Raw genomic sequence first — 144,179 nt, forward strand, 5'->3', positions numbered from 1 at the left:
CCCAGCCTGAACACAGCATTCTTGTGCTGACTTCTGGGTCTCATTAGCTGCTCAAAGGGTTTTAATTAGTGACTAACATGGAGTTAGGGGTTATCTGTCAGTTTCATTTTTTTCCATGCCCTTTCTTTCCTGTTACCATGTATATAGGAAAGGTCAGGGAAGTGTTAGATTCTAGCGGGTCAAGTATAATGTCAGGAAGGTCCAGGGATTATAGAGTTGTTGGCAGCTTTCATGAACTCCTTCCAAAGCTCCCTCTTGGACATGGAGTTTGAAGAGGGAAAGAGGAAACGAGCAAATAAACTTGTGAGCTCTTTAGTCAGAAGGTTGTAGAATTAGTCACTGTTAGTGCAAAGGCAATCTGGCTTATTGTGTAGACTTCATGTGCCAAGCATGAATAATAGGAATAGAAATGTAGAAAAAGAAAGAACAGTTGCAACCCAGCAAACAAGCTCTGGAAAAATGGAGACACTGGGTACACAACTGGTCCTGAGGATGAAGGAAATGTGCTAAATGTGCTAGGATGTTTGAGATGGAAGGGACCTTAGGCATCTCACCCAAATCTCTCATTGTAATGATGAGAGACAAGAGGGGCCCCGAAACTTACCTGTCCAATGTTCCCTAGCTTTATAGATCCAGATGTTCTAGAGTTAGACAGGATTGAAATCTGCTAAGCATGATTAGACACGAGTGCTGTGCAAGACGTTGATATGAAGGGAGAACTCATGTTTTCAGTGGGCTGGCAACCTGGTAAAGGAGATGGTTATTAACCAGATAAACCCATAAACAATTCAGATGGTTACAAGAGCTATGAGGGAGATCAAGAGGAGGAAGAGACAGAAAGCAGCCAAGTGTGCTGTGACTCTGTATACGGGAAGGCCAATGAGGATGTTCCGAGGCGACTGACTTCCCTTCATTTTCCCAGGTTGGTAAAGGATACCAGCATATGCATTAGCATAGCTGTCTGCAGCCACCCTTATGCTTCCTTTACCTTTACCACCCATGGCTACTGTGTTAGCAAAGCCCTGTCAACTCAGCCTTGCCTAGTTATTCTAAGAGAAGCCCCTTCCTTCTACCACATCTGTGATATCCTTCCTAATATCCATCAGCCCAAGCCATGGGGCTCTTGAGACGACCACAATGGGCTGATTGTAATGTTGTGGTTTAGGTCTGGAATGTGTCCTAAAGGCACATGTGTAGATGCCTCGTCCCTAGCGCAGCAGTGCTCAGGGGCTTCTGAGTAGTGCTTAGACCATGGGGGCTCTGAGCTCATCAATGGGCAAGTCCCTTGGTGGGTTCATAGTTTGAGGAGCTATAGGAAAGGGATGGAAACTTAGGAGATGAAAGCTATGTTTGAAGGGTCCTTGGGGGCTATGCTGTGGGGACCGTACACCTATGCCCCATTTCCTTTTTCTCTTTCTGCATCTCTCTTACTCTGAAGTGAGCAACCTCTCTCCATCACATGCTCCCCACCATGATGTTCTACGTCAACATAGGCCAGCAGCTTGATGCCAAGTCACGCTGGACCAAAACCTCTGAAGCCATGGACCAGAATAAAGCTTCACTCTTTGAAGTTGTTCCCTTTGGGTGTTTTGTCATAGTAACAGAGAGCTGACTAATGAACGGGTCTGCCCACGAGTCCTACCGCTTGTTGTCCACATGGCTGCAGGCAGGTCTTTTGAGACATCAATCAGATGGAATTACTCACGCAAATCACTGTTTCCACATGGACTGAAGCTGCTGCCGCTTCCCGATCTTGCTCTACCTCGATTCTCCCCCGGTCCCAGGGACACTCCTGCCTTTCCTTGTGTGCACCAAGCCTGTCTAGCCTAGCCTTTGGAGAAACAGCAACAAAAGCATGTCCTTCTCAGTGCCTCATTGTTCCACACAAATCTGACCACGAAGTAGGGTGGTCACATTGTCCTGGGCCAGGATCAGCACTCTCTCTTCTTAAGGTTATTCTGGTTTAGACGATGAATTATTTGGTCAACCTATCATTAAGGAGTTGGGGGCGGGTGGTCCTCTGAATGTGCCTTCTTTGCCTCCCTCCCGCCCTCCCTCCTTCCTTCTTTCCTTCCTTCCACACATGCAGAGTACCTACTAGGTGCCCAACATGTACTAAGTGGAGACACTTGAAGTAAATAAAGCTTGGTTATACCCTTGAGCAACATTCAAATGTCTGTTGAAACTCATCATGCTATGACCTAGACGTTTTCAGATGAGGTGTTTGCTGTTCGGTAGACACAAATGGCCAGCTATGGGCTTGAACATTTGACAGTTTACCCAGATGTTTGGCACCACTGAGACAGCCTAACCTCCCTCCCCCCACCAGTTGCTCTCGGTTCTCCTCCTCCTTCCTCCTGTGTTTGTTCCCATTACTCAAGGCTTGGCAGGTCCCAGGCATGCACTATGCCAGAACTTCTTCTCATGGAACCTGATTAAGACCAAAGCCTTGGGTCTTGCCTGCTTGCTGACAATTGACTACACAATTTTCTTGTTGTCCCCCTCTTCCTTCCAGACTCAAGTCAGCCAGGCAGGATTTCAATTAGCTTCTCAATGGCCCTTGTATTCCTGCCAGAAGTGGTTTTGATTACTTGGCCTCTGAGCTCCATGCACTCTGGCTCCTCGGTGATGGCCCCAGAGAAAGCTCAGGAGGCTTGCTGGGCCCTGAAGTGCTTTTTGTCTGCTGGACTCCCATGCTGCTAGGCAAAGAAGCCTACATTCCATGTGGGAGCCAAAGCATCTACATGTGTGGTTCTGAGAGAGTTCCAGAACACTTAACTTTGTCTCTTCAAAGATATACTTCTCAGGGGTCCATGATCTCTTTTAACTTTGCTGGATGTGGAGTTGATGGTCAACTTCATAGGGTGGCATGGGAGGGCCAAAGTACTCCCTTACCCTCCACCAGCTTGTCTTCAGCCTATATTGAGTTCTTGAAATCTCTCCTCCACTTCTATACCTTCTACAGATTATCTTCTTGATAAAGAATAACTTTTTTTTGCTAGAAAATGTATTAGACAATAATTCTAATACATCATAGCCTTTCACTTCGAGGAATAGAGGTCTCAGAAGACTGATAAAGATTAATGAGAACAGAGAGGGAGACTTCAGGATTCTGGACTCTACAGGACATGGCAGGGCCTCTGGGCAGAGGCTGGGGATTTCAGATATTAGGGAGAACCCTAGAGGAGGTTTCAGGGGACAGACAAGGTGATGGAGGTATCTTAAGAACATCACCTTGGGTCCTCTAGGGGAAGCTATTGACCTCACTTAGAGCATGACTAGAAAAGGGGTATGGGTAGCAAAGTCACTCTTCCCTTTGAGAATACTTCATCCTCTGCTCACAGGACATCTCCCAGGCAGAAGAGAGACACATGATCAGAGAAGACTGACTGTATATGTTGCTCCAGGAGAGTGGGCTGAGACATAGTCCTTTAGTAGACAAGAGAATCTCCCCCATTTCCTCGAGGGTTCCAGGGCCATTTGTAGAAAAGACAGAACTTAAATCCATACCCTCTTAAGAGACTGTAATGTAGGGAGACTGATGACTTCCACTACGGATGGAGATGTGACTTGATCTCAGGCTACAGGAGGTACTTCATTACAAGGCGTTATTGGATCCAGATGTTGTAGGTCTCATAGAGGCTGTCTGCATGAGCCTTTTCACCAAAATCTCTTCTCTACCAGTGCAGAGAGAAGCCCTGTGGAGAAAGACTTTGGCATCCACAGGGAGTCACTTAGGGCTGAGACAGGCTGCTCTGAGACGTCTACACACAGGAGCGGTGGTCCTCCAAGCATTTTGGGGAGGTTTGGCCTTCCCCGGTGACAGGTGATGTAGAGGAAGGAAAGGGCGAGAGATTCAGGGTTTCTTTATTTGAGGAAAGAAACAACCAGGGGATAATAAACCATGTAAATGGAAAACATGTTTCCTAAAACAAGGCCGTATGTCAGCACAGACAGGGCTCATGAGACAATCCTTTGTGAAGAGGAAACTTCCTAAGATCACACACATATTGTTTAAATGCATGCATTGTTCAGTGCTTTTATATGTGTCCATATGCAATCTCTGTGTAAGAAACTGTGTACTATCTATCATCTATGCATATATGCAATAGATACATGCTTAGACACTGTGGTGGTTTGAACGAGCATGGCTACCATACGCTCACATGTTTGAATTATTCGTCTCCAGTTGGAACTCTTTGGGAGAGATTAGGAGGTGTGAGCTTGTTGGAGGAGGTGTGTTACCAATGCTAGGCTTTGAGATTTCAAATGACTCTCACTATTCCTGCCTCTTGCATGTGCATCAGGATGCGAGCTCTCTCTCAGCTGTTCTTGCCATTTGCTCTGCCAACATGGACTCTGATCCTCTGAAACCATATGCTCAATGAAGTGTTTTCTTTTATGGGTTGCCTTGGTCAGGGTGTTTTGTCACAGCAATACAAAAGTAACAAGACAGTCACAGTCACATATACATATGTCCACAATACACACATTTGGAGCTCACTGTTACCTGTACCCGTATAGCTGTACAGAGTCACATCTATAACATGGAGATGGACACAAGATGAGCCATAATTATCTACAATTATCTACTCTTCCATTCAGCACATTTGTCATGTAAGCATTGCTTCTTTTACTGACTATAATTTGTCAATCATCACTTGGTCTTACAATACAATTATATTGCAATTTCTATTTAAAAAGAAAGCAACTAAAGATTGATTAGCTCCAGCAGGGAATAATAAATAAAAAAAAGTCCTGACCCACATACCAATCTCTATTACTCATTTTAAAGCCAGAGAAAAGTGAGGGTTGCCATAATGTGACTTGTCATTTGAATTTATTTGCATCTTCCCAGTGATCAGTACCGATGCTTGGAGTTGGCTCAGTTACCTTCTTTCTCAGCATGGGGTATATAAGCCTTATATAAGCCTGGGATACCCTTGGCATGGCAGACAGACCCAGGTAGGGGACATATCACTATCTTCATACACACTCTTGCTGCCTGTGCTCACACAGACATGAGAGCGTGTGCACACACATGCGTGCCTCATACCATGTGCTCGTATATCTGTTTTTAGTGCCTGAAAAGCTACAGTGAAATGGAGGAGGACTTAGTCCCACTGAATGAATACTCTCTTCAACTCTAGTCCATGAACTTGGGGTTGGTACTTGACTCTGGCATTTTGTGAGATGGTCCACCCTGAGGCCTCATTCTATACTTATTCTGTCCCGCTACACTTGGAGAGGCCTGAGAAGGAAAAACTCTTTGAAGTAACTTCTAGAATGAAATCTGTTCTTAGCAGGTTCTTTAGGCCTCTTGAAGCTAATGCACAGTTCAGAGCTTATAGAACTAAACTCTGAGGAGGTGAAGTTCTGTTGGCGACTGAATATTCACCAGAGAAACGCTTTTCTGTCTCCAACCATGAGTTTGGAAAGGCTTGGTGGGATGCAGTAGAACGTTTCCTGGTAAATTCCATGACTTCAGTTGGATCTTTCTTTGATTAGTCAGGATCGTTCAGAAAGAAAGGTTGATGCATTTGGTCAGCATGATGAAGCCAGGGGAAAACTCAGGAGATTGCTCATGCCTTCATGCCGTATTTCCCTTCCTTCCTAAATTCCTGATACTCAGCTCTTTCTTGCACAATGTTGATGATGTTGATGGTTCTGAAGCGTCTGCTAATAACCCTGCCGCTGCTCAGTTCCTATCTGCTCCATGCCCGGCACGACTTAAGTTCTTTTATGTGCACAGGGAGCCCCTGTGTCAGGCTCACTTTATGGCTAAGTCATAGAATTTTCTCAAAGTAGCATTGATGGTAGTTTATGGCTTGGGAGTCAATGCAGGTCTGCCTGTCACTCATACATGTAGTCTTACTGTGGCCATTGCTTCATTTCTCAAAAGGGTAATGTGCTGAAGTTTTTAACAAGTTGGGTTATTATGTTTTGCAGTGTGTGTGTGTGTGTGTGTGTGTGTGTGTGTGTGTTTAGCTCCATTATTATAAGCCCAAGTATTTTACCGAGTCCTCTTTTTTTTTCTTCCATTGCCCCAGTATACGGTAAAAAATACAAAGAATTGGTGCTCTTACATCCTCTCCCTTGAACTTAAAAAGAATGCTCTTATTTTTTAACTTCTATCCCCCTGAATACTTTATTGAAAAAATTTTGAGTCAGCTCTAGTTACTTTGCTTAAGGGTGAGTTTTGGTGACTTAAGGACTACAAAGCTGATATTTAGAATTTCTGTCAATTTCCTTGGAAATAGCAGGAGAATTCTTTTTGAAGGAATTTCCTTCTCAGTGACTACTCTCTGGAGGAAACCTAAACTCTGAGGATTCTTGCCAAGAAAAAAAAAATGCAGAGAAGGCATTGGGCGGAGACCACTGTCCTTAGGAAAGACAGCTTCCTCTTGTCTCCTGGCCCCAAGGTATAAATAGAGAGAGACACAAAGGAGGTTGGCAGCGATCTTGCTGACATCCCTTCCAAACTTCCAGAAAAGATGATGGGCTGCCTGTAGGAATGTCTCTCTCAAGGGCGGCCACTCTCCTGGTGATGAAGATTCCCTTATGGATCAGTGCCTCCTTTGTGATCTTCTCCTAAGTGTCTATCCCTTCTCCCTGGTTCCCTTTATGGGGAGGTACCAGGTACCACAGATGAGATGTGAGGCCTGGCTTGTCTCTTCCTGGACCCCTGTATCCTTGAGGAGATTGACATGCGCTTAGATAACAACATGACCACATGTCTTCAGAAAGCATGGAGGAGGCCTTGGGGATGAAGGAGATGGGCCACAGACTGTCTCAGAGAGGCCGGGGAGGCTTTCCAAGGGAGACAACATGAAAGCTAGCTCCTGATGGTGAGAGGGAGCACAGTAGGCAGAGGACCCGGCACAGACCAGGGACCTGAGCAGCTACACTGTTGAGGAAAGGGTTAACAGGTGGCGTAACAGTCACTGCGCCATCAATTCCATGAAATTTGTAACGTGTGTTCTTGGAGGAAGAGAGAGGCAAGGAAAACAGAGACGCCTGTCCCCTGTGTCATTTGGCAGCATTGACCTGCTCTCTTGATAAAAGCATTGAATTTTTTTACTCATGTCCCCACTGCCCCACTACCAAATCTGGTCTTCCTGACCGAAGCCCCAACTAAAGATTTCTACTCTCTTCCCTTTCTCTCTCTTCCCTCCCTCCCTCCCTCCTCCCTCCCTCCCTCCCTCCCTCCTCCCTTTTTTCTTTTGCATTATTCTTCTGTGGAGATTTAAAAGACAAAGCTTCCATTTTGTTTGCTTCCCTTGAATCCAAAGCCTCAGCTACCACTGGCATTTCAGCACTCCATCCTCCAACCTCCCCCGAAAATGTAGTTGGGCTGCTTGGTCTTGGTACGTAGAGTGGAAGCAGCTATTGCTTCCTGGGGGTGTTTAAGCCTCCTTCAGTGACTCTGCCCTTCAGGTGCATCAGCAGCTCACCTGAGGGATGCCCCTGGGCAGGGCAGCATCCTTTGATTGAAGAGCTTTCTATAAACTTGTTTCTGAGTTGTTGGGTTCTTTCCATTGGACTACCAGGCCCTGCATCCATTTCTGCACCCACTCTGCCTGTTTTCTGATGCGTGTTTTGTTCTTATGGTGCCCCTGTGGTATCCATCTGTGAATGGGGAGGGTGTGTATACATGTGCTGGAGAGAGGAGATGGGATGCTCTGATTAAGAGGACAGGCGAAGGAAGAGACAATGCAGACTTCCATTGTGAGAGCTTTGGTACAGCTGACCATTGACTGCTGATAACTGAGAAGCCTGGGCCATTTTAAAGCCATTTGACTTATTATTCACTCATGGTCTATGCCAAATTTGGGGGTTCGAAGAGCATTAGTTCTGTTCCATTCTTGTGAGATAGAAAAAGCAGGAAATGCAACAATGGTGTGAGGAATTGGTGAAAGCTAAGACTGGGTATCAGTGTGCCTCTCTGTGCCAAACACAGATTCCATTTGGAGCATATCATTGGGCCTAGCCTTGTGTCACTCTGACAATCCTTAACCAGATTTGATTAGCTACAGTCAGTATCCAGTATGGCTGCCATTCTCCCCAAATACGCATGCTTGCTCAGGTCCTGCAGGCGGCTTCCTGAGTGGATGCCCAGGTGAAACTCTTATACCATAGCTCCCTTAATTTTATTAGCCTAGTGGATACCTGTCCTCTAAAGTCTGTATTGCTTAGTAGGTTTTCCAGAATCAAACGGCAGAAACGGAACCAGAACCTGGCCAGTTCCCCAGTCTTCAGGCATCTGTTTCACTGGTCCACGTCTGTGTTTGTGACTGCTTTTCTCAGAAAAGAGATTGACCAACCAGGCCGATTCCAACCAAACACTCATGATTTGAGTTTCTAGTGTGAGATTCTCAGGTCTGGCTACACATTAGAATCGCAAAGGGGGTTGTTGGTCTTACCCTATATGAGTGAAACCTGAATCTTTCAGTGCGGGGCCTCAGCACGAACATCTAAAATAACCCCCGCTGATTACAACTGTAGAGTAGGTAAGGAACCCTGTTGCAGGAAGGGAGAGGAAAGAAAGCCTTTCCTAAGAATTAATTTGCTGACCAGACAACAGAGCTTGCTAATGGAAACCTAATGTCATTTTTCTCTCTGGGCAGGTTAGAGCCTTAAGCATTTTTTCTCCCTCCCCTCAAATTAACAAGCAATTCAACTTTTCCCTGACTCATTCAGAAAGGAATATTGAGTTCAGAAACCAGGAAACAACAAAAAAAAAATATAAAAGATGTTCTCCTTTTTATAAATGACTTGAGGACCCTTGCGAGGACTAGGGATCCCTTCCTCCCCTGTCCCATTCTACCCCCCACTGAAATTCGAGAGCAAATTTGTTTTGCATTAGAGATAATTAAAGTCAGATCTCGAATCTATGTGTTACAATAAGGCAGCTGTTTATAATAGAAATGCCTCGGGCTTTCTCACAACTCGTGTTTCCAAAGCCCTGCAAAGGTGTTTAAAGGGTAACAACTTAAAGCCATCAGCCTCCCTTCCCACCTCCGAAGGCGTCCTGCTTCCTCCCTTTCTGAGTCTTTTGAGGGGAGGCCAGAGGGCAGGGGAAGAGGCCACCATGGGAACACACTGAGCCTGCTACTCGCAGTTTGGGAAAATCTCTCTTTGCTCTGCATTCCCTGGTAGGCCACAGTGGGAGTATTTACACCATGGAAATTGGCAGATACTGCAAATGAGGGATTTGTTTTTCTCACTGGAAAACAGGTGGTTAAATGTTTCCCAGCATGCCTTCTGTGCAGGTAGTTTCTAGGGAGTTTTTAAGTGACAAATAGGAGCATTTTCAGAGAAGCTTGTTTTTAAGTTCTTCAGAGAAGATTCTGAAGCTAGCGGTGTTCACATCACACTTCCATAAAGTATCTAAAAGCCGCTTGGAACTCATGTATCTAAAATTAAGCATCCAGATCCCTAGCTGCTCCTCCCTCAAGTAGATTTACTCCACACCTCCCCTAGTTACACCAACTTCATCTTTTCATGCATTTACATGAACAGCCTTGACACTGTCTTTGACCCCTCTCGTGTTCACCCTCAGACTGCATAGTTGCAGATCCAAACGCTCATCCCTTCAAGATACATACAGCCCATGCTTGTGAGTCCCACCTGTCACCACCTGGTCCAAACCACCATCATTCCTCAGCTGGATTGTTGCCATAATGTCCTGTCTGGTCACTCTGCTTTTATTCATGGCCACATAAGCCTCTGTCACAGAGAACAGTGGGAATAGCATGTGTAGGTCATTGTGTCTTGCCAAAGGTCAGAACCCTCCTGTGGTTTCCATCTCACCCTGAATGAGGGTAACTCTTCCAAACACCTAGTGATGCTAGTCTGACTTTTCACATGGCTGTGCTAATGTCCACGCAGTCCCTTGAATATTGAGCAGGTCCAGGTGAGTCTTTCTGGTGCCTTGGGATATGGTGTTGCTCCCACTTAGAACTCCCTTGCCACAGTTATCCAATGGCTTCCTCCCCTGCTACACATCTTACAGAGCTCTGCTCTATAATCACAACATTCAAGGGGCTGTTCCTAGTCCTATACACAATAGAGCTCTCTATTCCACTCTTTTTGTCTGTCTCTGTTTCTTTATGTCTCTCCGTAGCCATTATTACCACAAGGCATGTATTGGTTTGTTATTTCACGTTCACTACTGCTGGAAACTAAACTACACGCAGGTAGGTCTTCATCCATGCTGTTTTCTGATATATCTTCAAAACCAGAATGTTCGTTATAGCAAACAATAACTATTGAATGAACAAATAAGTGTTTGTGAGATTGTGTGCAGTGTGTGTGTGTGTGTGTGTGTGTGTGTGTGTGTGTGTGTGTGTGTGTATAAATGTGAAATTCCGGGATGTGATACCTGTTGACGGCTGTCATTACTAGGTGATATAGGAGCTCAACAATAATTTCACTCAGCTCTTCATCTTACAGATGAGATCTTTGAGATGAAAGGAAAGATGACCAGCTCTCGGGGTGGGGGTTATGGAAGATGGGAACACATTTTCCTTTTACAAGCAAATATTTTTGAAAGTAGAACACCAGATACTATCAGTCAGTGTGAGTGGGATGATATTGGTCCTTCCCATGTGTTATGGGTTTTGTCTTCAATCCCTGAGTAGACTAGGATAAATGCTTTCAAAGAGACTTTCATCCTCTTTGGGTAGGATAATACTTTCCAGAGCTCTCAGGCGAAGATGGGAGCAGCTCCTGTACCACCATTACCAGTGTATCCTCCTACACTGGCCAAATCAGGGCAGGAAGCCCTTGACTTAAGCTTTAGGCCTTTAGCAGGAAAGCTGGCAGCTCTCTTCAGGAGCCAGCCATGAAGTCTGGCTGTAACTGTCGGTCGTGAACCCAGAATGCTTGAAGCATGACTGGGGTCACGTGGCTTTATTAATGACAAAGTTTCATCTCTGCAAGGGTATTGCTTTCTGATGTTTCCAAGATCCCTTCCTGGGGGAGGCAACACTCTAGAGACAACAGATCTTAGAGACTTTCTCTGTGAGTAAATGTGAGGGGTATGTTGATTTCTTTGGGGGAATCCACAGTTCCATGAACTGGACTGGTTTTGTCTGAAGTTTCCAAGTGAATAATGTTTGAAGTGAAGTTATTGCTTAATAAAATTTACTAGGAAGTAGGGGAGTCTGGTGGGGACGTTTGAATTGATTTTCAAATGAGTCAGGTTTGAAAACTAGTCATGAGGAGGACTCTGATGTTGCTGATGCTAACCGAATAGTGGGAGTTCTTTTCAACAAGGCTTGGAAGAGGTTCTTTGGGTGTGCTATTACCCTGAGTTATCTAAAGGCACATTTGGCTGCAGCTGGACAACTGATTCTTTAGTTGGTCTTTCATGCCCACATATGGGTGATAATGAAGATTTTTTTTCCCTCAAAGATGTGTACAAATCCTTTTACATAGCAGACTCAATTTCCTGAAATGTACTTTATAGCCCTTTTTCCCTTTGTGACCCACCATTGAGTTTATATCAAAATAAATAACCTCCCAAGACTAGTCTATGCTGTTCAGGGCCAAGCCCAGGGCTCTGTTGACAGAGCTGTGGAGAACTTTGCTGGACTCATTCTGTGCTTTGGATTTTTCTTAAGTCTTATGTAGGAGCATGTTCTGGTCAGTTACTCTCTGCATTTTGATCATCTATGGATTTTTGTTATGGTCTCTCTGCTGCCAAAGGAAGCTTCTTTAATGAGCAGTGAGATCTGCACTTATCCATGGATATAAGGATAAATATTGAGAATAAAATGTTGGTTTAGGAAAGTGACAATAGTGGTTTTTCATCTAGATTCCACCACTCTTGAGCCGTTTGTCACAGGCTAGGTTTAGAGTGCCAGGTGTGAATTCCCTCCTATTGAATGGATTGGAATTCAATTAGACAGTTGTTTATTATTCCCAAGTTAAAAATGCCACGGTTGCACCATTGGGGACATCTTGCCACCTGACTATTGCTGTGGTCCACAGGCTTTACAGCTGGGTAGGACTTTTCTTTTTCTCCCCCAGCAGTTTGCACAGAACCTTCGACACTGAGAGCTGGTTCTCAGGGAGGAGGCGTCCAGGTCAGCTCCATGTGTAGTCCTCCAAGTCATGAGTCTGAAGTGTGTGATGTCTTCAGCCACAGGGACTTATCTTCAAGTTCTGAGAGGCAAGCAAGGACAGTGGCAATAGTCGAAATTGTTTGGAGAGTCTCTTGGACTCCCCTGAATGAAAATTCAAAGAGAGGCTTACCATTTTTGTCACAGGGGCTTTTGTAAGATCTATGGATCTTGGGGAGAGCATTATCACCCCATGTTGCATAAATTCATTTAAACTATATATATATATATATATATATATTTATATTATATCACTTTCTAACTAGCTAATTTTTTTCAATATTTTTTATATCATGGATAAGTGCAGATCTCACTGCTCATTAAAGAAGCTTCCTTGAGCAGAGAATAAAAAAATCCATAGATGATCAAAATCAGAGAGTAACTGCATATATTCATATGTATATATATGAATATTTATATGCATGTATATACTCATACTCTTCCCAGTTAAGTCCTCCCATTTTCTTATTTCCCCTTTAGAGCACACATGTCCCACTATCCCTTCTCTAGAGAGTCCCCATCCCATTATCCCTTTGTACTTTCCTGGTTTTAGGGGTTACTCCAGGTTATATGTTTACATCTAAATGTTTAGCCGGGCGGTGGTGGCGCACGCCTTATCCCACTCGGAGCAGAGGCAGGGGATCTTTGTGAGTTCGAGGCAGCCTGGGCTACAATGAGTTCAGGAAAGGCGCAAAGCTACACAGAGAAACCCTGTCTCGAAAAACCAAAAACCAAAAAAAAAAAAAAAATGTTTAGCGAGGGATCCACAAATGAAAGAATATTTGGGGTTTTTGTTTCTGCCCCTGGGTTACCTCACTCAGTACTTTTATTTTCTATTTTCTTCAATTTATCTGCAAATAGTGTTAACTAACTAACTAACTAACTAACTAACTAATTAACTAGCCCAGAATGTCTTCAAACTCATGAACTTTCTGTCTTTGCACTCGGAGTGGTTTGATTACAAGTGTGCACTACGTGCCCAGAAGCTTTACCTATACTTCAAATATGAAGTTACATTCTTTTAAGCCTGCCTTATTTTGCTAATGAACTTTGCTAGCAATATCTCAATGCTATTGAAGTCCAGTCTATTCATGCTTTTGTCTGTGAAATTTGCCATGTCATTGTGAATATTAGTTGTACATTTATTTTTATGCTGTGTCATATTCCACAGTTTATCTGTTTTCTTGATAGATGTTTGGGTTGTGTCCAGATGTGGGCAACTGTGAATAAAGCTGTTACGAACATTCTTGTACATGTCTTTTGGATGATATATGTACTCTTTTCTTCAAGTAAATACCTGGGATTGGAATTGCTGGGCTAGGTCACAAATAATCCCCAGTGGTTGGATAGTTTCCCAGAGATGGCTCCATGGTTTCTATTGTATTAGGGCCCGAGTAGCTGCATTGTCAGCCCTTTTAATTTAGCCGTCCTTGTGAGAGAGGAGTGATAGCTCCTTGAAATTTTGCATTTCTTAGTCAGTAATCCTGTTAAACACTTCCCTATGCTTATTAATCAGTAATATATCCTGGTTTGTAAAATGCCCTTGTTTGAATTTTACCCATCTAAAAGTTCACTTTCTGAGTTTTTCTTTTTGTTCTGGAAGGAGAGCCCTGTGTGTTTTTGGTACAAGATGTGTTCCGGATACACTTGAGACTCTTGTCATAAGCTTTGATTTGCTTATAGACTTTGGTGGCAGTGTCTCAAAGTTACCTACATCCGGGATAGTCATGATTTTTATAGGTAGTGAGTTTTGCCTCTAGTCAAAGAAATCTTTACCTAAGTAAACTTCGCAGGGATTTTCTCATATGATTTCTCCTGGAACCTTGTTTTATGTTGGTGTGGTGTTTTGAAAGAAAATGGCCCTCAAAGGGAGTGGCACTGTTAGGAGGTGTGGCCTTGTTGGAGTAGGTGTGGCGTTGTTGGAGGAAATGTGTCACTGTGAGGTGGACTTTGAGGTCTCATATGCTCAAACTACTCCCAGTGTCACAGACAGCTTCCTGTTGTCTGTGAGTCAAGAAATCTCAGCTCCTGCTCTAAGACCATGCCTGCTTTCATGCCTCCATGCTCCCCACCATGATGATAATGGACTAAACCTCTGAAATTATAAGCTGCCACCTCAATTAAATGTTTTCCTCTATAAGAGTTGCCATGGTCATGGTGTCTCTTCACAGCAATAGAAACCCTAACTAGGACAGTTGGTGTTTAGTCTGTGATCCACCTTCTGATGAAATCATAATTCTCTTTTCTTTCTTAAAGAGTGTTCCTTCCTCACCTCCTTGATGTTGGGTTCTTTTCTCCCTGGGAGATCTTAGTTTAATGCTCAGAATTTAGATGTTATGAAATCTCATGGTTAAGTTTTCTGATGCAATGTTGTTTGAGGTCACTATGTAAGCACTAAGGAAGGTCCTTGCATTTTAGAAAACTATTCTACAATTTTTGAACTTTTTGAGGGACTGTTTGTTGATAATTTCTTTCAGTCTCTTTCTAGAATTTCTAAAAGTCAGCAGTTGGTCTTCCAGGATTGATTGTCCAAATTTTTAATCTTTTTATTGTCCCTTTCTGTTTCTTCATTTTTTTTTTATTCACTTGCTGGGAAAGTCTTCAACATTAATCTCCTGTTTTCCCAGTGATTGTTTCATTAGTGATCATTTTTAGTTTCCAAGGGAATTTTGTTTCCTTAAACATTTTCTATGGCCCATGACAGTCTCCACTCTGTAAACACTTTTATATAGCTTGAACCTTTATATTTGTGAAGCCAGTGTCCTTAACTGCTTTCCCTTTTCTTCGAAGAATAATTATCAGCATAGTGCTTTGGTGACGGCTCTGGCAAATGTTCAAATAGATTCCTTTATGGTACTCTTTCTTTTCCGGTGGATTCAGATTCTTGAAGAAGAGCAATTTTAAGCTCAGGAAATACTCAAATGATTAGTCACCAACAATCTCCCCCAAATGCTGCTATGAGCAAAGTTGTTTATAACACATGGATACCTATCTGTTGAATGTGTTGTTCACTACGGTTTTCTTTCCTTTGGACATGGATGGTGTTGGTTTGCAGTCCTCTACACCCCCGTGACACCCCACTATGTGATGCAGGAGCTCCCCTGTGCTATTTCCTCCCTTCTGCTCACTCCCAAATATACCTTTTCAGTGTATGCCAGCTTGAACTCCTGTGGGAAAAAGTCAGTGCTTCGCTGGCAAACCCCGCCACCCTATAGAGCCACATCTGCTTCTAGGTTCTGACTTGGTAAATGTCAGTGACATCCATGTCTAAGGGGGCGGCAGGGTCATCGATAAGCCCCCATACTTCTTTCTTCTTTCCCTGGGTTCTGGCTCTTGCTTCATCTGTGCCCTCCTCTTCAGCCTCACTGCTACTTGTTTAGGCTGGTGCAATTACTCATCTGTCCTTTACCACACTTTCTCCTCTAGCATCTCTGCTTCCTGTTTCAACTGGCCGTTTCCAGTCTATTCTCAGACCCTGCTGGCGTGCCTTCACTGATGTCAGAACTTGAACTCCAAAATGGGGATAACTCTATTCAACACTATATTCTCAACTCCAACAATAATGCTTTGCTCTTAGTAGACACCCAATAAATAAAAAGTTGATTGAACATATGAGCAAATAATTCTGGCCCTGTCACTCTTTCATACAGAACCTTTCAATACATCTCCCTCTTCAAACTCTCCATCACCAAATACTAAAACCTGAATAAAACCTAAATGCCTTATCACAACATGATCTGTCACTGACTCAGTCTCATTTTCTACTTTGCCCAACTCACCCTTTCTTCTCTCCTGCTAACAGTGATAACACTGAGTAACTTCTTGCCAGAAGGCACCAGCTCTGGGGTCTCAGAACTAGCACATAGCAGCAGCCTTTCATTCTGGCTGACATAACTTTCTATTCCTTCTATATCAGACATGAACATTTCCATCCATCTCTACTTCCATTATACTTCTGGGTTACAGGGAGAGCCTATTCCTGTCCCTTTGAAATTCGTGTATAACCATATGTCTCTGTCTGACCAGTATGTGAGTGGAGTTGTACTAATGCAACACTTAACCTTTTCCTTGCTCTCCTAAGACAATGAGCGATAGATAGTTCATGTAGTGAAGTCTCTGTTAGCCTGGGTCTTTGAACAGGGGTGAGGTGGATGTCTCAGTTAGGGCTTCTATTGCTGTGAAGAGACACCATGACCACGGGAACTCTTATAAAGGAAAATATTTAATTGGAATGGCTCACTTATAGTTCAGAAGTCCAGTCCATTATCATCATGGTGGGACATGGCTTGCAGGCAGACATGGTGCTGGAGCAGGAGCTGAGATTTCTTACATCTTGACTCACAGGCAATAGGAATTGGTCTGTGACATTGGGAACAGTTTCAGCATAGGAGACCTCAAAGCCCACCCCCAAAGTGACACATTTCCTCCAATAAGACTATACCTACTCCAACAAGACCCTTGGGGAAGCATTTTCTTTCAAACGATCATGGTGGAACAGAGCTCCCAACCTGGGCATTATTGATATAATATGAGCAGGAAACAAACTTTGATTGTTTGGAGCTACTATGCTATTGGGATTTTTGCCATGACAACATAAATGAATATATCCTGGCTAACATCCCTTTAAAGAGCCAATTATTAAACAGTTTATTATTGATCTGAGGCTAAGGACTCTCTATCATTGCATTGTTTTTAGAGCAGGTACTTAAAAGGGTAATATTTTGAGCATCTATGATGTACTGGCATCATGGTAAGGATTTTACCCATGTGATTTAATCTCAACCCTCTGAGGGGGCACTAGGTGATTTAGTCAATGTAACAGAAAACCAAGTAGTTCTAATTTTTAAGTTTACACTCATTCCATGTCATGATGCCTTAGGAGGAACAAAGAACTCTGTCTACCAGGAAGTTCCCATCAAAGCGCATTCTCCTGTCATGAACCTAGTAAAGGGCAATAAAACAAGCATTGAACAAACATAAGAGTCAAATAAGTAAATAAACAAAAGTGGAAACATTTGTTTTGTTTTTAATCTAATGGGAAATGGAGAATTCTTTAGAAATTTTCCTGTTCTTGAGGAAAAGCCAATCACATATAACATAGTCAATGAAAACTTTCTGGAGACAGATCAAAAGCCAGTGGGGAGCATTGCTGGTCCAGCCCTGCTCTGGTTGGCAAGACTGCAAGACTGCCTGCCCTCTGGAGTAGTTTTCTTAATGGCCTCCCAATATTTACTAAAGAATGACAAGGCATGGCCATTCAGCACAGTTGTTAGCCCCAGAATGACCTCCTCAGAAGGGTATTCTCTTGAGACTGGGTCATCTGGATACTCAAGCAGTTGTTGGATAATGGACTGAATGGGCCGACAGTGCATGGAGTCTCATGAACGTTGTCAAGTCTCATAGGAACATGACTTTGAAATTCCTTAATAATTAAAATTAAAAAAGAAGCGTGACTCTCAGTATGATGGCCATTGAAATGGTGGCGTTAGCAAAGGGGCTGGTGCATGAGGCTGGCCTGTGCTTCTGAGAGGGAGGTAATAGCAGCCGGAGGCAAAGGGCTGAAAGTCAGTACCTATCAGCTACCTCTGGGTAGCTCCAGACCTCCTGTCTGGAGAAACCACAGGGGTGAGTTTCAAGAGAGTATGTTCCCTGGTTGATGTGAACCTCAGTCTTGAGCCCTGACCCTGACCATTCAGGGCTGTTTCTTTTAGCTGTTATTGGCTCTATCTCGACTTGAACTTTTTTTTTTTTTAAAAAGAAGAGTTGATTTTATTACTTTATGTGCCAGAGCGTTTTGCCTGCATATATGTGTGTGTATCATGTGCATGCTTGTGTCTGCAGGCGTCAGAAGAGAGTGTTAGATCCCCGAGATAACTAGAGTTATGAATGGTTGAGAGCCATCACGTGAGCGATGGGAGCTGAACCTGGAACCTCTGCAAGAGCAACATCTGCTCTTAAGGACTGAGGTATCTCTCTAGTCCTCTTTGTTGACTTTTATTTACATTCTTAGTGTTTTCTTGCTACTTTGAACTTTGATACTATATAACATTCATTTGGTATTTTTCATGAGTACTATATATATAATATAATGCATGCCTATGTAAATCTGGGAAGATCATTGGCATTTGAACTGCCAGTTTTTTTGAAGAGTGGGGCTTGTAGACCTACTCTGACTCTGCCCTTCTTCTTCCCAGCATTCTTTGTTTGGCTCTTCCCCTAAACTTATCCGGTCCAGTTATTGGCCAGTCAGCTTCTTTATTAAACCAGCCACAGCAACATATATTCACACAGTGTAGAGGAATGTTCCACAGGTGAAGAGTCTGAATGAGAGGGGAAGCAGCCTGAAGAGTCTATTGTAGATTCCACCGGGAAACAGAGACAGGACATGCAGAACTGTTTAGACCTGATAAGTTTGAGTCACTTTGGCTGGTGCTGGGCTCTAACTTGGGTGGCCCTGGAGTGATTTCGGTCAGGAGAAGGACTGGCGTGGTGGTGAGAGGCAGACAACTAGTAGAGGATGGGAACAAAGGAAGATTTCTTGGCTGCATGTGAAATATGGTGCCCAATGGAACATTTTTGCTCTTCCTAGGAATTAGGTAATCCTGGGGTCGGGGGGGGGGGGTGGGGTGGGGTGGGGTGTTCCTGGCCAACAAACACCTTTAAGATAGACAGGCTTCATAGAATACAGATAATTTTTATAAACTACATTATTAGTACACATACAAATGTACCAAATTTCCTCCTGTGGTATCTGGTCTAGAAAATTCCAGGAGCCCGTTCACCTCTTTCCCACCCTCCTCCTCCTCTTTCCAGCAAGCTGATCTTAGTGTTATCATTAGTGTTTTCTTCAGAGCCTTACCCAGCTCTGATAGATTAGAGACTGATAGATTAGAGACAGTCTGTTGTTGCCCTACCTGGGAGTCTCCTGCAACTCTCTGAGGAGCTATATAGCAGCTCCACCTGCTGCTTGAGGCGGCTGCTGAGTTGCTAAGGCACTTGGAATGTGAATGACGGTAATTAGTGTTTAGCCCCAGGCTGAGCAAGGGAAAGGAAGTTCGAGTCTGGACTGGTGTGCGCCGGCTCTGCACTTCCTTTCTTAGGGTTTGGTGTCAGCTGGACTCCATGACTCCACCCCCACCTCCACCCCCAATTAAGCTAAGCTTCCAATTTGGACATGCACCAAAATCCAAGGCAAGACTTGAAAGCCGGAGTTTCTGAAGATCTAAGGTGTGTGTAGCTGTTTGAGGCTGCCTGTAGGGTAGTCAGCAGGGTTAGGAGGTGGCCAGGCTGTGCCCATGGAGGTATGAGTGTGCTTGGGCACTCAGACCAGCCTGGTGGGGGAGTGGTCCCAAGGAGCAAGAGTAGAGTCTGGCTCTCTCTCTTGCCTTCTCCCCAGGATGATTCCCAGCGCTTCCCCGGTAGTGATACTCTGGGAGACTTAAAACGTTGGCATCTATCAGAGTGTGTGGAAATGGGATTGTTGAAAACTTAATGTTTGCTTAAACACATGCCCAGAGGCTACCTTTAAATGCTGCATTGGGTGCTGTTGAGTCATTTAACAAGGCCCTGCAAAGGATGGTGTATCTTAGGAGGGAGATCACCACGCCAATGGATTTCAGTTGAGTGGGGACTGTAAGCCTGTTGGCCTTGTCTGGTCTTGCCATGGCCACCTCCTGACTGTGTCCTCAGGTCAACACATTAACCATGAGAGCTGGCACCTGGGGCTGGAGAGAGGGCTCAGTGGTTAAGAGTGTGTTCTGCTTGTACAGACTAGACTAGAGGTGGTTCCTAACACTCCCATGTACAGCTCACAACTGCCTGTAACTCTAGCTCTGATAGGGTCTGGTGCCCTCTTCTGGACTCCGCAGGTACCTGCACACATATGTACATATATACATCAATAAAAATAAGTAAGGGTTTTCTTTTTTTTCTTTCTTTTTTTTTTTTTTTGGTTTTTCGAGACAGGGTTTCTCTATGTGGTTTTGGTGACTGTTCTGCATCTTGTTCTGTAGACCAGGCTGGCCTCAAACTCACAGAGATCTGCCCGGCTCTGCTTCCCGAGTGCTGGGATTAAAGGCGTGTGCCACACCTAAATAAGTCTTTTAAAAACAGCTTTTGTTAGCTTTTGACATACAATAATTCATAAAGTTAGTAGCCTGTGTCTCCCTATCTCCTCTTTTTTGTTTCTTTGTTTTTGTTATAATAACCTACTGTTTCTCTTTGGGCCATAGGAAGTATTTGGGCCTTGAGGGCTAATGTTCTTGGCTCAGTTTATAGAAAAAAAAGATATCTCAGAACACACAGTTACTGCACATCTGATAGGGCTGTGCACAGCGTTCTCGTGTGTTCAAATCAACGCGGGTAAACTGCTGCACAAAGACGCTGGCCACAGGCTCCGCCCAGTTTGAGAACTTGCAGCCGACAAGACACGCAAGAACGCTGCCTCACCCTTAGGTGATGGCCTGTGGTGGAGTCTAGGCTTTGAAGGGGACACCTTACCGGGCAGGGTGGCCCCGGTGCTGTGTCTGTCACACGTACTACCTCCACTTCCCAGCACCTTCTGTGCTTACGGAACTTGAACCTCCGGAAGGAGGAGGGTAGAAGCCTTCCCATTGGTAGGTTCTGTGGGGGCAGTGGAGGGCTTGGCGATGGGGCAGTTCCTGTGATTGGCTAGTTTTCCAGTGGCTGTAATCGTCTATGATGGTTGCTTCCTTCTTTAGCGCCCTTCCAGCCCCCACCTTTTCTCTCTCCTCAGTTAAACAGGGTAAGATAGAGTTTGTCACTTCATAATCGAGTTTAATGACATGTAAGGAAACGATTTGGTCTATGATAGTGATTTAAAAGGCACTGGGCCTGGATTGGGGCCAGCAAGATGGCTCAGTGGGTAAAGTCGTGTGCGCTCAAGTTTGACACCTGAGTTTGGTCCCCAGGGCTCACATGGAAAAAAGAAAGAATGGAATCTCAGGAGCTGTTCTCTGATTTCTTTTTCTTTTTTTTTTCTTTTTTTTTTCGAGACAGGGTTTCTCTGCGTAGCTTTGCGCCTTTCCTGGAGCTCACTTGGTAGCCCAGGCTGGCCTCGAACTCACAGAGATCCGCCTGGCTCTGCCTCCCAAGTGCTGGGATTAAAGGCGTGCGGCCGCCGCCACCCCACTACCCGGCTTGTTCTCTGATTTCAAAATGTGCTCTTTGTCATATGATCATCCTTCTCCCTGTGTGCACATGCGCGTTTGCATACACACACAAACACACACAATAAACAAACAAACAAATACATAAATGTAATTAAAATTTTAGAAAGGTAATGAATGGATGGATGGATAAAAAAATCCATGAGGACTTAACCTTAATTTTTTTTCTAATTATGAGCACACATGCTCCTATTTTAAAAATACTAATTCTCCTTTCATTTTTCTGAAAACAATTCTCTACTATTTTGAAGTATTTTTAAATCAATGAAAGTGGTACATATAAACATTTTGTTTCATAAAATTGGCATTATTTTGATTATAGAATATTATTATTCATATTACATCTTATAAGCATCTTCTCATTAGTTTTTTAGATTAAAATTACTTCTAAATATATAAAAATTTATTTATAAATGTATAAAATTATTTATAAATTTACAAAAAAACTTAATTTTTAATAATTCTCATCATATCTTTTAGAAACACAAGGACAAGCTAGATACTCGGGCAGTGGGTCACTGGTCTCAAGTGGGTTTCCAGCATGAAGTCAGGAAACCTGTGTGGAAGTAATCCTTTTGAGTGGACTAAAAAAATTAATTTTTTAGATAAAAAACTAATTCCTGTAAGGAAAATCAAAGCCTAGGAAAAAAGATCAACACTGTGGGTATACCACAAAGCATGCTTCATCATGAAGTTGTAGCACTGGTTTTGGAAAGTCATTTCTGAGTGTGTATGTGGTAGGAAAGGCAAAGACAGAGACATGAACAAGTGGGCAGAGGAGGTTGTGACAATGTCTGGTGGAGGATCCAGAGAACCTGGGAGGGTAGAGGAGGGCTGGTGGGCTGCTCAGACAAAGCCTCACCCTTCCTGGGACTTGGCGTGTGTGTGTGTGTGTGTGTGTGTGTGTGTGTGTGTGTGTGTGTGTGCTCCTCTGAACTGTGGGTCAGTTGAAAGGACTCAGTAAGCAGTCAGTTTTGGCCACCACAACATCTTTCCATATTTTCTTTTGTCACATGGGGGTGGTGGTTCCCTGCTTCTGGTAGCCCATGTGGTCATGTAACCTGTTTCAGTTAATGAGCTGTGAATGGAAGTATGTCACACTCAGGAAGACTCTACAAGAGCTAGTATGGGACTTCCCAAGAGCCCCTTGCCACAGTGAGTGGCTAGAGGGCTCCTAAGGGTAACAGGTGGTCAGGTTCCAAAACAAGAATGGCATAGACCAGAGTCCGTAGATGACAGATGGACACCTTGTCTTTTAAGTTTGGTCCTTAGCTTCTTACAGGGAACTGATGATACAGATGGACTCTCTGGGGAACTGAATTTGTCCCTATCTACCCAGACATTAATGCAGATAAAGTATGGGTGAGACAGAGCCTCAAAACAAAAACAAACAAACAAAACAAAAATCCAGAACCATTCTGCATGATCAAACAGGGAGAAATGAGCCATAGAGAGTAGATATGATATGGGCAAATGTGGCGACTACCAAATTAAGGCAACCACAGACTCTGGGGTGGGAGACATGAGTCAGAGAGTAATCCAGGGCTAGAGATAGGGAGTTGTTGAGCTCTTTCCCACTGAACGACATTCCCATTCCTGAGAAGGGGAGCTAAGCCTATGTGCCATTTTGGCCCTGGTACTGCTATTTGGTTCAACACTACTGCAGATGTGGCTAAGAAGGTATTTTGTGAATGTGACTGATATTTTCCATCAGTCTATTTTAAGGAAGACAACTCTTGATACTGTCCCCTGGGCCTCATCTAATCAGCTGATGACCTCAAGAGCAAGAGCTGAGGTTCCTGGGGGAAGATACTCTGCCTCGAGAATTGCGACGTCAATTACTGTCGAATTTCTAGCCTGCTGGTCTACCTGACAAAACTGACTTGCCAGCTACAACAATGGTGTGGGCCAATTCCTTAAAATACAGCTCTTTATATGTCTCTCATATCTATTTATGAATGAACCTTGAAAAAAAATCCACCACTTCTAGTGAGAAGCCTTGCTAGCAAGTTCTTTAAAATACCAGTAGACCTGGCCACAGTACAGGGCTAAATCTACTTCAGCTTAACATCCCAGCAGCTCCGTCGTCAGGATGGGAGAGTGGGGATTCCTAGAGCAGGAATAAGGAAAGTGCCAGCAGAAGCTGGGAAGGGGAGATTGGTATTTGATAAGCATATTTGTTCATTTTACTGAAGATGTTTAAATTTAAAATTTCTATATTAAAAACAAGTTGGGGCTCCAGAGATGGTTCAATGGGAAAAGCACTTGCTTCATGAGCATGAGGACTCGGGTTCTAGTTCTGACCACCACACCTTCACTGTGGCATGTACACATTGGCACTCATATGCAGACATGCACATACACTGTACACACACACACACACACACACACACACACACACACACTAAAAAAGCTACTAGTTTAAATTCAGTAAAAAGCCATAACCATGAAAACTAAAATGAGCTAGATTATTTGTAGAATGTAATATTGTAGAATGTAATATTGTAGAATGTAATATTTAAAGCGATTTCTGCTTGATGATTCTAAATATGACCAGACATTTCCACAGACAGATGCACAAACAGGAAGCACCAACCCTTCAGTACACTGATGTTTTTCCAAAAGAATCAGATGCCTAGGAGTTCACAATAACTGAACTGTTTTGCTTCTGTCTTATCTTAACAAAATGTATTTCTGTAACTAACATTTTCTCATTGCCCATTTTTAGCAGCTCTCCTATTCCTTGAGTTATCAAATAAACTTGTAACAATAAGAGGAGTGTGTGTGTGTGTGTGTGTGTGTGTGTGTGTGTGTGTGTGACTCACTTGGGAAGCAATTGGGAGAGCCAAGTTTTCTTTAGAGTATCTGGGGAAGTGGGGGTCCAGTTCCTGGGGCCCAGGGGAATGGGAAGCACACTCTGTTTACTAAACCACAAAGCCCTATTCCAAGAGGGGAAACAACTTAGGATCTCAAAGACCTGTTTCTGCTGCTTTGTCTCATTCCCTCAGATCGTCACATCTATTCACCCAAAGTCACGTTGCTTTGGGGACTTTTTCCTCTGGTCTTTTAAGACATCTTTCCCTATTCCAAAGCTGTTCCATATGTGTAAAGAGGCAGTATCAACTTGAGTTCACATTCCTTCTTTCTATTCTTTAGATAGAGTATAACTCAGGAACTCACTCGATAGCCCAAGCTATCCTAAAGTCTCTGCAGTTCTCTGTCTTAGCCTTCTGGGTGCCGTGTGGGGATTGTAGGTTTGAGTGACCATGCCTGGCCCTTGTGTGGTCATGGTTCTCAGGGTGGAGACAGGTCACACCGGACAGAAACTCTTTCCTCCACGGCTGCTTCTTTTGGAAACTAAGTGGGACTTCTCGGAGAGTTCGGTGGCACAGACAGGTGAGTTGAAGGTAAAGCTGTAAAAGGAGTCAGTTGTTTCTGGCTCCTCTTTGGGATTTCACTGTGCTGTATTTCCTCCACCGTCACCTCTTCATCCCCGTCTTTCCTTTTACAAAGCTTTCCTCTCCCCTATGTCCACAGCTTTGCTGGAATCAGTTCCTCTCTGCTCACCAGTGTCTGGAAAATGCCCGCTGGAGTCCCACTTTCTTCCTGAACCACACATCTTTCCTTGGTTCCACCCCCAAAGCCAGCAAGTGGGTCCCACCTTCGGGTTCTTGGCAGCAATGAATATGTGCACCATCATTGGTGTGCAGGCGGGGGTGGGGGTGGTCTCCTAAGATTTATCCAGTTCCATTCAAAGGCCCTGTTCCTTACCTACTGATGGCTATCTAGAGCTGGAGCAGCTGCTGCTCACATTCCAGACACCCAGGGTATGCAGGAACTAGCTCATATGTTCAGGAATTTCAATGGCCCGTTATGAAACTGTTGGTAATTTGAAATAGGTGGATAGTGGGAGTTTTCGTTCCGTTGGAATTGAACAACCATCACAAATCAGAGTTTTTATTTCCTCAGAGCCAGATCATCAATTTGTCCCTGCATGAACCCTCCTTAGTTGCTAGAGGTTGTCCAAGTGAAGTGTCACCAAACAAGACCCCCAGGCTGCCGGGCTGGGTGTAGGATGCAGGTTGGAATTGGAGTGGAGGGCTTCTTACTTCCTCTGTAGACAAGGAGTCCCTGTGTTGTTTTTCCTTTTTGTCCTCATTAAATTTTATTTTTCTCTTGATTACCTTAATTTATGTTTATGGCCCGCCATGTATTTCTTGTTTGAATAACCCTGTAATTGTTTTCTTTTGCATTTTGATTAGAGTCTCCTTCGGGAAAGGTGATGTGTTTTATAATAGACATATTTCAGGGATGTCATACCACAATTAAAGCTCACACACGCTGGGGAGAATTGTAGGATGCCAAGAATGACATGTTTTGGCTTGTCGGATGTTATCTGACACTAAAGGAAAGAACTGAAAGGTCGCAATGAGTCTGAGGTATTTGTTTTCTGAGGACTGAAAGGGAGCCTCTGCGAGGCAGAGAGGCCCAGATCACTTCTGGTTCTCGTAAGTTGTTTCCTTCTTACCTTTAATTGTGTTGGAAGTTCTAACTGATTTGCCCAGCTCGGGTGTCAGCTCACTCTACAGTGCACACAGGCCTTGAGCCTACCATCTTCCATCCCTGGCCTGTTGAGTGTCTGGGATTATAGGATGTACCACCAGGCTATTGTTTTAAATTTCTTTTTTAATTTTTTTTCAAAATTTCATAAATGAGTATTGTATTTATATAATTTCCATTTCTCCCTCACGCCTATACAACTCCTTCCTATTCCCTTTAAAATTCACGACCTTTTAAACTATTTTTACACACTCACACATACACACACATCTACAGATATTAATACAGTCTACTAGGCCCTTGTAGTGTTGCTAGCATGTGCATTTGTTTAGGGCTGACCACTTGAGACCAGATAATCTATCAGGGTTCTCACCCCAGGAGAGAACTGATTTCCCCTCTAATGCTGTGTCACTTTTCATCTAGAGCTGGGTCCTGGTGAGATTCCCTCCCCCCCATCCCATGCTGGCATGCCAGCTGATGATAGCATTCTCTCGGTTTTGTTTAGGTGACCATGTTTGTGAGGTTTCCTGTGTGCAGCCTTCCTGTCACATAAAGAAGGCACACTCTCCCAGCAGGTGTCCTGGTGCTCTGGCTCTTACAGTCTTCTTTCCTCCTCTTCTGTGATGCTCCCTGACCCTTGAGTGTAGGGGTTGTGTTGTAGACGTATCCATTGGGTTTGAGCACCCGATGGTCCGGTTGTTCTCTGCATTTCGATCAGCTTTGGATTTTTGCTATGGCCTCTGCTGCCAAAGGAAGCTTCTTTAATGAGCAGTGAGATCCGCACTTATCCATGGATATAAGGATAAATATTGAGAATAAAATGTTAGTTTAGGAAAGTGGCAATAGTGGTTTCTCATCTAGGGTCCACCACTCTTGAGCCATTGGTCAGCAGGCTAGGTTTAGAGTGCCAGGTGTGAATTCCCTCCTATTGAATGGGCCTGAAGTTCAATTAGACAGATGTTTATTATTCCCAAGTTAAAAATGCCACGGTTGCACCATTGGGGACATCTTGCCATCTGACTATTGCTGTGACCCATGGACTTTACAGCTGGGTAGGACTGCCGATTGCTTTTTCTCCCCCAGCAGTTTGCACAGAACCTTCGACACTGAGAGCCGGTTCTCAGGGAGGAGGCGTCCAGGTCAGCTCCATGTGTAGTCCTCCAAGTCATGAGTCTGAAGTGTGTGATGTCTTCAGCCACAGGGACTTATCTTCAAGTTCTGAGAGGCAAGCAAGGACAGTGGCAATAGTCCAAATTGTTTGGAGAGTCTCTTGGACTCCCCTGTCCAACAACTCAAAGGGAGGTTTACCATGCCTGGCACTAGAGTTTTTGTTAGATTGTCCATGGCTCTTAGGGAGAGAATTACCACTGCAGTGTTAAATTTCATATAAATTGTGTCTTATATGTACACACATATATTTATGCATATTTTTAAGTAAACATAAAGTAATATTATCCCCTATGACTTTTTCCAACATCCTTAGTGCTATTTATTCCTCATCCATTTCCTTCCCTCTGTATTATCCTCCCTACCCCCTTCCCAGGCGAATTACAGTCGTCTTTCCATTTCCCCTTCACAACACGTGTTTGCTACTCTCCATCTCTCTAGAGCTCCTCCTCCACTCACCACACGATCCTTTTTTACTTTCTTGTTTCTGAGGTTTTTCCAGGTTATATACACTGCTAAAGATTCAGATACACAAATAGACAAATCCACAAATAAGAGACACGCGGCATTTATCTTTTTGGGTCTGGACTAACATAGTATAATGTATTCTAGTTCTACCCATTTACCTTCAAATTTCTTGATCTCCTTTTCTTTACAGCTGGATATAATTCCACAGTATATATGTATCAAATTTCTGATATCCATTCATCAGTTGATGGATATATAGCTTGTTTCCATTTCCTAGCTATTGAAAGAGTCAATGAGTTTGACTCCCCCAAGTATGGATGTTGAGTCCTTTTGGCATATGCTAAGAAGTGGTATGGCAGCCGGGCGGTGGTGGCGCACGCCTTTAATTCCAGCACTTGGGAGGCAGAGGCAGGCGGATCTCTGTGAGTTCGAGGCCAACCTGAGCTACCAAGTGAGTTCCAGGAAAGGCGCAAAGCTACACAGAGAAACCTTGTCTCGAAAAACCAAAAAAAAAAAAAAAAAAAAAAAAAAAAAAAAAGAAGAAGAAGAAGTGGTATGGCTAGGTTGTATGGTAGAGTCACTTTTAGCTTTCTGTGAATTCTCCACACTGTTTTCCTTAATGGCTGCGGGAACTCGCAATCCCACCGACAGTGAAGGAGGGAGCATCTCTTTCTGAATCCTCAACAGCATTGTTGTCTGTTGCTGTCTTAATCCTAGTCACCATTACTGGGCTAAAATGAAATCTCAAAGCAGTTTTCATTTGCATTTCTCTTATTGCTAGGAATGTTGATCACATTTAAAAGTATTTCTTAGCAATTTTTATTTATTCTTTTGAGAATTCTCTGTTCAGATCCATAACCCATTTTTTTCAATGGGTCATTTGTTTTCTTGACTCTGTTTTTTTTTTTTTTTTGAGTTCTTTATATATATATATATATATATATATATATATTTTTTTTTTTTTTTTTTTTTTTTTTTTTTTTTTTTTTTTGGTTTTTCGAGACAGGGTTTCTCTGTGTAGCTTTGTACCTTTCCTGGAATTCACTTGGTAGTCCAGGCTGGCCTTGAACTCACAGAGATCCGCCTGCCTCTGCCTCCCGAGTGCTGGGATTAAAGGCGTGCGCCACCACCGCCCGGCTGAGTTCTTTATATATTCTTGATATTAATCTTCTATCAGATGCATGGATGGCAAAGATTGCCTCCTACTCTGTGGGATTTCTTTTCACCTGATTGATTGTTTCCTTTGCTATATGGAAGCTTGTTAGTTTGATGAAGTCCCATTTTCTATTGTTGACCTCAATTCAGTGAACATACATATTAGCTGTTTTTCTAAAAAGGAACTTGTTCCTAATTAAAAACCTGCTTTGGCTTACCCTTTCTAGACTTTTTGATTCTCAGACATTATCAATAGACTTTTGTCCAGTTTATCAGTACAAAGATAAGGAGTAGATACACTTGAGTCCAAGCCAGAGGCATAGGGAACTGTGGGGAGTAGACATGCACTGGCCTTCAAGGTCTGCTCATAAAGAGAACAGAATCCTAAGTGAAAGAGAATCTAAGCCCATCAAATTCTGCATTCTTTTCTTTTAAGTGGCCACACAGGAAAATGAAGGGATTCCACTTGGTGTGAACAAGCTCACTAATAAGATGATGCCTGTTTCCCTCAGTTCTGAGCATGTGCAACAACAGCAGCCCCAGCACTGAGCATGGGATGGATTAGTTTAAATTCTTAGCATGCTGGGGTTTAGGGTCTGTGTATAATTTCAGAGGAAGAAGGAGGGAGAGGGAGCGAGAGGGAGGGAGAAGGAGGGAGGGAAATGAGAGGAGAGGAGAAGAAAAGAGGAGAGGAGAGGACAGGAGAGGAAGAAGAAGAAGAAGAAGAAGAAGAAGAAGAAGAAGAAGAAGAAGAAGAAGAAGAAGAAGAAGAAGAAGAAAAAGAGAGAAAGAGAGAGAGTTCTTTGAGTCTCTTCCATTTAACTTGTTTATAAAAAATCCAAGAGAATTATTTTCCAGACCATGGGTGGGGAGAGCTGGTATGTTTAGTAGCAATCCCATAAACAAATGAAGAAGCTATTTGCAATAGGAGTAGGCTGAAGAAAATCAAAATCAGTTTTGTGAGTGGAAGGAACGATTACTTTCGGGGCCAGCTGCAGCAGAAACATTTTGCCCCTTCCTGAGCTGATTTCTCTCTCCCACGGAGAATATTACTTATCTTTCCTGGTAACACTTAAAATCTTCTCATTTCAAACTCAACTAGAATGTCTAGAAATTGACACGTTAGGGCTGCACAGTTCTCTTGGGAGTTCAGATCCCCTTGAAGAAGCACAGGAGGGAAAGATAAGGAGGAATGACAGCTTTCATTTCCATGGAACATGCACACCCCAGGAGCGTGCACTAAAACTGCACCTTGTAAAAAAAATTTCTCGGTGATTTTGAATCTTCGGTATCTCATTAATGTGATCAGTTGGAGGAACTATGTGGAGACTATTAAGCCTACATATGTTCTAAAAATGATTGTTTCTTCCCATTATTCTTTAGTGCCGGGACTGGCAAGCTTTATTTGAAAATGAAAATGTGTTGGGACAGAGATAAGCCCAGAATGTGATGAACACTCAATGGCTGATCCCTAAAGATACTCTGCTCTATTCTTGGCCAGAGGACCCAGCTCCTCTGCCCTCTTGAATATTGTACAACAAATTGTCATAGGCAGGAGTAACTTTGTACAAAAGGGTGTGTTCGACAGACATGTCCACCTGAAATTTGCCTTGCTCAGGATGTTGGGAGGAGGTGAGCTGCAGTAACAATGTTTGGTGTGAACATTTGACTTGTAGTTGACTAAACCATGTATAAGGACTGGGTGGAGGATGGAAAGGGAAGTAGCAGAAGCTCATAGAGCAGAGAAGCCCGAGCAGTCCTTCCCTGAGTGCTGAAGACACAGGAGGATGTCAGGGACGAGAAGGAGCTGTCGCCTGCCCAGGTTCTTGTGAAAATCGCCATCCATTTCTGCCTCTTGCAGAAAACATCCTCCATCGGCAACTTCTCCCTGTGATTTGTCTTTACTGGTGGTTGATGAGTTTCAAGGTAGTTTTGTTTGTTTGTTTGCATCTGTTCCCCACACCCCTTGGCCAGCTTCTCGTAGTAGGATGGGATCATGTGGTTCTGAAGCGGGAGCAAGGAAGATAACGCTGAGGCACTGTGGTGATTGACGTTCACGTTGTTCCACTTGACTGGGCTTGGAATCACCTGGGAGACACACCGCTGACCCTCTTTGCTAGGGTGTTTCCAGAGAGGTTTAACTGAGAAGGGGACATCCACCCTGAATGTGGGTACCATTGCCCTACGGACAGTGCCCCAGCATGAATAAAAAGTAAAAAGGGGGAAAAATTGAAGGCCGCTAAGTAAAAAAAAAAAAAAAAAAAAAAAAAAAAAAAAAAAAAAAAAAGTAAAAAGGGGGAAAAATTGAAGGCCACTAAGTACAAGCATTTAAAGCTCTATGCTCTCTGTCTGACTGTAGATATGATGTGACCAGCTACTGTACATGCCCCATGCTATCCTTCCTTGCTATCCTAAAACTGAGCCAGTGTGAGCCTTCTTCCCTTTTATCAGGCATTTTCCACTGCAACAAGAAAAATAATGAGTGCAGGCACCCAATCAGGTCTTCTGGAATAACTACTTCTTGGTAATAAATATATAGATCTTTCCTCTTAGATACCAAGGTTTAGATTTAACATTAAGATGTTGTAAATCTAACCACTTAATGATATACCAGACCCAACAATATGTGCTGTGCTTTGAACAGAATACAAAATAATACATGGTAGAGGGAACGATTTCTTGACTGTCATTTCACTAGAGGTCTTTGCTGTATTTTTTTTCCCTTCTGAGTAGGCATGCAACCTCTTCTTTAACCAATCAGGAAATTCAGGAAACAGTCATTTAGAAACACAGTAGCTCCTATTAGCCCAGGGGTTCAGCTGGGAGAGAAGGGAAATAATTCACCAAGAGGGTGGGAGGCTGCAGGCCCACCCAGCATCCTTCCTACTGGTACTTAGTCCAACACTTTGCTCATTGAACCCTGTGCAATTATGTGTTAGGCCCATCAACATGTAATATGAGTTGGAGAGCTGCTTGTATGAGGTATGATGTCACAGAATATCTAGTGCACAAATGTGGCATTTCTATGTGGAGAGCAAGGAAGGGAGAAACCTGGGAACTTTAACCAATGTCTTGTTTATTTTTGACTATCTGATGTCACAGAAATGTAATGATTTCTATCCTGTTGTTTTTGTTCCACACTAAGTCCTTGAACATCTTATTGTTGTAGGAATTTCTTTTGGCTATGCATCTGTAGGTACTTATTTATGAGGTTGGACTTTTGCTCTTATGAAATACTCCTACTCATATTGTAACTGTCTTCTGATATAAGAACTTCTCCAGGGTGTGAACCTGGAAGAACATGTTGAATGAAGGGAGGAAACATCTTCAAAATTATTAGGTTGAAGTTAAGTTCCTATTTGTTGGGCCACATGTGCTTAAAGTTATGTTAACACAATCTAGTTGAATTAAATACATACTCATAGCCCACAGAATTATCATCACTGGACCATAAAAGTCTATCTGTCTACAGATCCATCCATCCATCCATCCATCCATCCATCCATCCATCCATCCAGCCAGCCAGCCATCCATCCATCCAGCCAGCCTAATGAATATTATCCAAAGGAAGCTTAAATTTTTACTAATTCCTTAGCAATTATTTTTGTGTTTACCTTTTGTTTTCTATCCTCTACAGAAATAACTCTTACTTTGAACTGGTGATATATTATTATTATTTTGTCTCTAAAAATCATTTCTACACAGTACTTTCTATAATAGTGTACAGTATAGTATCTACTAGTTATCAATTACAGGCCAGGCATTCAGACAGGGCACATTAGAAGTGGTTTTTCTCTGCTCAACAATGTCTTCAAGGTGGTTTGAGGAATCATTTGAAGGCTTGACAGAAAGTAGATGATTACTTTGAAAGTGTTGAGTCATGTAGTTGGTGAGTTGGGACTGGCAAGTCCATTCCTCTCCATGCGGACTTCTCTGTCTCTGGACTGAAGAGCCGTTGAGTATCCCCATGGCATGAAGCCTAGTTACAGCGAGCATTTCAGCCATTTCTCACTCTTAGCCTGGATTCTTCCTCAGGGTGTAGCGTGAGGCAAGAAACAACTTTACATTAGTTTCTTGTTCTAAAAAGAGAAAGGTGTTGAATCTGTAGCAAAAGAATGCAAAAACAATTATTCAGATAGAACAATGGGTGCTAGACTCTAGGTACAATGCAGAAAGGGGGTACAGAGCTCCCCAAAGTCAACAAATCCCCACCAACTAATTAAGATCTTGAGTAACTAAGTAGAAAACACTGATTTCCCAGTGTGGGAGACTGAGATGGGCTCACTCATACAATGCTTTGTGTTTGAACCTAAGCACTGGGCCATGAGAAAGCAACAATGCATCTAGACCAGAAAGCTATAGGGAAATAAAAGCTGAGTGTGAATCCAGGGAGGTGAGGGGCTAGGAGGGAATGAGGAGGGCAGGGACTGCCATCTATTAGAACGGAGTCAAAGGGCCAGGCTTATTTAGCCTGGAAGGGAAAGGTCAGGAGGATGCCACCATAAAGAGTTTATGAGCCCTGAATTTCTAGTGGACTGTCCTTTGTGAGATGGGACAATCAATTTTGCATGTTAAATTAGTTAGATCAGAGTATGCATAGTACCCATTTTAAAAATGTTTTTGTGTATACAATTTTGGTATGATTAACATTTAAATTGGTAGTTTTTGAATAAAGTGGCTTAGTCTCTATTATGTGAATGAGCCTCAAGCAATCCCTTGAAGGTCTTAAGGAAAAAAGACTGAGGTTGCTGGAAAAGGGAAATCTGTCTCCTAACTAACTGCCCTTGCATGTCAGCAGCAACATCAAGGATCCAACAGTCTTTTGGTCAGTTGACCTGCACTGAAAATTTCAGATGTTCTAGCTTCCACAATCATGGTAGCCAACCTCTAAAAGTCAATTTCCTTCTCTCTCTCAATATATACACACACGTAACCTATTGGTTCTGTTTGAAAGAAGCCCAGTTACTATGAAAGGCAATGCCATATAAGGAAGTCCTACTCTGCTTAATGAAAATTATACTTTTGTTTCCCACTTTTCAAGATTAGAGAAGCTACAAATTTACAAGAATTATACATTTATGCTTGATGTAGATGGGCCTGAGAGGGTTTCTTTTTGCTTTGGGGCAGGGCATGGGGTAGGTTTTGTTATGAAGTATTTGTTCGGATGATGTTCTAAGTGCTTATCAAAGATGGAATCTGTCTTACTAAGGCCTTTCTTTGGATCTCTGTCACAGTCAGCATCATGGTCCAGAAGGATAGTTCTTCTCCTTTCATGGAGTTCTGACATCTGAAACATCTGATTTTTCATAACTGGGTATGGAGATTAACTCATAGATGTGGAGATCAACCCTTAGGGGTGGAGATCAACCCATAAGTATGGAGACCAACCCTTAGGTATGGAGATCAACCCATAGGTAAGGTATAACACTTTGGGGTGATGACAGGGACGAGTGGAATGCTAGTAGTTGATAGTTTATACTTCATCACTGAGTGGAGTAAGCACTCTGGCTCCTAGAAGTGGTTGGAGGTCACAGGGAACAATGTAGGCTCAAAAATTATTGCCAACAGCCAGTGACATTGGCTACCAGGTCTGAACTTTGGATGGAATGAACATGAATGGGACAGAAAAGTCCAACACACTCTACTAAATAACCTCTTCTTGACATGCAAGTCAATCATTTCCATTTAAAAATGGATAAGGAGTTGTGCAAAATGGTGTCCACCTTTAAAGAACTCAAGAAGCAGAAGTAGATGGATATTTGTGAGTCAGAGACTCACCTGGTCTACACAGTGAGTTCCAGACCAGCCAGGGCTACACAGTGAGAGCCTGCCTCAAAAAATATGGATAAGAACAGAATTCTGTTATATATTTTACATGCAGCAACTAAAAACCACTGAGTATTTTGTCTTAGATTTCTAGCATCTATCTCTAAGGATAACAAGTAATATCATGTGGCTCTCTGAGTTGAAGATTCAGTGCATTCCAGTTTAATAAATTGAATTTCTCTAAATTATTTTGTGAGATGATTTGAGCCATAAGACTATACAGATGTAGGTGAGTTGACATTTAAACAGAATCTCTAAGTCCCAGGAGGGTAGGTATTGTGCCTGACACATAATTTAGCTATGCAAAACAGTTGGGTTAATAAAGCAGTAATATAAGAGTGCCTTGGGGTTTTCTTTCTATTTACAGTTTATGCATATTAGATAGAGCTGTTGAGCTTTTACATCTCAATTTGTTAATACCATGTAGTGGCTATTTAGCTCTGAGATCAAATTCAGCATTGCTTAGTTTCTTCCTTGAAGGGGGAAAAAAAAAGACCCAAGTTGGTAATTTTGGCGGAAATGAGCATCTGGGGACATGGAATTGGATTCTTAATTGGTGGCTCTGAGAATATTCATGCTTGAATTCTTCTGGGGTGAGAGAGTATCGCCCTCAAGATCTTAAGAGTTCTTAAAAGGGAGGTATAGTATTTCAGAAACAACCCTTTCAAGCCTTAATGCCTTTCATCAAAGGCTTTTAAAGCACTTTGCCTTTTGCAGGGCCCATGCCTACCTCCTGCCCAGCTTACACACATGCCTCCCTCTGAGGTCAATGGAGGCCAACAGCCCTGAGAAAACACATGAATGCACCCAGTGAGCCTACAAGATAGCCATAGTTCACATTTGCATGTGAGTGTGCAACTAAAACCATAGTGTAGGTGCAAATAAAACTAAACATGAGATCCAAAGAAAATTGGTCACCAGATGAAGGGACCCGATGTACGACAATAGAACCTCTCAGAAAGGAAGAGTGTGCCATTGGAGGTGGGGAATTCTTTGGAGAATTCAAGCACAGGTTGACTGACCACTTAGTGACCATGCTGAGATACTTGTGCAAGCACACACACTTTGGCTCATGGACCCAACTTTATGGACAATACGAGCCTTTACTCCAGCCTGGAAAGAGCTCAGTTGGTAAAGGGTTTGCCTTGTAAGCCTAGAGACCTGATTTTCATCCCAAGAAATCATGTAAAGATAAAAGAGCCATGCATGGTGGCACACACTTGTAATACCAGGACTGGGGAGGCAGAGACAGGAGGATCGCTGGGACTTGCTGGCCAGCCAGCCTAGCTTACTTGGTGAGGTCCATGCTAGGACAGAGAGATCCTGTCCTAATTAAAAAAGAAAAATAAAGTGAATGGCACCTGAGGGACAATATCAGAGATTGTCCTATACATATGCATGCACACATACACATATTTACCCATACACAGATGTGCATACACATAAACACACACACACACACACACACACACACACACACACACACAAATAAAAACAAGCTCAAAAACTTCTGGCCCTTCTATCAAATCCTTCTCTTCATCTAAGAATGGGGCATCTGAACTCTTTGGTTTTCTGCTCTGGCCCTTACCTACACATATCACTTCAGGGCAGTGAGGAAGAGGTAAGTGATTGCTGTGGCCGAAACCCTGTCTGGAGTAATAAAAAGTTCCAAAAGAGACTTCCTGAAAAGGCTCTGGATGCAGGCACGTTTACCACTGGTCTTCCAGATGAGGACCTGGAGCCCCAAGGAGGTTGAATCACCAGAGATTTGGTTAGGTTCCCTGCGGTATGCATGTCATGGCAGAGCCCAGGCCTAGTAGATTTTATCATGGTTAATCAAGTCATTAGCTGCTCGTGTTGAGTTTCCTTGGGGATCTGTGTCTGGATGTGTTTTCTTCAGAGGATGATTGTGATTGCTTAGTCTAGTGCGTGATTCTCAAACTGTAGCATGCATCAGAAGCCCCTGAGGCTTGTTGAGAGACAGACTGGACCCCATCCTCCATACTTCTGATTTAATTGATATTAGGTGCAGCCGGAGAGTTTGTCTTTTTAACAAAATCTCCAGTGTATTAGTTTGCTAGTGCTGCTGTGGCTAATGACCACAAACTTAGTGGCCTAAATCACTATACATTTATTAAATTTACGGAGGTCAGAAGCCCAAGATGGGGCTCACGGGGTCATATTGGCAGAAATATGTTCCTGTCTGGAGGCTCTGGGAAATCTCTGTTTCCTTTAATATGGCAGGTTCTCGAGGCTGCCACATCCATCCTGGGGCTTCTGTTCCGGGATGCCACTTCCATCTTCAAAATCAGTAGCAACTGGCTAATTTGTTACAACAGCCCCAGAAAATGCCTGGAGACTCGCTAAGAAGGCGAATTCTCCAGCTTTCACCCAGAGCTATTGAGTCTGAAAACACGAGAGGAGGCCACAGCACTTTCCTGGAGCTTTCATAGATGCTGCCTCTCTTGTTCTGATGTTTCTGCCTTCCCATTCACTTTTAGTGTCCTGAGACAGGATTTCATGTAGCCCAGGCTGACCCTACACTCACCATGTAACCAAAGATCACCTTGAATTTCGGATCCTCCTGCCCCCATTTCCTGAGTATAGACTTATAGGCATGTGCCACCCTCCTTGTATATATAGTGCTGGGGATCGAACTCAGGACTTTGTGCATGCTAGGCAAACACTATAACCACTGAGTAATATCCCCAGCCCTACTTCTTACTGTAAAATAAAATAACTAATAGCCTTAGTTATATATTCAAACTGTAGTTTTTCCTTGCTGTGTAGTGTAATAAATAAAGTCATAAGTCCCACAGTTGAGGAGGTGGGCACCTTAGGGACAGTGTGACATTGATCCTGCCTACTACAGCAGGCGATACAGTTGCTACATCTCAAGTCCTTGTTTCAAGACCCTCAGCTTCTGAGATCTGGAAGACAGTGCAGAGGAGGCAGGGTCAGGGGGAGAATCGCTGCTCAGTGCAAGTGGACAGAGCTCGCATGCCTCATGGGGATAAAGGGAACTTGGTGTGGCTTTAGCTTTAATCAAACTATCACGCAAAATGTGACCTTGTAAACCGTCAATACTAAGATGCCAGTGGATGTCCGAACTGAAGGTTCTGATGAGTGCAGCGCATTGTCCTGGCTGCATTGGTCTGACTCAGCCTTGGCCCCTAACACAATCTTCAAGGCCTATTTGCCATGACACAGGCGGTTGCTATTCTTTCTTTTATTCTGAAAACAAGTCTTGATCATTTGGCTATTTTTCATATGGGTGAAAAGTCATATAATGAGACTAGCGCCCTGGGCTAGGAGATGTATAGGTGGGGTGAAGACCAATGAAATATTATAACCCAAGGGTGGTGATTTTGTGAGACAGATGTGTGACTAGATGGTGACTCAGCATGCCTGTTTTTTTTTTTTTTAAGAAAGAATTTATTATATTGTTGAATGGATAAGATGGGAAAAACTATGACAAGTATGGGCTTCAAATATACCTCTTAGGCCTCCCTCTGAATATTCTCATCATCTATCTTCTCTCTCTAGAAACCCTCTCTGAGCTCTCTAGTCTGATTGAGATGGCGGTCATCTGCTTCTGAGCAGGCTTCCTGGGTCAGTTCCCCTGAGTGCCCATGAGACAGTGCCCAGCCCAGCAGGCATGTCCCTAAAGAACATTGGCCGTCAGGAAAGGAATTCCTCCACGCTACGAAGGAAGTGTGATTGTCAGGTGAGTGAGTGCTGGTAAGTTCTGGTCCTTGACTGACTTGTGTGGGTTTGGACTGTGGGAAGTATCCTGGAACGTAAGGGACCATCATTCCACTGTTAATTCAGGGACAGAAAATTCCCTGCCCTCAATCAGTTCAATGATAAAAGATACATCTTTTTCATTATTCTTAGCGTATGGCTTCCGTGAACATGAAGAAGCAATGTTAAATTAGTCAATTAAACTATAAACATCCAATCATTTTTAGTGTGCTTCACCGTGTCTTAAAGCACTGTTTGACATGAAGTCAGCCTGTTAAAACTACCTCCTAGGACCAGCTGACGAATACCCTCCAGACAGATTTCTTAATAGTCACAGGTTACCAAATCAAGGTTATTTTCAGAATGGGAGACCCAGTTCCAAGATCAAGGATGTAATAGCTTTAGGAGATGCAGTGTTCATGCCACCATGAAGATACATGATGATGATGAGGAGGATCATAGTTCGCATTGCTGGACCGTTGTTTGTTTATATTGTTAAATTGAATCCTCATGGCAGCTCAGTGAGGTAGGAGCTATAATAATCTTACTGATGAGGACAGTAGGGTAAGAAGGATTAACAAGCGTGCCCAAGGTGACAGTGAGTTTCAGGATTGGAATCCAAGCCAGTCATTATGAATCCAGAAAGTGTGTGTTATTTAATGTTTCTGCATACTGTCAGGGACAGTCCTGTCTTGTCCCTCCTGTCCCTTTCTTTCCATTCCTTCTCCTTCCTCTTCCCCTCCCTCCATTCTTCCTTTCTCCTATAGGTTTTTTCCTTTCCACCCTTCTTCATATCATGTAGCAGCCCAGACATGGAATAGGTACTTCCTATGTGGTAGGCAGGATGCTGATAGGTAGAGATTCAAAGGTGAATGAGATTGGGGTCCTGCCTGCATGAGACTTGCGGGTTCCTTTGCTTCTGGTTCCCTTCTCCCCTTCCTCCTCCACATCTCCCTAGTCTCTCCTTCTTCTCCTCTTTTTCCATGGCTCCCTTCATGAAAGATGTCATCATCGTCACAGCAGCAGATGACTGGGGCTGATCTACCAGGATTTCTTAAAGATGTCCCTTGGAATCACACAACTGTGGACAGATGAAAACACTAGAACAAATGTACCTCTTTGGCCAGGTCAAGGACAGGACTCCAACAGAGCAAGGGCAGGCCTGAAAGTAAATGGTGCTAGAAAATGCCAAGATTGGAAAGATACGTTGACAAGAAGAGTCTCTCAGAGTTGGCGAGAGTGGGAATTGTGTGAGATTCATGATCATTCTGGAGGTAATAATGATCTGCTTGTCTGGGTCTTTGAGGTGTTCGCAAAGCAAAGCAAATAGTTGGGTCAAATTTTTCAGGTAACTCTGCTGGGAAAAATCAAGGAATGGGAGGGAAGGACAGAAAATGGCAGATGACAATCCTTATGTGTTCATTTATCTCTGTGAGTTCATGACGCATATCTAATTGGTGGAATACAGCATGGGGAGAAAGAAGAAGATTATGTCCTGTGTGTGTGCGCGCCTGTGTGTTTTAAACTCTGGGCCTGCTCATGAAAACACCAAGTTCTTGTCTGAACTATTTTTAGATATCCACTTTACTTTAATATCATTGAATGGCATAAATTATTTTAAAAAGCACAAATTCCAGGGACCTAGAGAACTCCTGTGAAATCACATGGGCGCTGGTGGTGGAACAACGCCTGATTCTTTCTCCTCTGTTTTATTCCATTTACTTCAAATAACTAGAACTTAATAAGAATTGTATTTATGACCATATTCCTGAGAGGCATTTCCAGATACAGTGGAATCCTGAATGGAAAAGCACATTTTAAGGGATTAAAATGATCATTAAATCACTTTTAGATTCTGTCCCCCAAAGTCTTATCCTTTCGGTTGGTTATTTTCTTAAAATAGCTCATTTTATGAGCTTGCATTAGTAATTAGAAGTTTTACAAAGACCTGGAAAATGAGTTGAAGGAAGTTCCTACCCCGAGAGCTTTCTGCCTCCTTTGGATTGTTCCCAGTCACTGCTCTTCCAGTGAGAGGCCTGGGAACAGGGAGGGTCCTTAGCAGACCCGGCTCTCTGAGGAGCTGTGAGTCTCAGAGGCTGCAGTAGGCAGAATTCTGCAGAGAACAGGGATAGATCTATATCCACACATACACCTTTCTAAAGACATTTATAAACCTTTTGTGTATATATTTATATAGAGTATATCTGAGTTAATAATAGTCTCTCTCTCTGTTTCTGTCTTTGTCTCTGTCTCTCTGTCTCTGTCTCTCTGTTTGTCTCTCTGTCAGTCTCTCCATGTATACAGAGCAAGAGGAAGAGACAAGGGGTATTGGCTCATGACTCATAAGTGCTTGGAAGCCAACAAGTTTCAACCTGCAGGATAGGCCAAAGGGCCAGACACTCAGGCAAGAGGTAATAAAATACAGCTGGCTCAGTGGTTCAGAGCTTATACTGATCTCTCAGAGAACCCAAGTTTGTTTCCTGCCTGACATCCAGTGGTTCCAGGAGCTGTGTCTGACATCTCACAACTGCCTTTAAGTCCAGCTCCAGGGGATCCAGTGCCTACTTCTGACCTCTGGGAACACCTGCACTCACATGCACACACCCATATAGTTATACACTTATACCCATAACTTGAAAGTTTTAATTATTTCAGTATATTTATTGATGCGTGGCTCTGTGCACACAAATGCAATGTTAATGGAGGCCAGAAGAGAGTGCTGGATTCCTTGGAACTAGAGTTACATGTGGTCGTGCCTTGCCCAATGTGGATTCTAGGAACCAAACTTGGGTCCTCTGGAAGGGTGGTGCATACCTGAACCATCCCTCCACCTCCACATATACGTGATTAAAAACAAATTAAAAAAAAAAACCTTGATATTACCATCTGGAGTCCCAAATCCACAGGATAGGCTGGCAGCTTGAAATAAAAAGGTCTCTGCAATGTATTGTGCTCTTGAGACAGTAACTTCAGGACTCGCCATCATAATCTTCAGTTGGTTGAGTGAGGCCTGCTCATCTCATGGTGGGAACCCTGCTTTACTTTAAGTCTACTGATTGTACATGTGGACCGCATTTAGAAAATACCTATCTAGACTGGTGTTTGATGAATTAACTGGACACCACAGCTGAGCCAAAGTGACACATGGAATTAGCTATGACAAGATTCCAGCGCATAGGACTCATAGATCCTGTCTTATCCAGTTGCTCGTTTATGGGAACATACCATGTTTGGTGGCTACTTCTTACTTAAGTAACAGTTGCATATACTGTGATAGCAGATCAGCTAGCTTCTATGTTGATGAGTGTATCAAAGGGTATGCCTCCAGAATTCTTATATTTAGAATTCTAGATTTTAAATTCAGGGTCCACTTGGCTTGGCCCCTATGGCTTACCTCCCTGGGCGAGAGAACCAGAAGAGGAATGGACAAGAAAGGATCTCCTTTTCTAAAAGCTCTGCCCTCCTCAGGTCAGCTACTCTAGAAGGAAGTTAGTTACAAAATCAAAATGCCCTCTGAGAGAGTTACCTCGCCCGCATGTCAGCATGGATGACGATATCCAAGCGATGACAGCTATAACCCTTCTCGTTTGGAAATATGGCGTGGTTTTCCAATAACAGACTGTCTCATTCCCAAGGAAACTAGGAATTTCATGGCTACCGAGACTTACTTGAGCGAATACATAGCACTTTCACAAGGCTTTGGAAACTTTCTTCCAAGCACACTATTGCTGAATTATTTAGGATAAAAAAAAAGTGCCCAAGTTCCAGTATTAGAGATCCTTGAATGTTCACACAATATGGCTTAGTCACCCCAGCCAGATTGAAATTGCCAATGCCAAGTGTCTTAGTTAGGGTTTCTATTGCTGTGAAGAGACACCATGACCATGGCAACTCACAACATTTAATCGGGGTTTGCTTACAGTTTCAGAGGTGTGGTCCATTACCGATCAGGGTGGGAAGCATGGCGGCATGCAGGCAGACATGGTGCCGGAGAAGGAGCTGAGGGTTCTACCTCTTGATCTGCAGGCAGCAGGAAGTGAACCGTGTCCTGCACTGAGTGCACCTGGAGCAAAGGAGACCTCAAAGCCCACCCCCACAATGACACAGTTCCTCCACACCTCCTAATGGCGCCACTCCCTTTGGGGGCCGTTTTCTTTCAAACCACCGTATCAAGAAACTGCTCTCTTCTAAAAGCTTTGATGCTTAAAGAAAATAACTCAAACTGTCGTTTTGTTGTTGTTTGTGGTACTGGAGAAACGAGGGCCCCGTGCATGCTCAGCAGGCTCTTTGCTGTTGAGCCATACCCCCATTGTAAGCATCGCAGATTGGATGGACAGGTATCCTGGCAGTCGAGAGCCCAGGAATGTCACCACGTCACCGTAAGCGTAGCAGCTTACAGCCCTGCTCCAGGTACAGGTTCCCCAGTGCAAATGTAACAACTTTGCTCTGACAGGGGAGGGTTTCCCCAGTGAGGCCGTTACAGCTACGTGCTCTCATCATGTTGTACTGTGTCTCCACAGGGCCAGCGTAGCCAACCGCAGACTATATAACCTGCAAACCCATGAAATAAACCAGTTCTCTATACATTGATTGTCTCCCGTATTTTGTTACGGTCACAGGAACCTTACTGATAAAGTTGGTCCAAAAAGAAATCCCATGCCTTAAAATGTTTGTTAAATAGGAGGGAAAGTTTACATCCTTTCCTCCTTTATCCTTGATGTAGGGTATCCGGTATAGAACCGGTGACTGCATGCATTTGTTCATGTGTTCCGATGGGGTGGTGGTGGTGGTGGTGGTGATGATGGAGGTGTTACGGACTCGGACCTGAGTTCTACAATTTTCAATCTTGAGAAAATGAGCAAACATATTGATTTTTTTTTTTGCTTTATCTCTAGGGGATGAAAATGAGAGATGTGCCGGATTTAAATCTGAAGGCACAGAGAAGCCTGCCAGGGTGCTGCTCTGTCCAGCACTGTTAAGTTGGGACTGTTGGGGAGAGTGCAGAGGGGGCGCTCTGAGCAGAAAACACAAGGCTTTGTCACAGGGGTGGGACATGGAATGGTAGGGTTTGGTTTGCTTGTTTGCTTCCTAGTCATGGAAGGCTAGGATTCCAAGAGTCGTCAGCAGCCATGCAACAAGCTAAGTCATGAGAGACATGGGGAAACTGGGTATAACTCGAGCATGAGACTTGTTCCCAGGAGGGGTCCTGTGAGCTCCAGGGGCAGGATTACACATGTCTAGAAGCTTCTTTGTATTGTCCTGGCCCTGGTACCTCCTCCATGGTGAGGTACTCCAGACGTAGAAGCAAGGCTCGGTTCTGATGAGCTGGAGTCTCCATGGAATGGCACCAACTCTCCTTGTCTCCCTGATGCTCCTTTCAGATGTCTTTGTGAGCTGCTTACTCCATGGGACCTTCTAGAGCAGTTCCAAGGCTCTAAGGGAGTGGGTAGCCACTGAGGAAGATGAGGTTTGAGGGATGGTCATGGTAAGGATTCCCTCAAAAACAAGATGTAAAGGCAAGCCATTTATTTGGTAGTCGATTGTAGGAAACACCCCCAGAGGGTATGGAAGAGAGACAGGGCAGGGAAGAAAGCCAGTAACTGATGCGTATCAAACCTTGAGCAACTGGAGCTGTTCTTTGCTGGAAAATGCTGGGAGGCTGTGGAGGACGGGGGCCTCAGGGTAGGATTTCTCGCTTCAGAACCAGTGATTTTGTTTTGAGATTGGTAAGCCTCTCTTGCAGACAACTATCTCTGGGGTTGCTAGATGTTTAGTAGCAAACAGACCTCTGATTGCTACACAAGTAGAATCTCCTCCCCTTCTTCTCTAGGCCTCTGTGACAATTCAGAAGGCCTCCAAACGTTGCCAAAGCCCCCAAAGTCAAAGCATTGCCAAAGCCCCCAAAGTCCAAATGTTGCCAAAGCCCCCAAGTTTGAACATTACTAAAACCCCCAAAGTTTGAACATTGCCCAAACCCCCAAAGTCCGAGTATTGCCCAAACCCCCCAAATGCAAGAGATTTCTCAGAATTGAGATGGCTCTGTCTTTAGAGAAATCCCATTTGAAGAATGAGGGAGCTGCTGCCCATTTCTCTTAAGACTCGATTAGTTACCAGTATAGGGCTGAGGCATTGACTTTCTGGAGCTCATTAGCCAAACATGCTATCTTGATCAACAATAACAAAAACCACCACCACCACCACCACCACCACCACCACCACCACCACCACCAATGTCATTGGTGGAGATTTGCAGAGAGGCAGCTCTTGGCATTTGGAGGTAAGTTCCAAGTGGACAAGGGTGGGCCCAAGTAACACCCGTGATCTGTGGTCATCTAGAGAGCAGCTTTATCATTTGTGCATTTAACCATCCTTTGTTCATTTAATTATACAAACGCTCACCATCAAGGACCTGGTGTATACTAGGTAGGTACCAGGCCAAGATGAGGGGATTCAGTGTTCAACATAGAATTAAGAACCCCTCTCCGTATACCTTTAGGAGTAACACTGTAGAAGAACAAGGAGTTTACCAATCAGATAACACAAGTGAATTTTTATATGATGATGGTTGTGATGAGATAAGATGCAAAGCGATGAAATCAATCATAACTACTATAGTTCTGACATTCTGTCTTCAAGATCTTTGCACTTCTTATTCTCGTTACTGGCTTTTCCCCTCTAGGTAGCATGGCGCTGTCCTTCACTTCATTTAGCGCTCAGGTAAGTCTTTCCTTTGGGGGCATTTTCCCTGATCACTTTATCTAAAATCGTGCTCTCCCTGTAACCCCTACTCTCCATATTTGTTGCTTTTAGCACCTATCTGACCTCACAGAGGTTTTGTGTTTGTTTGTTTTGGTCTCTCTACTGTCTCTCTCTGATACATCAATTGCTTTATTGCCTGTATGTCTCCAGCATGGAACTGAGGAATCCACTAGGAATTTGTTACAAGTGTAATGTAGACATTGACTTGCTGAGAGAAGGGTCAAGGAAAAATTTCTTAAGACAAGGGCAAACCAAGATCTAGAGCAGTGATTCTCAACCTCTGAGTTACAACCCCTTTGGGGGGTTGAATGACCCTTTCACAGAGGTCACATATCAGCTATCCTGCATATTAGATATTTACATTATAATTCATAACAGTAGCAGATTGCAGTTATGAAGTAGCAATGAAATAATTTTATGATTGGGGGTCACCACGACATGAGGAACCGTATTAAGGGGTCACAGTATCAGGAAGGCTGAGAACCACTGCTCTAGAGAGAGGGAAAAATCACCTGATGAAGAGGGCAGGAAGAACAGCCTAGACAGCGGGGATCACATGAAGCGGTGCCCTGGGTGGGAGAAGCATGGAGACTTGAGAGCGCTAAAAGAGAAGCAATGTGCCTGGTACTGGAAGAGTGGTGAGGGCTGTCATTTCTTGATTTAAAATAATGAGAGCCGTGGATATACCTTAAGTAATGGAAAGGTGTGTACAGGAAGATGGGGGGAAGAGTAGGGCTTATAGCCACTCTGGTTCTGGGCTCTAGAATACTAGAGGGGGCAGATGTAGGTGGTACCCTGGTGGCGTGTTTCGTCCTTAAAAACAGACCCATCTGGTTGAGTATTTGGGTATATGTGGAAAACTGAGGTCATTTGCTTCAAGGACTAAGGGTTTAAAGGACTCTCTGCAGATTGTCAGGCCTGCATTCCTTATCAGAGCCCATGTTTTCAGGATGTTTCTGGCTTGCGTGGAGGAAGGAGGAGCGTGGCTGCTACTTTTAATGGATGATTCGTGTGCTGGTCCTAACTCAGAGAATCGGGATGAAACCAAGACTTGTCTGGGGATCTCATGGAGGATGTCTCACTGTTCACAAATATTCCATGCCCTTTCTTTGAGAGGATAATCCATGCCTGCTTGGTGAAATTGGTCATGGCTAGTGACTTGCTTAGAAGTCTCATGGAATGGGAACAGAAAGGATGTATGTCGTTTCTGAGCCAGAAGGTTTCAGAGCCAGGGCATGGCTGACCATGTTTTCTGTTTTCTTTTTCTTTTTTTTTTTTTTTTTAAGCACACAGCAAATGTCAGTTGAAACAAGAGAGCAGCGAGGCAAGAGTTGGGAGCACCAAGGTCTTTCCTCTTCACTAACGAGCTACGGCACATGCGCTGCTTTTCTAGTGCGAGGCTCTTAGGATTCCTTTCAGTTCTAGGGCTCAGTACAGATACTGTGGAAGTAAAACGGCCACTTTTAGATGCTTATTAGGAGTGTTGTTCCCCCTGGCTGGTGGGGGTAAAGACTTGGATGGGAACTGGGGTGTATTGGGAGGTAGGCAAATTATTTTGATTTTAAAACAACAACAAAAACCTCTTTACAGGGTGATGCATGGATTTTTGGGGTGTCTCAGATTTGTCTGAGAAAGAATCACCTTTCTCAAACATTCTTGCCCTCGACTGCAGATCATAGGACCTTCAGAGACAGGACCAGTGAAAACTGATTCTGGCGGAAAGGTCCTTTTGTACTCTGTTCCTGAGGCTGGAACACGAGGAAGCTGTTCCTGCAAATTGCTGTCAATGTTTTCTCTGGGGTCACACTGTTTGGGTGACCCCATTCCCTGGAGGCGCCTCCTCCCGGAGATAAGATTCCTTCAGCTGGGAGTTGATAGGCCTGGGTTGTGTCTGAGGCTTGTGGGGGGCTGTCACCATCTCCACTGGAGACAGATGTTTTCCCAGCCCTTACCCTGCTGGGGTTTCCTAGCAAGGTGTCACTCATCAGTGGCTTGAACAACACCCTGTACCATCTCGCAGACACCCTGATTCTTCTGCCCCACTGGGGAAAAAAAAAGGTTCTTCACAGAAGGGGAAGTTAGCTTCACACCTAATTCATCAGTTGAAACCACATCTGTGGTGACAGGAAGGAGATGGAGTGAGAGGAAGGCTCACGTGCCCAGGAAGAGCCTGGTGCATCCCTGCCTTCCAGCTCCTCTTGGGCTTTGTTCGGCTCTCACGTTTCTGTACACAGAGCCTCATGCGTGTGTACCTAGTGTCTTCAGCCTCAGAAAGTGTTACCTAAAACCAGGGGTTGACCTTGGGATCAGGAACCCTCAAGTTTTTAATCTGTCTGCCGGTCATGGCTAGCTGGGTGGCCTCTGAAATATTATTTAATGTCTCTGGGCTCTGATTTCCTTGGCTGTGTGGGGTTGGGTGACCTCATGGTGACATTTCACTGGCCATGAGCAATGGAGGCGTCTGAATGTTTAGTTCTTACTTAGGATACAATGGGTGGAGATTTTTTTTTTTTATTTTGGGGTGGTGGAGATGATCCTATGAAACTGAGGTTACTTTATCTACTCAACTAAGCCGGCGATGACAACCACAAACATAACCTCAAGGAAAAGAAAGTATTTCCTTCCCAAACATGGAAGTTGTGAAATCTACATTTATCATTTTTCCCTGATTGCTCAGAACTAAACACAAAATTAAACTGACAAGTATGTTAGACCTTCTTGTCAGCATATTTTCATTTTCCTTCTGCCTCCTGGTTGTATTTTCCCACTTAACTAATGGTGTTGATATGACAAGTCAGATGGCCCACTTAGACTGGGACAGCCCTAAGCAGCAGCGTCCAAGTTCAAACCAAGTCACCAGTCACTCACTGGATGACTGTACTTCCCGTGCCGAAGTCTCACACTGACACCACTTCCGAGGAAATTCAGTGACGTGGTGGTGGTGATGGTGGAGTAACAATATTGTGATGAGATTTCTTCAGTTCTCACCTATGTGAAAGGTATTTTAAATACATCCCAAGTCCTGAGCTCTAGGGAAATACAATATAGTGAGATTCCAGACCACTTACCCATTCTGCAGTTTGAAACATTGATTGGAGAAAACTCTAAGAAATATGCAGGTAATCTCTCTTGGTGTAAAATTGTAAATATTCAAGGATAGTTAGTGTGTGTGTGTGTGTGTGTGTGTGTGTGTGTGTGTGTGTGAGTTTAACCATATTTAAGTATGTTTAACAATAGTAGTGCCATGTATTTATGTTATCCTATCTCCACGGAGCTCCAAGGAACTTACAAATTGTTTTTTAAATACAGCTATAGCTCCCAGGTTCTTGGGAAGGCAAGCAGGGGCAGGTTCTGTGAGCACTGTTTAAATCAAGGAATTTGAGATTCACTGAGTGGCAAATCCAGACTCATCCAGTATGTCAACGTCTGAGGGAGCTGCTTTTGGCACCTGGGTCCTTCCTGTCTCATCATCTCAGTGGGGGTTCAGAGCATTCACTTCTATTTGATCAACCCTTTCCTAAGCACTGTACTCCTTCAGGAAGTTTAAGGCAAAGCAGAATCTGTGCTATGTGAATGAGAGATCGAGACTCCTGTGTTCCCAGGAATTTTTGACAATAGTCACAAAAACCATTCTGGGGGAATCTCTCTTTAAACATCTGGTGCATCACTGAGAATACCACTCTGCTAGATTTTAGATTTTACAATAGAAAGGAAGTGTAGACACAATACCTGCTTGTGACTCAGGGGCTTGGGCTAGTCTTCAGCTCTCAGGTACTAATACTCAGTTTGGTCTTTGCTAGGGGGACTATGATTGAAGCTGAGGACTTGAAGGCCTTCCCAAGGAGATGGGGCTTTGGGAAATAAACTGAACTCCAAAGGGAAGGCATAATGGGGAGCTATAGGTATCAGATCATCTGTGAAGTCCCAGGCTTTCCCTTTTGTTATTATCATAGGCTTCTTGAAATTTAAAAATACCAAGGTAGATCTAGCAAAGAGGCCTTTATTCAGATGTAGCCAGTATTCCCTTTTATCTCATGGTCTAGGCCAAGGTTCTCAGCCTGTGGGTTGCAACTTCCTGTGGGTTGCAACTTCTTTATGGTCATATATTAGATATCCTGCATATCAGATATTTCCATGACAACTCATCACAGTAGCAAAATTACAGTTATGAAGTAGCAATTAAAATAATGTTATGGTTTGGGAGTCACCACAACACGAGGAACTGCATTAAAGGGTCCCAGCATTAGGAAGGTTGAGAACCACTGGGCTAGGTGTTAACTATGTGACCATGGGCAGGTAACATAAATATCTCGACTCTGGGCTTCTTCAAGTGCAGAAATGAAGAGTTTGATCATGTGACTTTTTAATTAGGCCCATGCATCTCTAAGAACCAGGAGAGAGCCTTGGGACTGCTGCGCTCTCTGAAGCAGCAGCAACATGGACAGTCCCTGTCAGGCTGCAATCCATTCCCAGCTCACCATCCACAGGGATTTTGCATTCTATCTGTGCTTCACAGTGGAGTTATTGGCAGCAAGGCTACTCACACCCAAAAAGAAGTTTGTCGTTACTGTCAAGACAGAGCGAGAAGGTTTGGTTTTCTCTCTCACCCAAAACCAAGAAGGACATAATACAGGAGATAATAATTTTCAAGGTAGTGGCCGGTGCTGATGAGGACACTACCAGGACAGGAGAAGGACCACTGGGAAGGGCTACAAGGGGTAATGTTTGCTTCTCACACAGGGCAGGCATAGTGCCGTTGCCACCAGTCCGACTGCAGAGCCTTGGGGTTGGTTCACGGGGCACTGGGTAAACTCTCAGAGAAGTCTCGCTTCAGAGGAGGGACGTAATTAGCTCTAGGTCACACGCTGCCCCTGCCCTTCTACCCTAGGACACTAGAAAGCAATGACAAAGAAGAGCAAGACTATTTCTCTGTAATTGAATCGTCTCCCAGAATAAAGCTCAGAAGTATTGGCAGAGATGCCAAAATATCCAGACCAAACAACAGCCAACTTATAACAGCTAGAACCTGATTTTTAAAAAGTTCACAGGCGTGAAAAGAAAGTAGGGAAATCATATGTAATGAGGAAAGAAGTCAATATTGACCTAGAATTGACAAAATGTTATCATTAGTAGACAGCACATTTAAAGCAAGTATTAAAACTTAGCCCATGTGCCCAAACCAAAAGTAGCCATATGAAAGAAAAGTCCAAATCATACTTTGAGCACTGAGAGCAACATTAGGAAAGGTGAAAGATACATTATATAGCATTAGTGGAAGATTAAACTCCGAAGAAACAAAGATTAGTGAACTTGGAGACACAGCAATAAAACTATCGAAATAGAAACACACGAACAAAAAAAATCAATTGTAAACAGGATAGTCTTGATTGACACATGATGGCAGGTGACGCCCAGGCACAATTAGTCTTGTTCTTAGCCTTTGGTCAGACAGGCTTCTGAAACACACTAGCATCTGGTCTTTGGGTTTCCAGCCTCCTGAGTGGGGAGAGAATGAATTTCTGTTACTTTAAGTTAGAGGTTCTCAACCTTCTTAATGCTGTGACCCTTTAATACAGTTCCTCTTGTTGTGGTGACCCTTGACCATAAAATTATTTCGTTGCTACTTCATATCTGCAATTTTGCTCCTGTTATGAACTTTTTTTTGGTAAATCTAATTATACAACTGTTAAAAACCCTTGGGATCATCGCGTATTATGTCGATGCTCTATTATTTTTTAATTGATTGGTTTATTCTTTGACAATTGCATATATGCATATATATGTATTTGGGTTATTTCCTCAGCTTCTCTTGTTCCCTCTCATTGATCCCCTGACTCTCCTCAGTGAGTTCCTTTCCTACTTTCATGTAGCTGTAGCTGTTTTTGTTGCTGATGTCATTCATGTTATTAGAGTTGCTCGCATGAGCATGAGTGTGGGTATTGTTAACTGCAGCCCAATTTGTCCATCAGTGGCTACACTACTGAAGACATGCCTACATCTCCTCCAGCTGCCACTGACTTCCTCTAATGTTCTGAGGGAATCAAAAGGGGGCTCATGAGCTCCTTCCCCTCTCTGTGCTGGAATGTCAATGGACCCCGACTTGTAAAGTTCCCGTGTTCATAGCCACAGCTTCCCTGAGTTCACGAGCACAATGATCATGTCATGTCCAGGAGACAGAATTTCACGATGATTCCCACCATCCTTCAGTTTTAAGTTCTTACTTCCCTTTCTTCCACCCTATTTCCTGGGCACTCAACAGTCACCCCAACACTTTAACCAGCTATTACTCTCTGTATTAATCATCTTCTTGAAGGATGAAGGAAATCCTGTCAGTCAGCATGACATGGATGAGTCTTAGGGACATTGTGTAGAGTAAGTGAGTCATAAAACGATGAATACTACAGGACTTGACTCGTAGGATGTGAACAAAGTAGACAAATTTGTAAAAATAGAAAGTGGAATGGCAGTTACCAGGAACTTGGAGGAGGCAAAAGAAACATGACTGCTCAAAGGGCACAGAATTTCAGATTCGCAAAATGAAAGTTTTCTGAAGATGGGTTTCTTAATAATGTGAATATACGTGACAATATTGAACAGTTTACTTCAGATATATAACCAGTATGTCTCAGATGGTCTAAGTTATGTTATGTGGGGTTTTATCCCCAGCAGTATTTCTTTAGATAAGAGAGAGAATCCAAGTCAAAACAAAGGAAAAGTGAATACATGAATTGCCACATATTCATTTTATTTTATTTATGGTTGAGATAGTCTCCCAGGTGACTCCTATCAGCCTGCAGCAGGGCTGGCCTTGAACCTGTACTCTTCCTGTCTTAGTTCTTAAGTGCTAGGATTACAGACATGTGCCACCAGGCCCGACAATTTGTGTATTCTTATAGCAGAACACCACTGGCCATGAACAAAGAGTGAACTATTGATATATGCAATAACATGGGTAATCTCAAAATAACTATGCTGGAATACTAGAGATTTATATTTTTATATATTTTTCTATTTATATGGACTTTTAGAAAGTACAAATTATTCAATATTGTTGAAAATCAGAACCTATGGTTATCCAAGGAAGGCAGAGGGAATCAGGCCGGGAGCAGAGAGAGAGGAAGTTCAAAATGATAGAAGGAAATACTGGAGGTTGTTCGTATATCCACCTTCTTGATCATAATGATAATTTCACATGTGCCAAAGCTTACCAAATTATATAATTTAAATGCACACAATTTATTATATGTTATTTATACTTAATTTTTTTTCTCAGCTAGGTCTCATGTATCTTAGGCTAGACTAAAATTTACAACATAGTCCAGGATGACATTGAACTTCTGATCATCCTTCCTTCAGTTCCTGAATGCTGGGATTACAGGCCTATGTTACAGGCCTCTGTCAGTATTCCCAGATTATATACACAGTGCTGAATCAAATCCAGGGTTTTGTGCATGTTAGGCCAACACTCTACCAACTGAGTTACATCCACAGTCATTTGTACTTTTACCAAGCTCACAACTTAACATCCAACTTTGCCTCTGTCCTAAGCAAACTTTCTCTCAGTATTGTAAATTTTTATAATTCTTCTAGAAAGCAATTGCTAGTATATATCAGGTCCCTAAAATGTTTTTATATTTTGCTCCAGGATCCCATTTTGAGCTAAAGAAATAACTGGAAATATAACGTAAGTATTATAGAAACTCTTGCAGCTTCTTCAACCTACTTCAAGTATAGAAAGATGACAAAAATATTGCTTTAAAGCCATGTTGGCCTGGTGGTTCAGATTTTTAATTCCAGCTACCCCATAGATTGAAGGAGGATCACAAGTTCAAGGTCAGATTGAGCAACTTAGTGAGACCCTGCTTCCCCCCTTCCTTTTAAGTACAAAAGGTCAAGAATGTGGCTTCATGGTAAGTGCTTGTCTAGCATGTGCAAGGTTTTAGGTTCAATATCAAGATCCCACACCCTGCTCCAAAACCCCTACCATATTGTCAACAATAAAGGAATGTTAGCCAAAAACCATTTTATGATCTTAAGAAAGGTAGCCGGGCGTTGGTGGCGCACGCCTTTAATCCCAGCACTCAGGAGGCAGAGCCAGGCAGATCTCTGTGAGTTCGAGGCCAGCTTGGGCTACCAAGTGAGCTCCAGGAAAGGTGCAAAGCTACACAGAGAAACCCAGTCTCAAAAAACCAAAAAAAAAAAAAAAAAAAAAAAAAAGAAAGGTGAAGATAACTGAGGTCAGATTGAAAAGGAACTCACTAGCTGGGCATGGTGGTACATGCCTTTCATCCCAGCACTGCGGAGGCAGTCAGAGGCAGGTGGATCTCTGAGTTTGAGGCCAGCCTGGACTATAGAGCTAGTTTTAGGACCTCCAACAGCTTTGGCTATTCAGAGAAACCCTGTCTCAAAGAAACCAACCAACCAACCAACCAACCAACCAACCAACCAACCAGAGCAAAAGAAAGAAATAAAAGTGACTCACAACTTAAAACACATGTAAGAAATAATTTCTGCAAAGGTGAGCATGGTTCCAAGGATGCCCGGGGACACCTTCAGGTGACTAGGTAGGGCTCCGGACAGAAGCATCTGAGTTTACTGACTGTCTCTCCCCCTTTTCACCTTTTATAACCAGGCAATGAGCAACCCCATGTGTGTGCTTTTAGGCAGGGACAGTCAACAAGGAGAGCCTGGGATAGCCCTGGTGGCTGTGACACCCCGGTGAATCAATGTATCTCTCACTGGGAGACTGATTGAAGCTCTTTTGCCGAGGGAGAGCACGCTCTGTTTTCACCCAACTCGCAGGAGACAGGCTGGAGGTTACACTGCCCAGAACAGCATGTTCTGCTTTCCCCTACAACTAGAATGAAGCCACCAAAGGCTGGAATGAAAGAAATGGAAAAAAAAGTATAAAAGGAAAGCGAGGACCAAAATAGAACAAAATTGGCAATAATAATGTCAGACTGAAGATAATAGAAGTCAGTTATTACTAAGATTGATATAAGGGTGTATTAATCAAACAAACCTTTATGACCCTGACAACATGGGCTTCTAAATATATAAACAAATAGAAAATACGAGGATAAATGGGAGGCTTCACAATGAGTGGCCTTTAACATACATTGTTATGAATCAATAAATCAGTGCATTAAAAATGAGAATATAAGGACTTGAGATAAATTTGACTTAACAAATATAACTAACAAACAGTATTTGTTCTTTCAAGAGTACATTAAAAAATCAGGAAAAAACTGATTGTGCATTATAGAAAGTTAATAAATTTGAAACAATAGGTCACATGAGCAATGTTTTCTGAACATACAAGCATTAAAACCAGAAGCAATAAACCCTAGGAGAAATGAAAGAAATTCAAGTATGCTCTTTGAACCATAATTCTTGAAAGTAAGACAATAAGTCTACTTCTTTGAAACACTTAAATTGAAGAAAAATAAATAAAAATGATTTATAAAGAATGTGTTAAAAACCAATGATATAACCATACTTGGAGAAATAGTTATCATAATTGTACTTATTAGGAGAAACAAACAGGATTAAAAAAATAAGTGAACTAATCTTTGAAATCAAAGCACTAGACACAACTGAGAAAATAAATTCAAAGAATGTGGAGTTATAGGATTAATAAGGATAAAAGTAAGAAATGATTGCAAAGAATTAAAGAATAAGTAAAGGAGTGATATAACTGCTCTACAAAATCCAAAGCTGTTCTTGGCAAAGGTCTTTTGTTCTGGTCTTGTGTTCCAGGGCTGTTTCCCCCCGGGGCCTTATTGGTTCACCTTTTAGCCTCCATCAGTCTCAGGTATTAATAAGAAAGTCCAAAGTACATCCATCTCTATCACTCCTCAGAGGCTCTGACTACTGAACCTGACTTACTATGCTTGGAACAGGTGGCGTTGATCAGCTTATCTTGTTGAAGTCAACAGGCTAGGAAATTTGAACACAATCTATGGAATGGCACACACTCGGGGGTGTATAAAAACCCTAGCTAATCTGGGCCCTTTGTGAATGTGCTGTCACAAACCTAGTATTGGGGCCGGGGACTTGCTTGTCAGGAACATGTTTGCTGTGTAGGCAGTAGGATCTGAGTTCAGGCATGTAGATCTGTAATCCCAGTGCTGGGAAGGAGGTGGAGACTGGTGGATCTCGGAGGGAGGGGAGCTTGCTGATCATCCCCCCTTATTGAATTGGCGAGCTTCAGGTCCAATGAGAGAACCTGCCTCAAAAAAATAAGGTGGAAAGCAACAGGTGAAGATACTCAACATGGCTCCACACACGTAAGTACACATGGACACACACCCCCTCACACACAAACAAAATTCACACACCCCCATCTGGAATTGGCGGGATCTGGGTGTTGCGGTGCGTACTATGATCCTGGCACTTACGAGAGTGAGGGTTCAAGTTCAAAGCTACTCTGGATTGCATAGTAAACACACTGTTTTAAAAAAAAATTAAAATCTTGTGTTTCTTCCTTTAGGGAGAAATCCTTTTGTGAATGAGCCCTGAGAATGGAATGTGATTGTACATACACCTCAGAGTATTGAAGCTGTGCCCACACTGATCACACTTGTGTACATGAGGTGAGCACTCTTGCTTCTGTTCGTACCCTATATAATTTGTGTCTCACTTCTAGTTCATTCTCTGTAAGCAGGAGGTCCTAGGAAGATTTGTGTGGGTCACCTTTGCCTACGTGGTCACATTCCCAGCCCTTTTTGGGAATGCCTGTGAGGAATTAGAACAACCCCTAGTGTGTGACATTCCATAGATTGTGTTCAAATTTCCTAACCTGTAGACTTCAATAAAATAAGCTGATGAATGCAGCCAGAGCCTCTGAAGAGTGATAGAGACGAGTGTACACTGGACTTTCTTATTAATACCTGAGACTGATGGAGGCTGAAGAGTGAATGAACGGGCACAGGGGGAAACAGCCATTGAGGCAGGATTTGGGAAGAGATGCTCATACTTGTCTCTGTTAAATGGTGGGAGCTGGCCTAGCACATTTAACTGCGTAGCCCTAAAGGGTCCTTTGTCCAGCAACTGATTCACGAGGTCCCTGCTGGCCAGCCGAGTCCTGTTATGCAATGCTATCCATTAGTCTCAGGTGAATGCTTCTTGCAGGTGGAGGTTGATGCTCTGAATAGCATGGGAAGCTGGGCCGGCTTGGCTGTTTTCTGTCTACCTGCTGACAGATATTTACATATGTAGCTGAGTCGGGTGTGAAATTTTACTTCACTAAAACCTTTTAGAGAGCTTAGGGGATCAATTACTCTTCTAATCACACACGACCCGCGACATCAAGGTCTAACAAAAAGACTCTGACAGTGTGCATGTAAAATATTCAGGCCAAATTCCAACGCCCGTGGTAAGGAAGACCGTGGCTGCAGGTGCTGTCTGAGATTGTGGTCGGCTACAGTTATTTGGGGAATGTTTAGCCATGTGATTGGGCATGAGCGTGCATTAGATACTTGTCTCTTTGCTGAGACAAAATACTTGAGAAAGGCAACTTGAGGAAGGAAGGGCTTCTTTTGCTTTACAGTTCCAGGTAAGCTGTCTCAGGGATGGTGGCAGCGGAGGCAGGAGGAGCCTGTGCTCATTGTGTCCACAGTCAGGAATCAGAATCACGGCTTGGGCTCATCCATTCTCCTCCTTTTATCCAGTCCTAGATCCTAACCCATGGAACGGCACCACCCACATTTAAGGTGCGTCTTCCAGGCTTAATTAACCTCATCTAGATTAATCCCTCACAGGCATTTCCAGGTAACTGTTCCCATGGTGATTTTAAATCATATTGAGCTGACAGTCAAGATTAAGCAAAATGTGGAGCTTAATAATACTAGAAGTTTATATAATAAACAATACTAATAAGTTCATAATAATATGGAACTGGAGTTGCTGATAGTTATAAGATGCCATGTGGGTGCTGGGAATCGAACCACGGTCTCCTGGAAGAGCAGCCAGTGCTTTTAACCACTGTGCCATCTCTCTTGCCCAGTGATTCTCAACCTGTGGGTTGCAACCCATTTGGGAGTTGACGGATCCTTTCATGGGTTGCCTAAGACCGCTGGAAAACACAGGTATTTACACTGTGATTCCTAACAGTAGCAAAATTACAGTTATGAAGTAGTCGTGAAAATAATTTTATGGCTGTGGGTCACCACACCACGAGAAACTATATTAAAGGGTTGCAGCATTAGGAAGGTGGAGAACCACTGCTCTGACCCCAGTGGTGTCAGATTCTTACAAAGGTGGCTTCATGTGACTTGGAGTTGCTCACAGCAGGTGTGTTAGTTCAGTTGCCCTTCAGAAGCAGACTTGGAGATGGAGAGGTCAGCGCGTGTCTGCCTGGGAAGTGGCTTGAAGGTATAAGCAGTGGGAAGACTTGAGGACAGAAGTAAAAGGAACATTGAAGAATGCTTTACATTGGGACAGTTAGTCCCATTGCAGTCCTTCTGAGACACTGGCTAGAACGTGCCAAACAGTTCTACCCCGCGACAAGAAAACTGATGTCTTTATTACCGTTAGCTTCCATGGCCTCGTTGGCCCAAGAGTCAAGCAAAGCCTTGAGTCTACAGGCAGAAGGAAATGCAAGTATTTGGGATGAAAGTCTTTGCTGTGTCCAGGCACTGTCTCCTGAAGCTGCAAACGACCTACCCCCAAGTAGACGTCTGGCTGTCTGTGGGTTCAAACCACCAGCAGGAAAGATCGGCTGCTTATAGCCGAAGAGTTTCCCTAGTACCATGGTGGTATCCAAGGTCTTCCTCCTGCCAGGTTTGTATAGGAGAGCCAGGGACAGGAGGCTTACTGGAGCTCTCTACAGTGTCAGGCACAAAAGAATAAATATATATTATAAAGGAGATTTATGATATTGGCTTACATGATAAGGGCTGGGTAGTCAAACAGTGGTTACCAGCTGCTGGGGAGGCTGAGACCCCAGAGGCTGGTTAGTCTGTTAAATTGATGCCTCAGCAATACTCACATGGTGCCAAGGACGAGAGGATTTCTGGAGACCCGATGGTCTTCAGCTCACCTTGGGAGACTGAAGAGAATAGGTTCTGGTGGCAAGAAAGGATGACAGACAGCTGCAGGTGCAGCAGGACAGACGTGCTCACTAGCGAGAAGGGTCAGGAAGCAAGCACGTGGCCTTAGTTTTGCCCTCAGACCGCTTTCCATCTGGGCTGCTGCTAGGAGGTTCCACCCAGGCTGGGGATCATCTCTCTTCAGTTAACCCTTCCCAGAACTTCCCTCAAAGACTAGTCCAGAGGCATGTCCCTTAGTTGATTCCAGATACAACCAGGTTAGCAGCCAAGATTAACCATCACAGGGTGGTACTCTACTCCACCCCACTCAAGGATAGCCAGTCTTGTATTGGAAGGGAATGGGAACCGGACTCCCAGATGTGGATGGTCTCGGGGAGAAATAACTGTGAGGCTGTTGATCCTACTTTCTGACTATTCTTTCCCTGACTTTGAGTGACTTACAATCTCTACTTTCCTCCATTGTGAAGAGCCACTCAGATGGTTCCAGAACTTTCCTTGAAGTTACGGGGCATCCTGGGGCACCACAAGATCCCAGTTATTGCTATTGCTATTCTTTCACACAGAGGAGAGTAACAGTGTTTACGGGGAGCCACTCTCTGTCCCCTGTACCTAGGCTTTTTTCAGTATTGGCAGTTCTTATCATAGCGGGCACTGACCCCAGGCTGCTGAGGGCATGCTTCCAGCTTTAAAAACTCAAAATAAAATGAATGCCTTCACAGACCCTGAGAGCTCTCTCAACTGGTTGGGGCCAAATTATTTAAGTGAACATCAGCTTCTCTATCATAAAGAACTGAATATTAAATCTACCTAATGATAACCATTTGTCTCTCCCTCCACATACTGTTTGGCAAGCCTGGCCTCTTTCAATCAGTACATTTCACTCATTTCTGGTTGCATTCTTCTCATCATATTTCGACACAGAGGTTAGTTTTTCTGCCCTGGAGCTAACTAGTTTCATCTGATATTTACACAGCCTTAAACTTTTTTTTTCAAGATAAATGCAACGAGAATATCCAGTTGGTGTGATGAAGTACTTCTGTTCTGTGTAAGTTTGTGCCATATTTGTTTTCTTTCTCTACCTTTTTCTAAAGGTGATAAAAGGAAACTCAAATCTTATAATATCTGTCAGTATAAAAGAACAAGAGCTCCACAGGAAAGGTAAACGAGGAAAAAAATCATTTGTCAGCCCTCAGGACAGATTCTAAAGAAAGTATATGGCTTCATTTTTACCGAAGAACCATTTTGAATGGATGAAAAAAATTCCTACCTTGGCATAATGTGTTTCCTTTGTAGCTGGCAGCTTGTGTTTTCTGCACCAGGGACCTGAAGGGTTGTCAGTGTTAGCAAAAATAAGTTTTCCTGATAATGGATTTTGGTGCACTGTATGCAAGCATGTGCTATTCCTACTGCTTGCTTAAAAAGAGACTAGAATATGGAATGCATTATACAGTAGAGCCAAAAATAACATCTGTCTCGCAAAGGAGGGGAACGATTTCATTTCATATCGTTCCTTATTTGACGGCCTCTCTTTCCCCCCACTGCCTCTACTGGAGAATTATAGTTTTGTATAGTTTACAGAAATAACATTTAAACATGGCATGTGATTTTAGACTCTAATGGGATCTACTTAATAAAACACACAAGCAATTAGAGAACTCCATTGTAATCACTACTGAAGCCCCAGAAGGTTCCCATTGGTGGGGCCCACTTGCTGCCTTCCTGGCCTCTCTCATTTGAGGAGCTTAGACAAGGAAATCACTGCTGCCCACATTGTGGATACGGATCACCCTTACCTAGCCAGGCACATGTTTTTGAACTTCATGCTGCTACTGCTTGGGCAGATTGCTCATTTCATAGGATGAAAGTTATATTCACTGGGGACTTAAGGGTTTGGTGGACACACACATTAAGCTTGTCTGGCAGCTCATCCCAGAAATTTTGGGGAAAGGAAAAGAGTGAGAAAGAAAGAAATGCTAACTTTCTGTTTTTCGTTGTATGCAGCTGGGGAGTTACCTGTTTCAACAGGAGGCTAAGCCCACCTGCTTATAGCTTCTCATCCTTCCAAGTGTGTGTGTGTGTGTGTGTGTGTGTGTGTGTGTGTGTGTGTGTATTCATTCTGTAAGTTCCGTTATTCTCAAGAACCATGAGTAATACAAAGTATATTCCTTCAGGGTTCACCCTCGGTCTTCCTCCCTCCACAAGGTCTTTTCAGCTGTGCTAGCAACCATGGAGCAGTTTGTTCTCTGAACTCTGATAGTCCCATTGTGAATAATGCAAGGAAAAGATCCAGTGTCTCTTATGGTACCATGTCCCCTATCTGGGAGGGATTCCTTTTTCCCTACTCCCCTCTTCTCAGTCCTGAGTTTCCTGCTTCTCTTTTATCAATTAGCCTTAATTCAAACATCATTAAAATGCTGGTACTTAATGATATAGAAAATTGACACTGTTGTCCTTCTTGAAAATGTTTGCCTTTTAATTTGGAGTTATACTCCTGTTTGACCTAAATTTAAAAAACAAAACAAAACAACTACCTATTTATTGAGTATCAACTATATATAAGGCCATGTGTGAAGCTGTGGAAATTCCAAAACAACTTTATATGATTTTCCCCAAAGGAACTTAAATTTTAGCTGGAGAAGAACCTAATACACATTAGAAGTAATAAAAGACAATTTCAATGCTTAACTTGACTTTGAAGACAAGTGCCTCATGAAGATAATCTCACCACCAGAAAAAAAATGTATGAGGCATCAAAAGGCTATTCTGATACCATGCTAGGTTCCTCCAGGACCTTGGGGAAGACCTTCTGTGGCTCTGTTCTCCATGCTTGTGAAGTCTCAGGGAATCTGGGACAGAGAATTTTAGGGTAGAGGTGGTTCTGGTGATGGACAGGGAAATTAGTAGAACCGTGCTTGCAGATGCCATCAGGGGACTGAAGCAATTCCAAAAGAGCTAGGAGGACCTGGGGATGGGGGTGGGTGTCATTGTGCACCAGCTTTCTTGACCATAGTGCCGTATGAACACCTCTTTTCTATAGTGGTCTACTGGTGTCTGAACGCAATAGTCGCTTTGATTTTCAGAGAATGACGGTTTAGGTGGGGCCATGCTCAGAAACTGCTTGAAGATGCGTCTTGTCTTCCTTTTAGCTCTTTGGAGGAAAATAGGGCATACTGTGGTAAGCTGGGAAATGAGGAACGAGAAATAGTAGCATGAGGAATGTAAATAAGAGAAAGCAGATCTATGGAATATGGGAGCGTTCGTAAGTGAGGAGGAGGCTGTGGCTTACATTTAAACAAGACAAGTTCCTATCTTTTAAAACAAACTCTACCAGCTTCTCATGGACACAGGCAGACCACACAATGTTTGTCATAAAATCCAACTAGGATGTATTTTTGGCTTCCCCCAAGTCCCTCCTGTTCCCACCCTCTCAAAGACACAAAGGAAGGCGGTTCAGGTTGGGGTGGGCGAAATGACTAGAGCAGAGTTCTGCTAGCCTAATGCAGAACTGGAACCAAAATGTTTAATTCGAGGCCAGGCTTGCTGCCAAGTCCCCACAGAAAAGCTGAGCTAGTGCACACCCAACTGTTACCCACAAGTTAACTCTGAGCAGAGTGCGTCAGTGACTGGTAAATCAGAGTCCCTTTTGCTACACATACTACCTCATCGGGAGCTAGGGGGAGGCAGTTTTAAGGGAGTTCATATACAACAGCAGCCAACAGCCCATTCATTCATTCATTCATTCATTCATTCATTCATTCATTCTTCATTCATTCAGTCTTTTCCTTGTTCTTGATCAGTCCTCTGTAGATACTTTTCATTTTTATTGATTTCATTTTAATTTATTGCATTGTATTGCTAGCTCCACCAAATATACTTCATTTCTATTTGGGGGGTGCACAGACTACATTGCCCCACTTTGTCTACTGTTTATAGACAACTTGCTGAAGTCTGCCTGAAAGATGTGAATGAATACAGAATACTGTAGCAGGCTTTCTTTTGAGTCACCAGCCAGCTCCCAAATCATGACACGGAGACCTCTTATTAGTTATGAATGCTCGGCCCTAGCTTAGGCTTCTCCCACTATCTCTTATAACGTAATTTAATCTCTTTTCATCTATGTTTTGCCTCGGGGCTTTTTACCTTTCTATCATTCTGTATGTCTTACTTTTCCTGCTTCTTCCATGACTGGTTGTCTGGTGGATGCCTGGATGGCTGGCCCCAGGTGTCTCCCTCTCCCTTTTTCCCCCATTCTCTCTCTTTTGTTCTCTCTAGCCTAGATTCCTCCTCCTACTTATTCTCTCTGCCCACCGGCCTCACCTGTCCTTCCTCTGCCTAGTTATTGGCCATTCAGCTTTTTATTAGACCAATCAGGTGCCTTAGGTGGGCAAGGTAAAACAGCAACACCTCTTTATATAATTAAGCAAATGCAGCATAAACAAATATAACACACCTTTGCATAGCTAAAGAAATATTCTACAACATAAACAGATGTAACACATCTCTACATAGTTAAAGTAATATTCCGCATCAGAGTCCCCTATCTCTTGGCCTGGCCCCCGAAAGTCCCTCTTATACAAACACATCACCTCTCTTTCCTTTCAGCTGGCTGGAATGAGATGAAGTCTAGTGAAGTTTTGTAATTTTCATTTTTTACAGTGTTTTTAGTTTGGGTATTAAGGTTAAGTTGGTCTCATAAAATGAGTTTGGAAGTGTTCTGTCCTCCTCTTTTCTCTAAAAGTGTTTGTGGAGTTATTTCCTCCATAAATATTTACTAGAATTGACCAGTGAAACCATCTGGGCTTGGAGTTTTATTTATGGGAACATTTTGAATAGTAACTGCAATTTACTTAATGGCTATAGGCCTGTTCAGGATTTTTGTTTTAAACTTCATTTTATGTCAATATTAGTAAGGTGTTTGTGTTTTCTTTGTTATGAATGGCTTATTATTTCATCTAAGTTGTGATATTTGTAGGTTTTCACAATGCTTACCCACTACCCTCTTGATGTTTATGAAATCTGTGGGAATAATATTTCCTTTGGCCACTAACACTGATTATTGTGTTCTTTTTCTTTTTAAAAATCATTTTTAAGTTATATGCATGTGTGTGACTATATGTTAGTAAGAATGTAGTGTCCACAGAGGACAGAAGAGGGTCCCAATCCCTGGGAACTGGAGTTATAGGTGGTTGTGAGTCACCTGTGGGTGTTAGGAACTGAACTCAGGTCTTCTGCAAGGGCAACACATGAACAATGGCTGAACCATCTCCCTAGCTCCCTATTTGTGTTCTTAATCTAACTTGGGAAACCAAGTGTTGAAGATGTTGAAGCCACAGGATGGAATGAACCTAGATCTTGGATTGCCTTTTAGCACAGAGCTGCCAGCTGATCAAATAGTTACATGTACAGGAATTCAACATCTTATCTCACCACACAAATGACTGCGACTTGGAGAGTAAGCAGCCAGCGCTGTCTTCCCATTGCAGGCTGTCATTATTAGCTTATGGGTATGCGTTTCCTACTGCTAGGCACTCTTGGAAGACAAGGCCATGATAGTGCCGATCTTAGGTTTTCAATACATATTGCCTAAAATAAATGAATGTGTGCCGTGATTTCTGGAGACGGGATTTCTTTTCCCGGAATAGGTGACTCAATGTCAATGGAGCTCTCAAGAACACTCAGTGCCCTGTGTGTTTTTTTAAAGTGCCATATTAAATTGCTTTCTATTCCCCCCTTCTTTTTCTTTCTGCATCTTTGCCCTCTTTTGTCTACTTCCATTGCCCTGCCCTTATTTAGAGCCATGTGGATTGTTGCATGAGACCTGTCACTAAGGTAAACTCCCTTTGATGCCTCTCCAAGGGATTTCAGAATAATACAAACATAAGCCAGGCTTAGCTTTTCCTTTGCTTTCTTCCCAAGGAGTAAAAACAAGCAAAAAGTCAACCACCCAAACAACAATTTTATGTAAATTAAAAGTGAAAATGGATTCTAGAGAGGAACATTGAAATGATTTTTACAAGATTCCTCTAGTGAGATCAGTTTTAATCTCGTTGTGTATATAAACCGGACTAATTAATTACAAATTATATTTTATTCAAGTAGGTATCTGGTTTCTCCTTTGCTACATCTTAGCATTGGTTCTTATAAAGTCATTCTATTGCAATGCTTTCCAGTTCAGGCTTTCATTAAGTTAGAGTGTCTTTTCAAAGAACATTCCTTGATGAGAAGCTTAGCACGCTAAGTGCCTGAAAGCTGGCTGCCTCTTGCAGATTTTCTTGGTTCACAAAGGTGAGAATGGAAATTCATCACACAGTCAGTTGACTGGGTTCTAGGCAACCCTTCAAGTGTTCTTGCAAGTAAAGCAACTGCCTAGCTGTGGTCTCATTTTAATAGTGATTTTTGTTAACTGCTTGCTGACAAGTTGATTGCTCTGTTCAAAGCAAAGAGGCACCACACTAATTCTCAAAATTTGCTCATTGTCTTGCCTCATCTATGCCAAAGAGTTTCTAGAGCCGGGCGGCGGTGGCACATGCCTTTAATCCCAGTCCTCGGGAGGCAGAGGCAGGCTGATCTCTGTGGATCTACAGAGCGAGATCCAGGACAGGCACAGAGAAACCCTGTCTTGAAAAACCAAAAAAAAAAAAAAAAAAAAAAAAAAAAAAAAAAAAAAAAGAGTTTCTAGAATACTTCTTTCCATGCTTCCCATACCACCTTTGCAAAGTATGTATGTCTCCTCCAAAGTACTGTGAAAATACATTCTAACAATATTTATTATAAAACAAACAGTAATACCAGGAGATTTATTCATTTACAGAAAAGATCCCCAGAAGATTGACCAGCTGAAGGGGGTGACCCGGCAGGACCAGTGTGCTTTCTGGCTCTGCCATTTACTCTGAAACCTTGTCATTGCCTATTACATCACCTCCCTCAACCCCCTTACTGACCCTTCAGACCCCGGATCTTTTCACAGTCCTAAGCATTTGTAAAATATCTTCTACTTCATTCTTAGATACTCTAGTACCCTTTTCTTCTGTTGGTTTCTGTGTCAGATACTCCCATTATTGCTATGATCAAATAACCAACAGGAACAACTTAAAAAAACAAAGATTTATCTGGGCTCATGATTGCAGAGGTGCTGGTACACCCTGCGGGGGAGGGTGTGACAGGGCCGAGCAGTTTTTATCTTGGTGGCCAGGAAACAGAGAGAAGGACAAAGAGCCCAAGGGCATGATATCCCCAAGGACCAGCTCTCAGTGACCTACTTTCTCCAGTTAGGCCCTACCCCCTAAAGTTTCTACAACCTTACAGAGTAGTGCCACCAACTGGGCATGAAGAATTCACAGTGAACCCGTGGTGGACATTCACATTCAGGATCGATGTTTAGTGTCCTTTAGAACTGAGATGTGATAGTGTACCTCCACAGAGGATGCCAATGTCTGACGAATGAAAGAACATGTCCCAAACTGGAGCCTTTAGAGTCCATATTTAGCGTGGCCAGTGCCACGCCATTTTGTAAAGCTCCTCCATGTTGGTTGAATGGCGACAGCTCCCAATACTACAGTCATTTAGTTTCTGGAATGAAAATAACTTGTTTCCGCAGATTCCCGCCCTCCCCATCAACCCTAGTGAAGACCAGCCATGGGGATGTTTGTTGATGACTTAGCATCCTTTTATTTACCTCCTCTTGGTTACTCTTAGACATGGCCAGACAGGCTAGAACAGGAAATTCTCAGTCTCATTCTCCCCATGTTCCCATTCCTTTTCTATAATCGCTCAGTCTATGTGTGGACAGCGAATGCTCTGGTGTTTTGAACTGGTGGTTTCCCTTGCAGGTCTCCTTCCCCTAAGTTAAGCTTGTATCACTGTCACTTGTGTGCTTCTGTCTCTTCTTTTTCTTGGGACTTTACACAATCTGCTTGGTCACTGGGACTGTGTCAGCAGAGATCAAAGGCTTTGACCTCAGTGGTCTCGCTTTAATGATGCCAATGGTAAAAACAACCACTGTGAAGGGCTATGTTGCAGGTGGTGTTGTAAGCACTTTACAGAATATTGAACTGTTGACTCCCCGTAACAACCCTGTGAAAGAAATACTCATTTTACAAATGAGAAAGATTAAGGCACAGGACTGTAATCTTTTCAGTGCTGTAGAGATGGCAGGGGTCTTATACGACACATTCAAATATCTTAGTTCAAGAATCTTCCTCTTGTTCAGGATAACAGACAGTAAGTCCATTTTGCTATGTTAGAGAGAGAAACCTTTATGGTTAGTCTTGTCTCAAGTGACATTTATGTAACCTGGTTCTATTCTATATAATATAGCTACACCCATGTTAGCAGGAAGAACATTTTACTCAGTACCCTAAAATAATGACATCTTGTTCTTGCATTCAAAAATGCTGACTTTGGGCTCCTAATTTTATGGGATATTCTACAAATTGTATTTTAGTCTGTTACCATTATCATCATGGCCCGCAATATTTTTTTTTTTTTCAGTACTGGGTCTTAGGTGAGTGAGGCAGGCTAGTACTTTACCACTGAGCTAGCTCCCCAGATCTTTTACCTTTAAAGATATTCGTTTATTATATGTATTTATATGTATGTGCCTGAGTGCGTGTGTGTGCGCCACTGGAAGGCTGGAGCGAGCCCTCAGAGGTCGGAAGAGGGCGTATGGTCACCTGGGACAGGAGTCACAAGTGGTTGTGAGTTGCCATATGGGTACTAGGAACCAGACTTGGGTCCTCTGCAAGAGCAGCAAATGCTTTCAACCGCTAATCCATCTATCTGTCCAGCCCCTCTTTTAAATTTTTGTTTTGAGGCAGTTGTCTTGCTAAGTCACCCAAGCAGCCATTGAACTTGTGATCCTCCTGCCTCAGCCTATGAAGGATCTGGGATTACAGAGCTGTGTAACCTGGCCCAGCTAGGATGGATTCTCATGAAAACCAACTCACTCTCACAATAACCCATAATATTCCCATGTTTGCCACTTTCACTAGTATAATCCGTGCTATAAAAATAAAAAATGTAGTCCCTGCAGATGAAAAATGGATACTATTAGAGAAAGCCTGGCAAGTGCCCCTGGGACACCGTGACAGCGAAGTGTAAACATACATGTGGAGTCATTTAGAAATGTGATCCCCTATTAAATGTTAATAATTTAATTTTATGTTGTATTTGTATTAAGTATTCCTAAAGCAATTTTAGGCACGTTAATTCTTCATGGATTCTTACAGCTTTTTGGTTTGTATTTCCTGAGAAATAAAATTTTCAGGTTTAATTCTGCTACTCCTATAACTTTAAATATTTCTGTGGTAGACTAATTGCATCAATGGCCCCAATTATTAAACCCTTGTACTATGGAGAGGTATTTTGACCCAGCTGTTGCCTTTGGAGTCAGCCACACAGCTTTCTTTAGATAGTTGGATGTCAAATGCAATGTAAAGCTTGTACTCTTTGGGCACAGTCTTTTTCTATTATTGATTCTTGGTCAAAGCCTTGGTAACATGACCAGGATAGTCACTAAGAGACAGAGAAAAAACACATAAGAAAAATTTAGGTATTTTGTGGCCATCCCAAATCAGTTAGCTGGAAGCCAGTTGTTGACAGCTAACTATAGGCACACAAGTGAGCCCAGTTAAGGTCAGCTGAGCATAACCCAACACTAGAGCTACCCAGTAGACCTATAGCATAATGAGAAGTATTGATTTTAGTTTTTTTTTAAGCCACTATATTTTGGTTGGGATGTTTTATCACATAGCAATAGCTTACTGATACAATCTCAATTGCGGCAATAATTTACTGTTTATGAGTCCCCAGTTAAGAGCCTAATGAACCTCATCTACATACTGGTTTAGTCTTTACTTTATAGAACTGAACAGCCTAGAGTTTAGACCTCAGCTTTTAAACTTAATTTATACATGTGCCTGGCAACTAGAGATCTCTATTAACTTGTTTAATAAAGTGCCAAGTGACTAGCACCGGAGTAAATATATGCCCAAACAGTCTCCTTTTAGCTTTCAAGTTTTTGAAGTGGATAATATTGTCCCTATTTAGCAGATGTGAGCTCCAAGGTTCAGAGACGCTAGGTCCCTTGCATGATGTCACAGTGGTGGAGCTAATATTGCCAAGGTAGATTTGACTTACGTTTCGTGTCACCCCGTCTTGGTCATGGTGGCCTTCTTTTGAATATATGCCTATAATTTCAGTCTTTTGCCCTAATAGAATTGCAAAATGTTAATTCAGAAATCAAAAGGTTAATTCAAGGGGATGATAACAGGATTGTAAGTTCAAGGCCCGTCTGGGTTACAGAGTGAATGTAAGGGTTTAAGGATAGCCTGGGTAACATAGTGAAACTTTGTCTCAAAATTTAAAATATTAATAATGAAAACGGGCTGTAGATATAGCTCAGTGTTAGAGCATTTACTCAGCATGCACAGGCCCTAGGTTTACTCTGCACCATGTAACAACAACAACAACAACAATATTATAATATCGGTGACAGAGTGGATGTAAAAGAGAAAAATATGGGCTGTACCAAGTAATGGTTGTCATTTTACTTGACAAAAAAATCTTAATGTTACAATCCTGTTAAAAAGTTCATTGAAGTAGATTTATTGGGAATATAAGGATGCAGTTGAGTAGTAAATCTAATTGAACTAGCAACTTTGAACTGCGCTCATTTTTCAAAGAAGACTTATTTAAATAACATTTTATGAAAATTATTGTCAATGGGTTCTACAGAACAATACAAGTATAAGATGATTTTTTTTAAGCCCCCACCTCTTCCTCTTTCCCTGCTTTACTGTATGGAAAAGCTGCTTGAAATCAGTCTTTTAGTCTTTTGAATTTTTTTTTGTTGTTGTTTATTAGGGAAAAATGGAAAAGAATTCTCAAGAGTTGAAAAGGCTCCAAGGGAGGAATACCCTGGACCTTTTACTCCATTATAAATTCCTTTAAAAGACATGATTTAAAATTCCTAAATTAGATTCTAAGCCCTGTATCATTTAGAATTTATAACTGTTCATCCTGGATTTTTTTTTTCCACCTAAATTTGCCTGTGGTCACTATCAAGCAACACACCAAACATAGCATGCTTTTCCCTTTCTGTGCACATGATTTAAAAAAAAAATCCATTTTTAAAAAGAGAACAAAACAAAACAAAAAAAAAAACACCTCTTAAGTTCAGTGGAATAGGTTCTTTGAGAGCAGACTTTAGAAAAAACGTGGCCTGCATCACCCTCTGCCTGGGAGATAGGTCCATGCACGCTGGACTCTGTTCAGTCAGAATGTACTTTAAAAAGCGCTGTTTCTGTTTTCCTTTACCCAGTAAAGGAGACTCAAACTGCCATTTAATAGTTTGTGCCTGGAACCAATCTGGGGTGACGTGGTTTTCCTGTCTTCCACTCTGTGCATCAGAATCATGGTGAGTCCTTACCAAGTATCTGGGAGCTGTAATTCACCAGGGGAGTATAAGACCAGTCACTTCAGGTATAGAGAGACAAATGATTCAGTTAAGATTTATGGACAGCCTCTGGATGGTGCTTCCTTGCTGAGAACTGGCCACGAGCGTATGTGCCCCAAGCCCCATCCCTAATGATAGGCCAGTGCCAAGTCCAGACTCATGGACAGATAATTATTATCATAGTAAAAAATCACTTCAAAGAAAGAGTGGAATTTTGCAGCCGTGAGATCACGGTAGATCTGAGTGTAACTTTCGCAGAGTTTCATTAGATTTTCCCTGGACTAGTCCAGGAAGTGGCATGCATGAGGCTTTCTGGCCCACAGATTTTCTGTGCTTCTGGCTGAAAAAAAAAATTGAGATCCTAAGAAATATGTTTATTGTGCCCATATCTTAAGAAACTCTTACTTGATCTTGGCCCGACCGGTCCTTGTTTTCAACAATTGAAAACATCTTTGTCAACTGTTTCCAGAAAGCATTTGCAAACACCCTGAAGTAAGGTTACATGCTTACTATTCAGCTCTAAGCCTCAATTAAGGCTGTTGTTGCTGCCTCTAATAGCCTGACACCATAATAATATTATACAGTATCCCAAGATAATGAGAAGAATGTTCAACATCTGCTTACACTCAGAGAACAAAGGAGAATGCGATGCGTCCCGCAGCACTTGCAAAGCAGGGCCTTTGCTTGCTCGAGACACAGTGGATTTTCCCAGGGGTGATTTCTCTGCCACTGGGGACAGTGGCATAACACTCCACAGAGATTGGAGGAGGCTTGACACACACAGACTGTTCAGGCTCAGGGCTCGGCAAGGCTGACTGCCTTAAAGCAACCACTCCTGAGCCTCCCTGCTGGATGGCTGGAGAGCACATTTTCATGTTAGTTAGTTCAGATAGGAAGACATGGTTTCTGGGCGCTTAAAAATGTTCATGGTCTATGCATCCTTCTGACTTGGATTTTTCACGTATAATGTTATCCTCTGGGTGAAATGATGGGGAATGCCGTTGAGTATGCCTTCTGATACCGTTAGCAGTAGGCCTTCTTGGAAAGAGGTTTAAGATGGATCTCCCTTATGCCATGTCCTGATTTCCTGGAAAGACACTCTTGAGAGACACAGCTTGGCATTCTCAGTCTTCATTAAATAGGATCTTTAGACATGATAAAGGAAAACCACTCCCAATTAGAAAATAGAAGTTGGGAGACACAATAGCATAGAAGGAGCTCACTGTCTAAGCTTCCTGGCCTGATGACAATTCTGTGCTCTCGTCTGTTCATCAGAGCTGCAGGAAAGAGCTTGATTATAATGAACTGAGAAGAAGAAACAGTAACTGACTCTGGTGGACACCCATTGGTGACTTTCTAGTCCCAATCTTTCTCTATCTATACTCACAGAACTCTTAAGTTCTATCTCTGGCAATTTGTTGGGTCTTCTACTGATTTGAATGCTCTTGTCAACAGAACTGATCCAAAAATCTCAATACAATACTGAAATACTAGTTGTGAGCATGCACCTGGGCACGTGTGCGTGTGCGTGTGCGTGTGCGTGTGTGTGTGTGTGTGTGTGTGTGTGTGTGTGTGTGTGTTTGTTGTAGGGTCAGACATATGGGGCTACATAAGAAAGGGGAGGAAAATGTATGAAAGGAATGAGTTATGATCTGAGTGAGTATTTGTTTACTCTTAATGTTTGTAAGTAGAACTTCTGACCCAATGAGTTGGTTTTTATTATTTTTTATTTTTTTTAAAGATTTATTTATTTATTATATATACAACATGTATGACTGCAGGCCAGAAGAGGGCACCAGATCTCATTATAGATGGTTGTGAGCCACCATGTGGTTGCTGGGAATTGAACTCAGGACCTCTGGAAGAGCAGTCAGTGCTCTTAACCTCTAAGCCATCTCTACAGCCCCCCAATAAGTTGGTTTCAGGAAGATGCTTAGACTGTGAGGAAGGGAGCTCTCCTCTTAACCGAGAGTTAACCTTGTAACAGAGAGCTCCGAGAACTCTCTGCATTCTACTGTGTGACGATGCAATGATAAGATTGCTTTCTGTGAGGAAATGGGCCTTACCAGACACTCATCTGTTGGTGCCTTGACCTTGGAACCTGGGAGTGTTAGAAATACATTTCTGTTGCTTATACTGGTAAAACTGCCTGAATGGACTAAGATAATATATTAACCAACCAGTGTGAACAACTAAGCTCAACACCCCTGGAAAACTCTGGTATAATTCTAGAACACCTCAGAGCTATCTGACCATAGACTAAGGATGCTGACATATTTATCTCTTATTTCCCTTTTAACTGGGAGTTGATGAGTGCTTCTGAGGGCATGGAGTGGGATGTGGAGATTGCTGACAGGCATTTACTATAAGCAGCCTTGCTGAGCACACTGCGTGCTGAGAGGATACATGTGGGTGCCAACAGCCATTGATGCATATTTGGTTCCTTCCCATCTCTATGTCTAGGCCTCTGTTGCCTTAGAGTCACTGGTACAGTGGGTCTCCTTAGACACAGCCTCTGATTTACTGTTTGGCACATGTCTAAAATCAGTCAAGAATCAAACCAAACCCCAGACTTCAGTCAGCTGTAGGAAGAGCCAAATTCTTTTACGGGCATGAAAAAAAGACTGAAGTTCTTGAGGTTGCTTGTGGTCAGCTTGGTAGCACGTGAAGAGCTTATCTTGGGCTTGCTCACTCATAGCTAGAACTGGAGATGGAGAAGTTAGCTGACCATAGAGTCTGAGTCCTTGTCAAGCCTGTCCAAGGTTTCTTCAGTTTTTAGCGTTAGGAGTTTGAGTGGCCAAAAGCAGTAGAAATGTATTGTCTCACATTGCAAAAGTAGGGTGGTGTGTTCTCTGATGGCCTGAAGGAAAGTTATTTCTTGCCTGTCTCAGCTTCTGGAGCTTGATGGGGAACTTTATGGCATCCTTTGGCTTGTAGCTCCACCATTCTATAGTTACACACCACATCTTCCTGGTGTGTCTTTATATGGCTTCCCCTGTGCATGTCCATCTCTGTATTATTTCTCCTTTTATCAGAATACCAGTCAGAGTGGATTAAGAGCCATCCTAATTATCTCTTTCTGACTTGTTTACCTTTAGAAAGGCCCTACTTTCAAAACAGGCCACACGTTCTGGCAATACAAACATCTATTTAATGGACAAAAATTCAACCTAAAATGGAAGGCAAGTCTATTAAAACAAAACAAAACAAAACAAATCTTGTTCTTCTGGTATTTTTTGAGAGAAAGTCTCTGTGTTGCTCAGGCAGGTATTGAACTTCTTGGGCTCAAGCAATCTTCCTACCTCAGTGTCCTGAACCACTAGGACTATAAATATAGACCATCATGCTAGGCTGAATACCATTGTTGTTGTTATTATTATTGTTATTATTATTTAAGGGCATCTGAACTGAGACCTCCCTTTGTATAATGATATCTCACTTCTTGATGTACTGACCACAGGTTATATGTGAAACAATACAAAGAAAGCAATCAAGGGACTTTCTGATGGCTCACAGGGCTCGCACTGTCAGAATGTGTGAGCAGCCTCCAAGAGCAGAGGATGTAGAGCTGTAGTGCCTAATAAAAATGTACAAATCCCCACTTCTTGCACTCATTAGTTCATAAGTATTCTTTGTTGTGTCTTGTGTAGGTATTGGAATATAACACCAAGCAACGATAACCACCTCCCTGCCCTCAGGGAGCTTGTGGTCTACTCAGGGGAACAGGTGATAGACCAGAGGCACCTGTAAAATTTATGCTGCACCAGATAATGCTGCAAGGGCAAAGTATCAGGGAGACCTGGGGTTTTAGACATGGTGGCCAGAGTAGGGATCACTGGGAAGGTGGCATTTGCTTAAATAACCCAAGGAAAGTAGTATTATTATCCATAGAATTGAGTCCCAGGAAACATGACATCCACTGTGGCTCTAACTGAAAGAAAGCAAAGCTGGCCCGTAGAAGAAAGGATCTCTGGCTCCTGGACAAGACTCTAGGTAGTAGTTTTAGGGTTTATTTTTACCTGGCTCATTTGGGACACTTAAAGAAATCTACATCCACTGCAGGCATCATGGTGAAGGCTGAGTCCAACTCTTAATATGTGATTGCTAGAGTGTCTGAAAAGCTTTGCAAGGTGAAGCAATCCTTGCCAGCCACTGTGAGGATTCTTTCAGCCTTTGGGGTATTAGTGTTATGAAAACATCCATTGCGATGCCCTTTTGTGATTTATTAGTTTTAACTGCAAGTGTCAACTTTCTAAAAACCCAAATATACAAGGTGTGACTTGATATCCAAAGACTGCTTCCATAAGCACTCTGCAAAAGTGAGTTGCCCTTCTCTTACTTTTGGCCTCTGAGGCTTTATGGATGGATAAAAGGCATCACAAAATGTTTAGCTCTTGCTGAAAGTACTGTTGACATAAAACTCTTCATGTTCTACAGTGATTGAGGGGCAACCTGTATCTCTTAACACATTTTTTCTTTAATTCCAAATTAGTATGGTAGCCATGAGTTGGTTAAACAAAGTATTTCTATAGTGCAGATGGTAAACATGGGTATTATACTCTATTGCAGTATTTATTGATAGATAATAATGACATGAATACTAAATGATTGAGAATGCCCTGTATACATAATGGTATCACTAAAACATACTTGGATGTTTGTATAAAAACTTCAAAAATATCCTGTTTGTAGACAAAGTTAAGCTATAGGAATCAGAAATTGATGCAAATAAGTAATTAAAGTAAGTTGGTATGATGAATATGTGAATATATAATGAGGAGGGTGGGAGAGAGAAAAAGAGATAGAAGAAAATTCAAAAATATAAATAAAAGTTTGCTTTGATGTAGGTTAGTGTCAAATGAGTAGCAGTCTGGGTAGACTGGTGGTTTGACTCTTTGAGGTCACTCAGGGATTAATTAGATTTCCTTTGCCTTGTGTTCTATCTTCTTCTTCATCTTTTTTAAGAAAAGATTTATTTATTATGTATACAGTGCTCTGTCTGCATGTATGCCTGCACACCAGGTGGGGGCACAAGATCTCATTACAGATGGTTGTGAGCCACCATGTGGTTTCTGGGAATTGAACTCAGGACCTCTGGAAGAACAGCCAGTGCCTTTAACTGCTGAGCCATCTCTTCAGGCCATGTTCTATCTTCTTGTATCTTTATCTCCCTAGATGATGCTGATTGACAACCACCATTTGCATTCTAGACTTTATGAACAGGAAAGGGAAATGGAAAAGAAACTTAAAAAAATGATACAAGCTAGAAGCTGTACCTGTCAACTCTCATTGGCCACCAGAGTATAGCTGCAAGAGAAGCTGAAAACTTCACTAGTTGTATGTTCCTTACCTCCTATAATTCAACTAAAAGAAGAAAGGCTGAAATAGCTACAGAGGACAATTAATAAAAAACACTGTGGTTTATCTCACGAGGAGAAATAAAATTTGAACCATAAGGGCTGATAAAACTTTAGAATTTTCATCTACTTAACAACCACCAGATTGCAAATATATAATATTTTTCCTCAGGGTGTTAAACTCTAGTTGGAAAGACAGACAATTAAGTAGAAATGAATAACAATGTATGAAAATGAAGTACTGGGGAGACAGAATTCTGTGAGAACACAGGGCAGGAGAGCCTAACCTGGTCTAGACATAACTGGGTCAGCGATGGCTTACTGGGGGAGTGATGCTGACCTGACACATTAGTGGAAGGTCTCATTCTGGGAGAAAGTGGAAACCATTTCAAGCATGGGGAGTAGAGACATGGTGTAACTTTAAGGAATCTTCTAAAGACAGAAATCATTTGCAAGGCTGCCACAAAAAATCTTAACCAAGGCAGGAGCAAGGGAAAAGTATGTAGAATTTATGTAGAAAGGAAGGAGGATTGCTGAGCTGGAAGGAAATATTCTTGGCACACATCTTGCAGTGAAGGAGAGAACCATGATGAGCCCCAGATTCTGGGTTCTCTTCAGTGATCTGAAACATGGACCTGGTTATCGTTTGGCTGCAGGCACCAATAAATCGATCAAGCTTTTCAACAAGAATTAGAGTATTCCTATAATTCTCCATTAATCATGTCTTTTGGAAAGGTAGGAAGTGGTAGGACTCACATCTGTTCGGTTGTTTGGCTCAAAGAATTAGCTCTCCTAGTGTTTATCTAGTGTTTCTTTACTAAAAATGTTGTAAGTTTGAATCATGATGAAATCAATTTTTTTTTTTTTTTTTGGAGAAAACTGCTTTTAAGAATGGATGGCAAATTATCCTTAAAAAAAAAAAAAGAGGCCAAGGAAATGTTGTAAGATAACGACTGGATAGGAGTAGAGGAACTAATTTTAGAATTTTTGCTAGCTTGGAACAAAACATTTTTTTTTAATAGTGGAATTAGATATTTCTAGGGAGGGGATGAGGGCAAGAGAGAGAGGGAGGGAGGAGAGAGAGGGAGAGGATTAGGAGAGAGAGAGAGGAGTGTGTTTGTGCATGCATGCAGTTTTCATTGAACTGCCATATACTAAGGATTTGACTTGACTTAAGCTTATTCAGTTAGAACACATTATTGAGAGCCCACCACAGTGTTTTCAGGTGCTGTAGCCTCCGGGTGTTGCTAATCATAGATGTTAAGGGTCTGAAAGGGGAAGACACACCCGGTTATATTACAGATATAGAAGTGGACGGTCACTATGCTGCCACTTTCCTTCTGAAGTGCTGTGTGTCATTGGCCGGTTGCTTAAGCTCGTCACTGTTGACCCCTCCACTGTCGTCAGGGAGCTCAGGGTACTATTCTTCCCTTTACTTGTCATTCCTTGTCTATGACCAACTCCACTACTTCTATGTCTTTCATGATGACTAAGAATTGCTTCCCGTCTGGGATGGGGCGATGGTTTAGTCAGTAAAATGAATGCCTTGACCCCTGAGGACATGAGTACCACTCTTCAAATGCCCGTGACAAAGCTATCGTGGTACTGCACACTCCTCATCCCAGCACTGGGGAAGTGGAGACCAGAGATCTCTGGAGATTACTGGCCAATCAATGTAGTTTACTGGGCGAAATCCAGGCCAGTCAGAGACCCTGACAAGGAACGACACCCAAAATCATCTTCTGGTCTCCCATGAATGCTTACACATATGCACCCCTACACACAGGTACACCTAAAAAACACACAATAACATGCACGCACATACATACACACACATGAAAAAAAGAGATCGGTTCAAACAAAACCAAGTATAGAATACAGCAGAAGATTCTTTCCCAATATTATTTAGGGAAAGGCAGCACTAAATGTATTTCCTGGGAGGAGGAATGGTCTTTCTTACTGCAAATCCTCTAGGCCTTTACTCACAAGAAACCAACTTTGGTAGCTCTTGAAACCCCCTGTTGAATTGAGGTCCCTCTGTGGTTGACTACACACCAGGGACATTCCAGTGAAAGAATGGACTGAAGGAAGACAATCCTTCCCACAAACTCTCCTAGGACTTGGCAGGTGTGGTGGCATGCAACGATTCTTAATATTTACTGAGCACAACTATGGCTTGGGCTCCATGTTCTATATAGTGCCTCCTTTGGTAGGAGGGAGCCCAGCCCCCAGACCTGGCCGGGGCTATGTCTTTATTCCTATTGTGTTCATGGGGAGCTTGAGGGCCAGAGATGCTAAGTCTCATCTGGTCAAGCGAAAAGCAGAATCCAAGGCCAACCCTGATTCATAGAGCTGCACTCTTCTGCAATGTTTTCCTGAGCCAGTGGCATCCAGACACCTAGGTATTCTGGTGGAGTTAGCCTTAAGGAACTCAGGTGAATGCCAGCTATCTGCAGTGTAAACTTATCCATGGCCCAGGCAAAAAGGACAGCCTGAGCCAAGGAAAGAAGGTGGCTGTAATGCATTGCTCACACTGTGGGTTTCCCGGAAAACAGACCAGTTTTTGTTTAGCATAATGACTGGAGTGTCTCATCCCATCTTTCCTTGGTTTGGATCTTAAAGACAGAAACCATTCCTTTCTTTTCTAATTTCTTGAGTTTTACATCTATCACTCCAAATATATTCCTAAACTTAATACTCAGAGAATGTGTGAGAGAGTGTCTTACATACAGTAGAAATTACCCTTGCTGTATTTACTGCAGTGTGTGTGTGTGTGTGTGTGTGTGTGTGCGCGCCCACGAACACATGTGACACTCACTGAGGAATAGCCCTAGAACCCACACAGTGCCCACCACATACTTAGCAGAAGTCCATTGAAATGAACTACTATTGCAAACTTTCTTGCTTATAACTAAAGGAGCCCTGTTTAAATTCAAACAGCCAAATGCCAATCAAATGACCGCCAACTCCCCCCATCCCTGAAGCAAGCATAAGCTAGGTTTGCTTTTATTCCACTTTCTTAGCTGGCCTTGTCTTCACGCTGTGCCCATGTCTTCAGGGGAGACGCCTTCAGCTGTGGCACACGGATCTCAGGGCGATCCAACAAAGAATTTGACAAGTAGGTTACACATTTGTACCGTGAGTTTTTAAATCTGTGAATCAAATTGCCAACTTTTCTAAGCCCCTCCCCGAAGAGGAAAATTTGGAAAGGCCCACAACAATATTAAAATATATTAAGCTTGCAGAACGTCTAGGAACTGAGTGAGTCTTCATGAGGCCGGGACAGCAGAAAAGGGGTCGTGAATGAGGGCAGCTGCTCTGTGTCTGGCGGGGGGATTCTATCTGCATTTTTTTTTCTATCTGAATTCTTGCTGTTAGAGTAGCCGTGACCTTTTCAGTAACGCTGGCTATACTCTGGGGGCTAGTTTCAATGATTTTCTTTATTGTATCTTGCAGATCAATCTCCTACACGGCTGTTCCATTTAACCTGTATTCCCTAGGTTATTTCTTAAAGCGATTTATTGAGCATTATCCTAAATTGAACTGCATTTACTATCCTTTGACCCAATTACTTAAATGGTCCACATCCATTTGATTGTGATCATTTTCTTTTTTTCTCTTGCTGTTGGCTTTCCCTCTCCTGTCGCTCTCAGTCGGCCACACAGGAGTCCGCTCAGTTCTGGAGTCCTTTCCTGCCCAAACCACTCAGCTCCAGCAGGTCTTTGGATGTGAAAAAAAATCCCAGCTCTTCATCCGAACCAACCCAGTTTGCTCCTAACAACTCAATTCTACAAAAATGTATGTAGCGCCTACGCTGTGGTAGGACGGTAGGTGAGGAGTTGTCCGTCTCCCGTCTCCGACTTCGGAGTGAATAGGCTAGGCGAAAGTTTCTGCTCTCTGCTGGGGCCTCTCAGCTCTGGATCTTGTCAGCCCATTTGCCTCACCCCAGTTTCAACTCCTCTGGGCTCCTTTCAACCCTCCTCAGGCAGTACAGCAAACGGCCAGCAGGCTCACAGGCTGTGGTTGTTTGTGTGTTCATGTATGTGTAACTTCCAGCTCAGGGGTGCAATCTATTTCTCCAGGTGTTCCTCTACCCCAGTCCTCCGAGTGGTCTCTACTTTTCGTCTAATAATATTTGTACAGTATGCTTGGGCCTGGTTCATATCTTGAATTGTTATATATAAAAAAAAAAAAACCCATCAATACAACTTGTCATTTTCTGTGCTTAGGATTTTCTCTTTAAACTTCTGAACCCAAGGAAGATTCACCATCTTCGTCCACTTCTCCTCACCCTTGTAAACCAGCACTGTGTTTTTATTGGCCTTCAAACTTGTTTAAGTAGAGCTAGTGGTAGGAATGGAAATGATTTTTTTTTCCTCCTGGGAAACCTGAATATTTATACTGTGTGAGTCAAGCCATCTTTAAACAGGGCCCCCTCTCTTTTCTTTAATCCCTCTCTCTTTTCCAACTGCTACCTTGGTGTGAAAGTGACGTTCTGTTAAGCTTTCCCATTATTTGCTAATGCCTGCCTCCATTCTGTGAGGTCAGGGCTGTGGTCCCCAGGCTGCTGGAATCCCTTCCCAACTAGCTCTCCATCAACAGCAGAGCTGCAGGTGGAGGGAGGGTGTCTCCCCAGGGTCTCACCCTGCCTGGTCCCAGTCAGTACAAACAGGATTTGACCTGTTCCCTGGAGGTGGGGATCTTAATATAAAGCCACTTAACAGTTCCATGGCTAAAGCCCCAGAAATTCCAGATTTGTGGATATTTGCCCTGATCACTCAACCATGCTGTAGTTCAAGCTGTGGCTTCTATTTTGAGTGACAGTCATTTGATTCAGCCATGACATTGAATAGAGATTGAATTACCGGGGTGTTGAGTTTACTGAAGGGAAAGACAAAACAAAGTGGGGGAAATAGTGGCAGGGGAAGGGGGTGGAATCTGGTGGCACAGGGAAGGAAACAGAACAAGTTTGCTATCTGAAAGAGCTGAGACAGGGGAATTAAGCTCATTAGTCCATGAAGTGTTTTCTAAAGCCTCGAGCAATTCAGGTCCTCTGTGAAATGTTTCTTTATGTTACAACCAAAATAAAGTTCTGACCTGAACAGAGAGAGAGGGGAGAAAGAGAGAGAGAGAGAAAGAGAGAGAGAGAGAGAGAGAGCGTGCGAGAGAGCACATTAAAGAAAGAGGGTGGGTATACAGAGATGGCTCTGTCAATGAAATGCTTGCACATCTTCAGAACACATGTTAAAAACAGCCAGGCCTAGAGGTATACACTTGTCATCCCAGCACTGGGAGTGGGTGGGACCTAGGCTCTTGCTGGTCAATCAGCCTGGTCTACCAGGCAAGTTTGAGGCTAGGGAAAGACTGTCTCAAAAAATAAATAAATAAATAAATAAAATTAAAAAAAAAAAAAAAGAGAAATAAAAAAAAAAGAAGATAAAACCTGAAGAATGATTCCAAGGTTGTGCTTTGGCCTTCACACTCATATGTATGCACACACACACGTACTTGTACACACACACACACACACACACACACACTCACACACACACACTACAGTAAGAAGGGGCCTAGGAGTGTAGGGCAATTGGTAAATTGCTTGCCTAGTGTACATAAAGCCTTGAGTTGGATCCCCAGTACTTCATAACCTGGGTGTGGTTGTGCACACCTACAATCCCAGCACCAGGGAGGTGAGACAGGAGAATCAGTAGTTCAAGGTCATACTTGGCTATATAGAGTTCAAGGGAAGCCTGGGCATATGAGATCCTATCTCAAAACAGAAAATTAAAAACAACCCCAAACAAAACAAGACAACAATAAAAAGCCAACACCAAGCCTGGTGTGGTAGCTCATGCCTTTAATCTCAGCACTCAGGAGGCAGGGGCAGGGGCAGGGGCAGGGGCAGGGGCAGGGGCAGGGGCAGGGGCAGGGGCAGGGGCAGATCTCTGTGAGTTCCAGGACAACCAGGGCTGTTACACAGAGAAACCCTGTGTAGAAAAACAACAAAAACAAAACAACAACGAAAAACCCAAAACAAAACAACAGTAACAACAAACCCCAACAACAGAAAGAGAGCATGCATTCCTTTGTATTAGAACATACTAACTTTGACCTCAGAAATATTTCTCTTTTTCTCTCACGTTGGATTTACTCTATCAAAAATAGGAGAGGGGTTTGTATAGTGACATTGTGTTCCCCAAAATATTGTGCACCCTAATAAGCTTATCTGGGGTCAGAGAACAGAACAGCCACTAGATACAGAGGCTAGAAAATGGTGGCACTCACGTCTTTAATCCTAGCATTCCAGAGGCAGAAATCCCTCTGGATCTCTGTGTGTTCAAGGATACAGCCAAGCATGGTGACACACGCCTTTAATCCCAGAAAGTGAGCCTTTAATCCCAGGGAGTGATGGCAGAAAGCAGAAAGGTATATAAGGCGTGAAGACCAGAAACTAGAAGCTTTTAGCATGGTTAAGCTTTCAGGCTTTCAAGAAGCAGTTCAGCTGAGAGACATTTGGATAAGAATTCAGAGGCTTCCAGTCTGAGGAAACAGGACCAGCTGAGGAATTGGCGATGTGAGGAAGCTGTGGCTTGTTCTGCTTCTCTGATCTTCCAGTGTTCACCCCAATAACTGGCCTCAGGTTTGATTTTATTAACAAGACTCTTTAAGATTCATGCTACAGGTTTGACCCTCTTATTTCATCTGTCTCTTTTCCTGGTGGTGTCCAGACCCTACCAGACTCTCACCAGTATAACAATATGGCCATTTGGCAAACAACCAACAGAAATGTGACTTTTGTTTGCAGTTGTATTGTATTCCAAAAGAAAGTATGGTCCTAATACACATTTGCTATAATGTACTCATAAAAAGGTGGGTTTTTGAGCCTCCAGCACTAAATTTGTGTGTGTGTGTGTGTGTGTGTGTGTGTGTGTGTGTGTGTGTATGTGTGTTATGCTGATTCTCTCCACTTGAGATTCAAAGCTTTGTGTTACAATGTGCTTTTCCCCGGACAATAGTTTCTTTCTCTCAAGAATTAAATTGAAATAGCTATTATAAACACATAGTCTAGTTTGAGTAATATCTCTATCAGCTGTAAGCTTCTTCTAAAATAGGTCCATGTGAAGATTCTGAGTTTTTTTTTTATTATGAAAAATACATTTTAGAATTTCCCAGTGTTCACTTCGGGTGTGATGTATTTGATTTTTCTCTATTTGCTGTCACCTGTACAGGGCACATTTCCCCTTCCATGCTTTTCACTAGACTGAGACTGGCTACTTCTGGCATTTGGCGTTTGTTATAGTAGCTTGTATTTTTTCCAGATGACTTCAGTGCAAGTCTCAGCACTATGTACATGAAGTGCTGTGTTTTTCAAAAATCAGAATTTAGTCTAACCCTTTTATATAGAAGAAAATGAAGCCATATGGAAAGATTTCATTTTTCAAATGTACTTTTAGCAGACAGAACATTTAAATTCTGCCGTTGTCGAGAGCAGGTTGAGTTCGTCTGGAGTCATTCTTGCTGTGGACTCTGAGTTTTCACCCCGAGCCATATACTATCTCTTGGCTTTGCATCTTACTCAACATGCCCCCTGCCCTTGTTTAGACAGATGTGAAGAGTGAAGGGGACTTAGGCAGATATTCTGGACAGCCAGACGAAGTCAGACATTCTTTGAAACTGATGCAATCTAAGTTTCAGAAAAGACCACAAAGCTCCTAAGACCTCTATCTGTTCCCCAGTGATGCATTCAGGGGACTCACGCCAAGCCATGGCATCTGTGGCCCATGGTAGATGGATACTTCTAATCCCACAAAAATAGAAAATGCTTTTCTGAGCTGGCTAGACTGTCTTCCTTTGGAGATCCTACCACTTTGTAGAATGTGAAGAAAACTCTCATGGAATCACGGGAAAATATATCAGCCAAGAAATGTGCTGGAAGACATCTGCCTTATATATAACAATCTGCTGTTCAGAAAACAAAACTCAGATGCAAGAAAACTTAGAAACTACCCTTTGCTTGAGAAAGATAACAACAATGACTAGAAATGCATGTGACTGACTTCACAAGCCAAGCACCCGACCGATTTATGAATGAGTAAATGTTGATTGTAGTCAGCCCTACTTGGATAGTACCTCTCTTGCCTCCAGGGCCTTCTTGTGGGGGTTGGAGATTTTGAGAACACATTGTCACGAGTATCCCAAAGAGCATGGGGAAGGCCAGTTCGAAAGATTCAGCCAGAAAAAGGAGTTTTGGGTACATGCTTCCCACCAGCTCCTGGCTATTTCCACAAGAAGGAACTGTTACTTGCATACTATGTGGGAAAAAAAAATAGGCAAGCATATTCAAAATTGTGCATTTCTTAACAAAAATGATTGGCAGCAAAGTATAGATTAATACAGAAGATTCAATAAAAATTTTGAATTAAAAGCATATGTAAAGTTATTAAAAATCAAGTCAGAACACACAACATATCCTTTTTAGCAGTTTCATTGTTTTCTGAATTCTTTGTATTTTGGTGGTGTCTAAATAGCGCAAAAAGGAGACTTTTGAGCTCTTTACTTTATTGTTATAAATGAAATTCAAATGTTTCAATATGTCATAGTAGGTATCCCCTGGGTGTTTTTCATGGCTGGTGTATTGTATTTCAAACAGCAGGTTGTAAGGCACTCACAACTGGGAATCAAATTTAGTCATTTGGATCCAGTATTTTCTTTTCTTTTATAAAAATTTAAAATCCTTATTTATTGTTAATTGCATGTCTGTCTTCCATGTGTGTGGAGAGAGAGAGAGAGAGAGAGAGAGAGAGAGAGAGAGAGAGAGAGAGAGAGAGAGAGAGAGAGAGAATGAGAATGTGGAGATTAGAGGATACCACTGTGAGTTCTAGGGATTGGACTTAGGTCGTCAGACTTGTATGACAGCTGTTTTTACCTCCTGAGGCATTTTGCCAGCCCCACCAACCACACTGAGATGGGGTCTCACTATTTATGATACTCTCTATGTAGTTCAGGCTAGCCTTGAACTCTTGCCTTAGCTTCCTTATTGATGAGATTACAGGCATGGGGCACCAGATGCAGGCTTTTTGTTTGTTTGTTTTTGCTTTTGCTATTATATTGAAGTAAAGTTGTATGTCACATAGACTGGGGGTCTCAGACTGAGTAAAAATGCATAAAAGAGAAAGGTCCTGAGCATAGACATTCTCACCTCCCTTTTCCCCTCTCTGCTTCCTGATTGGCCCAGACACAAGCAGGTTCCTGCCGCCTAGCTGCAAGCCTCCTAACTTCCCTGGCATGATGGACTTCCCCCTGGAAACCGTGAGCCAAATAAATCTTTTCTGCTGTGTTGCTTCTTGTCAGGGATTTGGTCACAACTGGGAAAGCAACTTTCCTTGATTCTCTCTCTCACTCATCCCTTCCTCCCTCCCTCCCTCCCTCCCTTCCCCCTTCTTCTGTTTTTTAAGTTGAAAGTTCTGTGTAAAAGTGGTATTTGGGATGAGTAGAAGCTCGCTGGGCGAGCGTGAGGACCTGAGTTTGAATCCCCAGAAGCTGCACCAAGCCAGACATGGTAGCACAGGACGGTAACCCCAGTGCTCCTGCAGTGATGGGAGAGCCACACAAAGCCAGGCTCAGCAGCACAGGACAGCAACACCAGTGCTCCTAAAATGAGATGGGAGAATTCCTGGAAGGTCATGGTCCAACTCACCTGGAAAATGTCGTGGTAAACAATGAAGAGACCCTGTCTCAGGCACCGTAGATGGTGAAGACTGACACCCAAAGCTGTCTTTGGCTTCTGCTTGTGCTGTAGCATACACATACCTGTATTCACACACACACACACACACACACACACACACACACACACACACACACACACAGAGAGAGAGAGAGAGAGAGAGAGAGAGAGAGAGAGAGAGAGAGAGAGAGAGAGAGAGAGACTTTTAAAAAGCAGTGTTTATTGGACATTGTAGTTTCATCATTGGGTTCATTGGTCGACCCAAAGTGTAGGTAGGTCATGCCATTCCCATCCCTTAATTTCCTCCATTGTTCACATCACCTCTCTGGGAACATTGTCACTTGGCTCATAGGCCCAGTGCCTGCTCCCTTCCTCTCCAAGTCTATTGACTGACGCTGTCTATAGCTTTCAGTCACATCGAGTCCTTTATTTCTCTGAATGTGCCCAGCTCTCTATCTTTAGGATTGCTGCCTTGTTTCTTCCTCTTCCCTGTTGTGTACTTTGGCCAATTCCTATTTGTTTTCCAGGATGTTATTTTTCTTCAGGAGATTTTCCAGAAGCACAAACCATTGCCCCCCTCCTCTCTCTTCCTTTCTCCCATGGGAGAAAGGGTTTATTTGACCAACAGTTCCAGATTACAATTCATCAGTGCAGGGAAGACAATGCTGCAGAAGCTTGAAGCTGTTGCTTGCTCCACATCAGAGAGGAAGGAATTAATGTATACGTGCTTGCCTTCAAACTACTTTCTTCACTTTACATAGTTCAGGACCCTCTACCTAGGGAATGGTACCACCCACAGTGGGCAAGAATTAAATAATCAGGGTACTCACAAACATGCCCACAGCCCAACCTGACTAGACAGTCTTTCATGGACACTTTTAACCCCAGTTGGTTCTTGATTATGTCAAGTTGACAGCGACCACTTGTAAGTAACGTACATGGGTATATACACTTGAACAATGAGATGATTCACACTTCCTGTTAGATGGGCAAGGCAGTGGTAGACTTCCTCCCAGACAGTATACCATTCAGACTTTGGTATTTATTTCTGGTATTTTCCATCTAATGGTTCTTTTCGTAATATGCTATATTGTATTTGTTTATTGCTTTTTTTTTTTTCCTCACTGGATGTAGGCTCCGTAAGATCGAGAACAGCACCTTTCTCTCTCATCTTTGAATATTTGAAGTGGTGTTTATCAAATCAATCATAAATGGCAATATTCTCCAGAGGGTGAATTGCAGGTGATCTTTCTAGTTACATTCTTTTATACAACAAACACATACTACCCATTTTGTAAAATCGTGAAAATGTAATGAGTTAAAATATCAAAAAGTAAAATAAAAATCAGACAGTTCTAGGGAAAGGATAAAGGAAGACGACACATTAGTCATTTGTGGTTGGTATTTAAGGGGTGACAGAATTCAGAACCCTGCCCACCCCATCCCTAAATCTACGTGTGTTAGTAAAGTTCAGAGTGTGATGGTTGTGAAGACAGCCTGTTAAAGGCAGGCAGAATTAGTAAGGTGGTTATTGCCATGCAGAGCCTTAGACACCAGAGATGGAACCAGTTATGAGCATTTTTGGAAAACGGCAAGGAAGGAACAGAGTTCCAAAGAGAAGGAAAACAGGAGCTGCTGGATTGCATCTATGAGAAAAAAGAGGAAGAAAAAGAAGCACAGAGGAGAGGAGAGGAGAGTGAACAAAGAAGATAGAGGTGAAGTAGGGATGGAGAAGCAGGGATTAGAAGGGAAAAGAGGTAAGGCAGAAAGAAACCTAGGACCACAGCTCAGGAAGGAATGAGGATAAGGAAAACCCACATGTCTCCTCCTCATGAGGCATCTGGTCCCTTGTCCCTTGTGGAGCTGCCTCATTTGGCCTTCCAGGTGTGGCTACCAGAGCCCCTGTGTCCTGCAAGGGTCTCTGAAAAGCCCTCTTTGGTTCCCTCTCCTTTTCTTTGGGAGGTTTTGTCTTCCCAACTTAAGTGTACTGGGCCTCCAGGCTGAGCCATCTATTTACATTTTGAAATGTGAGCGCTCAGTGTGAACTTTCCCTACCCTGCCGTATCCGTGTGCCTGGGACAAAAGACATGACTAGCTGTCAGAACACAGAAGTATGCAGCCGGCCTGCAGGTCAGGTCACAAAGCAAGGTTGTTTAAAAAGTACAGGGCTCCTCTCTGGAGACAGCTGTGAGTCCCGCAGCATGTGTCGGCTGCGCGAAAGACGGAACTCAGGACAGAAAGGAACACGCAGAGCACTGGATGAATGGAAAGGTGCCACGGAGTGTTTTAAACTGGTGTGAAGTCGGTTTGAAGTGCTGAGGTCGGAGGGTAAGCTCTCTTCCTTCTAGAGCCTAAGTCATTTTCTGGCAGGTTTTCAGAAAAACCTTTGGTAGGGACGAGGGGTAGGGACAGAAGGCCTGGGCGAAGTCTCTGTGGCCTGTCCTGCTAGCTGAAGACTGTAGGTTGGAGTTTGCTGCTTGGTTTTAGCACAAGGACCAGCTCCAAATGATTGACAGGTGCTCTCCGAGGCACTGTGTGGGGAACAAATCTAGGCTGGAGTCCAGTTGTGATCATGTTTCACTGGGTTTAGGAGGGGATAGTGGCCATACTCGAATCCTGCTGCAGATTCCACTTTAACCATCAGTAAATGGTCTTCAAAATGCATAATCTTGGCCACTGCCTAGTGCGTGTACCTAATAAAATTGATTTTGAAGTTGAAAGCACTAATGCAGGTGGTTAAATTGCTTCCATTATTCCTGGGGAAGAACCCAACCTTCGAGAGATGATGAAATTCAATATATGGAATGACACAGAACATCGTGAAATTTGCTTGATTTTGTGGACCTGGATTTATGAGGCCATAGAGATTATTGCTGAGGTTGGCTGTTAAATTTGTGAATGATTACAGAAAGCGGCGCTTGACAGAGCCGTGTTGGACCCCAGGCTCCAGGGACTCATCCATTGCTGTCTTTGACACGGACTTCAGGGGACTTTCAACTTTCTGGTCTTGTTTTTCTGTTGGAACGATTCACATTTAGCGTTCCGTCCTCCATTTTTGTGATGCCATGCTTTAGGACTCTTTGTAGACACTATCCTGTCTATAGGTAATGTGCTTGCATGATAGCATTGGCCGGCATTATGGCTCTGCCTTTGGAAAACTGTTATTGTGCTGTAGAAACGGCGTGGGCTTGGGGGCAGGACCATCCTGGCTTCAAACCTGGGCTCTGCCACATATTCACTGGGTTGTCCTAAGTTAATCACATGGCTTCACTCGGGTCACACCCATTCTGTGTGGTGCTCCTTTCCATATGTTTATCTTTTCAAGGTTGATTGTGTTAATCATCTCTAGCAGGCCTAAGGTTGATTTCTCTACTTGCCTGTTTTAGTGGGATTTATAGGAATTCCATAAAACAGCAAACACCTAAACAAACTTAAGTTGGTCAAGAGACGATAGAATTTTTTTTTTTTTGACTCCACTGTTCCCAGCAGGTCTATTGACAGAAGTATTTATTTCTCAGAATATTATGGTTGCTCGACATGAAGAGACACATACAGAAGATAGGTGGGGCTGTGTCTTTTTTGATGTTGAATATAATGTCCAATAGAAAGACTTAGGAATAAGAGAACCACATTTTTAAAGCGTCTCCACCCCACCCCAAGTAAATCAGCTTTGCACATCCACCTCTGCGCACTGGCACAAGTGGTAGAACTTTGGTTTGCACCTCTCATAGGAGGGTGAGAAAAGTTGCTTGGCTTTGGGCCTTTATAAGGCTGTATCTACAATGATCTGTAAACCTGAATAGCTCTTTAGTGTTCTGATAGGAGAGAGGTGTGTCTATTGAATTAGCCTGGACTGAAGCCTGAGCCAGGGTAAGGTTGCAATGTAGCTTTCGTTTGGGGAATTTGCTTCCCTACCAATACCCCCAGGGTGAAGTAAATCAGAGTGAGTGATTTTGATGTATTTTATTGACTCCATCAATCAAATCAACATCAGTCAAAATAACCTGTTCTGTTATTTTAAGGAAGGCGAGGCTAGCCCTAGTTGTTTTCCTATAACCTATACAACAACAACGTACACACACACACACACACAACACACACACACACACTTGATATATAACTATAAAAAGAGAATAAAAATAGAACTCATGAATATATACAGTCATCATAAGAATAAACATTTGATTTCAATGGCGTTGAAGGTATCAGGACCTAAATCCTTTTGTTGGGGTTAGGACACAGTTTGGAAACAGGTTTAAGATTCTGGCTTCCCCAGTCAAACAGTTCTTGCTTATAATTGTTATGGAGATAGAAGTTTGGTTCAAGATCTGGATCCATTGGGGAACACTACCTTAATAAGTGCAATTATTCCTTTTAGATGAAATAAAACGTCATCTTGAAATTGTGCAGTTGCAGCTTTTCTTCAGACAAGCTCACTCCCTGGTTCTCACACCGTGATGTTTACAGTTCTTCCTGTTTCCCGAAGACGTTGATTACTGGCAGATAGATCATCCCTGACCAGCCATCCAGAGTGCACATGCTCTGTGTAAATATTCTTGCAGCCAAATCTAGTCTTCAGAGTCTAACTTCTACCAACATAGCCCATTGTATTAAAAGATTGTCTTTCTGCATGGTGGACTTTTCCACCTTTGTTTATGTTACCATTGTTTTTAGTATCGAAGCTTGGCTCTGGCAATTCTAAGGAGCTAGGCCAGGCCATCCATCCCCAATAAACCAATTAAAGAGACAAGTAACAGTGAAAAGCAGAGAGAGGAGATCTATTCAGTGTGGCCACATTGGGAAGAGGAGCAAATGAACAGGCCCAATGACTCCCTAAATCTGTCTTTGGGGTCCTTGCATGGGGTTTGGGTTTAAACAGACAGCATGAAGGATGCATAGCCAATCCAGTCGCGGTGTGGTCCCACTTGGCACTATCTCAGCTCCAGGCTGCCCTGCAAGGCGAGCTGACAAGCTGTGAGGGCTGTGTGAAATCTCCTGGGAGACAAGTTCCTCTTCTGACTGATGCCAGGGCTCCGGGCTTTCCTCTTTTCTAGTATGAGATTCTCAGGAAAATTCCTATACCTGGGGACCATTGGCTCAAGAGTCTTAACGGCCAATAGGAGAGGCACACTATCTCTTTAAAATGTATTCATTTCTGCAAAGATGGCTACATTTGTGAGATTCAATGTTACACAAATCACGCTTAAAAGTATTTTAAAATCTCTTCTTTGATAATTTTATACATACACAATGTATCTTGATCACATGTACTTGTAACTTTCCCTCTCATCTCCCTGGGATCTTACCTTCCCTAACACATGTCTCTCCATCTTCCTGTCCTCTTTCTTTCTTTCTTTCTTCCTTTCTTCCTTCTTCTTTCTTTCTTTCTTTCTTTCTTTCTTTCTTTCTTTCTTTCTTTCTTTCTTTCTCTCTCTCTCTCTCTCTCTCTCTCTCTCTCTCTCTCTCTCTCTCTCTCTCTCTTTCTTTCTCTCTTTTTCCTAAGTCATTGGGTCCAATTAGTGCTGCTAACATGCACCTGGGCAACCTACCAGTGACCACATCTTCCAAGAGAAATGACTCCACCTCCACCAGTGGCCATCATTTGTCAAGAGTTCCCAAGCTAATGGTGGAGTCCCACAGATCCCTCGTCCAGCCATGTTGGAATTATTAACTGGCTTGATCTTGTGCAGGAATTGTGCAAGTAATTAGAGTTGTTGTGAATTCATAAGTACAATGGCCATGCCATGTCTAAGGCAGCATTTCATAATAGTCTTTCCATTTTTCTCCTCTTACTTTCTTTTCTCCCTTTCTCCTGTGATGTTTCCTCATCCTTGCAGATGATATTGCTGTCCCATTTAGGGCTGAGCAGTCAACAGTGAATTGTTCTCAGCACTTTGACCAGTTAAGCGTTGACCTCTGCCATTCCTCCTCGCCACCACTTTCATACGACATGTGTTCTAGAATGCCCCCCTCCACACACACACCTTAAGGCCTCTTCCCCTCCCATTTTATCATGCTCTTGGGCTCTCTTCCTGACCTCTTCAGACTCTGAATTACACTCACAAATGTAAAAATTCAAAGCTAGGATCTACATGGGAGAGAGGACATGTGGTTTATCTTGCTAAGTCTGGGTTGTCTCACTTAGTATGACATTTTCCAGTTCTGTCCATTTTCCCCCATAAATTTCATTTCATTTTTCCTTGCAGTTGAATAAAATTCCATTGTACATATGTATCACATTTTCATTATTCACTTATCAGTTGATGGACACTTCCTAACTCTTGTGAACAGAGTCACAGTGAACATGATGTACAAATATCTGTGGTAAAGATAGAAATCATATTTTTAAGGTCAGCTGCACAGTAGATTACCACCTACTATCATGGCCATTCTTGAATTTATTAGACACTGTGATCGAGGCTTAGTGATACTGTATTTATTTCTTTCTATAAAGTTAGGTGTTAGTATATCTACTTCATATATGAGAAGACTGAGGTTAGGAAAAGTGAAATGACTTACCTGTGGTCCTGCAGATGATTTGCAAGACTTGGGGCTTAAAGCCTGTTCTCTTTAGGTTCCTTAAACAAAACAAAACAAAACAAAACAAAACAAAACAAAACAAAACGAAACAAAACAAAACAAAACAAAACAAAACAAAGCTATTAAAATACTATCTATTGAATACAAATACTTTAGAGGTAAACTAACCTTTCATTTTCCTAGAAAATAATCGAATATAGAAAGATTTTACTTTTCTCTTTTCCCTCTTTTATGAATGTTACAAGTCATCCCCTCTTGAAGAACCCAATGTGGCAATTTAAAAAGGAAAACCCCAAATTGTCTAGTACCAAAAACATGCCTGAGTTTGAATTCCTTCTCTGCAACTTATCTGTGATCTCAGGTTAGGGCCTCAGTCTGGTTCCACCAGAGCTCTGCAGATGGTACTCTGTTGGACATGTCCTGCCTGGAGGCACACCAATGAATGAATGATTCTGACTTAACTAAGTTGAGTGAATTCTAGGGTTGCTGTTCATGCGGTGTGAACTGAGCTATTGTCTTCGATGGTCAGCATCTGATATATGGAGCCTCGAGCCTTGGTTCCTCGAAGACTTTTTTGTGGGCATCATATATATTCACTGAGCTCTCTGAGCGCAGATCCTACAGGTTCTCAACCAGAGGCAAGGAGCCACAGCTGCTGCCCCAGTGGAGATGTGCTCAGACTCTGGCTCTTGAATACTAAGGCCCAGAGAGTGACTACATTGTCTGAGCTCTTCTGAGAACGTCTCTCAAAGAACCTTCATATTCCATTCACGTCTGCTTAAGTTTTGTGGAGCAAACTTCCCTTTGACACCAGGGTTGACAAACTTCATCTTTGTGCCAAATCTAGACATCTGCCTGTGTTTCTGTGGCCTTTGAGCTACCAACAGCTTATTACATCTTTAAATTGGGAAGGAGGAATTAAGAGAATAATGTTTTGTGACATGTGAAAATTATATGAAAGTCACATTTCAGAGTCCACGAATAAAGTTTTATTGGAACACAGCCATGCTCAATCGCTTACATGTTGTCTCTGGCTGCAGTGAGGATTGTAATACTGCGACAGAGACCATATGGCTTGCAAAGCATAAACTATTTACTATCTGGCTGTTTATGGAAAGTGTTTGCCAATCCTTGATCTAAACTATTCTACTACCTTCTATTTACGGTTTCTCCTTGTTCTAAGAAGTTCTTTCTTGCACACATTAATCATTTTACTTCTGACTCTGGTGTCTGCAGAGTGGCAGTGATGGGTTTGTTGATTCAGAAAACAATCTTCTACTAATGGGGTTTGGTGTGGGGGACTGGATGTAGCCGTCAACAAAATGAAGACAGCCAGCTTTAGGCCCGATTCTCTCATTAGCTAAGACCCAAGACAAACCATCCAACTCGGGGGATTTTTTGAGGAATAAACTATCTCACAGGTTTTCAACCTCTACTTTGAGGTGTTCTGGCCAGTCTTAGTCCATTCGGGATAAAATGGAAAAAGGAGTTTCCGTCCTCTGACTCTTGACCTTCAGCCAGATCATCCCTGGAATCATAGATCTGACACCCTGGATATCTGCATAAAATTTTAATGAATGGGAAGGATTGGCTGCTGGACGGTTTTTAAAAATCCACAGAACCAGACCATCCATACCTAAGGCCTCTCACAGTCCTTTAGGAAGAAGAGGAAGGAAGAACTTTGGGATGTGATGCTGCTCAGCAGTTTAAACCATGGCCAGGAGATGCTGACCTTCAGGATCTAAATCTGGCTTGCTGGCACATTATGGAATAGGCCACCTGTTTCAGTTTTCCCATCTGGATAACAGAAGTAGCACGTGACCCGTGACCGGCTTCTCTGAAACATATGGCTGTTATGGCAATGCCATTATTTGAACAATAATTAATTGGTGGTCTTGCTCTTTGTCAGCTTTCTAACAATTTGCAAATGTAGATTCCACCAAGGAAACTGAATTGTGAAGAACATCTTATTTATGGCCCTGGAGGTTGACAAAGTTTTGATAAGCAATTCTCTAAAAATCAACTTGCACATCATGTTGACTTTATATGTTCCATAGAAGACCATTATGGTTTTGATTGTTGGTGTTCCTTAGGAAGCCATTTGAAAAAGGATAAATATCAAACCACAATTTTCCCTTTCCAATGTGGACATGAGTATATATGTTTTAGGTACATTTATCTTTGAACTGATAAACATCTTCAGTTATTATTTTTACAAGGCAAGCTTAGGGGAAATTTCAGGCACAGTCCCTGTATTTTATGCCCATTTGCAAATGACTGTTCATCCGCTCACTTGAAGTGATTAATGACAGAGAGCAGGCCAATTGCTTAAGATACAGATTTGATTTATTTTCACTAAATGTGGCTTAATGGTGGATACATTGGGGAGCTGGTGCTCCTAGCTAGTCTACAGTCAAATGTTGTAAGTATAAGTGAATGAAAAGACAAAGAAGGGATTTTCAAGGGGAAAATAGAGTAGTCCATTACATTTTATTTAGATAAACGCATTCGGTTGAGTCAAAAGAAGACTGCTGATTACTAAATGCCAAGCATCGTGGTTGGATCTACAGCTCATAGAAGAGTTTAGAGGCAAAGAGAGGACCCTGTCTGCTTAGCTCAGACACCCCCTCCCTTCCCTGGCCCAGGGCTCTGGAGCCCAGCTGGCGGGCAGGACTTAGCAATGGAAACATTGCATGAAATGGATAATGTTCTCTTATCTTCCCCAATCCTCTTCCCCAACTTCCAGTTTTGACAGCATTGATTTATGTTTCCAATTGTCTTCAGAAAGGAGATTTGAAGAGGTGACATGGACTTAGAATTGTATCTATTGAGAGGAGGTCTGAAGCCCTGTCCACAGTGTACCATTTGGGAATAGATTCATGGAAGTTCTGATGTTTTACTGTCAGGGTTCCCGAGGAGAGCTGGAATCCCATTCTGGGTCTGGAGTTGGCTCTGTCTCCACACTCTCACATCTGGCCAATCACTTGATTTTCTTCTCAGGTTCCTGAGGGGAGGGGACTCCTTTCTTCTGGTCATTATTTCTCACCACATTGTTGTGGTAATTCCCTGGAAGACAACTCTTCAGTACTTGGCTTCTATTGGGAGACTTCACAAATGCATGGGAATAAGACCAAGAAGGCACAGTACGGTGAAGCGCCTTGAAATTTATGATCATGTTGTGGTAACTGGGGGAGTGGAGGGTTTGTTTCAAAGTCTAGTTCAATCTCCTGAAGTTGGGAACCTTGAAAGGAACTCTGACTTTGGAGGGTTCGAATTTGTTAGTTCTTGGCTAAGCACAAGTTTCCATTCCTAGGGAAGAAGTCTATAAAAAGGCCATTTGGACTTCAAAGAGATGATATTTTGATGCATTGAGTGTACATATGAATCAGAAACATGTGGATTAAATTTCCCATTCGAACACGTGGCCTTGAAAATTTCAGAGAAAAATGTCTGGCAAAGTGGGCCTGGGATTTGGCTAACAACAGAACTTTTCTCATGTTTAGGAAGTTTTATCTTCTTCCACATGCCCCCTGTGATGTGACTGACATGGCCTGGTGTAAACCCAGAGGGTAGAAGGGAGAGAATTATCTTGTGATAAATACATATTGACTTTAGTAAGGGGGAAGTGGACACGGACCTTCTCTCGCAGGGTGACTGCCGTTTACAGAAACTCCAAACACAACCAAATCATTTCCTGGAACAAGGGCATGGGAAAGCGAGACACCAATTACACTGGCGGCCAGTGCTGAGGGGCAGTTGGCTCTGTTTAATGACTAGTGTTCTGCCTTTCAGACTAAGGCCACCATCAATGGGATGTGACCTTGCTAGGCAGCCCTTAAAGACCTTAAGAAATGAAGCATCCTCTTGACATTTGCTGTCAAAGCACCCATCTCCACACCAGCCTTGGCTTGTTCATCTGAGGCTACCTATCTGTAGCATCCATAGGATGCTCTCCCAGGTTCCTCTTGGGAAGATTGCAGAGGAAAGGAACTGGGACATCACATCAATGTCAGCTTTGGTGTAGATCTCCAGTGCACATCTTCCAAACATCAGAGTGTCCCGCGTTCCTCCTGGAGGAGAACATGAAGCTCAAATCATTGTTGGACTGAAGCTTGGGAACAATATTCTTTCTTTTTGTTCTTCAATGATATCTTTTTTCTGTGCTTATAAGTAATTCTTGCTCATTATCAAAATTTGGAAAACACAGATAATTATACAAAAGAAAATAAAAACAACCACAGTCCCCCAGTTTGGTCAAGCAACATGGATATTTTTCCCATGCCATTAACTATTTTCCAAAACATGACTTTTAACAACTCTTTCAAATTTCACAGTATATATATCAGAATCTATTTAGACAATCTTCTGTTGTCTATATCTAGTTTGTTCCTGAAGCATGTGTGTGTGTGTGTGTGTGTGTATGTGTGTGTGTGTGTGTGTGTGATAATGTAGTAATAAACATTCCTGAACATAAATCTATACCCCCATCTCTGATTATTTCCTTAAGGTAAGTTACTGATTTAGATTGTGTGAACATTTTTATTCATTTCTTAACATTATGCCAAGTAGGTTTCCAGGAAGTTTGCATTAATTTATATTCCCACCTGCAGTGTGGGTCAGAATCTCTTCCATTCTTTGAAGCCACTACTGTTCTAAAGGCTCTTTCTCCTTCCACATGGGAATGCTTCTGGATCTTTTGTCCTGGAATAAGCACGGCAGTGACCATAGATGGCAACCCGAGCAATGAGGAGGAAATAGCCCTGCTGAGCCTTTAGGAATATCTCACTGGATTAAGTGTCTATATATTTTTCTCTTTTCCCAGCCAGTCAGAACCCTATCTCTTTTCTGTATCCTTTAAGTGGCTGCTTCTCTTGGGGTTTCCTGAAAGCCAGTTCTATCTAGTTAGACGCATAGTAGAGGTGCTTGTTGTAGAGTTTATCTTCCAAAGATGTGAGAATGACTCTCCCACCCAAAGAGGTCAAAAGAGACCTGGAATATGGAACAATCAGACAGAATATGGCCCAAAGCCAGAATGCCATTTTCTTCATTCACCCACGAGGGTTATCTGCTGGTTAATGTAGCCTAGAGCTGGCTGAACTCTATTATCTGAATAGCCAGGGGTTTCAGCATCAGGGGATGGCACTCCAGATATATAATCCTGTCTCTTGGTGTAAGTGGGTAATGCCTATCTGCATCCCAAATCCCAGTTGCCTCCCATATCACCCCATGGCTCAGGAATTCAAATTGACATTAATATTAGGTTAAGGAACACACACACTCTGGGAAAGTAAATTCTCCTTTAAGCAAGCCATCAATTAACAAGATTCAAAGTCAACTACAGAGAGAGAGCCTCTGCAGTTGCTTTGTTGAATTATTCCCGACAAAAATAATTTACTCTCTTCATTAACCAAATGCTTAGAGTCTCTGGAAACCGGGAAACAATCTTTTAAAAAACAGTTGGAAAACGGGAAGGAAAACAAACAGGAGAGTCAACCCTAAGAATTTTCAATTACTTTGGGCTACATAACATCCTGACAGGCATAATTAATGATATAATTTCCTGAGTGTCCATAAGACCCCTTTACCCCTAAAACATATAACATACACATATAACAAAACCAACAGGTAATTAAAGCACTTCCCATTTTTAAGGGGTAAACCCTTCTGAGACATGGCAGTCAGCATCCGGGCTCCACCTCCCACTCTTTATTAACTGACATGTCAAAGAAAAAAGCCATATCATTTTTATGTTCCCACAGCACAGAAACTAATTTTGGGTATTTTAGGCCAGAGAGATTTATAGGCCAGCACCAGAACCTTCGCCCAGGTTCCTGTGAGAGTAGTAACATTCCGGAGTTGGATGGATTTAGTGTCCACCCTGTTTAAAATTATGGGGTCCTGTCAAACCTGTGGGTATCCCCGAGTAACCTTCTATTATGGCCCAGCTGTTCCTTCAAAGAAGCCATGGAACAATGTCAGGGTATCATGGTGGGTCTCCCCTCCCCTGCCGGGCCACCTTAGGGAGGATTGGGTTGAGCAGCAGAGTTTCGGGGCTCATGGGAACCTCCTGCCAAGTGTGCTGATGGTGGCCTTGAGGTTGAGTATTTAGTGGGATGGGGGCAGAGGTAGTGGGGGAGAAGTATTTTGGAGCAACTGTTCTCTTTCTTTGGATCAGCCTTTAGAGGAAGACTTTTCATTTAAAAATCATATAGAGTTAAGTTTTAATATTTATTTAAAAATTTTCTAGCTCTAAAGAGAAAAAAAAACTGTTGTTCATTTGTTGGCCAATGAGAAATAAGGTTGATTCACTTGACAAGATTAACTGTTTTGATAGCTACAAAAGGAAGGCATAAAAACTTTAAACCTACCCACAACAGATTACCTCTTTATTCTAATGAAACTTTTCTTAAAGCCCTGGAGCAACACAATCGGGTCTTCTGGGAACATGGCATAGACCAGTGAAACCTGTATTGGAAGCCTTTCAAGCTGTGTGATGTGAGCAAAATTTTCACCTCTCTGGGCATAATCTCTAAGCTCAAAATGAGTATCAGCTTTGTCAAACCATTCTTTGTAAGACTGACTCAAGAATGAAAGGATAGCGCACATGTAAGTTGTGAACAGGGTCTGATCCCTGGTCGTCCTACAAAAGTGGAGGCCCTGGGTGTGATTATTGGGAACGCCATGAGGAATGACAACCCATGACTGGCTAGAGTGTATAAAAGGTGAAAGCAAAGAGACAATAAACGTCACCATGGGCTCTATGAAGAAACTAGGTGAAAGCCAGGTGACAGCTCTGCTGTGGACGGTCTGTATGTCAAATTACTCTGATTGGTCAATAAATAAAACACGATTGGCAGTCAGGCAGAATAGGTGGACAAAGAAGAAATCTAAGGAAGCTGAGCAGAGAGACACTGCAGACGCACATGACACAGATGTAAAGCGTAAGCACAGCACTGAAGTATAGATTATGGAAATGATTAATTAAGCTATAAAACAGTTAGCAAGAAGCCTGCCACGGCCATACAGTTTGTAAGCAATATAAGTCTCTGTGTTTACTTGGTTAGGTCTGAGCGGCTGTGGACTGGCAGTGACAAGATTTGTCTGACTGTGGGCAGGGAAACTCTAGCTACACAGCTCCATGGCTTAGGTCTATGTCTTGGTTTGCTCATGACCATACCTCAGATATCTGGTAAATGGTAGCACACAGGCTGTGACTATTGGAGGACTAAGTGAATGAATGAATGAATGAATGGGAAACATTCATGAATGAACAAATGAATATGAAGACCTAGTTTCAGTCCCCATTATCGATAGAGATTTCTCTAATCCATTTTAGGTGTGTGTGCATACCTGTATTGTGTGTGTGACCATGTGTGCATGTGTGTGTGTTTTTATGTGTATTCTTGTGTTGTGTTTCTCTCTGTGTTTGTGTTTTTTCTGGTGTGGGTATCTGTTGCAGATATCGTTCTATATAAATAAAACACTGATTTGGCCAGTGTCAGGCAGGAAGTATAGGCAGGACAAGGGAGAGGAGAATTCTGGGAAGTGGAAGGCTGAGTCAGGGAGACACTGCTAGCCGCTGCCATGACAAGCAGCATGTGAAGATGCCAGTAAGCCACGAGCCACGTGGCAAGGTATAGATTTATAGAAATGAGTTAATTTAACATATAAGAACAGTTAGCAAGAAGCCTGCCACGGCCATACAGTTTGTAAATAATATAAGCATCTGTGTGTTTATTTTATAAGTGGGCTGTCTGATTGCTGGGGTTTGGTGGGACCCGGAGAGAAAACTCCAGCTACAGGTATCTGTGTGACTCTGTGTATTCTGGTGTGTGTGTGTGTGTGTGTGTGTGTGTGTGTGTGTGTGTGTGTGTGTTAAGCTCTAGAAGGCAAGAATTTTGCCTTACTTTTCTCTTGAGTCTTCCCTTCACCATGACTGACCTCTCAGATACTCAGCTTATGCTTATGCCTAATTAGCATGGCTTGGATTGAATGGAAATTCTATAGAGCCTGGAGGTGAAGGAAGAGTTTCAGCTTTGTGGAAATTCTGGCTGTCCTTGAGCTGGGCTGAATTTTCTGTGCTCACCTGGCTGTTTCAGAAGTCTCAGAGCTTGACACATGCCACTTTGCTTTCTGCTGTAGAGTATCTTCACCAACCCGAGAGAGGTTGGCATGTGGTTATAGTCCCTTCCTGATTTCTAGGAAGCATAGGCTCTGAAAGTCCCCACTTTAACTTCGGTTGACACCAGCTTACAAATCCATGCCAGCTCTGCCGTCACTGGACTCGGTGCATAGGCAACCTGGGAATACAGTCATTTGTTGCTCTATGACTTTGGTTTCAAAGTTGAACAGGTATGAGGAATATGATTCTCCTCTGATCGGATTTCATGGCCACCACAAGTGGCTGCTAGGAGGTTTTGCTTAAACCTGCAGCTGGGGCTAATTGGGTGCCTGCCAAGAACAGGGCATGATGTATTTGTGTGGTGGATGTGGATGTCTGCTTTCATAGGTATAATATTCATATATATTGCTCTGGTGGTTGAGGAAAATGTCTGAAAATTCTATTCTCCCCACATGATCCTGCATCCTTGTTCTCCTTTCTTGTCTCCTTGACTTCAACACCGTGATGACGACAGGCTCTCAGAAAAGCCCCGTTCTGGGCTTGGAGAGGTGCTCAGGGAGTAAAGTACTTGCCTCACAAGCATGAAGACCTGTGATCCAGCCCTGGCACCCACACAAAACACTGAACACAGTGGAACATGCTTGCATTCCTCATGGTGGGAGGTGGAGACAGGAGTATCCTTGGACTCAATGGCCAGCCACTGTGGCCTAATTGGTAAACTGCAGGCCAATCAGAAACCCCCATTAGAGGAGATGGACAGTTTTTCTGAGGATGCTACCTGAAGGTATCCTTTGGCCTTGACACACACACACACACACACCCATGTGCACCTATATGTGTGTGTGTGTGTGTGTGTGTGTGTGTGTGTGTGTGTGTGTGCAATATACACAATTTAAAAGGCTGCTGAATGGTCATGCTTTCAGAGAGGAAAAATAATCATCCCATTCATGAAACTGAGGAAGATTAGACATAGATATATTCAGGTTTGCTGTTACATAGTTAAATCCCAACTAACTATGGTTGCTCCTATGTGGTCGTGGGGCTTCAGCTTCCATCTCCACCATTCCCCTCACTGGTGAGGTAGCTTCATAATTCAGTCTGAGTGTCTGCAACTAGGAAATGGCTCTTGAAAGATTTCCAATAGATATCCTCCTCTTTTTCAAGACAGGGTTTCTCTGTGTAGTTTTGGTGCCTGTCCTGGATCTCACTCTGTAGACCAGGCTGGCCTCGAACTCACAGAGATCTGCTTGGCTCTGCCTCCTGAGTGCTGGGATTAAAGACGTGTGCCACCACCTCCTGTCCAGTAGATATCATTTTTATGTAGGGAAGATTCTATTGAGGAAGACAGAATTTCAAGAAATGCCTGAATATGGTGTTGTCGCTTGAACTTCCCACTCAGCTATATTGCCTCATTCTTCAACTTTGAACCCATCTCTAAACCTGAGGAAGTAGCCAACCATACATCCAGAGCCTGGCTAAATATTTTCAAGATTTTGTAGCTTTCAGCAACAAAATAAGTCCACATTGCTCATAAGTAAGAACTTTAATTTTGAAGAAACTAGAAGTAATAGAACACAAGGAATCTGTTCGTGTGTGCAAATGCATGTATATTTGCATGTGTTTATGTGCATGCGTGTGTGTGTGTGTGTGTGTGTGTATGTGTGTGTGTGTGCTCATACATGCTTGTGCATGTAACCTAGATACTGAGAAAACTCTATAAAGAAGACACTATTGGTCACATCACACTGAGCTCTTACTGTGTTTAGGCACTGTATTGTGCGTGGGTTTTTGCAGCATCATCTAACCTGATTTTCAAGTACAATAAGCATCAGACATGCATGATGCTGGCTCCTTTTATAGATGGAAAACTTGATGTTTCAAAAAGAGAAATAACCTGTTCATGGTCAAAGAACAAGGAACTGGAAAGCCAAGATTCGAACTGAGGTCTTTCTGGCTGTGGAACTTGAGCTTTTCTTCGCATTGCTCTGTCATGAGCTACACACACACACACAACACACACACACACACACACACACATATACACACACACTCTTACACACACACACACACACACACCATATACATACATATATACATACATACATACAGAATGAGAGAGAGAGCAACCCTGAGAATTCAAGAGCATTTTCTATGTTGTAGCCATGTTCAATAGATAAAGTTCACTGCAACAGAAAGTCTACATGAACCCTGGTTGATGACTGGACTTGGAGGCCCACCTTCATTACTGGATTGTAGCCATACGTCCCACAGTAACTGGCCAGTGTCCTCTTAGTTGGATCTGATTAACAAAGATGCAGGTGAACTCTGGGTCATGTGAACCAAAGCGGCAGAGACCAGTCCTGTGCGAGATACCTGGACCCGCACAGTGGGGCACCGCGGTAAGCTGGGACTTCCTGGATTTCTCCTTGTCTGTGAAGATGCTTGATTCCTTGTTGACAGAGCTGGCTGTTGATTACAGAGCACCCGTTAGCAGGGTCCTCTTGAGCATTTTGGAAAGAGGCTTCTCACCCGCTGGCTGCCTGGCTGGGTCTGTACCCTTTCTGTCTTGTCTCACTCACTTTCCCTCACAAGTCCACAGACCCAGGAGTCCTATTTCCAAAGATTTGGTCTGAACTCCTAGACCAATTATGTTCCCTACTCTCCTTATAAACCTTATTTGCATAGCAATTCCACCATCTGCAGGGCATCCAGCTAAGGACTTCTACCATGCCTCTGGCTGGAAACATCTTAGGAATGGATCTGTGATTCAGTTCTAATGTTTAGCCTGGGGCAGGAAGCCAGCTCAAAGATCTTCAAAGATGGCCAGTTAAGTGATTAAAGGAAACACTTTGCGAACAGATCGATATCCTAAGCTCAGCTCGCATTGAAAGCTGGACCACCAATATAATCAATTTCATGAGGCATTATCCTGCTGCATCAAGAGCCCCGTTCTCTTCATGTGGGCTGCATACATGATGCTTAATAGGAATGTGAGCAAGGGCCATCTCAGAGAGAAGAGGAATTCCATGAATAGCTCATCCATCAAAGATGACAAGAAAATGTTGACTAGCTAAATGGACTTGGTCACCTGCTGCTTCCCGGAAGGTGGCTAATTTGATTTGTCAGCTCAAGGCAGACGCTTGGGACCCAGGCACATCCCAGGACTCTAAAGGATCTATATTGAATTCTGATGTCTTTAGTTTGCTCACTTCCTTTCAGCTGCGTGCACAGGAGAATTCACTGGACACTAGCTAGTATCTCCAGGAGGCTGCTATAAACTGGCAAACAGCAAAGAACTTCTGGCGAAAACAGGTTGAGCTATGACTTGACATGGATGCCTCCTCCAGTCTTGAAGTACCTGGTATTCAGTTACAAGGCTTCTGAGATGTCTCTGCAGCATCGAGCCACTGAGGTGTGACATCAATGTTCATTTTCTTTTATAGAATTAAAGATTCGTTTTGCCCTAAAACACTGTCATTTGTGCATAGCTTAGTTCTTCATGAAACCTCTATTGATCATTGGAGAAAAGGTGGTAAGTTCTTTTCTCTCTCAGAACTTTTTCATCCTCTACAAAAGAAATAACTACCCCAGTTATTCCTGTGCCTCTGCTGGGCTTGTATGAATATTGATCGGAAACATTGCTAGGAGACAATGAAGGGAAAAAAGAAAAAGAAAAGAAGCAACAGAAACCCAGAACACAACAATATGGTCCAACTTGGCACCCAGACATATGATTGGGCGTGAGCAGGGTCACTTTTTAGGAGCAGACACCAATGTACACAGCATGATCTAGCTTTTTGATGAATAAAATCAGGGTTCAGGAGAGCAGCATTATTTTTGGGAATGAGTAAACTGTTCAGGAACACGTGTCTCATGAACTGTCCCAATGAGACTTCTTGGGGCTGCATAGCAATGGTCTGAAAAAGTCAGCTTCAAGTCCTTCCAGCAAGCGGATTATATAAGAGCTTTCTCTGGGCTCCGTAATAGCGAGTTCCCAGTTAGAAGAAAGGGCAGTGTACAGTTACAGAAAGAGTGAACGTAGACATTTTTTTCATGCCTTGCCTGCAAGCCCAGCAAACTGTTTGAGTCAACAACACCTACATTTTACGTGCTTTGGACATGTGGTACCAAACACATATTGTAGTGCACTTGAATTGACTGGTAGTTTTGAATAAGCATAATTTCTTATTGCATTCACTGGAATTTCCCTGTCATATGTTTTATATTTTCAAAGCAGTGAACCAGGAGGCCCAGAGCTTCCAGTATTAGGGAACCAAATCTGAACAATGCCAAAAACCAAGATCTTAGAAAATTAAATAATCTGTGTAATGTGGGTAATGCTTATCACTTTAGAAGGCAGACATCTTGCTGTGGGATGCAAGGGCCAAGTTAAGCGGATCCAGCTGCTGTCCTCCACCTCCTGCACTTGACCCAAGCTCGGTCGTGGTTTCACATCTCACCACCCTGCAGCACAATTATCTTGTTAAAGGAAACCCTGCCTTGCTCTTATCTTGTCTCCACTTCCATAATTCCCATTCTCAGTTTAAAGAGGACAATCCCCGGTGCCGTCTAGATTAGCAAGAGGTTTGACTTTATTTAGAGTTGGCATTTGTCCAAACCAATGAGAAGGTAAAATCCTAAGGTCTAGAAACCAGGTCGATGGAAATGTGGAAGGTTTAGGATTTTCCCACAGTAAATTAAATAATTAACTGTAACAGCTCCCAAAGGCACCGTAGGACAAGCTCCGTAGAAATGACTCGCCAAGTCTTTGTACATGAAGTGCATCCTGGCAGATTGTCAAGTGTCTTTTCCCTCCTCCCTCCCTCCCTCCTCGAGACCAGCTGTTCCATCCCATTTCTGGTTCCCAGGGCACATCTGCAGTGTAGACATCGAGAACCTACACCATCTCTGCCTCACCTGCTTTAATACCTTTTTCTCTGTCACAATTATAACCTCTGGGGCTTTTTGGCTGGAGTGAGGAGCAGGGCACGGGGGCAGGGGAGGGGAGGGAGGCATCTGACTTGACTAAACTCTATGAAACCCAGCATGGTGTGGAACACACAAGTAGCTCGGCGCTCCCAGAGCACAGCGGCATGGGCCTGGAACAAGAAGAAGCAGGAGTTCTGGTTCTTCTGTCTCTTTCTCATCTCTGAGCTAAGGGAGATGGGTTAGATTCATGTCTTAAAGCTTTCATTTCAACAGCGGGATTACTTTTTCAAGTGAAGTCTTCTTCTACCTAAATACACAAGAACTGATGACAAATACTATTTTACAAATTTGCACTCTTCCTGGTTACCTACTGGTCAATGGACATAGGCAATGAGGCTTTCCTTATAAACGGCAAACGTTGGAAACCAGCACTTACGGTGGCAGCTGGGGCTCCCATGATGCCCTGTTTATCGCTAAGCTTTACAGCACAGTTACTTAATACTGAGAAAACCTGATTCACAGTAGGCTGTTCGACAGTATAGGAGCTGTTTTCTTTGTTGCTGTTTCGGGGAAGCCACCACTTAAACTTATTCAGAAGATTAGAAAAAAGAGGGCGGCCATTTCTGATCCACATTGTAATCTTTATTGACTTCTCATGTCAGACAGTGTTTATTAACTCATAAAAGTCAGATGAAAAACCATTCACATTTCCTGAAAGCAACACTGTAAGCCGGTACATCACATTGTGTTTTCTCCTTACATCTGTTTACATGGTTGATAGTCTGTCTGTAGCAAGAGCTGCAGAGAGGCACCGGAAACCCATGATATGGCACAGTTGGACTTGAATATATTTTAAATGTAAATTTAAATTAAAAAAGGAACACTGAACAATTATTGAACCCTGGTTTGCAGTAGGCATGCTGAAGTGTTTAACAATGAAGCCTATTGATCGATGCCTGCGACTTAACTTCGGAATATGTTGGAGAAATGGGCTGATGTACGAGTAAACTTGAGTTGTATAGATCTATGAGAAAGCAAACACATCAAAATGTTACTTGTTGATTGCAATTCTTCCAATGTTCTGTATTTTTGACAATTTTCATAATAAAATGGTGGAGAAAAATGCAAATCAAAAGGTAAATCTCTGAAATGGAAGAGTGTATTTCAAACATACGTAACTTAACATTGTTCTAATTCTCATCCAAAACCCACACTTCACTGATAGAGTGAATTCTTCAAAGTCTCAGTGACCTTAAGTGACTGTCAAATGTGACAGGCACACAGCTGGTTTTAGGACAACATTTCGAGATGACTAGTCCAGAATCCCCATGTGGAATAGTCATAAGTCATTGTGGTGTAACTTTTTTCTGGAGATGTGTGAGCAGGAACTTGCTTATCCTAGATAGGGCTTCGATGACAGACCAAAGGAACAGTCTCACCCAGGAGCAGGGTTCAATTTCTATTTTTATATCTCTACCTTAATATAAAACATCCTGAAAAAGCAACTAACAGGGAAAAGGGATGTGTTTCAGCTCACAGTTCCAGGGGACAGTCCAGGTCACAAGGCACACAGTCACGTCACATCCGCAGTCAGGAGCAGAGAAACGCGCTCAACTCCATCGCCGCCTTGAGCGTCCCTGTCTGTTTTGGTGAGTACCTCTGTCTCATGTCATTAGCATCAGATCCACATCGCCACTTCTCCTGGGAAATGCCAAAATGTCCCCCAGAAGGAGCATTCTTTCTAAACCTTAGATGAATTTTAAGAGAGAGATTTGAGATTTAAAAACCTACGGCAGAAGCAGAATTATTCCTTGTGCCTTCAAAGCCTGGGGTTTGGCTCACTGAGCGTATAGATGAATCATATGAGGGAGATAGTTAGTCCATTGTTTCCTCTGCTGAGAATCTGATTCCTGTAATCCCAAATACATGTCCTAGAATAAGCAGGCTAGCTCTCTCCAATGGACAGCTCAAATCCTGAAGTGGTTACGTTCACACAGGCAGGGGAACCTGTGCTGAGGAACTTGCCAAACACAGCCGAAGCAGAGCCAACACCACCAGGCTGTCTAGAATTTGAATGCAGTCTCGCTGTTTCAGCATACCTGGAAGGCATCGTGCGGTCCACACAAGAGGACAGGGTCTGTATAAACTCCAGAGGCCATGAGTCTAGGTGAGCCAACTTTAATTCACAGGTGGCGATGCAGGCTCCTTTCCCCTTCTGCCCCGTGGCAAAAGGCGGGTGTGTTCCATCTGTTTACAATGACTACAGTTGCTTTCCAGCAGAACCTTAATCTTATTTTGCAAATCTTATTCCTGATATGCCTCAAACCATCTGCCCATTCTTCCATGCACTACCTTGGGGCTATTTGGCAAATGTCTCTCCTACCCTGTAAGTGGAATATTTTCACTGAGTACCTAACCCTTCCAAAGACATGTTGCCATGACTGGTAGATATTCCTTAGCAGACTTTGGTTCTTCTTCTAAACCCAATATGGCTTTAATGATTTTCAATATGGACAAAAATAAAGTCAAGGGTGCAGGAGGCATGGATGAAGTCACGTGGGCTTCATATCTTGGCTGTTTGAACATGCTGTCAGTCACACTACAAAGAACGGGTTGGAATCTTACTAATATGTGTTCAGTGTGGGAAGACGGCCCATTTCAGATTCAGGCTTGTGGAGTTTTGGAAAAAAAATAGTGATAGGATCTAAGCGATGGAACCTCCAGTGTCTTGTCTTGGTAGAGGGGAGCCAAGTTCTCATGAAGTGGCTGTAATTCACCTTTTCTATAGGACTTTGCTCTCTTCCCTTATTTAAAACTCTAAGATCCTCAGAATCCCCAAGCTGGATGTAGAATATATGATCAGGCAATTCACCGAGCACAGACACAAATGTACCAATGTGAGGAATGATGTCTCACCTCATTAGTAACAGGACAATACAGGATGAAATAGCAGTGAGCTCACTTCTGGCACAGCTGGCAAAGACAAAGAGCAATGTACATGTTTAGTGTGGGTGTGGGGAAGTGGGCATTCTCGTGTGTTGCTGGAGATGGTGAGGATTAATAGATTCCTCCTAGAGGTGCTTTGGCAGTCTCTAGCAACGTTTGCCTCGTCTACATCTTTGGCTTTGCTCCAAAAATGTGACTACAAAAAATTCACATAAGCAGTGACTATAAGAACTTTGTCAATGGGGAAGCAATTAAGTTCACTATTATTTAATTTGCTAATTGGTGTAATATAGTGCCATTAAAAAGGAATGAGGCAGCTCACCATCCTCTAACATGAAAAGATCACAGAGTCATTGATAATTGAGACCATTTTCAGAACATTAACATGGTTCAACTTACAGAAATCATATGGTGTTTTAAGGTTTATAACAAGATGGCCCAATAATATTCTTTTTCAGCTTTGTCTATGGCCCCAAAATACAGAGAATAAAGAAATTGGCAGTGTCTACTCATCCAAAACAATCTAAATTGGACTTGGAACACAGGCATCGACTGCAACTATCAGCCTTCACCAACTTCAAAAGGACTGAACGAGTATAGTAATGTTAACTAAATACGGGCAATTTCAAGGCAATCTCTTGGGATGCTGGAGTTCATACAGGTACCCACTCTAATTCAAATCTGTCTGCTATCAGGAGGCTCCTCTAAGTCACAGATGGTGGTAGCTCACATGGATGGAGCCATCTCAGAGTGGCTGTACTTCCTCTAACAGTGATAGCAGCCATGTACCAGCTCTCCCCTTGGGTCTCATGAGAGGGAGGCAGCCAAGATCTTAAGAGGCCCCACCCGAAGAGATGCTATCAGTAAGCCACTCCTGTCTTTATGATCTCTTGCTCATCTTCATACACCTGATCTGGGATAAAGTCTTCTCTTTCCTTGCTGGGACCTGAAGCTTCTATTGGAGGATGATCTCAGGTTGCCAGAACCTGCTGTATGCTCAGAGAGCTAGAAGGGTCTGCAGACTGTTTGGGATGTGAGGGAACTGGGAGAGTTAATCTATGAATGGCCAAGGAAGTCGGAGTGAATCTGCATAGAATGTTTATAGAGAAAACTAGAGGAAGACATCTTTTCTAGGTCCTCTCTGGAGTTCAGTTAGACATCTGTGCCAGATTGTGGAGGTTTATATACAAAACTGTCTGTCGGTTAAGGGACGCATGGAAAAAACTCTCACATTTTATTCAATATACTTCTTTATAGGTTGAATTTTTTTTAAAGAACATATTCATCTTTCATTGTAAACAAAAACTTAAAATATACACAAACTTGTTGTATAAAACTTCAGAAAAAGAAAGAAAACAAATAAAGCATAAATATGATTCCACCCCTCCCAGACTTCACTTCTGCTAGTATTTGGGGAATTTCCATTCCCATCGTTTTTATATAATTTGCTTTGAGTAGGCAGGCTCTCTCTGGGTGCCACTGACCTACTGAAAATAAACAAAGGATCATTCCAAAGAATGTTTATCACCTTCGTCCACATGTTCTGTGGCTCTTTTGGCTATATGAAAACATGGATATAGATACCCACAAGACTGATTTGTACCAGTCTCCCTTACTTGGCTCAAAAAGCTGTCAAACCAGAGATACAAATGAGCAGTTCTTGGGCTGAGCAGATAACTCAAAATCCTTGACATGGAAGCATGAGAACCTCAGTTCATTCCCAGAACCCATCCAGTTTTTTTTTAAAAAGCTTGGTGTAGTGGCCAATGTTTGTAATCTTAGGCAGATCTCTGTTTGCTTAGCTAATTAGTGTGCATCCAGTCCCACAGAGAGACCCTGTCTCAAAAGAACAAGGTAGATGGTTCCTGAGAAATGATGGCTTTTTAAAAAACATCTGGCCTCCATATTTATGTGCACAGATATGCACATTCAACCGGGCACACTCCAGGCATGTGTGTACACTCACACATGCGCACACACACACAAGTAACCCAGCAGCTTGCCGTTCACCCACACCACCTTCCAGACAGTAGTAAGGTAGGTAGCTGGGAGATGGGAAGGTCTAATTCCTTCTGTGCAATTGAAGAAAAGACATGCTTCTTCTTTGCAAATGAGTACTTAATTCAAACCTGCCCAAACCTACCAACGTGCCCAGAAAGTGCACCTGAACTGCATACATTTCCAACACAAATTTGAGTGGCGCCTGCCTCCCTCGTCTGCAATTGACACACAGATCTATGCTCCTGTAAGCTCATCTCCCAGTAACACAAATAAACACAAAACCTGAGTGAGTGGAACGGCTGCTCCACATGTGCGAACGACTTCCTCTTCTGCTCTAAGGGTTTCTTTCCTCCCAGGAACCAGTGAGAAAATTTGATTTCTAAACCTTGCTGCAGCACAGACAATGAGCGATTGTTAGCTTCGAAAGAGCAGACGAAGCCCGTTACTACACACAATGGAAAGTAAACTGCATTGTCTTGTGGTGCTGTTTACTTTGGGGGGTTGGTGGGTAAGATGATATATCAGTGAATAAGGCCCCATCTCCTCAGCAGAAAACTCTGGAAGCCTCCTAAAGGAAAATGAGCATCCAACTCCTTTCTGTTTTCTCTCATGTTGAGTATAGGTCTGGATAATTATATGTCATTTCCCAAGTCTGTCTTTGTGAATGAAACTTCTTAGCAATTTCCACCAAATCCTCTACCAAATCAAAGGAAGATTGGGTCAACAGAGAGGCATTGCCATGCAAATTTGTAGTAAATGTCTTTGCTTTTCATTCAAGTGGCTAACCAGAATTTTGACAAGGCGACAATTCCACAACCCAGGGAAACAGCACCAGAGCATGTAAACGTTCCCTTGGCTTGTAAACGTTAAAGTTTTTTTCTTTTCTCTTCTCAAGGTTAAATTAAATTGAGCTGAAAATTTAAAAACAGGAATGGCATAGTTTATTTTTTTTACCAATTTCATTGGAAGTTAGTCATGTACTAAGAATAAATGTAAACTCAAACTAGTGTTAAAGTTCAGTTTCCTTTCAGCAAATTAAAGAGAAAGAAAGAAAAGAAAGAAAGAAAAAGCACTCTAGACTTAAAAATGGAGCTTTTAAAACAGAGTTCCTTGGGGGTGAGAGGATGCTGGCTGGTGCTTATAAATATAACAATGCTAACAAGTTGGGTGTAATTGAATCAAAACCAGACAGATTCCATTTCCCTTTAAGTAGCGTATGTGTATATGTGGAGAGTGTTTCCCAAATGTGAATTTTAACAAAGCCGCGGTGCCCCTAATAAAAACTGGAGAACTGTCTTCTGAAGCCTCACTGCAGGTGGGGGAGGGGTTGATTCAAAGAGATGGTATGCAAGGGAGAGTCCCTCTGGGCCACGCCTTCAGTTTCAGAAGCCTCCATTTCTTCATTGCTACCATGGCCTTCCTGATGCTCACCCTTATGTCACAGATGAGTCGATAAAGTGATGGGTGCTGGAGTCATCTTGTCAATGCTGGGCTGAGGGGTCCACTCAGCTTACACAGAACTCATGAATATGCAGAGTTCAGCACTTCCTCTTACAGCTCTGAGTGTAGCTCAGCTCCCAGCCACTCAGCAGTCAGAGCAAGTAGTTCCCAGATGTTCTGTGGGACTCATCCAGTGGCTAGGGCCAGTTGCTTGCTGCAAGTCTTTTTGGAGTCCTTGGCTCTCTGTAGCCATTTAACTTCTGTAGTTTTTGCTTCTAAGCTGCTCTTAGGAGCTTTTTGGCGACTCAAGTTAGCAGCCTCTGATGTCATCCATTCTTTTTTTTTTTTTTTTTTTTTGGTTTTTCGAGACAGGGTTTCTTGTGTAGCTTTGTTCCTTTCCTAGAACTCACTCTGTAGCCCAGGCTGGACTCGAACTCACAGAGATCCGCCTGCCTCTGCCTCCCGAGTGCTGGGATTAAAGGCGTGCGCCACCACCGCCTGGTGTCATCCATTCTTGATACAACTAGCTCAGCCTGCTCTATTGGAGAGTAAAGCATGGATTGCCCAATGCGGCTTTAATGGGGCTTGTGCTGTAGCATACATGGCAGTGCTGGGCTCAGTGGTGGGTTGGGGCCGCGCAGGGCTTAAAGGCTTAGATAGCCACAGAAGGTCAGGTGAAGGTCAAAGTGCATTCTGTTCACTAACTGTAAGGCCTCTCTGCTTAGCCACAGAGTTCTGTACAGGTTCACTGAGCCTGCCTGACCTGGTTGCCTGTCATGAGTATAGGAGACACTTCTCTCTAGACTAGATTGACATCGACAAGGTGGCGGAGACATCTGGAGAGCCTGACATGACAGCTCAAAGAGACATGTGAACTGTCATGGCTGAAGGAAAGACTCCTGAAGCCATCTTGGTAACATGGTGACCTCCAGGATCAGATGTGGTGGCTTCTGCAGTCACCATGGCAGCTACTGTGGTTTCTGTGACTGGAGAGAAGGGTGGGTTTGTCAGGGCCTGAACTTCAGGAGCATCGTAACATTTGGTTACTTGAAACACAGCCACTCTCCCTGCATATCCCTGAGACATTTAAAACATCTGAGACTATCATCATGATAGCCTCAAAGGTGGCTACTTGATTGACAAATGTAACTGAGTTGAAGCTGTGACTGTTGCTACCGTTGATAGGACTTCAAAAGTGGCTGCAGTGTCTCCCATAGCTTGATCCATGCCAAACTTGGGCCAATCGCCAATTTGAGGTCTAAGGCAGTTCTGTTACAGCAGCTGCATCTGGGAAGACTTGAAAACTGTCAATCAAGCAGTTGGATGGAGTATTTTTTACCAACTGCAGACAGTTTTAGTCATTGACAGCAGCATCCCATGCATTCAGGCACTCAAAAAGAATTGATTAGGTAAGTATCTATAGCATGCAAGGCTGGAGGGCTACAGTGAGATCAAATATGGGATAAATCCTCTTCTTAACTGCACAACACAGTCTCATGTCTTGCACAGCTTAAATTTACTTTAAAATTTTTCTTGCCTCTGCTGTCCATCATCCTTTCAACTCATCCATTAGAGTACTAATCCCTTCCTTTTGGATATATACAGAATGTATGGTTTTGTTAGTTTGCTTCTGAGATGAGTGGATTTCATTAAGAGATAAATGAATGGGCCAGGTACCTCTTAGCAGTCATTGACTGTCAAAACTTGAAGGGATTCTAAGGAATGATCCCCTATCAGCTGGAGTCATTGTCACACACATCTTCAGACGTTTGCCTTGTCCTTGAAAAATCCAGTGAGTATATTTCTGTTTGGGGTACTCTCCTTAACTTGATAATGCATTGGGACCCAGTCCAGGGTCCTTCCATACAATGACTCACCATCTCAAGGAGGATTTCAAGATAACCCCAAGCAGCAGATAGAGGGAAGAGAGAAACACCTGAGAAGACATGTTCTTCTCAACTGTCCTGACCCATTCCATCAGGAACTTAGTCACATTAGCCAACAGACCAAAGAATACAGCGCCCTCATCCAGCACCATCTGAATACAAGGCTGGGGTGCCTGTATCAGAAAAAAAAAAAAAAAGGTTACCAGAAAAAAAAAACAGGCCTTTTTAGGTAGCATGAAGCCTGTATCTGAAGATGACGCCACACCATCTAGCAGGTGTGGAAACTCCTTCAAATAACTGAGTCACCAATGTCCCACAGGAGCGTTCTCCATCTCCCATGGCAATTCTCTCCACCCAAACGCTGGTTCTTTCCACGAAGACATTTTGCTGGCTTTTACTTAACGTTTCATTGGACAGAAAATCCGATAAATACAGAAAATCTTCAAGAATAAAATTACAATGGTTTACATTATTCCACTAATCGTGATTGCTTCAATTCCCAGGCCCGATTGTCGCTTTCAATGTGTATGGTTTTCGCTATGTTGTATGATATTAAATACTCCAAAGGCAGAGACAGTAGTAAAGGAAACCTTATGCACAACACTCAGATTGAACAAATGTTAACATTTCCACCCCATTTGCCTCAATTCTTTCTTTATAAACAAAGCAGATCTATCTAAAACCTATTGTATTCTTTCTCCTTCCTATGAAAAACCAAACAGTATCATTTGAACTGGTATAGTTTCCATGCACTTTTGTTACTGTTTTTCCCCATGTAAGTATTACATAAAACAATGTTTATTGCTTCTGGACATTTAAAAGTTTTGCACAAGCAATATACATGACTTACAATGATTTCTCTGCTTTGCAATGCTGTAAAAGTGGATTAATTTAACTGGGACTATATATAAAAATTTAAGTTTTTTTCTCCTAGACTAGTGACATGTAATGGGACATGTAGTGTGATTACCATTTATAGTGCTAGGCAGTGGCAGTGAAGAACAGCTCTCAGCTAGCCAGATGACCATGGAGGCATGCTGACAAGACACTGGTGTACTGTGCTGCTAAATGGTGATGCTTGGTAGCATGGATGTGATGCACTTTTGACTTAAAATGTGTTCAATTCAAAATGAGTTAGAAGTGTCAACCTGAATGAAAAAGAATCAGCTAGAGAGTCTCAAAAGAACACTGACATTTCCTTGGAAATAGCAGAGTATTTAAAGTGGGAATATGTAAACCGCTGTGAACTCTGGAAATACTATGGGAGGTTGAGGCAAAAAAAAAAGTTTTTAAGACAAAAATGAGGTTTGCATCAGATATTTTGAAACAGTAATACCTGGTCACAGTGATGAATCATAAGAGTGATGTTAGTCCAGGGTGGAACTGATATTGCCACACAGAAACATGTAGAAATGTCTTTTGCATTCATAAGTCATTCATAGAAATGTCTCTATGCTATCGACAGTCCTGAAAGACCTTTTTGAGGTAGTTACTATTGAACAATCATGTCTAAATATACCTTCATACCCTCCTTCCTGTATTCTCTTTATCCTTCCTTCCCTTCCTTCTTTCCTTCCTTTATTCATTTCTTTCTTTCTCTCCTTCCTTCCTCTTTCTTTTATTCTTTTGCCTTGGAGTTGTCAGAGTGATTCTATTTTGATTTTGACAGTGTTCATATTTCTTTTACATTCCCCTCTTTTTGACAAAGGCGTTTCTCTAAAAATATTTTTAGTTGATCATCTTCCTGGTGTTTGTTTTCCTTTTAAAACTGTGTACCCGTTCCCTGTCAAAATTCTGCAGAATTCCATTAACAAAATCACCTGGCCTGGTGCATTGAGATGATACTCATTGTTTACAAAAAGACAGCCTTGAACTAAACAACAGAGTTCAGGTAAACATAGCCTGGGAACCACTCCTTCAAAACCCCTTTCCTATTCAAATGTAGCTAAACGTATTTTGACATAGATTCCCATAGACATGAAGTCAGACCAGACCAACAACTGGAGTGGGTTCATCCAGGCAAGAGAGACAGGTAAAAACTAACTTCATGATGGATGACCAAAGATATCTTTAGAGAAGGAGTTTAACTAAATGCCAGTAAGAATGTGAAGGAGTTGAGAACTGTATTCATCTCCTCATGGACCTTTTTCTTTCTGGTCGGCATTATTTTCAGAGGCACCCATGCAGCTATTTGGAGACCCCCCCTTTTTTTCCCCCCGAGACAGGGTTTCTCTGTGTAGCTTTGCGCCTTTCCTGGAACTTGCTTTGTAGACCAGGCTGGCCTCGAACTCACAGAGATCCGCCTGCCTCTGCCTCCCAAGTGCTGGGATAAAAGGCTTGCACCGCCACCACCCGGCATGGAGACCCTTTTCATTTGGAATTGGTTGTGCTATCTCGTTGGATAACTGAGCCAACATTTCTTTACTTATTCTTCTATATAATAAGAATCAAGTTGTCTTCAATAACCTCATAATAGAGTTGAATAGCCATCACTTGAATGCTTGTGACTTCAGATTTTTTTTTTAAAAGATTAGGATATTTGCACATTATATAATAAAGTGTCCTGGGACTGGGACTCAAGTCTAAATAGGAAATTCATTTGCTTCATATGTACCTGATACATATAGCCCGAAGGTGATTTCATACAATGTTTTTGGTGCACTTGTGCTTTGACTATGACCTGTCACATGAGATCAGACAGAATTTTCCACATGTAACTTCCGATTAGTGCTCAGAATATTTCAGACTTCAGAGTATTTTGGATTTCAGGTATTAACTTATAATTAACAAATTGGCATCAAACTGTACACACAAAATTTGTTGTCTGCTCATTCTACTCATTACCTAGTATTCATACAAATTTTTGAAAATATAATTTTCACAGCCATATAGTGTTCTCTCCCATGAATATATCAACATGTATTTAACAATTCCATCTAGTAGAACACTTAGGTCTTTAAAATAATGTACTATATAAATTATATTCTCATGAACATCTTCTTATGTGTGTATCAACACACAGAAAAGACAAAGGGGTGTCTGTGTTAGGGTTTCTCTTGCTGTGAAGAAATACCATGACCACAGCAACTCTTAAAATGGAAAACATTAATTGAAGTGGCAGCTTACAGTTTGAGAGGTTTGGTCCATTATCATCATGGTGGGGAGTATGGTGGCATGCAGGCAGACATGTGCCAGTTACATCTTGATCAAAAGAAAACAAGAAATAAACTGAGACTCACAGAGTGAAGCTTGAGTAAAAGAGAACTCAAAGCCTACCCCTCCAGTGACACACTTCCTCCAACAAGGTCACACCTACTTCAACAAGACCACACCTTCTAATAGTGTCACTCCCTTTGGGGGCAATTTTCCTTCAAACCACTACTGGGATACCTACAGTCAAAGAAAATAAGATATCAGAGAGCTGTAATTTCATGCTCCTTGAATCAAATCTCACCCATTTCACCATTTATTTATGTGACTTTGGAAAATTCCTTGTTGTCTTAGCATTCAGTGTTAGGTTAATGTTTATGTAGTCAACGTACATGCACACATGTGTATAAGTACTCACATGTACATCGAATTTATAGCTCTGTCATAACCTAGCTATATGATGTAGTGCTGTTACACATAGTCCTTATTAATAAAGTTGTTTACTTATCTCCCTACTAGTTTTAGTCTATTTGGAACATCTTCCTGTAGTTGGTAATTCTTTCATAGTCTCTTCAGCAAGCCCTCACACATGGTAGATATATACTGAGTCACTAGAGTCAATAAGTGACATTATAAAATTCCTCCAGTGCTCCCTTCTTGTTCAGCCAAGTGTTCTATCCCATACATTTCAAGTACCACTTCTCACGGATTCATCTTCTCTTTGTTTTATGAATGATGCCTCTCTTCTCTGCTGACACTGGCAGGCTCAAACCTCACTGCAGATTACCTTTTCAAGGAAATAGAGAGAAACAAAGCACAGGAAAAAGAAGTCCACTCGATTGTTTTAGCTCTTCCTCACACAATTCAATAAAGGCTTCACTGGCCTCAGGAGATGCCCCCTAATTTAATTAATTCAAAGCAAGCATCCTTTCTTCCACTTTGAGGACTATTTCTGGGCAATCTGATAGGCACTAATAATCTCTGCGGGCTCTGGGCTAGGAATCGAGACTGACCTGTGAGGCTGTCAGGTTCATTGGCCTCACCTTGGCCATCATTTCTGCCTCACAGTTTAGGGAGAACCCTAAGTTCACAGGTCTTATCTCCAAATGGTCTGGGGTACTTTCATCTCCATTGGGCCTGTGGAATATTCCAGAGGCCTTCATTCATTCTGGTTAGAACTGGCTTTTTCAACATTATCAAATATGGTTTAAATTAATCAGCACATATACTAATAGCCCAACCCCTATATAATAGATCTGGTTGAAAGGGATTAAACACCCTTCCCTCTTTTTCAAATGGGAAAATTAATATCTTTTAATCCCTAGGAATGTATTTGTTTTCTTAGTTACAAGTGCTGCTGCACTCTTCTAAGTTATCAGTATCAATTCCCTTTCTTACCAAGAAGTGATTCTGTTGAGGACTCTTTATGTTGAAATCTGAAGGGTGTTTTGTTCTTTGTACTGGGATAACTGGTATCATTTTTCTGAAACCATGTCTAGATTCAGAGAAGTTAGTGAAGATAATACCCATGATTGTTTGTGGTGGTTTTGAACTTTGGAAATCTATGTAATTCTGATGCTCTCTTTTATATTCATGGGCATCTCAGATCTAAGCTTCACTTTTAGGGGAAGTGGGAATAAAGTAGATATAAATTTTGTCTCCTCTCTGTGATCTAAGAACACACTACCTTTTTGTAAGAATATCTTACCAAGCTTATGAATAAAGTTGCGTACTCAATTACTTATTGTTGTTTATGTATTCAAAGCTGAAAATTTCATTTAGCATACATCTTATTTTAGTTTCATTTCTCATGGCTGAGACAGAGTATACTAACAAGAAACTGAAGAGATAAAGGATTTATTTCACTCACAATCTCATGTTACAGTTCATCATTGCAAGGAAGTTAAGATGGTGAGCATTTGAAGCAGCTGGTCACATTACATCCACAGTGAAGAGCAGAAAGCGATGAACTAATGCATACATACATTATGTGCACATTGTCATGTTCAGCTCGTTGTCTCTTCTCATACATTTCTGAATCTCCTGCTAAGAGAAAGGTCCTGCACACAATTAAGGTCATCCCACATCAATGAACACAGTCAGGACAGTCCCTCACAGACATTCTCAGAGGTTGACTTCCATCTAGACACTCCCTCACAGGTGGGCCTAGAGGCCCGCCTCCTATGTGTCCAGCTGATGACTAACACTAACCATCGGAACAGCCTTCACTGAGCCTATTTTCTCAGCTGAACAATTTTCTAGACAACTTCTCAGCGTTCTTTTAATATTGAAAAATTCATTCCCACTTGGTAGCTAACTCACTTCCAATACTTCCTTTAACAGTAACATTGAAAAGGAACCCACGCTCTAATCACAAGATACATGGGATACCATAGAAAATGAAAGCCACTACACGATTATTAGAGAATGTTTACTTCCTGCCACTTGGAAAACAGTCATGAAGCCTGTGAGTCACTGTTTTTCCAATAGTCTACGGTTTGTGTTTCTAATCTTTGAGATCTTACTTCACATCCAGATGATCGAGTGGAGACTCCAATGAGCATTTACTAGGGTTAGACCTATATCGAACATTCAGGGGAGTAGATTACCCTGTAGATAGTCATAGAGGGATATTTCTTGCTACCCTATAATTCAGCCCCTATATCCAGGATTTTGAATGGATCAAAAGTCGAGGGTTGGCTAAAACAAGAGAAATTAGGCATCTTAGGACGTTTCACTGTATCATTCCTTGACTTCCAAGATCTACAAATCCATTGATAGTCTATTATTTCGAGACACAAAAAGAAGAGGGTTCCAGAATAAAACATTTTCTTATCTAGAAGTGTAGCTTATGGGAATTTGTTATGATACAAATATTTCTTGTGCAGTTAAGTATCCTCAAGCGGCAATGTGAAGTACAGTTCTCAGAAATCACTGTTCAGAACTACAGGTGTGGATGACCATCCTGCTCTAAGTATCAAGCTGTGCCTCTTGAGGCTGGTTTCTTCCCAACAAATCAAATAAGGAGGGAGCAGCAGAAATGCTGAGTGCAAACAAGGAAGGCAGCCCTTATTTATGGGCTTGCTCCAAACTGCAAATGACAAATGCAAGGTACAGCATCCATAGTGAAAATAGTTAAAGAGCATACTCAAAGGAACCTGCAAGTTGTTCCTAGCTGAATTACTCAAGGCAGCGGCAGTGCATTTTCAATAAACTTTAAAGTCAGCCAAGATATAAACATCTGACTTATAGACATGTCACACTGTGTGAAAGTTCTGTTGATATAACTTTAAAAAAGACTTTTCAGATTAGCACATTGAGTCTTTTCATCTTTGCTGACAAAGTCAAAAGGCAACAGACAGGTAAAATGAAGATACAACCAGGGAGAGAGTTAAGTTGCTAACAAGTAAAATGTTACTTCTGGTTGCTTCCTAGTTAACATCCAGGTTTCTCTACCAAGAATAAAGTTTCAAATGTACAACTGGGCTTCCCTTTGCACACCCATAGTCTCTCTCCACAGTTTCTAGCAAACTAACAAAGCCTGAAAAACAAGACAACAAACAAACAAACAGAAGTCAGAATGGCAGACCTTATGGTCTTATGGGAAAACACTTGGCAAATAAAGAAGTTTGGGTGAGTCTGTCAGTCTGAGAAGCCAGGCTCATGAGCAGTCAGTGTTTCCTATTGGCAGTCTCCAACTAGCCACCTGTGCTGGAAACCTTGAGTGGATCTATGATGTCATCCATTTTCCAGACTGAGAGATGAGAATGAAACCTGAACAAGTCATCTGCGTGTCACTTGTAAGCACTTGGGAGTGCCAGGGCTGGGCTTAGCCTTGCCTTGTTTTCTAGGGCCTACCTGACCAGCCTACTCCTGTCTAGGCTCCTATGCAGTCCTTCCATACCTCAGAAAGCTACCAGAGTGTCATTCTGCACATACTCACTTCAAACATTCTCCCAGACCTCCCCACTAGGAGAAAAGAGACAGGGTCAGGGGAGCGAGCATTATTTTGCTTCACACCCGTAGAAAACAGCCAGGATAGAAAGCCTTCGCGTTCCTTCAATTTTTCAGGTACGATTTTAACTGCTTCCTTTCCTTAGATATTTGAGGAAGCTAATCAGCTAGGCAGACAGGGTGGCTATTGGACTGGAGTAAGAAAGAACTTCGCTACTTTCTCTTCTTGCCTCCTGAGACGAGAAGTAAGAGAGTAACTAGTAGACCTACGTTTCCTTATGGGCCATCCATCCACCAAGCAGATGTGGCTAAGAACCCCAAAATTTTCAACTCTGGAGCCTGTCCCCTCCTGAGCCCTGAGCAATAGCAGATTTTACAAAGGAAGAGAAAGTGAAGTTTGTTACATTTTTTTTTAAATGTTTGAGGTAAATTCTATATCGTTTTATATTTGGACAGAATTCTTAGGGGAGAAATGCTAGTGTCTTTGGGAGCCTGGATGAATGACCATCAACCCAGCCAATGAGCAGCGCTAAGGTTGGGCTCAGGGACATACACCATCCACTGCTCCCATCTTCGACACCTCGAGGTGGCATTTCACGTTTTATGAATAATCTTCATGGGAAAAGGGTAACAACTGGACTTGAGCTTTTTCTATAACTTAATGAAGTTTTGGAAAGGAAATCTGATCCTCACTTCGGCACTTGGATGCTGTCTGTCTATAAACAGTGTGGCAAGGGTCTTTGCAAGATTTATAGGAACCGCCAATTGGCAGAGCAAATGTTAGCTTCTTCTTTGGCCTCATAAACCTACTCTGGCTTTGCACAGCTCTCAAATAAGGTTGTTGAACACACAGGCGAAATCTACACTCTGTGGCTGACTGCCAGCCAGGGGCCTCCAAAGTTTATCAACCGGGATTCTCTTGCCTTGCAGAAGAGTGTTAGTTTATGTGCTGATTTCCACCAGACCACACTGTTTCACACTTTCTCCTCAAATCCTTCAGAAGTCAACCCTCAAATCACAGGTTTGCAAAAATCCCTCATTTGTGAGGTAGTAAGGAGGCAAGGATTTTCAATTCAGAGTAAAAGACAGGAGAGCAATGGTCCTCTGAGGCCTGTCACAGCAGTGAATGTGATTCCATTACTTGCTGGAGCTGAGATGGTCTTACTAGCAAAGGAATATAAGGTCCTCCAGCAGTAAATGTCTCCGGTTACTAAACAATCAGGTAATTAATAAGGGGTGGCCAGCCTACTTATGAGTCTGGAAAGAAAAGAAGTCAGAAGCAACAGCATTCCGTGAGAATGGAGTTTTGCGTAACAGAATGTAATGTCTTTTTATTACAGGGAAAGGAATGATTAGTTAGCAAGTACCATCCCTCCTGTCTTGAAGCAAAGAGTTCCAAATGACTACCTCACCTGGCCTGTAGAACCTCCTTGTTCAGCCCAGTGTGAAACAGCCCACAGGTTAACAGGCCAATGAGTTGTGCATGGGACAGTCCCTCTTACCCCAGTCCACGCTTCCTGCTGCAGGAGTTATGAATGAGAAGCTGAGCTCTGCACAGGATCTTGCTGAAGAAAAGAGTTTGTGCTTCTAAAGCCACAACCAGCCTTGCCCTCTCCCATGAACCCTTTTAATTTCAAGGTGATGGCTTGTCTCTCAACTTGTCTTCTACTACTTCTCCTGTAAAGGCAACAGGGGAATATCATATTCATGGCCAAGGGGGCAAACTTCCTCAATTAGGCATCTCATAAAAGAACCCCAGTGATGATTTCCTTGTGTGGGCTTTGAGGAATACACTTTGGCCTTTACTATGATGAGAACAAAAGCAGGCACGTATGATCTGTTGTTCTGACATGGTCTGGGTCAGGCCATGTGTTTATACCAGGAGTGTGGAATTTCGGTTACATAAAACCATGGCAAGGTCAAGAAGCATCTTTACTAATGAAGGAGCAGAGGGAGCCCTTGTCTCAATGTCATCTCTTACTTCAAAAGGAGACAAATCCATCCTTCTGGCAGGTCGCAGTGGAATCTATGTCCTGGCAACGGAACTCCACCCAAGCAGTGAAACTCCCAACAGATCAGTGAAACAATTAATAAGTAAACCTGTACTGAATACCTACTTTGGGCAAGGTACAGAGATAAGTACTTGTCAGGTATAGAACAGAGTGCTGTTCTTGTTGGGGGTGTGAACTCCAGGCACTTGGGATTAGCTGTACATATCAGCATCTGGATGGCTCATGTGCTTTCTGCACAGGACTGATGCTTCTTGTCTGTGTAGATAGCTTTAATTTTGTTTAAGTATAAGAACTAAATTTTCCCAAAGGCTGGGTGGGCATCTTTACAGTTGCAATGAGTGAATTGTGGTTGGTCAAAGTCAATGATTCTAAACAACCTGTATTTTAGAATATCCCAAGGAACAGTTTCAAACTCCTCACATCTGGGTCCTATCCCATGCATGCTGAATTGATTGAGTTTGTGTCCCAATGTATGGCAGTTTTCAGGGTTCCCTGAGGCTTAGAATCAGAGGCATGATAAAAGTACTTCATTCCCTTCTTAGTGATTGGCTTAGGGCTAGTCATGTGATTCAGTTCAGGTCAAGACAAATGAAAAGGTATACCTCCTGCTTTCCTTCCAAGCATTGGAAGTTTTTGGAAAGTTGGAGTTTGTATATATAAATATATAAAGGTATCAGCAATTTGTGATGATGAAGAAGGAAACAATTATTAAGGACGGATACCAGAGGAAGGCAGAAGAGAGAGAAGCATGGTCCACCGTGATGTTGTTTAACTGATGGAGTAACCAAGAAAATGCAACCCTTACTGTTAGTCCAATAGACTAAAATTTGGTTGGATTTGTACTATTCTTGCCTTGGTCTCATCCCAGAATTGAATTTAAATGTCAAGTTGGAATGTGTGATCATTAGGGATTTAAAAAAAAAAATCTCCCAGTTGTTTCTATTATACAGACAAGTTTGAAAATCACTATGACCATTTCCTTGAATGAGGCAATACATTCCCAATGACATAAGCAGCAGTTCTCAAAGTGTGACTAGCTACCAAGAGCACTGGGGTAAAACTTGTTGGAAATTCAGAGTTTTAGATTCTGTTCCTATGCTCCCGATGGAGGTCTTGGGAGCAGCAGCAGTCTGGGGTCTAACTGGAGCCCTGAGTGTCTGTGATGTTTGCTATAAAATAAAATCACCAACTGAAGATACCCAGCTCCCTGACTGTTATTGCAGCCCAAGACCCTCAACCTGATACAGCAACTTAGGGGAAAAAAAGACTCCCTCAGTTGATAGGATGTAGGTGGATGAGGTGAGACAGAATAGCACGGGATTCCCTTTCATCCAGAACGGCAAACTTAGGAAGTAGAGTGGAAGGGATCAGAGGCATTCCAATCAAGTGAAGGCTGGAAGGGTTTCTGAAAACAAATGAAATCAAATCTGAGAATTCAGCTTAGAGGGTTATGGCTCAGGACTAGGAGTGAGGGGCAAAAGAGATATTTTATCAGCAGGTAATAGGGAGCCATGGGAGAATTAGAAAAGAAAATAAGCTCTAAGGGGGAAATAAAAGCAAAAGGGGCATTTTATGACAGTGAACAGAGCCTGTGCCTGGGAGACTGCAGAGAGAAATCCTGCTTTTGAGTGGGAAAAGTCACATGTTCACTTCCATTTTCCTGAGAATCTTAGGGAAATAGCAGGTGAGTTTCTGTTTCTTCACTTAAGAGTTGGTACCCGGCAATCCACAGCCCCACCTGTGGTGATGAAGAGGAAGTCAGGCATCCCTCAGGGAGCGAAGGCAGGGCAGAATCAGGTTCCTGGTGGTGATGGTGGTAGAGGAGAGAGCTTGTTTGCTGTGAGTATCCTTCCAAGTGTGGCCACAGGTTAACAGTTGAAGGAAACTTATTTCAGATGGGCTCTGATGCTGCCAAGTCTGTTTGGGGACCGTCCCTATGCAAGGGACGAGTGCAATTTGGCCTATACAATACATTTCCATTTGCCCTGGAGTTTGACATCTCCCTTCCAATGACAGCATGTTGCAAGGCATGTGAGGACTCCCAGTTGGCAAGGCTGTTCCCTGACTAATGGGGAAAATGACCTTACAGAATTCTTACATTATCCTTCATGTGGGAAGTGGAACAAGCCTTCCAGAAGCTGGGGCTAGTTTTAACATGGCCTGCTGGTCACTGAGACAGGAAATATTCACCATGACTCAGATTCCTTTGGCTAATGTTTGACTTGTCTTGAATTTAGGTCCAGGTGATGGTATGAAAAAGCATGGCTTCAGCTCTTTTATGTAACACAAAATAAGTGTCTTCTCATCATTCCTGGAGTGATTCAATTGGCTCTGTTTGACTCTATATCTTACTCTTAATTTTGTACCAGATCTTTCAACTTAGCATTTCTGGAGAAGTGGAGTTTCCTAAATGTTGAACTGAGAATACTAGACCTGAACAAGAGTCCCAAAAGAAGAATGTCACTGTCATGGGCTGAATTGATCCCAGATGGAACTGGATTATGGGGGATGAGTGGTTATATAAAATGACCTGAATATGTGTTACATACCACTAACATTCTGCAGGGCAGAGTCATGTACGGTCACATATCCTCAGAGTTGGAAATCAGGGGCCATTTATTTTAGGCTTTGAATGGCACAAAATGGTTGAAATGATTAAAAAATATTCCATTCAGTGTGCATTGAAAGATGGTGGACCTTCAGAAGAGACACAGGGCGGAAACCAGCAAACCGACTTCCTAAGAAATGATGCTGGGAATGAGAATCTCAGGACCACAGTCCTTTTTATCTCAGCTGTTTGGATGGTATTGAGAAATCCTTTTGGATGTGTGCTGCTGTGTTTTGGGTAATAATAATAGCTGGGCAGGGGAAGATGTGGTCATGGCTTTCTGACCCCTCTCTAGCCAGGATGACAAATATAATGACAATAATGAAAACAGAGTCCACTTTATTTATCTCTCCATGGGAAGCTGGAAGATTGAATGGGCTTTTCATTAGTGAATTCTACCAGTGGGAAATGTCCAAACAACAACGGATCCATCTGGGTTAGGGGCTTTATGTCTAACTCCAGCTATCAGGGTTGGTCTGAGCAGATTGTAAGGGTAAGTGAGGTGACTTTCTTTGCTTGTCTGTGTCTAAGGATTACCTGGGCTGTATACTTAGATTTTCTTTTCAGGACACAGGCTACAAAACATATCAGCCACGAACTGAGTAGGAACTTAGGTCAGACTAGAAGTAAAGTGGGTTCTAGGAATAAACTCCCCTTTCAGCCACTGCCACTGTAAGATACAAGTAGCCATTCTGAACACTTCACTGGGGTACAGGAAGTATGAAGCATGGAAAAGCACTTACCATCCCCACCACAGCACAGCACGCTACTTTAGCACAAACCTAGCCATTGAGTGAATCGTGATTTCTTGGAGAAAATGTCTCACTTTTTTGACCAGTGGTTCATTACATAAACTAGGCCTTGGTGTGTGTGTGTGTGTGTGTGTGTGTGTGTGTGTGTGTGTGTGTGTAGTAATTTTCCAGACCCCATTTTGCGCAAACAGGAATAATCTTGGGGTTGTGGTGACTTTTCCGAAGCTCTGAAGTGATTTAATGTTTTCTCGGATAGGAATTTGCTGAGTTCCTTAGTGTGACATTCCCTTTTCCCTCCCAGGTTTATTACAACTTTCTGTCAGACTCGAATCTCCATGAGGGGAGAGGCTGCCTTGTACAGGCCTTGGTTTTGCAAAACATCTGGTTTCCAATGACTGACTGTTTCATAGAAATTCTTGGACCTGAGTGCTGCTTGCAGCTTCTTGACCTTCCAGTCAGGATGTGGTATCCTAGTCTTGCTGTTCTTTAATGGATGGGCATGTGTGGGCGATGGGGGTGGGTCCGAGTGAGGATAAAGTAGGGGATGCCCAGTGAAATCTGAATTCTTCCTCTTCCCTTTTCATTTCCTTTCCCTTTCCCCTGCTTCAACTTTTTGAGTTGAAGTTCAACTTCTTTCTCTGCATTTGGTGGCATTTCTTTCTATTTCAAAGGACTGTCTAGTTATTCGTTTAGCACCCAAATGGGGCCTTTTTGGTTTTCACAGAAATGGGGACAATTTTGACTTTGAAAAGCATTTCTCGAATCAACTGGTAGTCATTCCCAGTGCCCAAAGGATCACCAATCTGGACATTTAAAATCACCCATTTTCACAAGCAAATGAAATTAGGTATCCTTCAGGACTGAACCAATTTGCATGTGTGAAATTGGTCCCAGGTCATCAAATGTCACAACCGGCAGAGCTTTATCACAAAATGCACGGGCTTAGATGAAGGGGATGGATGGTCTTTGTGTCCCGAGCCAATTTCTGCAAATTGAAGAACCATTAAAATTGGAATTTACAAATGAGTTTTTAATGTTTGAAGTTTTACAGAATAATGTGAGTCAGATATTCAAGAAGGTCATTAGCAGCATTGTTTTAAAACAGCCACACAGCTTTTGCAAGGACAAGACATTCCTGGTTAATCAAATAGTGTGTGCGGTCAGAAAAGCCTTCTAGGCTGATGGAGTTGCCTCCTTATGGTCACCAGAGGGAAATTTTAAGTGTTTCAGACCAAGGTGAATTGTGTAACCCAGTTAATATTAAGAAGAGAAACACGAGAATGTGAATGTTAGGAAACCGACTCTGTAAAATTCAGGGTGGAGAGATGACTCAGTCAGTAAGATTTCTGTCACATACACGTGAGAACCTGAGTGCAGATCTCAGCACCCATGTAAAAGCTGGTGATAGCAATGCATGCTTGTAATCCAGTGTTGGGGAGTCAGAGAAGAAGACCCTAGGTCTTGCGAACCAGCAATCTAGACAAGTTTGTGAGAGACTCTGTCTGTCTGAATGAATGAATGAATGGTTACTTCTGGGAACTCTTATGTGGATTCCACAAGTGCCTCCCCAGATTCTACTCCTTGCAGTTTCTGGTTTAGCACCTGTACGTCTAGAAAATTCTACTCCACAGCTTATTATTATATAATACTAATCGGTAATCTTCAGGGATAATATTTCATATGCATGATCTCATTTACTTTCAATCAACAGATATGACTTCTGAGGCTGGCAGCCGTTAAATACCTCCCCAAAGGCTACCTGGGTAGTTAATGGTACCAGTAGAATTTAAACCTAGGATGCTTGAGTTTATTGCTATAGTAAGTTAAGATGTTAGTATTTTGTTAAAAATGACAGGACTTGATAAAATACAATGATTATGCTATGACAAGATCTACTAAGCACTTATCACATGCTGTGCTAGGTGCTGTAGTGATAGTTCAGTTGTTAGAGTTAAGAATGTTTATGTCTTTTATGCAGACAATACTCCAAGTATGATGCTTTCAGTCACTCAGCTGAAAAGCAGACCGAGGAACGCCAAGAAGAGGGACTTAGCTCAGACCCTTTTCTTTCTCTTAGTTGCAAATCTCTTTGCTGTTCCCAATGGTGGTGTAGAGGGGTTTGAATCCGGAAGGCTTTTCTTCCTTGTGATGGCTGGTCTTCACTGTCAACTTGACTGGGTTTAGAGTCACCCACGAGACAGACTTCAGGGTGTGTGTCTTTCCACAGAAGAGAAGGGAGGACCCACTCTGAGAGGCAGCTCCATCCTATGGGCTGAGGTCCCATGCCCAACCCTAAGAGGAAAGGGGGAAGCCAGTGAAGCATCCATCTCATTCTGCTTCCCCCTTGTGGACACACTGTGACCAGCCGCCTCACCCTTTTGCTGTCATGCCTTCTCACCAGGATGGACTGTATCCCCGTCAACCACAAGCCAAAATAAACCCTCCTTCCTTAATTTGTTTCTTTCCATGTATTTGGTCTCGGCAACAAGAGAAGGGACTAATATCCTCCCCAGCTAGCCTTTTCTGTGATGTCTCTCTTCTTCTGGGTCCCAAGCTAGAGGGAGGCATGGCAGAGGCACCCACCTGGCCTGTTAAAGGTGGCATGGACACTGGTTGTCCTGCAGTAAGATTTATCTGAATATTTAAGTGATCATTCACTAGCTTTGAGATGAAGTAGCTTCTTATTCCAGCTCACTGGGGCCATTGTTATCACTGATACCATGATTAAGACCATGCTAAGGAAGAATACTCCATCTTTAAAAACAACCTTACCTATGTTTATACTGTGTGTGATATGTGTGTATTCATGTGTATTAGTGCAAACACACATATGCCATGATGCATTTATGTGTGTTTGTGTGTATATATGTATGTATATATATATATATATATATATATGAATAATCATGCATGTCAGTTTTCACCTTTTATGTGCAAACACACACATGCCATAGTGCATATATATATATATGCACTATATATTCATATTCATATATATATATATATATATACACACACGAATATGAGGATAAATTTGAGTGTGAGTTTTCACTTTTATGTAATTTGAGGCAGGGTCTCTCTGTTGTTTGCCTCTGCTTACACCAGACAGATAGGCAGGCCCACAAGCTTTCAGGAAGTCTCCTATCTTACCCTCCCATTTTGCTATACAAATATTGGGGTTATAGGTGTGCATCATTGTCTAGTTTTTAAGTAGGTTTGGGGGATTCAAACTCAGGTCCCCAAACTTGCTTGGCAAAGGCTTTACAAACCCTCCGAGCCATCTCCCTACTCTGTCTTCTGGAAGCCTGATATCGCTGGCAGGGCTGAAGCCACCCTATGCAAACATCAAGGAAAATATTTGATCCAGAAGAGGAAGAACTTCAACAAAAATGGTTTTGTGTCCAAAGATACCATGAATCTTGTGAACTTAATTGTTAAAGATGAAAAAAAAAATTAGGAAAGACTATAGATGGTGATCATATGGCATGGCTTATGCATATTCATCTGAACATAACTAATAATCAGCATTTTCATTCATCCTTAAATATGTCCTGATTTGGGCAATAAGGTCTAAAGTTTTACCTAGAAGTAAAAACTAAATGTCTCGAGGTTTCTTCACACCTTCATTCAACCAGTGTTTGGGTACTGATCTACTCTGTGAACAAGAATGGGTAGAAGAAAAAAAAAAAGAAATTAGGTGCCTGCCCTCACTGGAGATCAAAATTTAGTAGGAGAGACAGATGAGTAACAGGTAAACAAAGAAGTGTGAATATTATGGAAGTTGCAATGGAGTGTTGGGAACGGGAAATACCTGAGAGAGGAAAGAATGGCAGAGATAGGGTTTCTGGGGAAATCTCAACATGGAGTCCCGGATGAAGAGAATCCAGTCATGGTGTGTGTGTGTGTGTGTGTGTGTGTGTGTGTGTGTGTGTGTGTGTGTGTGTGTAGAGGGCAGTGGGGGGTGGGTGAGAGTGAAGAGCCTGGATGAGACCTTCTAAGTGAGACAGCAGTAAGCATGTTCCCAGAATCACAAAGACCAAGAGCTAGGCTCCCACTGTGGGAACAGAGAAAGGCTCCAGGGAAAAGGAAGTTTATCAACAGTCACCCAAAATCAACCAAGGGATGACGTTCCCCTGGGAAAAGAAAGGAGCAGAGGAACAAGGACCAGGGTGGGTCTGTTAAACAGCACATATTTCCATTTGCATGAGTCCACACAGTCCTGTGACAAAGCAGGAGAACTTGCTGGAAGTTGGGCCAGGGCAGAACTGGGGAGTTTCAACATGTAGTTTCCAGCCTGGCATTTCTTAGAAGAGGGACTGCCTATGCTAACAGAGGTTGCTGTTTGACTTTTCTATCAGGATCCATCGAGTTGATTAATAACTGAAATAGTCAATCTTCTGGTTGGATAATGGAAACTCAGAGTTTTCCAGATGGGAGAAATATCCTTTATGTAATTTAGGATTTGAGGTCAGAGCTGGAGGCCCTGGGAGGATTTCTGCCAAAGTACAGTCCATTTTAATGACCATCAGTCTAGTTTGCTCGTACTTTAAGGTATAAAAACATATTACTTTCTCTAGTTTGACCTCCTTAGCCCTCAGCTCTCATCAAGTTACATGAGGATTTTTAAAAGCAATTTCTAAACAATAGGCTGAAACTGGGTTTTGGAGCTGCATTTCAGACATATCACGAGTCTATGTACAACTGGGCTCACGTTCCACTTCCTGAATTAAAATTCCATATTATTCTATGGGGTAGGTGGAGAGTGGCTTGCAATCCAAGGTGTGGTGGATCTGATGCCCATTTACAGTCCCTTTCTCCACATTCATAGTACCTCTTCACAAACAGAAGTAATTCTGACCCAAGATGCACAATTGGAGTGAAGGAGTGAAGGAGTGAAGGAGTGAAGGAATGAAGGAGTGAAGGAGTGAAGGCTGGGATTTGGCCTTACTCATCTTCTTGGCCGAATGCTCTTGTGCAGTGAACAGCCTGTACCATAATTCTTCGCAGCCCTAAGAATCTGTTGTTGTGGTTCTAAACATCCGGAAGATCTTAGCTTCTATGAAAGGGCAGCAATGGACATGATCTCCCAAGGAAAGCAGAAGAGTTCTTGAGACCAACAGAGCTCTTCTGCTTTTTAAGCTCCAGGTTTTAAGACTTTGGTTTTGGGTTTGGGGGTCACTATTTTTTTCTTGCTGTGTGTTCTGACTTCATTGATGCCTTTGCCCTATGGGAGGATGTTCAATTTTTTTTTTTTCTTCAAGGTGATATACATGGAACTTTATAACAATCAGGAAGAGTAAGAAAATACTTTTCTCTGCTCAGGCTAATCCTATGTAAGCTTATGCAGTGTGTACTGAGCTGCTGGAAAGAGTACATTCCTGGAAACTCTTTGGAAAACCAAGTTTTGCTTTGTTTTTTTATTTCTGTTTTGGTGGAGAATTCTTGACGGGTCTTCACTTTGTGTGCAGCACAAGATAAGAGACCTCACTCATAGGTCTGCTACTGCTGCGCTCCTGACAAAATGTTCAACCTGTCTGGAATTCCGATGGGTTATCTGTGTGACACAAAGCACATTCCCACCACCACCCTCATGATGCGTAGCACACAGCAGAGGGCTCCAGCAATGTGCAAGCAAAGCACAGCTCCTCTGATTTCTCCCTAGGCTCTTGAGTGGGTGGCACAGACTAAACTCTAAGCTGTTTAAGCTGGGGCCACAGGGCAGCATTTTTACTGGCTATTGTACTCGGATATGTAGAGACTTGTAAAACAAAAGTTAGTGTGCTTCCCACCTGAGCAGGCTGACACAAATGGCAGCCTACCACCCCGGGGCAGGGGTGTTTCAGAGAAGGATTACTATACTTTTTGGAGAGGCTTTCAGCCACTCTAATTTTGGACACACACCTTACAACATACAGGAGGTATGCTGCAATCAGCACTCAGAAATGCCCTGGCTGACATGTCTCATGGCTTAATTATAGCAGAGCACACCAACAGAAGCAGTGTCGCGCATTATTCCCATAGCAATGCCTACGTGTTGGTCCTTCCTGGGTTTCCAGGCAGTCCAGCTCAGAGATGCGTATAATAAATTGCAAAGTACTTACCAGTTGGGTGCTATTGTGTGACCAGTAGACTCAGTAAAATGCCTCAGGTTCTCAGGAAAGTCTTATGCTTTGACTGTGACCATGCTCCTTTTCAGCCTACAGATTGAAATTCATTAATAGATTATGAAAGCAATTTAAAGGACCATGGGCAGTATTTTGGAGAAGAACAAATAGAATAGAATAGAATAGAATAGAATGGAATGGAATGGAATGGAATGGCATGGCATGGCATGGCATGGCATGGCACGGCATGGCATAGGGTAGGGTAGGGTAGGGTAAGGTAGGACAGAACAGGATAGAATAGGATAGGATAGAGTACTAAATACCAAAGTGTATTAATACTAGAGTGGCTTCTTCATAATAAAGCTTGGTATTGCTGTTGAAGATTTTGTTCCAGGGCTAGATATATGAGTTCAATGGGTATAGGTGGTTGATCCCAAACCTGATGACCTAAATTCAAACAGGGTAGAAAGAAAGAGCCAACTCCCATAAGTTGTCCTCTGACCTCTACCTAGGTAACGTGGCAAATGTACACTCACTCACACACACACACACACACACACACACACACACACACACAGAGTAAATAAATGTAATTGTAGGGTTTAAAAAAATAAAAATTGACCCGTATTGTATCTACTCTAAATAAAAATTTGAGTATGTACAGCACTCTGAAATCATAATAAATCTCACAAATTACAATAGATGTGCTTTTTCTTCCTTGCTGGCAAAGTGATAGTATGTCTTGTAACTTATTATGTCTTAATAAGTTATGTCTGTTTTGCATTTCTGTAACAAAATACCAAGGCTGAGAACTTTATGAAGCAAAAAGGGTTTATTTAGTCCACAGGTCTGGAGTCTAGCACTTCAGTGACTTCTATTGATGGCCACATGGTACACAGAGAGAGATGTCACACAGCAAGAGAAGACAAAGATGATGGGCGAGTGGCGAGCATTACTCTTTTATAACAACCTGCTCCAGTGAACTCATCTGCTCCTGTGAGGCCCAAACCATTCAATGAGATAAGTATTAATGATTTCATGAGGGTGGTCACATCACAATCAGTGTCTGCCAGGTCTCGCCGTTGAGAACTAAGCGCCCCTTATTATTGGTGAGAGTGAGTGGCATTCAAACTACAGCAGGCGATGATTCTGATTTGGTGCCCAAGACATAGATACGTGTTGTGCCTATGGAACTTGGGCAAAAAGTTGGAAGAAGACTGATTTGGGGCAGCCTTCCCACATTTCCCAGCCCCTGGTTGGTCTTTTGCTGCCTGTACACTCTGTACACAGGTCCGGGGCCTCTGCTCTTTCTACAGGGTGCTTATATCTTTCTCAAGGTCTCTCTTTCGATGCCAGTGATCAGCCAAAATGACAGCAGTGAGATCCCAGGCAGTGGCCATCCTTGGTGTGACCAATGTCCAGTCTTCTTGGGAGAGACTTCTTGGGATACAGCAGGCTTGGCAGTGGCACACACAGAGAGAGGCTTCTAGATCTTTCTTTCATGGGCCCTATTCCCTTAGCCTTGCTGTGGTTTCTCCCATTTGCCAGGAGAGAGTGACGGCTTTGTAAAGTCCTTGACATTTCTCATGTCTCAGGTGACTTTGGCTTCTTTGGGGAGTTGACGAGCCAGGGAGGATACCCGTTCCACCTGCAGAAAGGCAGGGTCCAAGTTCCCTCTGAATCTTGCTGTTTGGGTACTGTTCTAAGCCATGTGTCTCACAGCAGAGGAAATACTAGGGCGAGTTAGCTCAAAGGCGTGAACCACTTACTAGAAATGCTAGATTCTGTGGCAGTTAAAAGGGGTGGGCCTACCTCAAACCCTCCCCTTTCAGTAGTTATTAATGCCCCCAACTACAAGCTAGTGTTAACCACCTCCTACCCTTTAAAATGACATAACTTATAAGTCACCAGAATGTCTTTGTTTATTTTGTCCTGAAGTCCTGTTTCCTTGATACAGCTTTTTTTTTTTTTTTTTTTCATTCCCAAGAGTAACCTCTTCTCATTTCACATGATGTAGATTCATTTTGTCTGGTTTTGGACTTTCTATCATGAAAACTATTTAAGATACATGCATATCTGCATCTTGCATACATAATTATATTTAAGAAATTCATCCACAGTTTTGCATGTTTTTAAGTCATTTATTCTTAATTTTTTGAACATGCCACAACCTATCTCTCATCTCAATTCCTGAAGGATGCTGGGTACTTTCTCGTATTTGGGTGTTCAGACAGTGCCAGTGGGAATGGGATCATTCTGCCAGAATATGTGTCTAGGTATAGCATTAGCCAAAGACAGGAAATGCGTGTCCATTAGCACTCATGTTTAGCAGTCAGCTTTATCACAGGCACCTGCAATGCACATGATATGCATACATACACTCAGTGCACATACACATAAAATAGGAGATAAATCTTTAAAATAGTGAGGCCAGTTCCTTTCTCTGTCTCTTTTTACCTTTTTTTCTTTACCGTTCTCATTTCCCAGTGACATACCTTTCCCCTCTTTATTTCTTTCCTTTCTGGCTCTTTATCCAAACAAGCAGCATACAAAAACCTCCATCATCTTTCGATTTTGAAAATCACCTTACTTCTCTGCTTAAGATTTTCCAGTGGCTTGCCAAAACTTTCAAGATAAAGATAAAAGTTCCTTCCTTTAGAAGCAAATTCTGTAATGATTTTCCTGCCCCATTCATCTCCCTAGCCTTCCTTGTTTATTACCCCAAATGCACAATTTTCAAAATGTTTAATTAAAATCCTAATTATCACTATTGCACTTGTGTGTGTGTGTGTGTGTGTGTGTGTGTGTGTGTGTGCGCGCGCGCGCACGCGCGCGCGCGCACAATGAGGGGGCACAAGTAGCCCGTCCACATGTGGAAGTCAAAGACAACTTTGTGGCATGGTTTGTCTCCTTCCATCTTTTACGTGGGTTCTCAGGATTGAACTTGGATTCATGTTTTCACAGCAAGTGCCTTTACATGCTGAGCCATTTTCCAGTGGCAAACATACTTTGCACTCCAATAACACAGCAGTATTGCAGTACTAAGCACATTGCGGCTTCTGTGGCCTTGCGTATGCTGCTCTGTCTGTGTGGAATATACAACACACTTCCTTGTAGACGAATTTCTAAATGGTCTTAATAAATAAAAAACACAGAGCCAGAAATCTGGGTTAAAGCCAGAGAGAAAGATCAGAGGAATAGGACAGACTACAAGCTAACCTCACCTCACCAACTCTGCAGCTTCCAAAAAAAAAAAGTGACTTCCTGTCTACCCAGGCTTATATGCCTTATTGTTCTGCCATCTGATTTGTTCTCTGTCTCGCTATATCACTTCCTCTTCCTGGCCAGCTCTGTCACTTCCTGTCTGTACAGGCCTCCAAAACTTCATGGTTGGTACTGTAATTAAAGGTGTGTGTTACCACGCTTGGCTCTGTTCCATAGTGTGGCCTTGAACACACAGAGATCCTGCCTGATAAGTGATAGGATTAAGGGCATGTGCTACTGCTGCCTGACTTGTTTCTTAAAATGGCTTCCTATTTCCTCTGATCTCTAGGCAAACTTTATTTATTAAAGCACAAATAAGATATCACCACATTTCAGCACAAATAAAATATCACCACACTTTCCCTTTTATAATTAAAGTAATTCTCACTGATTTCCTTAAAATTCAGCTCAGGACTAGGGCTATAGCTCAGTGGTAGAGCACTTACCTGGCAAATGTGAAGCCCTGAGTTCATTCACTAGCACGGGGTGGGGGAGTGGGCAGATGGGGTGGGCTGGGGTGGGGTGGAGATGGGAGTAGGCTAAAACAACAAGATATGCAGCTCAACAATATTTTTCTGGTAATCTTTCTGCTCTGTGCATCTGGCTACACTTCCTTGGCTCTTGTGGTGTGTTTAGCGTATCTGGATTATGGTGCTTCCAACAGTCTGCTGTGACTATACATCGCCCGTCTTTTTTCTTCTTTACTGGAATTATGAGCTTCCTGAGAGTAAAGACCACCTCTTATAATTGTGTGTGTCCTGTACCTGCTAGGTAGGTGATGGAAACATTGATTGAGTTCATTTGGGCAGTAGTGCATCCCGTTTTATTGATGAGGGAAATGGAATCTCTCACATAAAGAGGCGGCATTTGCTGAGGACACCACACATCATTGTTTATAATTCTAGGATTTCCAGACTGAAAGTTCTGTGTGAAACTTTCACACTCATAGATATTTTGCTAGTAAACATTTGTCCTTTTTCTTCTCTCTGGAAGTTTGTGATTCTTTTTAAAGGACAACAGGCAAGTGTGTAAATGCCCTGGTAACATCATTGCACTGGTTTTTGTTTTGTATGTCACATCTGAAGTCTGCAAGCCATCTATCTCTATAAAGGAAAAATGTAGAATAATGTGTTCCTAATTGTTACTTGCATTTTTGTTATGTTTTCATAGAAATTTTTGTTTGTTTATGAATAGAACATATATTTATATACATATTCTAGAATCAAAGGGTATAGAAGAATATACAGTGAGAAGATTCTTGCTGAGAGTCTTTTTCTAGTGATTCCAAATGCTGATGAAGTTGTTGGACAATGACTGATATTCTCACATACAGATTCAGGAGTGTACATTGGTACAAACACGTGGGAAAACTGCTTGGAAACATCATTAATGTTAAATATAGCCTCACCTTGTGATTTGGCAATTCCTTGGCAATGAACACTTTCAATCCCTTCAATAGACTTGTAGAATACTTCCAGAACACTTCAGCCAGCTTTTATTCATGATATCCCCAAACTGAATACAATTGATGTCCATCAACAGTAGGTAGATACATACACACTGTAATATAGTCACACAATGGAATACTATATAATGTAGTTATATAGTATCTGTAGCTCCCAGATAAATACATGGAAACTTACTCTTACTATGAATGCCCAGCCTTAGCTTGGCTTGTTTCTGGCCAGCTTTTCTAACTTAAATTATCCCATTTCTCTTTAACTAAAGTTTGCCTCTGGGCTTTTTACCTTTCTTTATTCTATATAATCTTTATTTCCTTCTTACTCTGTGCTAGCTGTGTGGCTGTGTGGCTGGCCCTTGGTGTCCTCCTCTCCCCCGTTTTTTGCTCCTTGCCCTTTTATTTCTCCTATTATTCTCTCTGCCCCGTCTATTTCCCTCTCCTGCATAGCTATTGGCCATTCAGCTCTTTATTAGATTAATAAGGTGTTTTAGGCAGGAAAAGTAACACAGCTTTACAGTTTTAGACAAATCCAACATAAAAGAATGCAACACATGTTTGCATCATTAAACAAATATTCTGTAGCATACATGAATGTAACACATCTTAAACTAATATTCTACAACAATATAATATCAAAAAGAACAGACACGTGTAATAACATGAATAACACTAATAGAAATACTACACAGACAAAGAAGCCAGACATGAAAGATTATATATTGTGCTAAAATAGTTTGGAGGTTGGGTATTAACTGAATGAGTATACAGAGAATCATTTGAGTTTGAGAAGGTCCTGGGTTCTGAGAAGATTCTGTATTTTCATTTGGGATCTAGTTGTGTGGTCAAATGAACATGGAAAATTAGCTTAGAAGCTAATTTAAGGTTTGCATACTTTACCACAAAAGTAAATAATATAGGAAAAATTCATAGAGGACATTTTAAAAAGTGCTTTTCCCCTTGTCTCCTCAGTCTCTTAAGTTCTTCTCCCTAAAAAACCCAATATCATCTGATTCCTTTTGTGAATCATTTCAAGGGTACTTTATGCTCACATGGGCAAATGCAAGTCTGTATAGACACCTGTAGGCAATTTTGTGTGTATTTCTTTCCAGATTTAAAATAGTTTTTCATTGTTGTGACAAAACACCTGAGCAAACAATGCAAGAGAGGAGAGATTTCCTTTGGCTCATGATGTCAGAGGTCACAGTTGGTGGACACGTGACTTCGTCCCTTTCGAACCAGTGCTTATGAGGAAGAGCATCATGGTGGGAAGACACAGGCAAAGGAAAGCTGCTGACTTCAGCATGGCTGGGAAGCAGAGAGAGTAGAGGTGATGGGATATACTGTGTGTGTCCTTCAAGACCATGACTTTAATGGCCTTCTTCTTGAACTGGGTTACACTCCTCTTTTTTTTTTTGGTTTTTCGAACAGTTTTCTTTACTTTGCACTTTCCTGACTCGCTTGTAGTCCAGCTGCTTGAACTCACAGAGACCCTGCTCTGCTCCGATGCTGGACTAAAGCTGCGCCACACTCCCCACACCTCTTAATAATTAGAAGTTCATCAATGGTCTAAACTGCTGAATTAGGTGAGTTCCCTCCAAGACCCAAAACTACTTGCTGGTATCACCAGCTGGCAACCAAACCTTAAACTCAGGAGACTTTCATGGGGATACTTCATATCTAGACTATTCAAATGGTAAAACACATTGATTTTTATCTTCACTTACTCTTTCCCCAATCTGGGTCAATGCTGGCACTTCTCAACACATAAATGTTATCAATTATAAAGTAAATAATATCCTGAACTATTCTCTATCTTGATCAAAGGAGGATACAATAAAAATAAATTGAATGGCTATGGACGTTGTAAACCAGTGAGTCCTTCTTTTTGTTCACTTTTATTTTCAATCTTTTATTTTCCAATACAAGCCTAGTGCTAAAGAAGAAATTTACAGTTTATCTTTACTCTACCAAATGACCATTTGCCGAAGTTTGTAATTTTCCAGTGTTAGTTGGAAAGTTTACATCTTTCATTCTTAAAAGTTAAAACATGAAATGACAGCTTATTAAGAAATAAAAGGTTAAAGTGACCTCCAAACTGATTAAGCCCAGAGATGGAGAGTCACATTCCTACTTGAGGTCAAGTGACTATTACAGAGTCACCAGTTAAACACATTTCATGGCCATGTGCTAGGATGGGCCCTATCAGTGCGGAGAGCTTTACTGCTGGAGTTTAGGTGAGGGAAGGTACTGCGGCTCTGACTGATGGGGTCCCGATTTTAAAGAAGCCTGCAAATGTCCAGATCCAGCATTGAGTGGTCTGAGATAGGAAGCAGGCAGGAAGGGAAGAATGCAGGTTCTTGTTGGGGTCCACCTCCATCCATCCCCTAAATGTGGATTACTGGATTTGCCAGAACCAAATCTCATAGACTGGGTATCTTAAATGAATCTATTTCCCCACAGCCTGGAGGCTGAAAGTCTAAGACTGAGGGAAGTGCTGGCCAATGTGATTCCTGGTGTGGCCACTTGTGCTGGTTTACAGATAGCCACACTGTGTCTTGTGCCAGCATGTGTCAGCATGACCTCTGGGCTCAAGCAGAAAGAGTACACCTGTTCACTGTGGACCTCTTATCTCTGTTCTTCTTACAAAGATACCATTCATACTGTATTAGCACTCTTAAAACCTCATTTAACCTAACCTGCCTCTGAAGACCCTGTCTTCAAATCCACTGGGGGTTAGGGAGTCAATGTATGTCTTAGGAGGGAGGGGACAGCATAATTCAGCTCACGGCAGTTACAAAACCTTTCTAAGATCTTGCTCCTCAGTTTAGTGGGAGTCAAATTGTTGGACTGCCATGTCAAGGGTCTGTGTTGATGTGTGTTATTTCCAATTGTGTTTTGGAAAGAAGATAACGAAAGGGAGAAATGTTTGACTGCTAGCGTGATGATCTTCCTGATAGAAACCTCAAGGCAGTAGATCTCCTAGAATTTGAACAAGTCTTCCAAGGTCACCTCCTACAAGAGTTACATAAACTGGACAGAACCAGTCACAGAACTGCTGGGCTTGTGTTCCGCCCCACAGTCTGACTTACTTTGTTCAGAGTCGGCAAGAGTGGGTGGACAACCCAGCAGGCTCAGATTTGTCTTGGGTATTTAGCAGCAATGCTGCCCCAGACACATGCAGGCATTATGGGCTGAGTGGAAAGCTATGAGTCCCGTGTAAAGCTATCCTTTCATTGGATTAGTGGGCAAGGGCGGCCTTTTTTGCTATGCACAAGTCTGACCTTGCAGTATCTAGTTTCAGAAGAACATGATTGGCCACCACACAGGTCAGGGAGAAAAGGTTCTGTGGGGGTCACGAGTGTCCTTGGGGAGAGGGGATCGTGCTCTTGGCTGGGCAGGAGGCTCTTTACCAACTGCATTACAAAGTGACCTAGCTCAAGTAGCTGAAATAATCTGCCTTCTAAGGGATTTGGGGTTTGGGGGAGCAATGACTTTCTCCTTCTGACTACCACATGGGGCCAGTTACCAGGATGATCCTTCCAGCTTCGACAAACATTCTCTCTCTAAATATTGGGGGCTGGATACATAAACACCAGGTTATCTAGGGGGAGGGTGGGGAACACTGTGTCCCAAGTTAATGATTTAAGAGGTTTTGGAGGGGCATTTTCCTCAGAGATTTCTCCAACAGAGTGGCTTTATGGCTGGATTCCCACCATTAGCTCCGAATTCTTCTCTGTGTGGAAGGCTTTGGGGACACTATATTCCTTCACTAAGACTTTAGGAATGATGCTTCGGAAGAAAGGAAGTCCTTTCTAAGTCTTGATCAACAGGTGTCTGGAAAGAAAGACCAGACTGAGAAATGGTAAACCCTACCAGGGATCCATCCAGCCCCTCAATTCCCAATAAAAGAAACCAAAGAATAGGAGATATCTGGGGTAGCTCAAGTAGTTAGGGTCGAATGAAGCTAGTTAACCAGACTCTTGGCTTTTACGTCTGTGCATCTATTTAGTGTAAACAATTATGTAAAAGCGATCCAGGGGCTGTGGGAGGGAACAAAAATGAGGCTAGAGAGAAGGTTCGATGATGAAGAATGCATGCTGCTCTGACAGAGGACTTACGTTCAGTTTGCACCCACATGGGGTGCCTCACAACCTACAGCTCCAGCTCTAGAGGAGCCAGTGTTCTCTTCTAGCCTCTTTGGGTACCTGTATACACATGGTACACATGCAGACAAGCAGGCACATATACAGTAAAAAATAAATAAATCTTTAAAGATAAAATTAAAAAAAAAAAAAAAAGAGCAGCCCCAGAACATAGGTAATTGGAGGACAAATTCTTACTGTCTCCCAACTGTGCCCAAAGTCAGCCTGATGTCAGCTCTGTCTCACAGGAAATCTTTCATAAACAGAGCCACATTCCAAAAGTTCATGCGCGTGTTTGTTTCTTGAATTGTGGAGTTGTTTTTCTTCTTTGAAAAATAATATTTTAAAGGGTGAATTTGGTTCGTCCAGATCCACTCACCAAAACCCATGTAACTGACAGGGCCTCCACAGGCAGTGTTCACAGGGATACTCCAGTCAGGCTTACCTGGTGCTCCTCATGTTCTTATTTCTCTGGCATTATAATGCACGGAGAGTTTCACATCAGGCCGGGAGAAATGTGTCACCTGCCCAGGGAAAGACAATTATGCTTGGATAGATGTTGGAAGTGGGGACAGGGTAGCTACTCGGAGGGTCAGTGGAGAGGGGAGGTATTTTCTCCAGAGCTCAGCTCTGAAGTAAGAACAGTAGGAGTAATATGGACTTCCCTACGTCATGAGATCATGAGGACTGGGTGAGCAATTGGATGCAAAGATCTGAACAAAAAGTAAATAAACTGTATTGACATCAGTTAAGCCCTGTGTGGCTCAGTTGCTCCCTAGATGCTTTGAAGGACAGCTGAGAAGACATTCCAGATGTGGTGACACACAGCTGTGTTCAGGCCTCACTAGGAGTGTAGGTGACACTAGTAATAACAGTGAACTAATCTATACAGAGGGCTTTCTGGATGCTGCCATGGTCCTGGGTGGCCTAATGTATCACAGCCACTGGGACACATGGCTGTGTCTGTCAACTTGAGTCTGCCACAGCATTGACAGTTGGTAAGGTAGGAGAACAGACATTATTATAAAAGCATTTTAAAATTGTGGTTAACATTTAAATCAATAAAATTGGATTAAATAGGTAATGAGGGTAGGCCTCGTCTGACTAGTTAGAAGCCTCCAAAGAAGAAAAATGAAGGTTTCTCCAAGCAAGATGGAATTCTGCCTCCATACTTAACCTATGCCATCAGCCCTTCCCTGGGCCTCCAGCCTGGTCTGCCCTGCAGATTTCAGACTTTCTAGCCTCAACAATGTGTGAGCCAGTTAAAATAAACCTCTTCTTAAAATCTTTCTTCTCTCTCTCTCTCTCTCTCTCTCTCTCTCTCTCTCTCTCTCTCTCACACACACACACACACACACACACACACACACACACACACACACAGTCCTCAGCTTCCAGGGAACAACCTCTTTGACTTTATGGTATTCTAGAATTAGTACACATTAAATAGAAGCCATACTTCAAATTTTGAATTTTTACCTTTTCTTGAGCTAGCAATATGAAGTCCAGTCTTCTCTTATGGTGTTCACTAGTGACCGATTGATGCAGCGTTCAGTACCTTTAAGGTTGGTGAGGTTCAGCTATGATGTTCAGAAGGTTGTTTGTATTAAATATATTTGTAACTTAAGATAGTTTCAACTTATAACACTGCTAATGGGGAGCAATTTCACTATCAGTCAACTCAAGGATCATCTGCATACACACACACACATACACACACAGAGAGACAGACAGACAGACAGAGATAGAGGAGAGACACAGAGACAGAGAGAGACAGAGAGTCACACACACATACACACACACAGGGACAGACAGACAGAGACAGAGGAGAGACACAGAGACAGAGAGTCTCTCTCTCTCTTCTCTCTCTCTCTCTCACACACACACACACACACACAGAGGTGGGGAGACTGATAGATTATAGGCTTAAGAGTCTGCATTTCCATAGAACCCCAAATAGCACACTCAATTAATAGTAGAAGAAACTCAAATGCTGGTTGAGCAACTTTCTCAAGTAAGCATCCATGGCAGAAGACACAGCTGGTTTCCCACAAATCTTTTCCTCTTTCTCTCCAAGAGCACAGCTGGAAGACCTTCCCCAATCGCCTTTGCAGATAGGTGAGATGATAACCGAACACCGACTCCTGAAACAGTGTGTAACAGTGGTACACAAGCACCAAAGATCGCTGCCACCACTCCCCGATTCCAAGGCTTTGGATATTTGCAGGGTCACAAGACGGGAGGAGGCTGAGTCCTTGAATGGCTGTGTGGAGCCAAGCATCTCAGCTTCAGGTACGGTAGTGAAGAAATGAGAAGTGAACCTATGTTCAGTCTCTGAGATTTGGGCTCTTATGCTTTTAATTATAGGACTTTTCTTGATACACATAATGATGAGGTTAGACTGACATCCAGTCAGGCTGCAGAATCTAAATGCCTCATCTCTATATTGCTTAAACATCCCTTGACGACTCATTCCTTATTAAGAGCCAGGAACAGGAAACGCATTCTTCACTTTTCCTGCTATCCTGGTTTTTAAAACCGAGGACTCCTCAATGGCACAGAGCATCAGACCCTGAAAGCACATCCATATGGTAGGATGGGATACCCAAAGCCGCCACGGAGGACTTTGAGAGCCCCGCACCCTAGGACAGAGGGAGGGGTGTTGCTGAAGGGTTAGGAGAAGAGGAAGATGGGTACGGGTGTCCCCTCAACCGTTTCCCTAGATGCTGCCCTTGTCTTCCTCTTGCGGGGAAGCTTCTGGCGCTTCACATAGTAACAAGTGTGGTCTGTTTATGCTGGAGTAGACTGTGGAAATATGTGCCCCGCGCTGCCCAGGGCCAGCCGTTCTGCACTTGGCAGTGCTGTTCCCAGCTAAGTTCAACAAAGGATGGAAGCATTGCCACAAACGCATTTTTCCACATTAAGGTTGCTGTCAGGGCTCAGGCAGAGGAAGCAGCTTTGTTTTTCCTCGGCGGTGCATCTTGGACTGCTTACCCACTCTGCTCCGTCCAACCACCCTGTGCAGTCTGGGCAGCTGCGCCCTGGGACGCGTCCAGGGGCAGGAAAGTTTAGGCTGGAGGCGACCAGACTGAGCCTTGGGACCAAGTCTTTCTACCCCCAGAGAAAGAGGTCTTCCTGAGAAGAAACTGGATTAGCAACAGATATGTTGGTACTTGTACACGGCTGTAGAAACCAACCTGGGAACCTACTAAAACCGTGGGCAACTCAGAGACAAAAACCAGTACTTGAGGCAAGAGTCGTCTAGATGACATGATGGAAAGGATTTGTTTAGTTTAGGAAAGCAAAGTTAAATTCAATATAGCAGCATATAGGATCAGAAGACTTTTTCATTGATTTTTAAATTTTTAAACATGTTTTGTTTATGCTGCTGGGGTTGAACCCAGCAAAGCAAACCCTCTACCACTGAGCTGGCTATACCTCTAATTCAGATCTGCCACCTTTAAACTAGTACCAGTTCAAGTCCAGTGTTATCAAATCTATTCATTTTAAAAACAGGCCACAGGTTAGATCAATTAGTTCACGTATTTTTATAGATAGATCCTTGAATGTCTCTGTTTAAATAGAGCAATGGTTGGTATTCTTTTGTGTAGAACCTGTAATTCTCACATGAGCATGTGAGAATCTGGGGTGCGGGGTGTAGGAGAATGAAGTTTGCTGAAGCTCCCCAGGTGCCTCTAATTGTCCCTGTGCGGTGATGACATCATTGGAGCCTGGGATCACAAGCAACAGAGGTGAGTGCCAGTGAATGTCAGCCTCCTACTAAGAGGCTATGTGGCCAAGTTTGGGTATAAGAGGAACAGAGGTAGAACTGTAAGCTCAGGAAGCCAGAAGCAGGAAGGACATCAGCCGTGCCTGTTTCTCAGAAGGAGGAGAGTGGCTGGGGTACCACCATCACCGCTACCTCCGCACTGTACCTGACCTGAAGGAGCCCCCTGACTGTGCCAGGCAGGATTCTACAGAGGCCCTAATGTGGGCACTGTGATGAAATAACCCGACAAAGGCAGCTTAAGGGAGAAAGGCTTCTTCTGGCTGACAGATCAAGGGGACAGTCTATTATGGTAGGGAAGTCAAGGCACTGAAACATCTGGTCCCATTGTATGTATGATCAGAAGCAGAGAGAAATGAATGGTCTGGCACAGTTCCCCATTTCCACTTACACAGTCCAGAATCCTCTCCAGGGAATGGTGAAACCCACAGTGGACAGAGCTTCCTACCTCAATTAACATAATCATGACAATGCTCCATGGGCATGCCCAGAGG

This window comes from Peromyscus leucopus, chromosome 11 (genome assembly GCF_004664715.2).
Source record: "Peromyscus leucopus breed LL Stock chromosome 11, UCI_PerLeu_2.1, whole genome shotgun sequence".
Classification (NCBI taxonomy): Eukaryota; Metazoa; Chordata; class Mammalia; order Rodentia; family Cricetidae; genus Peromyscus; species Peromyscus leucopus.